At 45.3% G+C, this 144,179-nt stretch overlaps 1 protein-coding gene across 1 annotated transcript; it reads right to left on the bottom strand.

Annotated features, from left to right (window-relative positions):
- Positions 1–23,888: 23,888 nt before the first annotated feature.
- On the bottom strand, positions 23,889–134,768 carry AKIRIN1 (akirin 1). Its single transcript, XM_086956429.1, has 5 exons — positions 134,352–134,768; positions 84,977–85,120; positions 83,982–84,113; positions 55,437–55,508; positions 23,889–25,698 (listed from the first exon to the last, which is right to left on the bottom strand). Exons 1-5 carry the CDS (start codon positions 134,563–134,565, stop codon positions 25,688–25,690), a joined length of 573 nt encoding a protein of 190 aa, XP_086812555.1. The 5' UTR covers positions 134,566–134,768; the 3' UTR covers positions 23,889–25,687.
- Between the last annotated feature and the right edge of the window lie 9,411 nt (positions 134,769–144,179).

The raw sequence follows: 144,179 nt of genomic DNA, 5'->3' as shown, positions 1-144,179 counted from the left end.
GTTGGAGTTCCAATCGGAGGTATCGGACACGAGTCCTCCAATCGGGAATCCGTACCACAACTTCTAAAGCAACTGAACAAAGTACTACGGCCAGGCATCGTGCACACTAACCGAGTTTCACAAACGTCAAGGGTTATAGGATTACAATATCCCTACAAAGAGCAAAAACCCTCGGTTTTTGGCGACTGCAGACGTCAAATATCACAACAAAGAACAAAGTACCAAGAACCACAAATGCAATGGAACCATGCAACAACTAAGCACCCACAACAAAGGACTCTGGGAGCGACCCACAAATACTCAACTCAAAGATCAAAGGCGTCACCAGGAAGGCCCGTCAATAGTCTCGCTGTACCAAGGTCTACGCCAGGCGCCAAAACAGGTCTACAGTCAGGGCAGCAGTCCGTCGCAGCCGTCAGGAGGAGGGGATCTTCGCGGGAAAAGTCGTCGGGCCACTTGTTTCGACAACAGGATCGATGAAGCGAGGTGCACCTTCCCTCGGAGATTTCACACGAAGTTCCTCACGATCGTCGGGCTTGGACCGGTACCACTGATGCAGCCCCACGTTGGGCGCCAACTGAAGGACTGGGTTTTTGCTAAGATCCAGTGGTGCCAGGGATAACACCTAAAACCTTCGTGGGTAACCTGTTCGGGCGTACAAATGACAGAGACACGGGACACTTCCTTCGGCGTCAAAGATTCGAGGTTTATTACTGCAGGGAACACAGAAGTCACAAAAAGTAAAACATGTGTAGGTTCGAGGAGACTGCTTCAAATTGCATCTGTGGATCACTCCTCTTATACAGTTTTCAAGCATAGGATAACATGGTGCACAAAGGTTTACAACTTGGTTCCAATCGTAAAAGACATAAGGGGTCGCTTTCATGTATTCAGGGCCCGGAACATAACTACAGTAGCATTTGGCGGTTCCCAACTGTAAAAGTACATCTTCCCCACCATTAGTACATTCCAATCAGCAGTAAACGAATCAAGGAAGAGACAGAAACAGGTGCAGAGGAAGACGGAAACAGCGAACAGATCGAAAAGGGTGTAAAAGGGGTGGCGTCAAGAAACACGAGTTGCAGGCATCAAAGGGGACGTGCTTAATGAATGCACAACTGAGACAATAGAGCGGCACGGCAAGATGAGCCTCGAGCGGGGCCATCTGCCTTACAGTGTCATCCCCCTCATCATAAAGACACCTTGAAAGGAAACGTGTCTTCCGCAAGAGTTTGGGAATCCCAGGGTCGCGAAGCGGACAGCGTCTGTTCGCTGGCTACTTGAGGGCAAGAAACAAAATGGATGCCGTATCTAAGATGGAACCCGTGGGCTCAGATGAAGAAACCCACGAAACAAACGAACGGTTCAGGTTAGCACAGCGTAAACGCGTACACCCACTAAACTCGTCATTTGCGGTTCATAGATACCAGACTCGACCATATTCGTGCGAGTCAAAAACACCACTTACAATTGTCACGGAACCTCAGTGTTACTGCTGCCCCTTGCTGAAAGAAAAGAGAAAAGGTTTGTATCCATCGACCTGGTCAAACCACATCATGTGGCCGATAATAAGTAGTAGGCCCAGTGGACTCCAAAGATGTAGCAGAAGACCAAATCCTGCTACTATCCAAGAGGTTCAGACTGAGACTGATAACATTTGAAGACTCTGCAGCACAGAACAAAGGACTAAGCAATAATGCAATGGAACTTGTGCATCTTGAGACCCAAATAACAGTTAGTCAAGACACTCCTGTCTACAATGATGTAGCATCTGACTATACTAATATGACAAAGGATCAGGTAGCCCCAGTGATTTAAAAAAATCCTGATGCAATTCCAACGATTGACAGAACTGCAGTTCTGTAACTTTGAAACGTTTTCTGAGGATCCCAGGGAGCCTGAAACGACACCAGCAAATAAAACTTATAAAGATCAAGTAACAGAACTCTTTCAGCAACTTGAAAAAAACTTATCTGGTTTCAACATGAGTTGAATTTTGGATTGTGCTAAGCATACTGTTTCTCCTACTTTGGCTAATCCTGCTATTACCTTTGGGGATGCTGATAAATGGAAAATATAGTAAAATGGACACAGCAAGTAAGAACATCAACTTGCTCCTGAACGGTGTACTTAATGAAGTGGTCCAACTTTCACCTACAGTGGTAGACTATTTCTTTGCCAGCTTAGAAGATCTAATGTTTTCTCCAAACAAAGAGAATGATTTTTGAAGTTAGCAGTTTGGGACTTTGTATTCAACCTTCACTTTTCAAAACAAAACTTCCAACTTTAGAACTCTATTTTTCTACGATTTGACTCTTTCCGAAATTGAACTTTTTGGCACAAAGTAATCTGCTCAAAGTAGAACTATTCTTAGAGAAAAATAATTTTTTGCAACACTTCCAAGTGACAATATTTGACCTTGTCCACAACCTAAACAGTATATATATTCTGTCATGGAATGGTCTCAATTTTTTCTTCTGTATTTCAGAGCCATTTCATAAATGTTATTTCATGAATCATTCTGATAAGCATTTTCCAATTTCACATTACATGCTTTGAATGAAAATATTGCTTTTTAAGATGCATACAGCACATATGTTCATCTTTCGTGTACAACCATTTCGAATACATTTTTATGTATTTTTGGGGGCTATTTTTACACATCATGGTTTAGATATGTTTAAAAATGCTTAGAATTTAGTAAGATCGAACATAATAAAGTGAAGTGGGTGTTGTGTAGCATTTTACAATCCAAGCGTAATTTACCGATCTAAGCCCTTATATAGGTATAATTCACAAATCATATATACATAGAAATCATACCCATATATAGACATAACCCATCCAGTCCAAATACAGGCATGCCTACTTCCACTAGTTCCAAAAAGTCACAACGATTTCTTGGAAAACTCTGCTTCAGCAGGCAGGGACATCCCTTTGCTTGAATATTGATTCATCCTAGAAATCATGGAGTTTTCAAAGAACTACTATTCCCTTGGGGTTCTTCGGTGACGTTATGATGTCCGACGTTACGTCAAACTAGACACCTTCAAGGTATAAATATGCCTACACTTGCCCTAGCAAAGACACGGTGGTTCGGAGCAGCTCGACTATCTACTTGCCCGACACAGCTCGCTACAGCAAGTGCTGAAAATAGCAGACTCTCCAGCTGACGCACTGATCGAGAAGCTGTCCTTTCTCTCGCTGAGAATCCAGCTCCAGTGTTTCCAAGCTCCCCTCCCAGGGTGTTGTGAAATCGAGTCCCGAGACAGAGATACTAGACCTCTTTCATTCTAAAACCAAGGTACGGAGCAGATTAGAACCTAAGAGAAATCGTTGATAGATTCTTGGCAAAGAAAAACTAAACCTATGCTACAGCTCACTTCTTCCTTCGTACTAAACTTAGGTTAGGTACATTGGGGTAGGCGTATTTTAGAAGCACCAGTTGAGTACCTTTTAGCCTTTGTTATGTATGTATTTATCTATGGTTTAGAAACCATACAATGCTTTTACAGTATTATTTTTTAATACTCTTCTTACTGTACGTATTATACTTTGAAACCAGTATTATGATTGTAGCAGTTCACTTTACTTGCATGAGAAAGAAAACTGTTCAATAAAAACCCTTTATTGAAAACGCCAGTCTCTCTATTTCTCTGCACCTCTGATGAAACGAAGCATGCACGATTGACTGAGTAAAATATCTATCTATTCTTTCCACGACTCTGAAGATCAGTTTTATTCTTGGGGAAACAAAGCTGTCATGTTTATGCCGTTGTCAGAAACGAATCCCTTCTTGTGTATTCGAGGAAGTTTTAGTGACCTCTGTGCTAGCTGGCACTCACAATTAAGTCTATTATATTCAATAGAGACCTAGTAGACCTAAGTCCTACGTCAAATCTATAGGATATATTATTTCAATGCGCAGAGCCTGTTGGGAATATAGGAACTACACTGCAGCATGGGAGACAGGCCCTTCAGTGGCAGTTTTTTGCTCGGCTCAGAGAGTGTTTTTGGTGCTGAGGACTGGTGCCAGTCTTCGCCGCCGAGAGCTTAGATGTGGAAGCAGCTGGCGTGGATGAGGAAGTGAGGAAGAGGATGGCTTCTTTTCGGTCCCGGTAGGTGTGTGCCTGTACCGGGGTAGGCTGACTCTAGCCCAAATCGCCTAAAGGCTTAATAGGCTTCTTTATCGGGCCCGAAGGCGAGGCATGGGAAGCAGTCTCTCGGTGTGCAGCTGGTGAAGGTGAAGGTGTGACCGAAGCCTTTTTCGAGGGTGTCTGGGAAGGGTCAGGGTTGACGTGTGTTGTTACGACCCACTGTGCTGGAGTCATGTCCTCGACATCGGAGTCATCGACCTCTGAGTCGCTGACGATGCCATGTTCGACCCGCTCTTGTTCTGGCACGTCGACGCACTCTTGGAAGATGTCATCTGGGATCGAAGATGACTAGCGAGTCATGGTCCTTCGAGATAGTCGGTCCCGGATTGTCTTCCAGGAGCGGAATGAGGCGCAAGCGGAACATTCTCTGGCCTCTTGCTCCGGTGAGATGCAAAGGTTGCAAACCTCATGGTGATCGGTGTGGGGAAACGTCGACCCACATGGAGGACACTTCTTAAATGGCGTCCTTTCCATGAGCCAGAAGATAAGGCCCAGGTAGGCCCGAAGGCCTTCGTCGACGACCGGAATCGAAGACTTCGAAGTTGTTAAGACTCGCGTAGATTGGGAACACGTTCGAGACAATACAGTCGAAAAGGGTGAGGATTGCGCGCCGAAGAAGCATCGGTTCCAAACCAGAGCGCAGGAAACGTATCCGAGCCCGATGGCGTGACTTCCAAAAACTTTTCAGGACAAAAACATCTGCAAACATCCGGGCCCAACACTAGGTGGAGCTCTATGCGTAGTGAGTAATCTGCGGCCCATATGCCTCGAACATAACGTTACATCTACCAGCGAAAGACAACGTAGAAGCAGACAAACTGAGCAGACAGGCATTCACCTTACGAGTGGGAAGTGAAACAAAACCGTACTCCGGCATATATTGATGCAATGGGGAACATCACAAATACACCTGTTCACAGCACCATAGAACACAAAATGCCAATCATTTGCGTCCCGGCAACCACACCACCTCTCCCTGGGGAATGCTCTGTCGATAGACTGGTCAGGCAGCTTTACATACACTCGCCTACCCCCTCCCCCCCCAATCTGACTGCTATTGTTAGTAATCAACAAACGCAAATAGTCATGACTGATGCTAATAAATACAGCCCCACAGTGGGCGAGACATATCTGGTTCTAAGACCCGATGGAGATAGCTCAGTACAATATGCAGAAACTACAAGGGTTACAACACTCACTCTCCATACAAGTTCTTCGCCCAGTGCAGAGTTTAGCAGCTTGGCTCCTGAGGACAGAGTTTGGATCGAATATGCTACTTACCAGTATGCATCTGTTCTTGGCATGTAGGGCTGCTGACATTCATATCTGTGCATAGATCGCCGCCTAGTGTTGGGTCCGGATGATTGCACATTGTTGTCCTGGAAGAGTCTTCGAAGTATCACGAGATAGGTGGCTCCTCCCCTGGACTACAGTGCGCATGGGCATCGACTCCATCCTCAGATTGTTTTTAGCCAATGTGACCAAGATGGAGTGAAACTAAGTGAATGATGACCATGCTAGAAGTATGTGTGAATTCTGCAGCTGCTACAGGCGCCGGAGAGGAGGGCGGGCGATATGAATGTCAGCAGCCCTCCATGCCAAGAACAGATGCATACTGGTAAGTAGCATATTCGGTTCGAGGCATGTGGGCTGCTGAATTCATATCTGTGCATAGAATACATAGCAGTCCCTCCATTAGCGGCGGCCGCCCGTGCCAGCTGCAGCAGTTTGGAAAAGCGTTTTTAGAACAGCCTGCCCTACAGCTGCCTGCTGTTTGGAGTGCACATCAACACAATAATGCTTTGTAAATGTGTGTGTGGTAGACCATGTGGCTGCTCTACATATGTCTTCCAAAGGGATATTTCCAAGGAAAGCCATGGAGGCCCCCAACTTTCTGGTGGAGTGGGCGCGCGGTGGAATGGTGAGAGTACGTTTGGCTTTCAGATAACAGATCTGAATACATTTAACTATCCACCTAGCTATACCAGCTTTGGAAATGGGGTTACCTTTGTGTTGTGGCGACAAGGGAACAAAGTTGTTTAGTTTTCCTAAAATCCTTGGTCCTATCAATGTAATACATCAGGGCCCTTTTGACGTCAAGGATGTGGAGCATTCTATCCGCCAATGACTCAGGATTTTGGAAGAACACAGGTAATTCAATAGTTTGATTAATATGGAATTGAGAAACTACTTTAGGAAGGAATTTAGGGTTAGTGCGAAGCACCACCCTGTTGGAATGAATTTGAATAAATGGCTCTTGGATAGTTAGCGCCTGGAGCTCACTAACTCGTCGCAGCGATGTAACCGCTATAAGGAAAGCTACTTTCCATGTCAAGAATTGAATCTCGCAGGAATGCAGCGGTTCAAAAGGGGGACCCATCAGCCTGGTGAGGACCACATTGAGGTTCCACTCCGGAGCTGGCGGAGTCCGCGGAGGAATAACTCGCTTGAGCCCTTCTAAAAAGGCTTTAATAGCAGGCACCCTGAAAAGTGAGAGGTGCTGCCTGTTTTGGAGATAAGCAGCCATCGCAGATAGATGTATGCGAATGGAAGCATAGGCCAAATTACATTTGTACAGATGGAAAAGATAACAAATGATGTTCTGAATAGATGCATCTAGCGGGTTAATGTTGTGGTCTGCACAGTAAATGACAAACCGCTTCCACTTCGCCGCGTAGCATGCTCTAGTGGTGGTCTTCCTCGCCTCCCGGATGATGTCCATGCAGTCCGGAGGCAAGTTTAGGTAGCCAAACTCTAAGACCTCAGGAGCCAGATCGCCAGGTTGAGCTGTTGCGGATCTGGATGCTGAATGTCGCCATGACTCTGCGTCAGAAGGCTGGGTGTGAGGCGTAGCCTTTGATGCGGTACCACGGACAGTTCCAGAAACGTGGTGTACCATGGTTGGCGAGCCCACGTTGGAGCAACCAGGATGAGAGTCATCGAGTGCTGCTTGAGTTTGCGTGCCACCAGCGGTATCAGAGGTGCTGGGGGAAAAGAGTACGCAAATCTGCCTGACCAGTTCATCCATATCGCATTGCTCTGCGACTGTGGGTGTGGAAACCTGGCGGCGAAGCTTTGGCATTTTGCATTCTCCCTTGTGGCGAACAGGTCTATCTCTGGAAGACCCCACTCTTGGAAGTACGGGTGGAGTACTGATGGATGCAACTCCCACTCGTGCATTTGGTGGCTGTACCTGCTGAGCAGGTCCGCCATCTGATTGTCCTTGCCCGGGAGGTGTACTGCCATGAGGAAGACGTTCCTCTGAATGGCCCACTTCCACATGCTCTGAGCCAGATGAGACAGCTGCGGAGAGTGGGTACCTCCCTGTTTCTGAATGTAGTACATGGCTGTCATGTTGTCTGTCCGGATCAACACGACCTTGTTGCACGGATGTACTTTGAAAGCTTTTAGTGCCATGAAGATTGCCATCAGTTCCAGAACATTGATGTGCATCTTCCGTTGCTGTTGCGTCCATAGTCCCTGCACAGTGTAATGGAGTACATGAGCTCCCCATCCCTGGAGAGAAGCGTCAGTTGTCAGGATGATCTGTGGCACCGGCTCTTGGAACGGTCGTCCCTTGCAAAGGTTTCGTGGATTCCATCAATGCAGAGAGTTGTATGCCCGACCGCTCACCAACACTAGGTCTTTCAACTGCCCATGAGCCCGAGTCCACTGACGTGCTAGGCACTCCTGAAGCGGACGCATATGTAGCCTCGTGTGCGGGACTATGGAGATGCAGGAGGCCATCATGCCTATCAACCGCATGAACACTCTCGCTGGAAGCGAGCGTTGGGGTTTGAATCGTTGAATCAGCGATTGAATGCTGCTGACCCTCACTGAATTTCGCTGTGCTGTGGCTGCCAGAGTGTTTATCGTCGCACCCAGATACTGCCGTATGTGGGCGGGCTGGAGGTGGGATTTTGGGTAATTCAGTGAGAATCCCAGGTCGTGAAGGAGGCGAATGGTGTGGGACACGTGAGCGGCACACTGCTGGGCTGACTTCGCCTGGATGAGCCAGTCGTCCAGATAAGGGTAGACGTGAATGTTCCGTCTCCTTAGGTGCGCCGCCACTGTCGCCAGGCACTTTGTGAACACCATGGGTGCCGTGGTGACTCCGAAAGGCAAAACCTTGAACTGGTAGTGTTGGTTTTGGATGGTGAACCAGAGGTATTTTCTGTGTGACGGGTGCAGTGGAATGTGAAAATACGCATCCTTTAGGTCTAAAGTTGCGAGAAAATCCCCCTGATTGAGCAACGGGAGCACTTGCTGCAGGGTGAGCATATGGAAGTGCTCCGACAGGATGTACTGGTTGAGGGGCCTGAGGTCCAGTATGGGCCTGAGGGATCCGTCCTTCTTTGGTATTAAGAAGTACAGGGAGTAGACCCCTGTGCCTCTTTCCTGCACAGGCACGAGCTCTATTGCTCCTTTTTGCAGCATGACTAGGACCTCCTGCTGCAATTAGTGCAAATGCTCGGCAGACATAGGACGGTGTCTTGGGGGTATGTTGGGTGGAGTGGATGTTAACTCCAGACAATAACCGTATTGTATAAGTTTTCTGACCCACCTGTCTGTGGTGATGGTTCTCCAGACCGGCAGGAACTGCTGAAGTCTCCCCCCGACCGGTGTTGCATGGTCGGGGGGCAGTGACAAGGCTGTTTGTTGGTGGCAGAGGATCTGGAGTTGTTTCCACGACCCCTGCCCTTGGCGCTGTTACCACGATATCCACCTCGACTTTTGTTGGTGTATGTGGACTGCGTGTTGCCTTTGTAGTACTGCGTGGTTTGGGAGAGCTGGCCTCTGGAAACTCCTCTAGTGCTTGAGCGACGAAAAGACCCACCCCGAAACTGCTGGGACTGCAAGGCACCCATGGATTTAGCAGTTTCAGTGTCCTTCTTAATCTTTTCTAAGGTGGTGTCAACCTCTGGGCCAAACAGGTGATCTGGATTCACTGTTTGATTAAGGATGGTGGTTTGTATCTCTGGCTTAAATCCAGAGATTCTCAAACAGGCATGTCGTCTCAGCATGACACTAGTGTTGACAGCCCTGGCTGCGGTGTCAGTCGCGTCCAGAGCGCACTTAATTGAAGCATTAGAGATCAGCTTCCCTTCCTGAACAAGCATCTCAGCTGCGTCTTTGTATTCATCAGGCAGGTGCTGCAACAGGGTCTCCAGCGTGTCATAGTGTGCCCTATCATACCTCGCTAGAAGCGCTTGGGTATTGGAAATGTGCCAGATGTTGGCCGCTTGTGCAGCCACCCTTTTCCCCGATGCCTCAAAGACCTTAGATTCCTTATCTGGGGGAGGAGCATCACCCGTAGTCTGAGAATTAGCCCTCTTCTGGGCATTTGAGACGACAAGAGTCCAGAGGCAACAGTCCTTTGATGTAGGTAGGATCAGTAGGCGCTGGCTTATACTTTCTCAATCCTAGGGTTTATCACCCACGCCCTGGTAGGCTCTTTAAAGATCTCACCAGCATGTTTTAAGACCCCTTTTAACATAGGTAGAGTCTTGACAGTCCTCTCCGAGACTGAGAAGGTATCAAAAAGGAAATCAACGTCAATAGGGTCAGCATGGAGCTGGACGTTGTGATTTTTAGCTGCTCGTTCAATCAGGGCATTGAATGCTGCAGAATCTTCTGTGGGAGACGTCTTCACAGAATAGAGTTGAGTGTCTTGTCCTGAATGAGGATCACCTGGGTCCGCACCAGCAGCCCAGGGTTCATTGGGTGAAGAAATCTGTTGTATGTTCTATTATCCCCACTGAGGCTATCAAAGGGTCGGAATCTTTGGCCTTCTCTTTATCATTAGCGCCTCATCAGTCTGTGAAAGGGCTGCTAGTGTACAGACCCCCTGGTCCAGCCGGTACTTTTTTTGATGAGCTTCAATCTATTATGTCAACGTTGGCTATGAGAGCTGACCATTGCATTTTGGCTGGTGACCTCAACTTTCACATGGATGACGTTCTGGACCCTGACGTAATTAAACTATCTGACATCACGGCTCCCTTGGGCCTAGCTCCCTATCTCTTTGGACCAACGCATGACAAAGGCCACACGTTGGATCAGGTCTTTTCTACATCCCCCATAGTGGTGACGGCACTTCTGCCGGTCCTGTGGACAGACCATCGGTTGGTCAACTTTCACATACTGGGCAATGAGAAACCCTTGAGCAGTGCCTCTAGACAGCAAGGATCAGCGTCTAGGGCATACCATCGGGTGACTCCAGAAATGTTGTCACAGGCACTGTGTGAACACCCTTGCCCTCTTACGGGGGTTTTGGATAGGGATCTGGAGTCCTTACAGGCCTGGTTTGTGGACAGGCTGAACGATCTGGCCCCTTTGAGTGCCCCCCGTTTATTGTCTAAACGGGTTTCTGCTCCTTGGTTTACTGGAGCGCTGCTTGCCTCTCGCAGGCAGTGCAAGGTGGCGGAAAGGGCCTGGCGAGCTCAGTATGATCCAGCTGCCAGACTCGAATATAGAACCGTGGTCAAAGCTTATCACCGAGACATTCTCCTGGAGAAGAAGAGCTACTTTGCGAGGAGGATTGAGGATGCCTCGAATTCCTGCAAGGAGATCTTCTCGATTGTCAGGGAATTTATTGCCCCACAGTCGAATGGGACCCAGACTGCCCCCTCCGAGACGTGGGCATCGGATCTCACATGCTTTTTCACCACAAAGATTAAGCTCATTCAGGATTCCTTTCCACCGCGGCCGGCCGTTGCCTCCCCTTGCTGTGAGGTTGGTCTGGTGCCCTCGGTTCCCCTAGGGCCAGTCCTGTCAGACTTTCCGCCTATTCCAATTGTATCGTCACTGACACTGTTGGCCAATTTTAAATCTGGATCGGCGCTTGACCCATGTCCGGACAAATTTTTGGCGAGGATGGCGGGAGTGGTTAATCCGCTGGTCAACCCCCTCCTGAATCTTTCTTTGAGCCAGGGTGTAGTCCCTTTGGCTTGGAAACAGGCTATGGTCATTCCCCTTATTAAGAAGCCTGGTCTGGACCCAGAGGTTTTGGCCAATTATAGGCCTCTCTCTCTCCTCCCTGCACTGGCTAAGACCCTGGAGAAGCACGTGCATAATGTGCTTTCTAATTTTCTGGAATCACACGACCTGCTTCATTCCACTCAATCAGGCTTTCGTCCTAATCTCAGCACTGAGACGGCGCTACTAGAGGTGTCTGAGGCCATCAAGGAGACGCTGGACGCGGGTGGTAGAGCCATGTTGATCATGCTCGATTTGTCGGCGGCCTTCGACACCGTCCCCCATGAGGATCTGCTTGTCAGACTTCATGAGATTGGTCTCAGGGGGACGGTGCTCAGATGGTTTACATCGTTTCTGGCCGGCCACCGACAAACGGTCTGGGCCTCCTCGTGCTCTGCTGAGATGCCGCCATTGGGAGTCGGAGTCCCGCAGGGCTCGGTACTGAGCCCGACTCTTTTTAACATCTTTATGACCCCTCTGGCGGCGTCCTTCGGGGCCCAGATCGTATCCTACGCGGATGACACCCAGCTGCTCTTTACCTGTCGGAAAGGAGAGGATTTTGATGGAGAGAGTATCCGTGAGTGCCTTGGGGCTGTTTTTAACTGGCTCCAACTGAACAGCCTCAAGTGCAACTCAGATAAATCGGAGGTGCTCTTCTTCGGTTGTCAATCCGATCCGGACTGGCAGGTATGGTGGCCTGCTGACATGTCTCCTCCGGGGCGGTCATCTCAGTTAGCCAAGAATTTGGGGATTAAAATCGACAACGGCCCGACTTTAAGATCCCAGATCCTCGCTCTCACTGGCACCTGCTTTGGCCTTCTCCGTATGCTTCGGAAGTTTTTTCCTCTGCTTTCTGAGGACCACAGGAGGACTACGGTACCGGCCTTGATCGGTTCAAGACTGGACTATTCCAACGTCCTGTATCTTGGCCTGCCAGAATATCTCCTGCAACGGACGCAGGTGGTCCAGAACGCGGCAGCGCGTGCCATTTTTGGCCTGCATAGGCGTGTCAGAGCTTCTGGCTTGTTGCAGTCGCTTCACTGGCTGCCAATCCGACAGCGGATAGTTTTTAAAGCCTTAACTCTTGCACACAAGGCCTTCTATGCCACAGGGGCTAAATATTTTCAGATGAGGATTGTCTCCTATCGTCCTTCCCGATCTCTGAGGTCAGAGTCGCTGTTCCTTGCCATCGTTCCCAGTGTGAGGAAGGCTCGTATGGGAGGTCGTTCCTTTATGCTCCGGGCACCACAGCTTTGGAATTCCCTACCCCTGGCACTACGTAGCACCCCAAATTTGTTCGCTTTCAGGAAGGGCCTGAAAACTTGGTTTTTCGCTTCCTAGATTTCTGTATTTTGTTGACCCTGTTTCTTTTAATCTTTGTGTTGTGTTTGTCTTTTCAGGCTGTCAAAGCGCCGGGACACTCTTTTGAGTAGCCGAGCGCTATAAAAGACACAAAATAACATAACATAACATAACATTGGTATCATCAGGTTCTGTATAGACGGGATAGCTGTACTCATCCTCATCATCGCCCTCCCCAGCGTCCACATCAGAGTAAGTGGGCGAGACATCATTAGTTTGTGGAGAAAGTGGCTCCACCAGGACATGAGTGGAAGCAGAGTCCTTCTTTTTCTCAGAGGAATCTTTTAGGACTCCATCGGTTGTTCCGGGGCAATTTTCCGCTTGTGGAGGGAAAGCCTGCCCATTTCGGCACCAATAAAGTGTTCCTGTTGCTCATCTACTGAAGGTTGTCGAGGCTTCAGGGTGGGGACCCCCGTCGACGACTTCGGCACAGAGGAAACCTCCTCGGGGACGCTGGCGACCGCTTTAGGGGTGAAAGCCTTTGGCGCCACCTTCGGTGGCAACATAAAGTGAATGGGCGTCAACGCATTGTGAGGTCTCTCGACCGGCTTTGGAGGTGGAGGATCCTGTGGTCAGACCGTCGAGGCCTTCTCCCTGATGCGCTGTTGGGAGTCCGTCACCTTCTTGGTGAAAGCGGCGGACGGGCGCGCCGAGTCGACGGGATCCTTCAAGGCCGCACCAGGAGTGGACTCTCGGGGTGCGCCGCTCTTGGCCCTGTCCTGTTGACGCGGAGTCTCGAGAACCTTCGGGTCACCGAGGCCTTTCTTCGGGTCACTGAGACCTTTCTTCGGGTCACGGAGTCCTTTGCTGGTGTCGACCGCCTTTGGCGCCGACGTGCTCGGCTCGACCACCTGGACTTTAGTCTTCGGCGCGGCAGTCTTCGACTCGACGCCCTTGACTTGAGCCTTCGGCTCGACAACACCCTTCTGCTTCTTCGGCGCCGAGGGCTCCGAGGCCTTGGATCCGACTAAAGCGATGCGCACTTTCGGTTTCGAGGTGGGCACCTGCGCTGTTTCTTGTGTCGATGCCGTAGGTTTCACTTTCGGTTTCGATTTTCCACGGTGCGGCTCAATAGCAATGTCCTGCGCTGTTTCTTGTGTCGATACCGTAGGTTTCACTTTCGGTTTCGATTTTCCAGGGTGCGGCTCAATAGCAATGTCCATGGCCGAGCCCGAAGACGGAGCCGTAGAACCCATCGTAAGATCTTGGGTAAGGCCTAGTGGCGATCCCTCGACCTGAGCCTTATGAATTGGCACGGCCCCAGTGTCAGTTTGAGGTAGCTCCTCATCCGAGTTATCCTCCATGGCCCCGAGGGCCCCGTCGTCGTCTTCTACCTCGTCGACGACTTCTTCAGCTTCGAACATTTCGGCGTCCGCGTCGTAGTCGACGTCCGACGCGGGGTTCGACTCACTGACGTCCCTGGTAGATTCTTCCTCGACATCTCCAGCATCGAAAATGTCCGCAGGCGCCGGTGCAGCTTGCTGGGCCTCCTGGCGCGCAGCGCATCGAAGCTTAAGCGTCTTCTTGGACCTGAAGCGGGAACAAGCCATGCACTTGGCTTCATCATGGTCCGGCGACAGACACTTATTACACACCGGGTGGACGTCGATGTGGGGATACTTCGAGTTGCAGACGGGACATCTTTTGAATGGACTTCGGTCCATGATGAACAGTCGATAGGGTCTGATGCGTCGACTGAGGATGGAGTCGATGCCCATGCGCACTGTAGTCCAGGGGAGGAGCCACCTATCTCGTGATACTTCGAAGACTCTTCCAGGACAACAATGTGCAATCATCCGAACCCAACACTAGGCGAGGATCTATGCACAGATATGAATTCAGCAGCCCACATGCCTCGAACATCTAGGTCCTCCAGTCCTACAATACCTCACACACCTACTAGACAGCAGACTAACATGTGTGCTCTTAAAGGAACATAGCGGCGGACAGCTCAGGAAAGCGCGGGGAGGAGAGGCACGACGCAGTTTGGGGGGTAAGACAGGTATTTTTTATTTAATTATACCTATTCCGTTGTCTGTCACCCCTCCCCCCTACCATGCTTACCTGTGCCAGCCGCCACTGAAGGTACATTTAGCAGCAATAGTGAACTACACAAGGTCACATAGAAATTAGTTTCTTCAAAAGCCCTGTATTCAAAATATTCCTAGATTAGATTGCAACTAATGGGGAAACCCTTTGGCTGGCTGTATATAAATTGAACTATCTGATGACCAAATAAAAGGAGAGACACACGAACCTCCAATTGAAAACGACGCTGGACAAGAATTTCCTTTTGTGCTAATTCGAATTTATTGTCACAGTGATGTTGAGATTGCTTTTGAGTGCGCAGGATTTGTACTCATTCCATTTTGGGGCCCAATAGTAAACAGTAGGAACTTCCGCCACCTCACGCGGGTGGTACAAGATACAATAGAAGAAACGGCGGGTGCCCTTTCCAACATCACGGCCGAGGTGGCCGCGGACAGACTCATGACTTTACAAAATCGCAGGGTTTTTGACATCGTCCTGGCTGACCGTGGTGGTGTATGCCGATTGATCGCCACAAGTTGCTGTGTGTTTATTCCAGATAACGCCCCCATGGTGTATCAAGCCATTGCCAAGCTGCACAAGATATCGAGTCAGCTAGACATGCATAAAGGAGAGTGGTCCCTCACCGGTTGGTTATGGGGATTAATATCGACATGGGGATGGAAAGTGTTGATTGTAATAGGATTAATACTGCTCATCATCTTCAGTTGTTGCCTTTGCATACAATGCGGCCCAGCCATCTGCGGTCTGTGCGCCACCGCTTGCATTCCCCGCCCACATGTACAGAGCAGAGAAAAGGAAAAGATCATGTTGCAAGCACACATTGATGACCTGATGAACATAGAGGTGTATTAAAGAGGTACGCTTGGGGACAAGGAGGGAATGAGGAAAGTAAGATAAATATATATATTTATGTCCCCCTCGCATTACCCTTTCACTGTTTCCCATGCTAAAACCCCCGCATCTGCGTCCCATCTAGACGCCATATTTGTCTACCCCCAGGCCTCTACGCCAGAAGTCGAGAAAGCGCACGTTGAAACTTCCAGCAGCACACCACATATTTGCGGTTGGGCCGATTCTGATAAGCGGCCCGGCCCAGGGTTTCAAAATATATCGGGCAAAAGGCTGACTTGACAAACTGCATTCCGGCCTCGAGCAGGAGGCGAAACCGAACACTTCTGCAAAGATAAGGCCCAACCTTCCTGTCTGTACTAAGAGATAAGCCGAACCCACGTCAAGGGAAATTCCCAAGGCCGCTACACAATGAACGGACAGGAAGGAACTGGCCGACCACGCCAACGGTCTAAAATTACATGCACACATCTGCCCATGACTCAGCCAGTACCGGTTAACTTGTTCTGCTTCTTTAAGATTGCTTAGGAGGGCTCCTCCCTATGCATGCAAAGAAATGTTTAAGTATTGTACTCGGAATAAACTCTCAGACCCCTCCTGAACCTCTCGGGTGAAGGAGCTCTCCCTTAACTCGAGTTACTGAATAAAGCCCGTTGACTCGAAAACCACTGACTCTGCTCCTCATTTATGCATTACTCTTTGGTAATTATAGAAATTCTGATGGTGTAAATAATTTATTTACCACAGGGGGACGTCCTCGTGGTCTTGGATCACTCTGGCACGTGCAGGGGTCGGCGGGTGCAGAGTGGGCAGGTCTGGAGCTTCCTGGCTGGCACAAGGGGGTGGTTGTTGAAGCAGAGCCTCTGCTTATGGGAGTCCCAGTCTTTAAGAGGGTCAAGGCAGGAAGGTCCTCCTGGTGGACCCATTAACCCTCTAAGTACTATGTTGGGATTCCACAGTGGTGCTGGTGGAAGTCTTGGTGGTATTACCCATTTTAATCCTTCCATAAAGGCTTTAATAACTGTTACTCTGAATAGAGACAAGTGTTTATTTTGTAAGTACGCAGCTATTGCAGCTAGATTTAAGCTGACAGATGTGTAGGCTAGTCCAGATTGCTCTAAAAGTAATAAATACCAGAAGATGTTCTGTATGGAAGCATCTAGTGGATTGATATTGTTATTATTACAATATATAAACACTTCTTTTCCATTTATCTGCATAACATGCTCTTGTAGTAGGTCTTCCTGCCTCTTTCAGGATATTCATAAAGCCTGTTGGAAGATTTAAATAACCAAACTATGACTTCAGGAGCCATATCGCTAGGTTGAGTTCTTTGGGGTCTTGGTTTCCATGGCTTTGTGTGAGGAGACTGTGGGGTGGGATTTCTCCATGGCTATGTGAGGAGACTGCAGAGGAGATGCAGCTTTTGGTGTGTGGAACGAATAACAGCTCCAACAGGGTTAACAAGCCCATGTAGGAGCTATTGGGATCAGTGTGAGACATGTTTGCCGGAGCATCTGAACTACTAGTGGGACGAGTGAGAGTCGGAAAAGCGTAGGCAAATATCCTTGACCACTTCATCCATAGAGCATTGCCCTTGGATAGTGGGTGTGGGAACCTGGAGGCAAAGTTTTAACATTTTGCTTTTTCTGCTGTCGCAAATAGGTCTATGTGAGGGAATCCCCATTGTTGAAAGTACGGTAAGAGAACCTGAGGATTAAGTTTCCACTTATGAATTTGCGGTCTCTTTCTGCTTAGGAGATAGGCAATCTGATTGTTTACTCCTGGAAGGTGTTCGGCTAGGAGATAAATTATGTGGTGTATTGCCCATTTCCAAATATTTTGTGCTAGGTGCAATAGTTTGAGAGAATGTGTCCACCCCTGTTTTCGTATGTAATACATTGCTGTCATGTTGTCTGTGCAAATTAGGACAGCTTTGTCTATTAGGTGATTTTGAAGGCTTTGAGCACTAGAAAGACTGCTAGTAGCTCTGATTGGTTTATGTGGAGATCTTTTTGCTGTTGACTCCACAAGCTGTGTATTGTGTGATTGTAGGTGAGCACCCAAACCAGTCATTTATTTGTCTGTCGTTAGTATGGTCTGTTGAACAGAGTCGACGAAGGGCCACCCTTTGGACATATTTTGTGGCTTCCACCACTTCAGAGAGCGATGGGTGCAGCCATACACCAATACTAGATCGGTTAGACGACCCTGTGATTAGTTCCACTGTCTCGCTAAACATTGCTGAAGGGGATGCATGTGAAGCCTTGCATGAGGTACGATTATTATGCAAGGCGCCATCATTCCCAACAGTTGCATGAAAACTGACTAGTGAATGAATTAATTAACATTTATAGAGCGCATGGCTACCCGAAGGCCTCCCAGCGCTAGGAGCGATTTCATCACATTACAGCCATTAGATGTTAAGGAAACAGGAAGGTTTTCAAGAGTTTCCGGAAGGATAAATAGTTGTCCTCCAAACAGATATGGTTGGGTAGCTGATTGCAGTATTTCGCTGCATTGTATGAAAACATGCGCCCCCCACACAGAGCTCTATTTATCCTGGGAACAACAGCCAGATGTTTATTTCCAGAACACAAGGACCTATTGGGACAGTAGGAGGAGATGATAGATTGAAGAATTGGTTGACCCTTGCACCATAAAGTATTATGGGAAATGCACAGAGCTTTAAATTGCACTCTTCCCGCGACCGGTAGCCAATAGAGAGAGGCGGTGGACGACTTTGTAGGGATTTGCATAAGAAGGCGTGCTGGACAGTTTTGATAGGTCTGTAGTTTTTTTATCGTTGACCTCAGGAATCCTAAGTAAAGCACGTTGGTGTAGTCAAGCCGAGACAGAATGAGCGCCTGCACCAGCAGTCTCCTAGCAATAAAGGGCAGCAGGGGAAGGATTTTCCTTACCATCTTTAAAATCCCATAACAAGTACCTGCCACCTTCCAAGCTTGCGCCTTAAAGTTTAAATTATGGTCCGGCCAAGGCTTTTAATCTGATCTTTGGGGAGCTGCATAATGCCCAGGTACCCAGGCCAGAAAGAGCAGGTGTTAAGATGGGTGTTTTGCCCAGGAACATAAGCTCCATTTTTCCCCTATTGAGTTTTAGAAAGGAGCCTTGCATCCATGCGGAGACCCTTTCCAGACATTCGGCCAAGTTGGTGTCCGAATTACTGGAATGTTTAAACGAAACGATCAACTGTGTGTAGTCAGTATAGGTGACAATCCGGATGCCAAAAGGTTTACCGATACCTGCCAGAGGGCTCATATAAATATTAAAAAGCGTGGGGCTCAGGGAGGCATGCTTAGAGGCATGCTTTCCGAGGTGAAGTTATCCTCAAATACTAGGAACGATCTGTCGTTTAATAAGGGCTCTAGCCACTTTAGTGCTAATAATTGGTTGGCCTGAAATTGATTGAGAAGAGACTGAATGTTGCAAATTCTGGCTGTTTTGGGAGATGCTAGAGCTTTTTGAGTATCTATAGTGGCGCCCAGATAGAATTGTGTGTTTGAAGGTTGAAGTTGAGACTTCAACACATTCACCGTAAACCCCAGTTGATGGAGCGGGTGAATTGCAGTTTGAATGTGTTGGACACTTCTGGTAACTGTTAGCTTTGATGAGCCAATCGTCCAGATAGGGAAAGACATGGATCTGCTGTCTTCTCAGATGGGCTGCAACTACTGGTAAACACTCTGGGAGCAGTGATGACTCCAAACTGTAGTACATTGAATTCATAGCGCTGTCCTGTTATCACAAACCTGAGATACTTGCGATGAGCGGGTTGAATTGGAATATTGAAATATGCTCCTTTAAGTCTAGAGTAGCCATAAAATCGCCTTGTTGTAGAAATGGGAGCACCTGCTGAAGTGTCAATGTGGAAATGATCTGACAGTATGTACTGATAGAGTTCTCTGAAGTCCAAAACAGGCCTCAAAGAGTCGTCCTTCTTGGGAATTAGAAAATACAGGGAGAAAACCCCTGTCCCTTGATATTTTAGAGGGTCTGGTTCTAAGGCTTCTTTAAGCAGTGGAGACTGTACTTCATGTTTGAGTAACTGCATAATGTTCTGGTGACATTTTGTGAACACGAGATGGAATGTTTGGAGGATTGTTGATAAGCTCCAGCCAATAATCATTTTGAATAATTCCTAACACTCATTTGTCTGTTGACTGCTACATGAGAAGGAACTGTTGAAGACGTCCCCCAACAGGTGTTGAATGATAGTGAGAGTTATGTGGAGCAAAACCGTTACTTTACCATGATTTCCCCTATATCCTACTCTGAAGAAACCTCCTTTGGAGGAGGATTGATGGTTTCCTTTATACAAGGAAGTATTGGCGTCCGAAGATGTATTTCTGGAGACACCGCGGTAAAAGGAGCAATGAAAAGAACCACGGTTAGAAGGAGACTGTAATGCTCCCATAGATATGGCTACCTCCGTCTTTTTTTCATCTTTTCTAGGGCCTAATCTTCTTCAAGTCCAAAAAGGTGTTGCTTATCAAATGGGGCATTTAGAATAAACTATTGAACTTCTGGTTTGAAACCATTAATTCTTAACCAAGCGTTTCTCCGGAGTAACACACTGGTATTAATTTCTCTGGCTGCATTGTCGGCTGCATCTAATTGATGAATTGGACTAGTTTCCCTTTTTGCACTAAATCTTCTGCTTTAGCCTTATGTTCATCTGGGAGATATTGGAGCACTTGTTCCATGTCATCCAAGTGAGCTCTATCGTATGTGGCTAAAAGGGCTTGGGTGTTCGCAATACGCCAGTGATTTGCAGCTTGGGCAGCTACTCTCTTAACAGAAACATCTAGCAACTTAGATTTTTTGTCTGGAGGGGGAGCATCTCCAGAGGTTTGCGAATTAGCCCTTTTACGAGCGCTAGAAACCACTAGGAAGTCTGAGGCAACTTGTCCTTTAATGTATACTGGATCAGGTGGAGCTAGTTTGTACTTTTTGTCTATTTTCGGAGTGAGAATTTGAGCTCTGACAGGGTCTTTAAATATATCTACATGTCTCATCATGCCCATAAGCATGGGGAGAGACTGGGTAGACCTGTGTGTGCTGCCAAATGTTTCAAATAAGAAATCTTCCTCAAGTGAGTCTATGTGTAACTGTACTCCATGGTACTGTGCAGCTCTAGCCAACAGTTCTAAATACCCTACATTATCATCAGGAGGGGAAGGCTTTGCAATGTAAAGATCTCGGTCATTATCTGCGGGCTGATCAAAATTGTAATCCCTCCAACGGTCTACTGGTAAAGGATTATCCTTCTCATCTACATCATCTAAATTATGTTCTTGATAATCATCAGGCTGTGAGGGTGGAGAGTCCTGCAGTATAGTAGGCAGTGGCTCTAGTGCAGGAGAAAGTGGTGGTGGTGTATGGGCACGTATTGGAACAGGAGAGGGATTAGTCCCAGTATTCTTCTTCTATAGTCGTATTGTATATGGAATGTCGTCAGACTCTGGTCTATGCTTTTGAGGCAGTCTAGTGATCAGACATCCTGTATCTGGATTGACGTACAGTTCTTTTTGTCTAGGATCTATTTTGGGAGGTAGAAAGGCAATAAACCTGATCCTGTGTTCTAGGAGGAATGTCTTCGATTTCGGCACCGACTACTTGGGTACCGGAATATATTGCCCTTTTGGTGCGGAAGGTTTCTGCTCCGAAGACACTTTGGATTTGGACGCCGAATGTTTCAGCTCCGAAGCGTATTTCGGCTCGAGCTCCCTGGATTCAACTCCAGCGCCATTTTAGGTTGACTCCGACTCGGTTTGATAGGATTTGGATTTCAGGGAAAGGGGTGTTCTGTACTCACGCAACCTTCACCTTGGCCCAATGGTAAGTCCTCTTTTATCTATGTGTCGGTTTCATGCACCGAGATAGACTGCTGCTCCACCTACTCTTTGGCACCTTGTGCATCACATTACTCCTGATCGGAACCTTCGCCGAAGAGGTCCAGTGTATACTTGACATTCTGGCTCTGCATTTCATGACATTGAGCCTGACTATCATAGTGAGTCTTTTTGGATCGTAACGATCTGCATGTGTTGCAGTACTGTTCCTTGTGCTCGGGGGACAAGCACAAGCTGCACACTTCATGTGAGTCGGTGCAAGAGTACTTCACGTGGCACAGGGGACAGAATTTGAATTGAGTCTGTGCCATCCACTGCAAGGTGGACAGACGCGGTCAGGACCGACGGGCTTCCATGAGTTCCCCCATCTAAACTGAAGTTTTTCTTCAACTGATACAATACGCGGAGAAGTGGGATACGTGTACGAAAATAAAACCATTGAGGGTACAGTGAGTTGCGCTCCGAGGGGAACCCAAAGAACTGCTTCAAACCGGAGAGTAGCAATTCACGCCTGAAACCAATGGCGGAAAAAAAAAACAATCTAACAATGGGGTCGATGCCCATGCACGTTTGCTATTGAAAGGAGGAGTCACCTTCTCTTGTGACTGAAAGGACTTCTTCGAAGAAAAACAACTTGCATACATCCAGTCCCCACACTAGTTGGCAAGAGTATGCAAAGCATGTGATCTACAGCATACATGCCTTGAGCAAAATGCTACAAAATCGATGTACAGCATGTGAATCCAGAAAAGATTCAGGCTTCAAAATGAAATGGTTTCAATCAAGCAATCAGGAGCCCGTAGAAGTAGTTTTGCAGCTTGAAAAATGTACTGGATTCCCATGCAATCCACCCATCTCCCCAGGACATAAAGGTACAAAAGTGAACAAAGAACAAAAGATGAATCTGAAGATGGCGACCGCGCATGAAAGCTTACGGGGAAGGTCTAGGATGTCAGCACATGAAAATGGTGGGACAGCTGACGCCCCCAGGAAATAAAATAAGTAGAGAAGGACTACTAACGCAAAGGAAACTTCTGGACACAACCACTAGATTGGGGAATAATGCACAGCATGTGAATCCAGAAAATTATGTAACACTACTTCTACAGACAAGAAACGATTTTGTTACCCGTAGCAATCAGTTTGTAGCATGTAGTGCTATAGATTGATATACATACTAGCGACCTCCCTGGGAGAAAGCACAAGGTAATATGTGAACAAGGTATATTTTTATGTTCTACTTAATACCTGCAAACCTACAGGTACACAAACAATAGAACACTTTACTTTCTATACACAAAACCTTACCCCCCAAAAAAGGAAAAACAATCTAAGGTGAAATGGCTGTCCTGGTACATTGAGGGTTTCAGAGGAGGGATCAGAACTTCCATGTGAATAACCTTCGGCCACCGACCACCCCCAAACAGTAGATTTCCTATAGCTATGATAATGGTCTATAACTAAGCTTTTGTTTAGGCATGTGACGACTGATGAACACTGATGCAACAAGTCATGAGTGTCTAGGGTAGGTTTGTAAGCCAAACCAGGGAAATTTTTTCTGCAATCAGGGATACATCACTCTGTTGGATGTTTCCTTTGACAACGTACAAATATCACTTTAAGCTTGTTCCATAAGACTTGTTGCTGGCGAGCTGTAGGCTTTACTCCATAAAATATTTTGTGATAGTGATTGTTGTGGAAGCTAGTGTGATAGTAATTAACACCTTCAAATTGGTTATTGGTGGACACTGTTTAGTACCTGAAATTGAAAGCCTGGGTTGATAACCTTCATAGAGACTAAGCTGTCATAAGTATGAAAAGCAGGTGTGCAGGGAGGAGCATTAAAGTGGGGGTTAATAATGAAATCTATCCTGAAATGCCTGAATCCTCTTAGGTCCACCCTCTAAAATGTCTTTCACAAATTGTTTATTATTGTTGAGCTCCCTGTTCCCCTTATGTTTAGTCACCTTTAGGACTATGCCAATTCTTCAAATCATTTCATGGAGGATCCAAAACTATGTTGTCCTCACAGATAAGTGTAATGTATCTGCTATGGTAGGGATTTTGCAATAGTAGTGCAAAATCTACTTTGTATTTCTAGCTCTTTGTAATCATTAAGTATTGTATAGTGTGTTTTAACTTGGCTTTGTGTCTCATGCAAACTTACTACACAGGATGACATGTTTGCCCGTCTTTGTGTTGGCGTTATCAGCATTCACTTTTTCTATAAAACAATTCCGAATGGCTTTAGACAATGTTTATAGTGCTAGCGGATATATTGTCTATGTATTTTCAAATATTATTGTGTGCTTTCTTTGCTAGTGGGAACTGGTAATATGGAAGAGAGAGGCACATCATGTGTTTTGCGCAGGTCTAAACCAAGGGTCTGTGAATAAGCCTAAGAATTTACCAATTTTGCCCCTAGCACTACTTGGAGTCCTTGTAGACATTGAAACCACTAACTGTATTCAAGCGTTTACTACTAGCAACACTAACCCATAAGCTGGAGGTTTATCAGGGAGAGGTTTTGTATTATTGGAGTTAAATAGATAACATTACACAAACTGAAATCACACTTCATGATGTATTATGAACACAACAACTCAGGACAAATAAATAATTGGATTATTTTATTAGACTGCAACTAAGCTTGTTAACACTATCTATTTAAAGACTGTACAAAGAGTATGGTGCACTTTTTGGTTAGGTTCAATCAAAACATTCACAGATAGCAATCCTTAAATGTGTATGAAGAACATGACAATATTTCTCACATGCTATCTGCACAAACAGCATTTATCTGAGACGACCACTGGAGTGGGCCTGACCATGTAAGCCAAATGAAACAAACTTAATAAAATCAAAATGATATAAAAAGGCTATCCATTTTATTTTAACTAAAAATACAAATTTGTCCTACAAGAGGTCATTTGAGAAATCACTTAATACATGAAACAAGGCATTGTACAGTATGGTCCTTGAGAAATTTACAAAAAAAAATGTTTAGTGTACAGTAAAATAACACCTCTGAAAAAAGGCGTTTCAATATTCAACTTCAATCACAAATGTACAGGAATTTGGGATTACACATGCAATTTACTACAGTAGATGCATAAATTGCATGATTTAACTTAAGATACATGCAAATGCTGGATTTAAATTTCTGTGAAATATAAAAATAATAAAATATCACCTAATACTTAAAAAGAAAAAAATGAAAATATATATAAATCTTGACAACTCTGCTATCAAATTAGTTTAGTAAAGTTGAGCAATTATATTAAGACACTGCTCAAAACATGCTTTTCAATGTGCCAGTTAGACCGTCTGCTTTGCAATGTTTGCTACCAGGTAGGAAGCACTTTTCTCTGATAAGGGGACAGTTCATTTAAACATTTTAACCTTCTTTTGATGCCATTTTATTGCCAATCGTACACTTTTGTGGGATGCGATTGGTGTTGTAATCCATATAACTACACAGTTACATTTTTATTAACTGTGTTCTGAATTCAAATTTTAAATTTATCAGCCTACGCTAATAGTTACCAGTGCAAAAAAACACCCCACTGACCTAATCTAAGCCATTCTTTCCGTAAAAATTCATAGGCAATCATGGGTTAACAAAACTCAAATACTCATGGCTGCACACATACACACACTTCTTTTTGCAAAAGGCACCAAAAATCCAGACATTTAAAGAACAAAAACAGAGGCACCAAGTTTGCAATGACCCCATGTGCTTATGGAAATCAAAAATGCTTTGCAGCAAGCTGCTAGGGAGTACATTTTGTATCCTGTCATTGGAACAGTTTTCTAATTAAATGCAAAAGAAAAAAGGTGTCCCTTTAGGCTCCTCCTCAATACAATCTTACTATAAACAATATTAGTATGCTGTGCCTAAAAGAAATACAAAAAAAATATACATATTCAAGAAAAATGTTAAGTCGATCAATTTTCATCATTCAAATACAAACCACATCAAGAATCATCCTCTGGATTCAATGTTACTAAACATAATTGTAGTGCATCAAATCTCGTAACCAGGAACTCTCATATGAAGTATACAAATCTGATAAACAAAAATGAAATAATTTCTTCTGGAATTGTATCATGTAAAAAGGTAACGTTCCATTTGTTTAGTGACAGTAAATGCAGGATGATGTAAGCTGCTGCTGAGAAAGCTTCTGGGTTGAAATGACATGGCAGGGTACAGTCACTTATTGAGCGAGCAAAAAAATAAATCTATTTGTGCCAACTGGATAATCAAGAATGAGGGTTTTTTCCAGAGTGAAAATAAACCAGCAATGGTTTCCCAAGACACAAAGGTTGAATAAAAATGTGGCACCAGTTTGCAAAAATGTACAGCAGCTGTTGTCTTGAGGTCAAAAGATGGTAACCCAGGCTTGTCAGACGGCTTCAGGATACATCTGCAGGAAGAAAATTTGTATTTGGTAAATGCTAAATGTCACTGTTCCTTTAATTAAATAACAGTACACTACTGTAATGTTATGTCTTAAAACTCACACCTATGGCCCCCTTCTTTAATAATATGCCTGAGAGGACAGTCTCTTTCAAACTCATAGATGGCACTACATCCATGACCTACATGAGCAGAGGTATGGGAAGACCCATTCAAAACAATCTCTGCCCCAATCTGATCACTATACAGCCCAGCCCATCACAAGAAAGACCAAAGAAACAACGAAAACAGGAAATTTGCAAGTTACTGTAATACATTTTTTTACATTAAACCCCACTGAAAAGGGACATTTTGCTGACCAAAGTGGAATCTTGATACTGGAGTACCACCATCTGCCCTCATCAATGGAACTCAATCTTGCTCCATTAAATGCACTACTAAAATCTTGTAATGACCATTGGCATCAGCTCTCTGTACATGTTCAGTTATCAATAATTAAGAAGAACATAAGTTACTTACCTGTAAACTGTGGTTCTCCAATATTGGCGTCTTTCATAGATTCACATGCTTGAATATTCCCAGTTGTCGAAGTGGGAGTCCCACAGTACATAAAATAGCAGTAATATATGTATATATAAGTAAAATTATAATTATACAAATATATAAGTGGAGAAGTGTGGCTCAGGGGTTAGAGGCGGCAGACCCGGAAGCTGAGATCGGCCCCGGACCAGGGTTCAATTCCCTGCCCCGACGGGGGTTGGGCTCAATAATTCCACCGACTCGATAATTCTCACTCCGGTGCCTACTCGACTCACGGGTTCACACTCTGCGACTCTGGGCAATAGCTTGCTTAATCTCCACAACGGCCCCTCGCGGCGGGATGCCTGGCTTTCACCTTGTGGATACCCTGCCGGGGTATCTCACAGGGGAATACCAGGACGGGTTCCCTAAGCAAGCGCATAGATGCCTGCGATGTGGGCGATTTGCGCTATATAAATACATGTACATGTACATTTACATAAACATATATAAAAATACAGTAAAATATGCAGAAAACTCAAAAGTACCATAGAACAGAATAGGCCCATAGAAAGCCTAAGGGAGAAACTCAACTTGGTAACATATCCAGTGTCATTATGTTTTTGTTCCAAATTCCAGCCAATCAGGCTGTAGCTCCCTCTAGAACCTTCTCCTCAGAAGCCCAAGACCTCAGATTTTCGTAGCACAGAGTAACCAAAGTGCCTGAGGAGAAGAGAGCCTCTGAGGGGAGGACGGGAGGGTCGCATGTGAATCTATGAAAGACACCAATACTGGAGAACCACAGTTTATAGGTAAGTAACTTATGTTCTTCTCCAGTACTAGGGGTGTCTTTCATAGATTCACATGCTTGAATAAGAGTAGAAAGCAGTAATCATCATATAAGTCATAAAGGTAACAGTAAGTTCAAGCATATAAGAAACATATCATATTAAAGAGAAAAACCTTTATGACTGGAGGCGGGTAGCAAAAGAGGCTCACCTTTAATGGAAAAGATTCCGCAGGACCGCTTGTCCTACTGCTGCATCTGCGGCGTCTGTTGACTGCAGACAGTAGTGCTTCGTAAAAGTATGGCTGCTCGACCACGTAGCAGCTCTGCAAATGTGTTGCAGAGGCACCCCCGCAAAGAGGGCAGTAGAAGCTGACACAGCTCTAGTTGAATGAGCACGTACTGGAGCTGGAAGAGGCTTGCCAGCCCGTTGATGACAAAAGGTAATGGCAGAAGAAATCCACCTAGTAATAGTTTGTTTGGTAACAGGTTGTCCTTTGCATAGGCCACGAACAGTTGATCAGATTTCCTGAAGGATGCAGTGCGCTAAATGTAAAACTTGAGACGTTTCAAATCCAGGGAATGCAATGAACGTTCCGCAGGAGTTTGTGGATCTGGAAAGAAAGTTTTTAAAATGACTGGTTCATTGAGATGGAAATCACTGGGAACTTTCGGAATAAATTTAGGATTAGCCCCTTTACTGCTAAGGCACTGACATCATTTTACATTAACTTTCCATTGAAATGAATGGAAAGTTCATGACGAGTTACCCTTGTCATTAGCGGCGAAGAGGTTAATACGTAGTGTTACAGCCTCTCTCGAGAACTGGAGAAAAGGAGGCTGAATTGTGAATGCCTGAATGTCACTGACACGCCTAGATGACTTCAAGGCGAGCAATAGAGCAACTTTCCACGTGAGGAATTTTAAGCTTGCTGAATGGATGGGTTCAAAAGGAGGTAGGAGGAGCTGAGACAAAACCAGGTTTAAGTGCGAAGCAGGCGGAGGACGCCGAATGGGTGGAAACATACGGAGGAGGCCTTTGAAAAACTGTTGAATGATTCTAGACAAATACAGAGAGGTAGAACCATCATGACGGAAGCAGGTGAGAGCCGCCAGAAACACCTTCAGAGTGGAGTGGGAAAGTCCTGACTTTGCAAGGGATAGGAAGAAAGGCAGGATCTGTTCTGGTTTGGTGGTCATCGGATCCAAGGCTTTGGTGTATGGCACAAGACACAGAAACGCTTCCACTTCAACTGATAGGTTTTAATGGTGGAAGGAGCACGGGGGTGCGCTAACACCTCTCTACAGTCAGCGTCGATGGTCAGACGCGCAAATTCATGGTGTTCAGGTTCCAGGCATGGAGCTGGAGGTATGTTGGATCCGGATGGCAAATCCCCCCCCCTGCTGCATCGTGAGGAGGTGAGGCAGTGGATGAAGCGGAATTGGTTCGTTCTGGGAGAACAAGAACAGGTCCGAGAACCATGGGCACCGCGGCCACTTGGGTGCGATCAGGATGATGTGGCAGGGTTGAAGCCTCATCCTGTGCAACAAGCGGGGAATCAGAGGAAGCGGAGGGAAAGCGTAGCTGAATGCGTTCAACCAACTGATCGAAAATGCATTTCCGCTCGACTTTCTGTGGGGATGAAGACTTGCAAAGCGTTGGCATTTCCTGTTGGTGATAGTCGCAAAAAGATCCATCCGCGGCTGGCCCCACTGGCGGAAAATGAACTAGAGAGTTGGTTGATTGAAGCTCCAGGCGGTTTATATGCCAAGTGCGTTGGACCGCAGTCCATTTCCCTTATACCGACAGACCTTCGAGATGCGCTCCCCAGCCCTCCAGGGACGCATCGGTTGTAAGCGTCAGAGTTGGAGCAGCGTCTTGAAAAGACCGACCTTTTGAAATGTTTGGAGGGTGAGCCCACCACTCCAGAGCCTCCTGAATGCGGGGCGTGAGAAGGATCCTGTCGTTGAATGATCCTGAAATCTGTTTCCACTGCTTGTCTAACTCCTCTTGGACGACCCTCATATGTAGTCTGCAGTGGGGAATCAACTGTATGGCAGAGGAAGCCATGCAGAGGAAGGATTTCAACATCCGGACTGAAACGTACAGTTTTGACTGGAGGGACCGTACCCTCTGGAGCATACGGTCTTGTCTTTCCTGGGAGACAAAAACCATTGCCAGCTGAGAATCTAGTGAGGCTCCTAGAAAATCTCGCCGCTGAGATGGGCGAAAGTGTGACTTCTGGCAATTGATGGAAAGGCCCAAGTCTTGAAGCAGGGAGATGCAAGACTGAGTATGCTGGATTGCCAGTTGGAGGTTCGGAGCCTTTATGAGACAATCGTCCAGGTATGGATAAAACTGTATGCCTTGTAGGCGCAGAAAGGCAGCTACCGGGGCCATGATCTTGGTAAAGACCCTCGGTGCTGAACAGAGGCCGAATGGTAGGACTTTGAATTGGAAGTGCAACTGTCCGACTGAAGCGTAGATACTTCCTGTGTCTGGGGTGAATTGGCACATGGAAATATGCGTCTTGGAGGTCGATAGTCGAAAAGAATTCCCCTAGATTGAGATAATTCAGAATTTGAAGCAGAGTTAAGAATTTGAAGCAGAATAAACATCTGAAAAGTTTTCGAAATTATAAATTTGTTCAGGGCCCGTAAATCAAAAATTGGGCGCCATTCTCCCGACTTTTTCTTGACAAAGAAAAACCGGGAATAAAATACCTCGCCGCGTTGTCCTTGTGGCACTACCCCGATGGCTCCTTTTTTGATCATCAATTTTACCTCGGCCAAAAGTTCTTTGAGGTGGGGAGAGGGTGGCCCCGAAGGTGGACGAGTGGGAGGGAATTTTGTAAACTCCAGGGTATGTCCTTTGGAGACAATGTCCAGGGATCCATTGGTCGGAGGTGATTTCGGACCATTTGCAAAAGTACCATGAGATGCGACCTCCAAGATGCACAGTCGGCAGAAGAAAGGAACTGAGACGGTCACTGCTTTTTATTGTTTGAGCCACCTCTATAAGTTGTTTTCCGTTGGTATGGTCTGGTGGAGGACTGACGATTTTGGGATTGGTAGGAACCCCTCTGCCGGTTATCGTTGTAGGTATTGTACGAACGATATTGGCCTGATCCTCGAAAAGTAGAGGAACCTCCGCCTCTACCTCGTGCCCCCCGAAAGGGCCGTTTCTTGTACTGGAGGGTAGCTAAGGACTTTGCAGTGTCGTTGTCCTTTTTTATGGCCTCAAGGGCATCGTCTACATGCTTGCCAAACAAAGACTCCCCATCGTACGGCAAGTCCAGGACTTTTGCTTGTACCTCTGGACGGAAGGTGGTAGATTTTAGCCAGCCTTGACGCCTCAAGACTGCAGCCCCAGCCAAATGACGAAAGCCCGTGGAGCGCGCATTCGATAATTTCGGACAAAATTATCTCTCCCTCCTGAATAATGGCCTGCGCTTCTGCACGGGTGGCCTCAGGTATCTGAGGAATCAGTGCGGCAATCTCGGACCACATCTGGCGGTCGTAACAGCCCAAAATAGCCAAGGTATTTGCCGCTCTGACAGTAGTAGCCGCCATCGTTGTAAATTTTTTGCCTATAGAGTCCAACTTGCGGCCTTCCTGATCAGGAGGAGACGTGAGTGGTGTAGCAGGAGTGCAAGATCTTTTCTGTGCTGCTTGATTGATAACCGAATCTGCTTTCGGTTGTGACACCGAACAGGCCGGAGCAGACACCGGAGCCTTATACTTCTTGTCTAATATGGGTTAAGACTGCAGGTACAGAATTTGGATGTTCCATTAATTTAAGGCCCTCCTGCCAAATAAAGTCAATGATTGGTATTGTGTAGGATTGCCTTTGTGAAATGTCCTTAACCGCTTAACTGCTATGGAACGTCCAGCTTCAGTGCTGGACGTTCCATTGCGCAGGTGCAGTTCGAACGTTCAACGGCAGCACTACGGAGGTAGTGGTGCCGTCGGCCGGTGAACGTGCGCAGCACTTAAGGGGTTAAAATCATACAAGAAGCATTCACTTTCATGTTGCTGTTTTTCGACAGTGAGATGAAAGCGTTTTGCAGCACGGACCATCAAAGTATGGAAATTTGCAATGTCCACTGGAGGCGATGCAAGAGGCGAGGTGGGCGGAGTGGAAGGTGTTTGAGCCCTGTAATTGTCCCACTCATTCATATCGACGTCATTGTCGTCGTCATCAGTGTTGCGAGGATCAGGCTCTCGTTGTCGGTGTCAGGACAAGTACCCCTCACCCCCTCCCTCCCCGGTGACGCGGGTGGAACAGGTGCTTGTGGAGGTTGAGGCTGTGGAGGAAGTTGTGATGCTGGAGAGGCAGGTGTAGATGGAGGGAACCTGCGGTTATAGTCATCAAGCATGTGCTGCAAATTCATGACCAAAGATAATGGTATTTGCGTAACCGGCTCTGAAGTAACTGCTTCGGATTCGTCAACAGGAAATAATTAGTTCCCATCTTCGACGTTTTCCTCTTCGTCACCCTCATCACTATACTCCTGGCACTTAATGTGCAAATCAGATGGACTAGATGCCTGTCCGAACAGTTGTTCCATCTCTGAATCGTTTCCGGATTCTTCCCCACCAGACTGAAACAATTTGTCTGGAAGACGGGTTCCACTCCTCACTGGACTCAGTTGAATGAGAGGTACTGTCCTTAAAGAAGAAGCAGTAACCACTGTAAAAGTGGCAGCTGTGGCCAAAGGTGGATGACAAGCCCGTTGAATTAGCTGCGGCAGTTTTAAAACCAACCTGAGGCATTTGTCGTCATAGATGTAATCGACGCTGAAATTGAAGGCTTTTTCCTCGTCGACGAAGATTTCTTGTCCGTCGACGGAGCCGTCGACGAGATTGGAGCTTTACTCGTCGACGATGTAGACGTAGACGGGATGACAGCCGTCGACGAAGTCGTCGACGATGATACGACGGTGTTCGCGTCGACGAGATTGGAGCTTTACTCGTCGACGATGATGTAGACGTAGACGGGATGACAGCAGTCGACGAAGTCGCCGACGATGATACGACGGTGTTCGCGTCGACGATGGAAGCGTCGACGGTGTTCGCGTTGACTATAATTTCTTAGTCGACGGTATTGATGTGACACTCGTCGACAAGATCTTTACAAAAGTAGTAATGGGTCTCGCCTCCTGGGCTGTCGTCGACGAGGTGATAGTCGTCGACGTAGAGGCAACAGTCACAGACTTAGTCGTCGCTGAAGACGTCGACGGACACGTCGACGAGCCCGTCGACGAGCCAATGACAGATTTACGAGAGGAAGGCAAGGCTTTGGGCGCAGACGGCAGAGAACCAGGTCCCGAAGACGTGCCCTGAAGCGAATCCTGTGGGGAAACAATCCTGGAGGATTCCAACAGTCTACTCTTCTTCCGAAAAGGAGATGGAACCTCAGATTCAGACCCACGCTTCTGAGAGGATTTAGCAAACACCAGATGACAAAATTTCTACCTCAGAAACCACAGACTCTGAAGTCTTCAACTTCTGTAGCCACAAAAGGAGACGGGCCTCTCTATCCCTCAGAGTCTTGGGAGGAAAAGTGCGACAGTACTTACAGTTTTTTACTTCGTGGTCTGGGTAGAGACAGTAAATGCATTTACTGTGTGGATCCTCATGGAAAAGACGCAGTTTACCACAAGAAGGGCAGACTTTAAATAAAGATTTCTTATTTGAAGACATTTCTTGAAGAAATAAACAGCTAGAGTTGAAGAAAACTGAGCAGAGCTCAGGGAGATTCCCTTCACACGACGTGCGGTAGAAAATCTGAGGTCTTGGGCTTCTGAGGAGAAGGTTCTAGAGGGAGCTACAGCCTGATTTGCTCGAATTTGGACCAAAAACAGAATGACACTGATATGTTACCAAGTTGAGTTTCTCCCTTAGGCTTTCTATGGGCCTATTCTGTTCTATGGTACTTTCGAGTTTTCTGCATATTTTACTGTATTTTATATATGTTTATATATTTATATAATTATAATTTTACTTATATATGCATATATTACTGCTATTTTATGTACCGTGGGACTCCCACTTCGACAACGGGGAATATTCAAGCATGTGAATCTATGAAAGACACCCCCAATACTGGAGAATCACTAACTTCAGTTTGACTGTCCATCTCATGTTACCCTTTGCACTAAATAAAAGCTTTAGCTGTTTTAGTTCAGCTTTACTCATGAGGAAAATAGCGCTGAGAGGCAGTGTATTAAGCAGTATGAAATTATCAAGTGATGCACTGCTAGGAACATGTTTTTTCATGAGCTTGCGGCATACAGGAGAGATGCAACACAAGCTCTTAGGGGCAGAGTCTGTAAGGAACTGTACAATTTCAACAACCATCTAAATAATAAAGTAGGTGTAATCTCCTTGTAACCCGCTTCAATAATGTGCAGTTCTCAATCTCGATGACTGTATTTCTGCCGGCATTGTATCCCTACTCTGTCCCTAGGAGCGACGATATAGGACCGACGGCATGCCGTTTACATCTTCTAACAACTACCAGCTTTCCGAGAGACGGCGGGTGTGAGAAGGCGAAGATACCGGGTATCCAGAGAACCACAACGGTACAAGACCTTCGCAGATAGGCTTGTAACTTAAGGCATTCTAAAAATCCAGAGGACCTAGGCGAACATATAGCACAGCCATACGATCGGAGGAGCACTATCTTGCAATCTCGGCATCAGAACACAACATCATACCGGGGACTTAACTGGGTACTAAAGCAGGAGCAAGAATTTGGAATCTATACCTTCCATCTCGGAATATATAAACTTAAATGTATACAACGTGCTCCTTTAGTGAAAATATCGGATCTCACCCCTTGCATCCAGAAACACTAACTCCGTCAGACGTTCAGAATCTTTGAACTGGTTATTCAGCTTCAGTGCATACCTGTGCAGTAAAGCTACTGTTTATGCAAAAAAAGAAAATGCAGAATTCCTGAGGAAGGCAATCGGCCGAAACGCGTTGAAGGGAATATATTCTGTATTCAAGAAATGAAATTATGAACTGTTTAAATTAAGTTTTTTATGAATTAATCAGTGTAAATTTATTGTCATGTGTTCTATGTAAAAAACTGCAAAAAAAAACAAAAATGTTTTGATAAATTGTATAGATGAAATAAGATATGGAAAAAAAACTATATACTTTAAAAAAAATAAAATAGAAACATTCAACAGAAGTTAGTTGGTGGAAATCAGTCTATTGAAAAACAACGTCTTGTTTACTCTGAAGTAAATGTGCACGTAACCCGGTGTGTACGGTTCACTGTTACAAATAATCCCTTCTCTGTCCCGCCACTTCGCTGTCCACAATTCCTTATCGGTCACTCCATAAAAGGCGGTTCACTACTCCAGCAACCCTACATTCCAGCTTTTATTGTAAACAGGTAAAGTAGTAGTAGTATGGTCAGAGTAAGAGATTCAATGTCCTCCCACCATAGCGAAGCCCACATCTCCCCCCTCAGTTACCGATCAGATGCCCCAAGCTCCAGCGAGGCAGGTCATCACACTTCACGTGTCCCTCCCCCTATCCACCTTAATTCTTGAGCCCTATTGCCTTTCCTTGATCTCGGAGAGAAACGCTCTGGTCTGATCACAATTAGACTACTACAGTCCTACAAATGTAGCAGCACCAGGGTGTCTTAAGTACACTGGAACTCCCCCAAAATACAGCTGTATTATGGAGCTGTTGAAACAGTGCAGCTTCACTACAGAAGATAAACTGGCAAGGTTTGAGGTAATCAGCATTGAATTCATGGCAATCCATCATAAACCTTTGGCAGGAAGCACTGCAATTTGTTTTGGCAGGAAACGCTGCAATTTGTTTTGGACTTCAAATGTATGTATAATACTTCTGTGCGGATGCTATTGACTATCATATGCGAACAGTTGCTTGGACTAGATTAGTGAAAATGGGATTCCTCTACCTTCCTGCCGCCACTGCACAAGGGGACTCCAGGTCCCAGAAGACACTGCTGCTGCTTGGGGGGAGGTGCTGATCACAAGACTCTCGCTCAAAAGCGTGCATCGCCCTGCGATGCGGGATTCCTCTACCTTCCTGCCGCCACTGCACAAGGGGACTCCAGGCCCCAGGAGACACTGTTGCTGCTTGGGGGGAGGTGCTGACCACGAGACTCCAGCTCAAAAGCGCGCTGTGGGACGCGCGCGGTCGGCGCCCCGGCCAAGGGCGGGCATGTCCTTGCCCGTCAGTGCCTGGAGGAGGCTGGGCTGGGCCCCCCCTCTAACTCTCACGAACAGAAGTCTAACTTATATGCAAGTTCGATAATTACAAATTTGGGTAGCCTGTTATTTATGGCCCTTTGTGGTGCTCCTTAAGGACTAATTACCTATCTACTATTGGTACATTTGTAATATCATGGGGAGGAGGAAGATTGCTAAGTCGTTCATTGATAAATCTTGTACCACGATTGACTCCTATTTGGTTAAAGCAGTTAATGTTCTCTCGGAAGAAATAGATCGTACTGAGAGGCGACTGTCTATGGGTTCTAGTTATATGGGCGAAGAACAGGGGAATGAGGCATGGACTCCTACTAGTACTTTTAGTTAGACTAGATTTGATAAATCGATCGAGGCACGGACGCCAATAATGTTGGAGTTATTAATGGGGACTGCACTCGAATATCTTTGACTCCCACTGTGACCATTCCTGAAAGATTCGATTTTTACTGGTGAAGTGGTGGGTCACGAAGTACCCCTTTGGGAAGCTCATGAGGTTAATATCGGTAACAGGTAACTAGTTCCAACTTGGAACATCTCTGGCTTTAGGAACAAAATAGGCACACCATCGTGGTCTGATTTTATTTTGGCCCAACATGACATCCTATGTCTACAGGAGACGTGGAGCATTGAACCAATCTATGTAGAGGGTTTCACCACATACTGGCTCCCAGCCCTGGCTTCATCCTCAGGTACAGCAAAGGGCGGTCTTTTGATCTTGATCTTCACCAATTTGAACAGATGTAAGATTAAATGTTGTACTACTGTTGGTACCCAGTCCCAGATTATGTGGTTGGCATCACCCGTGGGCAAAGAGGTTATTTTGATCATTTTTTATAATTATGTGTTTAACTCTACCCGAGGGTCAGTTGTCTATGCCCTGGAAAGGGAACTTGATAAGCTGATCAGTACCATTAGAAAACCGATCATCATTATTTGGGTTGGTGATTTTAAGGTTCAGGCGTGTCCACTATCCCTGAATATTGTTTGTGGGCACAGGAGGAGGGAAACGGACGAGGATTGTTACATGCACTTCCCCCATTGTGAATACGGTACGGCATTTAATAGTGTTATTGCTAAGCTGGATTTAGAAATATTGCACTGTGCCACTGATAAATATAATGTGAAATGTCCTACATTTACAGGTAGAAATGCTATGTCCAATATTGATCATATTATAACTTCGTGTAATAGTGTATATTTGTTTTCATTACCTTGGATAACGGATCAACGAACTAGTGATCATAATAGTATTTCTCTTTTTTTTATTATGTTGGGGATCTAAAACTTCAACTGGTGTTTCTTATAGCCCATGCATTGCCCCTATTAGACCAAATGGTGTCTCGATAAAATGGGCTGGTTTGGACCCATCCAAAATTCAGAATGATGTTATTATGCAATGCCAGAATGAAATGCAACTCTGTCTAGGCGATGAGGTTGATCCACAATTGATGCTTGCAAATTTTACTAAGTTCAATAATGTTGAGAGTCTCTTGACAAAACCAGTCCGCGGTAATAAAAAAATCTAAGGTGGGCTGGTTCGACAGTAATTGCACTGCGGCTCTATATCATCTTAAACTAGCCCTGGGGTGCAATCCGAGATAACCGGATACAATTAAGATCTTGCATGCAGAATATGTTTCAGCCCTAAAAGCCAGAAAAGCAGAGCTTCAAGAAAAAGCCTGGGAAAATTTAAGTTACGCAGTTGACACTAAAAATAGTAAATTGTTCTGAGATACGGTTAATAGTACCTTTTTGAAAGATGATCATATACCAGAACTTAATTTCCATATTATCTGCAATTCCTGGGTAGAATATTGCTCAATTTATTTTTAATCCAATTGATAGATGCCTTATTCATTTTGCCTTCCCAATTACCCACTCATTGGCCAATGATACCTCTGTCAATTAGCATAGAGGAGGTTATTGAGGGTATAATAAGTAGTAGGAAGGGGGGTAAGGCACCGGGTCCCGATGGACCTCTATAAAAAAGAAATAGACCTATGGTCCCCGCTTTTAACTAGAGTTTTTAATGCGCTGTTAAGATCCAATTGCCATTATCTTGGGGCCAGTCAATAATAATACCAATTTATAAGAAAGGAGTAAAAACTGACGTCCGTAATTATCGTCCAATTTCCGTATTGGATTCTTCTATAAAGATTATGAATAGGGTCATGCTTTCAAGACTAGAAGCTTGGGTCATAGAAAAGTCGATCCTCACACAAGTGCAAAACGGGTTTAGAAAATGAGTTGGTACACTAGAGCAGTGTGTCAACTTAGATGTTCTGATCGGCAGGTACACCCTATTATAATTTATATTTATGCTTTGCTGACCTCAGCAGCGCATTTGACTTGGTAGACCATTCTATTTTGTGGCCCTTACTGTTAGAAATGGGTGCTCCCAAAGAGATAGTTTATTTTCTAGCCAGATTATATGAGGAGTTGTCAAGTAAGGTGCGGTTTTGTTAATCAGGAAAAGTAAAGTTAAAAGAGGCATCCGCCAGGACTGCGTGCTGGCACCACTACTTTTTTCATTGTTTATCAATGATGTAGATGCAGCCCTGAAATTGTCTGAGTCGGATGCACTGAGGGTGGATGGGAATCCCATTCAAATTCTCCTGTACGCTGATGACGCGGTTTTACTTTCCCATACCCCTATCGGGTTACAGAGTCTCATTGATAATTTTACTGCTTTTATTGCTCAAAGAAAGCTTTTAATTAATAAAGCTAAAACTTGTGTAATGGTTTGCGGCAAGAACCCAATAACATCTAGATCCTTTTATACAGAAGGTTCTAAAGTCCAGTCAGTTAAAACATTTTGTTATTTGGGTATTACATTTGCGGGGAACAGGTCATAGGCACAGGAACAGGAAAATGTTTGTTCCAAGTTGATGAGAAATATTAACGGTATTTTCAGATTTGCCGCTAAACTGGGCAACCGCCATATCAAAGATATGATGACAATCTACGAGGCAAGATGCGTTACGGCTGCTCTTTACGGCGCAGGTGACTGGGGACACTGTCAAGGTAATCTATTACAACAAACTGAAAATTCCTTTTTAAAACATTTGTTGTGCGCCCCACCATAGGCCTCCACGGAACTTATTCACCATGAAGAGGGCATTAAATATATCCCAGATTTGGTTTCATTACGCCCTCTTTTATTGTGGAAATCTATATGGGCGAAGGAGGAGACCAGGTTCACCCAAAACATTAATACAGGACTGCCTTAAAATAGAGAACGGTTTAAAAATACCTTGGCTTAATTACATTTCTTACTGGATTAAATACTTTAATTGTGATATTCGGCTAGATCCTGCGTGTGTAGACTGTTGCCAGAACGGAGATAAAATCAATTATATTAGCCCATAAAACAGAGGTTCGTTCCAGTGTAATTAAGAACCAAACACCTTTTATATTTTATCAGCAACTGGAACTTAAACAGAGTTTCCAAACTTATCTGTCTGTCGTGACAAGAGCGTCACACCGATTTGTGCTGTCATGTCTAAGATTGGGCACTGTACATCATCTTGTTAATTTCACAGTTATGAAACTGTGTTCTGTTCAACTATGCCCATGTGATTGAATTTCACGACAAAGCTGCTGCCACTTATCATTTTGTAAATTCTATTTGCATTTTAGATTTTTTTTTAATCTAAAACCATTCTTTTTATATTATAATATAAGATCTACTAAAGACGCTATGAAATTGCTTTTTAGATTAGATGGCCCAGGTTTGTGTTTTTATTTAGCTACATTTCTTTTGAAATCTATGATCGACACTTGACTGTATGATTTTTAGGGCCTCACATGTAACTATTTGCACCTACACTTTTTGTATTAGGACCTACAAATGTTTATGTAGATCGCCAGGATCCATACACTAACTACTGTACTTCCACTTTCTGTACTAGGATTACTATATGTTGATGAATTTATGTATACATACTTCAACAGTCCTATAGTTTTATACTCTATAATCATAATTGTAGATTGATTGTATCGCTTATATAGTCGATTTATTCAACCGAATAAAAGCTTTCAAATTGAAATTGGGTGGGAATACCTTTTCAGTGGCTCTGGTTGAAGCGTGGTACAGCGCCTTTCTGATACTATGTACAGAAATGAACATTCTTAGGTTTCAAACACAAAGATCTAGCTTAATTATCAATAAGATGGTCCTTAATGTGGCACAATTAATGTCCTAGCACTAAGAAGCTTTCATCTATGTGTGCTTTAGAAATAAAACATCCCATAATATGCTGCACAGCTCACGGATTAACAGTTTTAGGATTATTTGGATGGGTTCCAATTGGATGGATTTAAAGCAAAAACAGTTAAGATGGCAAATTTAGCTTGAGAACTTTTCTGCATTTATAAAAAGCTCATATTCCGCTTCATACATTTGGTTGGATTTAAGAGGCTCTGTTCCGACGATAACTAGCTTTCATAAGCAAAACCGAAACACCCAACATAGCTGTGCAAATTCACATGCGAGTCACCCTCGTCTCAGCAAGAATGATCTTAACCTCTTGGCTGCTAATGACAAGGGTAACTCGTCATGCACTTTTCATTGATTTCAATGGAAATTAAATGAGCAGTAAAATATTGCCTTAGCAGTAAAGGTGTTAACTCAAAAACAAAACCCTATTAGTCAATGCAGCAATAGGGAGGAAATATTTGACAAAACTTACAACAAACAAGATTTTAAGGGACATGACAAATTGAACCTGAAGAAGCTACTAGACTGATTTTGAAAGATAGGAATAAGGGAAACAGGGCCCTCTTCTTAGACATCAAATACCAAACAGGCAGACGGGGCGAACTGTGATCAAGAAAGGTCTAGAAAAGGTAGCAGTAGATACTAACTAGAGGCTTTTCGGATTGCAAATCTGCATCAGATTCTGATATGTATAATTGTTCGCAACCTCTGAGCAAGATTCCCTATTGTTTTTAAGATTAAAATAATTTTCTTCAGTATATGGACCCTTTGACTGTTGGACAGGAAAAGTCTATTAGGGGCCTCGTGTTAATTCTACTAATTCGTGCTATGGTCCAGGCAATGCAAACAAAGCATGGATGATTAACTGATAACACAACCAAAGAGAAAATCCAAATTTTCTACATTAACTGCATCGCTGCGGCGGCTTTTCCCGCTGTGTGCGGCAGATTTGAAATTACCGCGTTACATGACGAGCTGGCCTTGTCATCCGCGCACGGCAGGTAAGCGCCATGACGAGCCCAGCTCGTCATTAGCCTCGAAGAGGTTAAGTAATGAGAGAAAAAAATCTGATCAGATGAAGATGATCAGTCCAAGTTGGTTTTGAAGCAATTTATTTAATATGTAATTTTTTTTAAATAAACAAAACGAGCGTTCATGGACCTAGTCTCCAGAGCGGGCCCGGGCAAACAACTGAATTTTTGAACTCTATCATGTGTTTGTGCACAATTTGCTAGAGTTCAAGACTACGTTAGATATTCACTCTTTCCAAATCAGTTATAAGTTGTGACCCAGGTTTATACCATGTCCCATAGGTGGCCTTAATCTAGAAGGGATGGAGTCTGTTCTTTCCAGTGACAAGAGAACGATGCATGATCTGCCATGGTACTGGTACAATACTTATTGGCCTGCAGATCAGCAAGTTGTAACATATACTCTGGTTTCAAAAACTCTAAATGGGTTAAAACAATAAGGGCTGGAATACTTGATTAGCTGGATAGCTAGAAAAGGAGCATTGGCACCAGCAGTAATTTTAGACGGAGGTGCTGGGAGTGTACCAGGAGGACAGGGGCTAACATAGTTTACCTGTCGGTGTAGTTTTGCAGCTTGAAGAATTTTCTGAATTCACATGCTGTGCATTATTCCACAATCTAGTGGTTGGATACGGAATGGTTGCATTTCTTTTTTTTGTTGTTGTTGGTGGTGGGCATCGACATACAACCATTTGGTGTCCTCCTGTGACGTGCTTTCTCCGGAAGCTCCCACCTTAAGTCGCCATCTTCGGATTATTATTATTATTATTATTATTTTTTCCTCCTGTCTCATCTTTCTGGTGGCGGCGGGTGGGTTTGCTAGTGAGTCCAGAAACTTCTTCAAGTGGCAAAACTACAGCGACAGGTAAGAAACTATCCGTTTTGCAGCGTCTTTTCTGGATTCACAAGCTGTGCATAGATTTTGTAGCGGTTTGCTAGTCTTGTGGTGGCTGGGTGGAAGATGAGCGCTGGTTTGTAAATATAGGTTGTAATACCCTTTGTTCTACTTGTGCTTCTTTATTCATCCGAATGTCCACACTAGAATGTTTTGCGAACGTGTTCACTGAATACCATGTTGCAGCTAAGCAAATGTCTTGAATTTGAGTATTTGCTAGAAATGAGACTGTTGCTCCTTTTTTACTTGTTGAGTGAGCCCTTGGTGCTGTTTGTAAAGTCCCTGCTTGTTTGTGGCATACTTGTATGGGTTGAGCAATCCATCTTGCGATGGTGTTCTTGGTAAAAGATACAAATAATTGCTTTGTTTTCCTGCATTCCTCTGTCCTTTCAATGTAATACATGACTGCTCTTCTAGCGTCAAGAGTGTGCAAAGCTTTTTCTACTTGGGTCTTTGAATTTTGGGAGAAACATGGAATATGTATTGTTTGATTTATGTGGAATTTTGATACCACCTTTGGCATAAAGTGTGGATTTGTTCTCAATACAATTCTGTCATTATGTATTTGGAAGTAGGGTTCCTGTAGTGTTAGTGCTTATAATTCACTAACTCGACGTAGAGATGTAATTGCCACTAAAAATTCTGGTTTTAGCATGAGCATTTGTAGTGTTGCTTCCTGTAGAGGTACGAATGGTGCCTATATCATCTGAGCCAGTACTATATTGAAGTTCCATGTGGGTGATGGTAACCTTTATGGCGGTGCTATTCTTTTTGCTCCTTCCAGGCACCTTTTGACTATATGAAGTGAAAAAACTCTTTCCAGTTTCTCCTCTTGTAGAGGCTACAATTGCTGCTTATTGTACCTTTAATGACGTGTAGCTTAGATTTCCTTGTAATAAATGCGGCAGGTATTTTAGAACTGTTTCTCTTGTGATCTTCTTTGAGAGGTTTTCTTCACGGCACCATTGAAAGTATCTCTTCCATTTTGCTGTGTAAAATGTTCTTGTTGTTTGTTTTCTTGCTTCCATTGTACTTTCTGGCAGTTTGAGGTGTGAAAATTCTAAGTCCTCAGGAGCCATGTCGTTAGGCTTAGGCTCTCGGGTCCTGGGTGAAGTACCCATCCGTTTCGCATTGTTAATAGGTCTTATCTTTTTGGAAGCCTGTGCACGGTTCCCTGTGTTATCTCCATTATCTCTAAGAACCATGTTTGTCTGGCCCATTGTGGTGCAATGAGAATTATGGTCATGTGGCTGATCTTGCATTTGTTGATCACTTTGTGGTGAAGTGGTATTATGGGAAAACGCGTAAACAAATATCCCTGGCCAGTTTATCCATAGCGCGTTCCATAGGGACTGCTTGCAAGGTTATCTGGATGCAAAGTCTTGGTATTTTGCATTGTGGTAAGTTGCAAATAGGTAGATTTGTGGAGTCCCTCATTTTCTGAATATTTTGTGTAGTTCTGATTGATTCAGTTCCCATTCGTGGGATGCTGACGTCCGTCTGCATCTACATTGTCCTTTCCTAGCAAGTGTACCGCAATTATGTCTATACTCTTTGGGATAGCTCATTTCCATAGTTGTTGAGCCAGCGTTGAGTGCTAAAGACTGTTCCTCCTCGCTTGTTTATGTAAAACATGGTGGTTGTTTTGTCTGTTTGTATTAACACTTTCTTCCGTAAAACTCCTTCTGCAATGCTTTTAAGGCTAGGAACACAGTTTTTAGCTCCAGGAAATTGATGTTTTACTGCATCCTCGTGTTTTCACAATCCTCTTACTCTGAGGCGGTTCATATGTGCTCCTCATACTATCTGGAAAGCATCTGTTATGGTTACTGTTGAGTTGGTTGTGTGAAAAATCTTCCCTACACTATGTTGGTTTTGGTCCACCATGCCATCTCCTGATGAACTCTGTGTGACACCCACTAGATCCTCCCAACTCTGTGTTGCCTGTGACCATTGCTCTTGAAGCCATTACTGGAACAGCATAATGTGCAAGCTAATGTTGGGGATTAAATGAATGCATAAAGCCATCATTCCTAGAATCTTCCTCCTGTCAGAGCTTACCCCTTGTGGTACAGACGTGTCTCCTCCCGCAGTAGTGCTGATGTTCTCTTCTCGCTTGGGAACACCTTCCCTACTACAGTAATGTACAATATACGATTGCCCCAGTAAGGAATATGCTACTTACCAGTATGCATCTGTTCTTGGCATGTAGGGCTGCTGACATTCATATCTGTGCATAGATCGCCGCCTAGTGTTGGGTCCGGATGATTGCACATTGTTGTCCTGGAAGAGTCTTCGAAGTATCACGAGATAGGTGGCTCCTCCCCTGGACTACAGTGTGCATTGGCAACCTCCAATTGTTTCTAGCCATTGTGGCAGAGATGGAGTATGGTACAGTAAGATGTCCATGCAAGAAAGAAAGAATGAATGAATGAATGCTACAGCTGCGACAGGCACATGGGGAGGAGGGTAGGCGATATGAATGTCAGCAACCCTACATGCCAAGAACAGATGCATACTGGCAAGTAGCATATTCCGTTCGAGGCATGTGGGCTGCTGAATTCATATCTGTGCATAGAATGTATAGCAGTCTCTCACTTAGCGGTGGCTACCTGTGACAGTTGCAGCAGTCTGAAACAGAGTTTTTAGAACAGCCTGTCTTACAGCAGATTGCTGTTTGGAATGTACATCTACACAATAGTGTTTTGTGAAAGTATGTATGGTAGACCATGTGGCTGCTCTACATATTTCCTCTAGAGGAATGTTTCCTAGGAAAGCCATGTATGCGCCTAGTTTGCGTGTAGAATGCGCTCTTGGGGGAACTGTTAAAGTGCGTTTTGCCTTTAGATAACATATTTGAATGCACTTAACTATCCATCTGGCTAACCAAGATTTTGAAATGGCGTTGCCTTTGTGCTGTGGTGAAAAGGCAACAAACAACTGTTTAGTTTTCCTAAAATCCTTAGTTCTATCAATGTAGTATAGAAGAGCTCTCTTGACATCTAGTGTGTGTAGCGCCCTTTCAGGTACTGACTGTGGATTTGGAAAAAACACTGGCAGTTCTATTGTCTGACTGATATGAAAATGGGACATCACTTTTGGCATAAATTTAGGGTTTGTTCTAAGAACTACCCTATTTGCATGTATTTGGATGAATGGCTCTTGAATAGTTAGGGCTTGCAGCTCGCTAACTCTTCTAAGCGAAGTAATCGCTACAAGAAAAGCCACTTTCCATGTTAGAAACTGTAATTCACATGAATGCAACGGTTCAAATGGTGGTCCCATTAGTCTGGTTAAAACAATGTTTAGGTTCCAGACAGGTGAAGGTGGGTGTTTTGGGGGGATAATTCGTTTGAGTCCCTCCATGAATGCTTTAATTGCAGGCACTCTAAACAGCGAAAGATGCTGCCTGTTCTGAAGATAAGCTGCAATGGCAGCTAAGTGTATTCTTATAGATGAATAAGCTAGATTTCAACGATGTAGGTGCAAAAGATAGCAAATTATATTTTGCGTTGAAGCATCTAGTGGGTTTATGTCATTGTTATTACAGTAAATGACAAAACGTTTCCACTTTGCAGCGTAACATGCTCTGGTAGTAGGTCTTCTTGCCTCCTTGATAATGTTCATACAGTCAGGAGGTAAGTTTAGGTACCCAAACTCTAAGACTTCAGGAGCCAGATTGCAAGGTTCAGTTGTTGCAAGATATGGATGCTGAATGTCTCTATGGCTCTGAGTGAGAAGAGTGGGTGTTAGCCGCAGTCTTTGATGAGGCACCACGTAAAGTTCTAGAAAAGTTGTGTACCATGGTTGCCTCGCTCATGTTGGAGAATCCAGGATTAGGGTCAGTGAATGCTGGCGTAGTTTGCGTGCCACTAGCGGTATTAACAGTGCTAGGGGAAAAGCGTACGCAAATTTGCCTGACCAGTTCATCCATATCGCATTGTCCTGTGACTGCGGATGTGGAAACCTGGCGGCAAAGTACTGGCATTTTGCGTTTTCCCTTGTGGCGAACAGGTCTATCTCTGGTTGCCCCCACTGTTGGAAGTATGGTTGTAGCACTGTGGTATGAATCTCCCACTAGTGCATCTGTTGGCTGTGTCTGCTGAGCAGATCCGCTATTTGTTTGCCCTTGCCTGGGAGGTGTTCCGCCATGAGAAAAATGTTTCTCAGAATGGCCCACTTCCAAATGTTTTGGGCTAGATGTGATAGCTGTGGAGATTGTGTTCCTCCCCGTTTCTGTATGTAGTACATTGCAGTCATGTTGTCTGTCCTGATCAACACAGTCTTGTTGCATAAATGTACTTTGAACGCTTTCATTGCCAGAAAAATTGCCATTAGCTCTAGCAAGTTGATGTGCATTTTCTTTTGTTGTGTTGTCCATAGGCCCTGCACTGTGTACTGAAGGACATGGGCTCCCCATCCTATCAGGGATGCGTCCGTTGTCAATACTATTTGTGGTACAGGCTCTTGGAACAGTCGTCCCTTGTAAAGGTTTTGTGGATTCCACCAATGTAGAGAGTTGTATGCACGACTGGTCACCAACACTAGGTCTTTCAATTGTCCCTGAGCCTGGTTCCACTGCCGTGTTAAGCACTCTTGTAGCGGACGCATGTGTAGTCTTGCATGAGGGACTATGAGGATGCACGAAGCCATCATGCCTATGAGTTGCATAAACACTCTGGCAGAGAGCGAGTGTTGGGGCTTGAACTTTTGGAGAATCAGTTGCATACTGTTTATTCTTGCAGTGTTTGGGTATGCTTTTGCTGCTAGAGTATCTATTGTTGCTCCCAGGTACTGTTGTACATGGGACGGCTGAAGATGAGATTTTTGGTAGTTCAACGTGAAGCCTAGACTGTGCAGGAGGTGAATGGTGCGGGACAGGTGGCTGGCACATTGCTGGGCCGACTTTGCTTTTATTAGCCAGTCGTCCAGGTACGGATAGACGTGAATATGTGGTCTTCACAAATGTGCAGCTACTGTCGCTAGGCATTTTGTGAACACCCTTGGGGCTGTTACACCAAATGGAAGGACTTTGAATTGGTAATGTTGATTCTGTATTGTGAACCTGAGATATTTCCTGTGAGCAGGATGTATTGTTATATGGAAGTATGCGTCTGAGATCCAAAGTTGCGAGGAAGTCTCTTTGTCGCAGCAGTGGTAAGATTTGTTGTAGAGTGAGCATATGAAAATGCTCTGATAAAATGTATTGATTTAGGGGCCTGAGGTCCAATATTGGTCTGAGCGACCCGTCCTTTTTGGGGATGAGGAAGTATAGGGAGTATACCCCTGTACCCGGATGTTCTAATGGTACTAGCTCTATGGCCCCTTTTTACAGCATGCTGATGACTTCTTGCTGCAATAAGTTTAGGTGTTCTACAGACATAGGACGGTGTCTTGGTGGTATGTTGGGTGGTGTGGAGGTTAACTCTAGGCAATAGCCATCCCGGATAATTTGCCTTACCCACTTGTCTGTAGTGAGGTTTTGCCAGACCGGTAGGAACTGCTGTAATCGTCCCCGACTGGTGTTGTATGATCTGGGGGTAGCGCCAAGAAGTCACTGCTTTGTGTTGGTAGAGGATCTGGTAGTATTATTCCCTCGTCCTCTGCCCTTGTTATTGCCACAGTATCCACCTCTATTGTTCTTATTGTAGGTGGTTTGTGTATTCCTTTGTAGTTTGAGGTCTGCTGTGATGAGTTACCTCTTGCAGCTCCTCTATAATTGGAGCCACGAAAGGAGCCTCTATGTTGTTGGGACTGCAAGGCTCCCATCGACTTAGCTGTCTGTGTCTTTTTTCATCTTGTCCAGGATTGTATCTACAGCTGGACCAAATAAATAGTCTGGATTTACTGGCTGGTTTAATAAAGTGGACTGGACTTCATGTTTGAAACCTGAAATGCGAAGTCAAGCATGTCTCCTGAGCATAACACTGGTGTTAACTGATCTGGCCGCTGTATCTGCCACGTCCAGGGCACATTTAATGGAGGCGTTAGTTATTAACTTTCCCTCCTGTACTAGGTCTTCAGCCTGTTCTTGGTAAGGAGAAGGTAAATACTGGAGAAGTGTCTCTAAGGTGTCATAGTGTGCCCTGCCGTACCTTGCCAACAGGGCTTGCGAATTAGATATTCGCCATATGTTAGCTGCTTGAGCAGCTACCCTCTTTCCTGAGGCCTCTAAGATCTTTGATTCTTTGTCAGGAGGTGGGGCTTCTCCAGTTGTTTGCGAGTTTGCACGTTTACGTGCATTAAATACCACTAAAGAATCCAAGGGCAGTTGTCCCTTAATATATGTGGGGTCTGCTGGTGCTGGCCTGTATTTCCTCTCTATTCTGGGGTTAACACCTTGGCTGCTAGGTGTTTTCCCCTCCTATGCTGACTTTTCGTCATTCTTACTAATCATGACGAGCTCAGCTCGGCATCAGCACAGCTCAACCGTGCATCATGACGAGCTGAGCTCGTCATGAGCATGGAAAGGGTTAATGACCCGTGCCCTAGTTGTTTCCTTAAATATGTCACCTGCATGTTTAAGTACTCCTTTTAACATAGGCAGTGTTTTGACAGATCTTTCTGGTGTGGCAAAAGTGTCAAAGAGGAAATCTTCCTCAATGGGGTCTGCATGCATCTCTACATTGTGATGGAGGGCTGCCCTATTTATTAGTGCATTAAAAGCAGCTGTATCCTCTGTAGGAGAGGGCTTAGCAGGGTATGCAGGTGTATCTGGAATGGGCTGAGCGTCAGCAGGATCTACTGGGTCCGCCCATGGTTGAGGTTGACTGTCTTGGTCAGGCTCTACTGGGTAATTGTATTCCTCATTATCTTCATAATCCACCTCTTCATCCGAGTGTGTGGGTTTATATGTGTACGTGTTAAGCATAGTTGGCTTTATAGGCTCAAAAAGAATAGGTGAAGTAGAACTGTCCCTTTTCTTTTTGAGTGGGATGATATAAGTCCCTTTATCAGTTTCTGGTCTGATTTTCCTCTTGTAGAGAGTGACTTTGCCAGAATTAGGGTCAATGTAAAGTTTTGACTGTTCCTCTGATGAGGGGTCTGGATATATGATCTCCTGCTCAATAGTCCTTGGTTTTTTCCCCAATGGCTCTACTGGGTAATTGTATTCCTCATTATCTTCATAATCCACCTCTTCATCCGAGTGTGTGGGTTTATATGTGTACGTGTTAAGCATAGTTGGCTTTATAGGCTCAAAAAGAATAGGTGAAGTAGAACTGTCCCTTTTCTTTTTGAGTGGGATGATATAAGTCCCTTTATCAGTTTCTGGTCTGATTTTCCTCTTGTAGAGAGTGACTTTGCCAGAATTAGGGTCAATGTAAAGTTTTGACTGTTCCTCTGATGAGGGGTCTGGATATAAGATCTCCTGCTCAGTAGTCCTTGTTTTTTTCCCCAATGTCTTTGGTTTTGTTTGTTTCGGTTCGATCCCTGTCTTTGGGTGGACCGCCTTTGTTTTGAAGTAAGTTGGTAGGCCAAATTTGATCGGTCCGAGAGCCCTCGGTGCTACAACAGTCTTTTTAGGTTGTGCCTGTTTGTTTGGAGCCGATGTTTTTATCTGTTCGACGTTCTTTGTCGGGTCGATAGTACCCTTTTGACCTTGTGGCGTCTTCGGAACCTGTGGTTTCGGACCAATGCCTTGCGTTCTCGGCTCGATGGCCTTCTTTGGGTCAATTTTCTTCGGCTCAATCGTCTTCGATTGCACAGCCATTGGTTTGTCGACTGTTTCGGTTCGACAACCTTCTTTGGATCGAGTCCTTTTTTGTGTTGTCGGCTGTTGGCGCCGATCTTATCGGTTCGACGGCCTTTTGTTTTGGAGTGGATATTGGTGCGCTGGCCTTCGGCTCGACGACCCTTGTGTTCGACTCTGATGGATCGACGTAGTTTGGTCCGAAGACTGAGTAGTCGATCAGTTTTGTTTTTGGTTCCATAACTTTCTGTTTCGATATTAACAATCTCGGTTGATGTTGATCCGATGGGTCTTTTCTAATATTCTTAGCCGAGCTGTATCGCGGGGCTATAGAATGTGTTTCGAGATCTTGGCTAAGGCCTTCTGGCGATGCCTCGACCCGAGCCTGTGGACCATAGAAGTGTATGTTTGGGGCGTTGTACTCACGGTTGGCCCCGTTTCATCACTGGAGTAGTCTTCGACGGCTCCGATCCCCTGTTCGTCGTCTCCTACCTCGACGATGCCTTCTTCGTCAACATAGTAGTTGGAGTCATGCTCGGAATCTTGATCCGACTGTTGATCTGATTCTTCAGCTTCGACGAGTTCTTCTTAATCGTCGAAGATATTTTCTGGCTCCGGCGCTGGTTTCTGCAGGATTAGCCTAGCGGCCCGTCGAACCCGAAGTATCTTTTTGGATCGAAATTGGGCACAGGCTACGCAGTCTGCTTCATTATGTTCCGGAGATTAACACTTGTTACATACAGGGTGTTTATCTATATGTGGGTATTTCGAATTACAAAGAGGGCAGCTTTTGAATGGACTTCGTTCAATCGATGACCGGTGTTCTTGGCGTCGAGAAGGCCCGCGGCCTGATTCGACGTCCTGAGTTGAGTAAACTGTAAATAAAGCTGTCGGCACCGATCGAAAACAATACCGACGAGTCGGAAGGCCTTTTGGCCTCTTAGAAAAGTTTTTTTCGATTCCGAACTTCGAGTAAGGGAAAGTACATCCGAACCCAATGGCGGAAAAAAACAATCTGAGGATGGAGAGGATGCCCATGCGCACTGTAGTCCAGGGGAGGAGCCACCTATCTCGTAATACTTCGAAGACTCTTCCAGGACAACAATGTGCAATCATCTGGACCCAACACTAGGCGGCGATCTATGCACAGATAGGAATTCAGCAGCCCACATGCCTAGAACATAGTATTTTGCCACAGGACAAACAAAACATACAGTAACAAATTATAAACAAATAATGCAGAAATTTTGTTATTGACCAGTGTTATTTAATCACACCGGCAGGTTCTCAAATGCATACATTTACAAAGTAAAATTTGTACACAAAAGTGCCCGGAGAGACGAGGAAAAGAAGGATTGATATAGGGGTTGTGGGTTGGTTTCATGAGGATGAAGTTAAATGAAGGGTAAAGGAATTGTGCAAGCAGTTAATCCCTAGTTAACCAGAAAAACATGACTTTATAGTTCCTCCATTAATACACATTAGTTTGCATGATTTAACATAAACAAGCTACACAGAAAAAACAGTTGAACAATCTGTTGTATTGTGGCTGGCACAGAAAGATGTGTCGACGTTTCAACCCCAATTATGTTGTAGGTTCATTGGTACTTTACGTGGGGTCTTCATCAGGACTGAGATAAGGGAGTGGGCACCGTATAAGGCCCTACAGGGAGGGCTGGGATGTAAAAGATCAGGCATGGTTCTTCTATAGTTAACCCCTTCGATGCTCATGACGGAACGGTTCAGTCATGAGCGTCGGTTGGCCTGTGCTCATGACGGAACCGTTCCGTCATGAGCCCGTTGGCTCATTAGAACTTTCAGCACAGCGCAGAAATCTGCACCGCGCTGATGTGGTTAATGCCTGAATCTCACCCTCTCTTCTGAGTGATGTGATAGCAACGAGGAAAGCAACTTTCCATGTGAGAAATTGCAGTTCACATTTATGCAATGGCTGAAAGGGTGGGCCCATTAGTCTGGTGAGAACAATATTGAGATTTCACACTGGAGCAGGTGGACATCTCGGGAGGAATGACTCAAGTCCCCCCCATAAAGGCTTTGATCACAGGCACTCTAAAAAGAGATAGATGTTTATTCTGGAGGTATGCAGCTATTGCCGCCAGATGTAAGCTTATGGAAGTGTATGCTAAATTGGAACATTGTAGATGTAACAAATAACATATAATGTTTTGTACAGAAGCATCAAGCGGGTTGATGTGGTTATTACATTAGATCACAAACCGCTTCCATTTTGCTGCATAGCAGGCTCTTGTGGTAGGGAGTCTAGCCTTTTTGATAATATTCATGCAGTCCGGCGGTAAATTAAGATAGCCAAACTCTAGGATTTCAGGAGCCAGATCGACAGATTGAGTTGACTGGGGTCTAGATGTCTTATGTCTCCATGGCTCTGTGTGAGACGATTGAGTGTAAGACATAGCTTCTGGTGAGAAACTACTGAGAGTTCCAATAGGGCTGTGAACCAAGGCAGACGTGCCCACATGGGAGCAACTAGGTTTAGCGTCCGGGACGTTTGTTTGAGTTTCCGAACCACTGATAGAATGAGTGAGAAAGGTGGAAAAGTGTAAGCAAATATTCCTGACCAATTCATCTAAAGTGCATTGCCTTTGGACAATGGGTGAGGATACCTGGACGCAAAGTTTGGGCATTTTGGTATGTAGCGAACGGGTCTATGTGAGGGACTCCCTAATGTTGAAAGTATGGAAGGAGGACCGGAGGGTGGAGTTACCATTTGTGTATTTGCTGCCTCTTTCTGCTGAGATCTGAAATCTGGTTGACGACTCCTGGGAGGTGTTCCGCTAGGAGGTAAAGTTTATGGCAAACAGCCCACCTCCAGATGTCTTGGGCTAAGTGGGACAGCTGGAGAGAGTGTTTCCCCTCCTGTTTATGTATGTAACACATGGCTGTCATGTTGTCTGTATGAATTATGACAGCTGTGACCTCTGGGTGAGTTTAAAATGCTTTGAGTGCTAGGAATATTGCAAAAAGCTCTAGGTGATTGATGTGAAACAACTTTTGTTGTTGGCTCCACAAGCCTTGCTCTGTGTGCGGTTGTAGATGAGATCTCCAGCCAGTGAGGGACGCGTCAGCTGTCAGTACGATCTGTGGAACCGGGTCTATGATCGACCGTCCTTTTGATAAATTTTGTTGTTCCACTACTGCAGAGAGCGAGGAGTACGGCCGCTTACCAACACTAGATTGGTCAATAGACCTTGTGACTGGTTCCACTGAGTGGCTAAGCATTCATGAAGCGGACTCCTGTTCAGTCTGGCATTGGGAAAAATTATGATGAATGATTCCATCATTCCCAGTAGCTGCTTGTAAGTTTGAGCTGGAATCCAAAGATTGGATTGAAAGCCTATTTCGAATTCTGGCTGTGCTGGGAAAAGCGAGTGCTTTTTGAGTATCTATTGTGGCTCCTAGGTAGTCCTTTGTATTGGCTGGCTGGAGATGTGACTTTGGCACATTGATAGTGAACCCTAGTTGATGCAGTAACTGATTGTCCTAAAAGTGCGCTGCAGATTAGACTATCGTCCATGTACGGGAAGACGTGGATGCTTTGTCTCTTCAGGTGACAAGACACTTTGTGAAGACTCTGGGGGCAATGGTGATCTCAAATGGGAGTACCCTGAACTGATAATGTTGACCAGCTACCACAAACCTGAGGAATTTGCGATGAGCAGGGTTAACTGGTATATGAAAGTAGGCGTCTTTTAGATCTAGAGTAGATAGAAAGTCTCCTTTTTGTTGTAGAGAAGTACATGTTGAAGCGTCACCATGTGGAAATGGTCTGACTGAATGTACCGGTTGAGTTCTCGAAGATCTAAAATTGGTCTGAGAGAAACATCTTTTTTGGAATTGGGTGGCACAGGCTCTATAGCCCCTTTTAGAAGCAGAGACTGCACCTCTTGTTTGATGTGTAGATGATCTGGTGATAGTTTGTGTGGTTTTGGTGGGGTATTTGGAGGAGTGTTGATAAATTCCAGGCAGTAACCAGAAAAGATAATTTGGAGTACCTGTCTGTTATCGACTGCCAGATTGGTAGAAAATCTGACAGTCTTCCCCGGCAGGTGATAAGTGGTCAGGGGGAAGTGAAGGTAAGTCACGGCTTTGTGTTGGCGGGGGAGCTGCTAGTGTTTGAACCCCTGCCCCTGCCTTTACCGATGTTACTCCTGTAACCTCCCCTGAAATAACCCCTAGAAGAAAAGAGTTGGCTATTGCCCTTATAGGTGGCTTCTGATGATTTATTCTCGGAACCTCCTTGGTAAAAGGAGCGTCAAAAGGAACCACGACTCTGGGTGGACTGAAGGCCTCCTACAGATTTGGATACCTCAGTATCTTTCTTCATTTTTTCAAGTGAAGAGTCTACTACTGGGCCAAATAGATGTTCCTTGTCAAATGGGGTATTTAATATGGAGGTTTGAACCTCTGGTTTAAAACCAGATATGCGGAGCCAGGCATGCCTTTTTAAAAGGGCACTAGTGTTCATAGCTCTAGCAGCAGTGTCCGCAGCATCTAGAGAATATCTCATTTGATTGTTGGAAATAAGTTGCCCTTCATGAACCAGATCTTGTGCTTTTAATTTGTGTTCCTGGGGTAAATATGCGATTAGTTGGTCCATTTCATCCAGTGAACACGGCCGTATCGCGCTAGCAATGCCCGAGTGTTGGAGACATGCCAGAAATTGGCTGCCCGAGAAGCTACCCTTTTCCCAGAAGCGTCAAAAAGTTTTGATTCATCATCCGGAGGTGGAGCATCTCCTGATGTCTGCGAGTTGGCTCTTTTTCTTGCATTGGACACAACCAGGGAGTCTAGTGGCAATTGTCCCCTTATAATAACTGGGTCAGATGGTGCTGGCTTGTACTTCTTGTCCACTCTAGGGGTATGGATACGAGCTCTGACTGGATCATTAAAAATGTCATCTACATACTGGACCATCCTTTTTAGAATGGGTAGTGTATGTGATGACGTTTAGGTCACTGAGGGTTTCAAAGAGAAAATCCTCTTCTAATGACTGCATATGTAGCTGCACCCCATGGTAGTTGGCAGCTCTACCCAGTAACTCAATACACTATCATGTATTTGCAAAATGGAATAAGTACCAAAAATCCTAGGTTTGTGATCTCTGCTATAAAGGAACTCAAAATATGTTTCATGTTTTGCATTCATGTCCAACATTGCAAGAGGCTCGAACCAAACTTGATGTAATTATGTGAGCTATATAAAACTTTGCAAATAAAATAAATCTGGTGCAGAGGGTTTGGTAGGGTACAAGTCTGGATCATTGCCCGTGGGCGAATTGGTGTTATAATTGGTGTTATATTGGTCCCATGGGTCCACAAATGGCTGATCATCATCCCTATCCTGACCATCATCCCCATAATCCTGGTTGTCAGGTGTATGTGGTGGTCAAAGTTCAGTTAAAAATTGTTGAAGCAGAGAGGAAGGTGGTGATGAAAAAAGAGGCGGTAGAGGAAAAGGGGAAGATGGAGTCACGCCATGACACAGCCTTTTGTCTCTAAGCCCCGTCCTTTTCAGACTGGGCGCCCGGACTTCCTGCTGGCATAAAAGGTTCCTTATCCTCTTTATGGAGCCATCTGGACCCATAAATAAAGATCAGAAACCTTTTACTTCAGCAGTAAGTAGAGGAACCCAATCTGAAAAGGACGGGGCTTAATAAGAAAGAAGAACATCACTAGGACCTCTTCTCCAATGGCTGGCCACCGTTTAGAAGGCCAGCCAATGGAGACGGGCTGGGCTTAACCTCGTTAGTGATATTGTCTCTCTCTCTCATTAAATCTCGCCAGCGAAACTGCACAAGCACAGCCCTCGCAGGCTGAGAGTAGACCTAAAAAACTAAAAAAGGAACAATTCCGGACCCAACCACTAGATGAAGTAATGCACTACATGTGAATCCAGAAAAGATTCAGGCTGCAAAACTGCAGTTCAGTGGTGCATCTCCAACTAGGCACTGGCACTATGATTAACTGATGTGGCAGTCGCCACTGATCAGTAGATGTACACCCACGTCTCTGAGATATGGTAAGTCACAACTTCAACCACTTGCACTAAACAGCTGGTTGAAAATTTGTACTGGATTATTTAATAAGCTGGAGGAGGGGGGTGTAATGGAATGCTGGCAGTTTTTTCCATTCCGTACATCTTCTACTGGAGTGCTGCTCTCAACACCCACTTCACAGGGACAGATTAAGTAAGTGGGAACTTTCACTCGTCAAACAAATATCATTGCCCTAGTAGGCATCCCAAAAGATTGTTCACAACTAATCAGTTTTGTACATTTCAAAAAGCAAAATGAAATACTCACAGCTGGCAGGCCGTGCTCCATACCGCCGCATGATCTGGTCATGTGTGAATTTTACAAAAGAATCATATTGTTCTGCAGAAAAAAACAAAGGAATACTGTTTTAATATAAAAACTCACCATGGCCTAAACATGTTCGCAAATCAGTTTCATCTTTTTTTTTTTTACAAAGAGTGCACATTTCTCCATCTGAAGGCCTGTTTGGTGGATTTTCAAATTCGAAATCATGACAATTTAAATACTGTAATTAATGTTTCTTTTTGGGGGTGAAGGGATTATTTAGGCTTGCTATATACAGCTTAATTTTGTGAAAAATGAAAGTACCCCCTTATGGGTGTGCAAACTAGGTTTGTAGCTTTTAATAGGTTTGATTCCTTGACAAAGCCTATAAGTGAGAAAGAAACCGGACCATTGAACGCCAATGAAAAAGTGCTTAGAAAACAAATGTTTACGAAAGCGGAAGGTTGGTTTTGAACTGGAATGCGAAACAGAGGTGGTCTGTAAAACTCAAATATATATCCAGTTAGCCTGGAAGCGTGGCCTTTTCTATTTAGTGCATTTCCAGGCCGTTTTTATTTACAAACAGACTTTGAGTGTAAAAAAGTATAGAAACCCCTTGCTATCTGGGTTGGGGTCACTGTGTGGTGGCAGGGTAAAATAAGTGGCTAAGAAGAACAAATGATTCTGTAAGGATTTTGTTATTTTATACCTAGTTACAAAAGCAAAAGAATGACCCACACATCCTGTTTTTCTGGGCAAATCATTTTATCTCCTGTGCCTACAAACAAACGTGACCTTGTGTAATGTAATGTATGCTCATGTAAAGCGCTGCAACATCTCGGGTCAAATTTGCACTATATAAAGCTACCACAAAAAAAGGAATCTTATTGTGTCAAAAGTGACATCTCAGTTGGTTAATGTGATCACTGTAGATGTTTGTGTGCGAGACCAGATAGGCACAGAATTGTATCCTAGTTGGCGCAGTATGGAATACTGAATTTTCTATTTATAGTGCTATGAAGTCCCATCCTGTGACAGAAAGTCATTGTATAATAAGGATTTGGTTAGGCTTAACGAAGCTTAACTCAGTTGTCTAAAAGCAAGAGACTGGACAACCAAAGTTCCCCCAAGACATTAGCCTTATGATTCAACAAGAAACCTACCATCTTGAATGTGCAACAAATTTTCTCTCTTCCAGGTTTTTATGATTTATATAAAAGAAGGATATTATAACAAGGGCTCCCGGTTTTAGGGTATTTTTTTGTTGACATTTCCATCTGTATTTATCCATATTTATTATGGGTTTTGTGAAAAAAATAAAGATGAAACTAGTAGATTTCCACATTTATTTAACCAATAAATCTGCAGTCATGCTTGAATGCCTGCCAGGTTTCAGTGATATAAACACCTGAAAAAGACATATCAATGCACTTATATGAAAATATGCACATTTCATTATTAGCCTTGTGCAGATCTACAGCTGTTTAGGCTCTTTGCTAAAATTCCTCTCTTTTTTAACCCCCTTACTTATCAATCCACACAGGTATTGGCCTGGCAGTCATGGCAAATTGTAATTAGAATCACTCAAAAAGCACCCAAATACCATTTTTATCCACATTTAAAAATAAACAGACAAGAAAATTAATGGTTTGTCTGCATTTATCCGTAAAAACTCAGTAAGGAAACTGGGGAGCCTTAATTGGAACACACCTTATCAGTAACATTTGACTGTTTCAGCAATTGACACGGTATACCATTAGGACAAAAGCAATAATGAACTGCACCATACCTTCTGGTTTTTGAATAAAATGTATAGAACATGTTTATTGATGAAGTGAAAGAAATTCCTCTTCATAAAGGGGATATGATCCAATTCTCCCAAGCACCATAGATGCCAAAGTCTGAACTCGGTGTTGCCCAGGACAACCCTACAACCTTTGTCAATTGCATAGTGAGGAAACAGTTGCCCCCACTTTATGCCTAATGTGGATATACTTTGAGTGTGCCTTGGGCTCCTGCCAATCAGGTACCCAGGGCCTATGTTCTTTACCTAAACTGTACTGTTGTAAAACCCAATTGGCAATTCTCTGGCTACATGCAAGTCCCTGGTTAAAGGTACCATGGGTACCAAGGGCACTGTGACCAGGGACGGCCTCTAAGAAAACAAGTTACTTACCTGTAACTTTGGTTCCCCAGTATTGGTAACTTTCATAGATTCCCATGCTTTGTATCATTCCCCCGTCGTCAGCCTGGGAGCCTCTGTAAATAGAAAATACCATAGCAGTATGTACAAAAGAGAAAGTAAGGCCTAGACCTCATCTCTTTTTGTAGAGTATCTACCTCTTTGTGTAAAAAGGACCAAAAGTCTGCAACCACCAATCAGATCAGCCTCACCCCATAGAACCCTCAGGAGAGAGCCTCAGATTTTTGCAGCCGTTGTGTAACAGTAACCACTTCTGCTGAAGGCTGAGCTTTCCCCAGGGAGGAGGGTGGGCGCATGGGAATCTATGAAAGTTACCAATACTGGGAAACCAGAGTTACAGGCAAGTAGGAATATGCTACTTACCAGTATGCATCTGTTCTTGGCATGTAGGGCTGCTGACATTCATATCTGTGCATAGATCGCCACCTAGTGTTGGGTCCGGATGATTGCACATTGTTGTCCTGGAAGAGTCTTTGAAGTATCACGAGATAGGTGGCTCCTCTCCTGAACTACAGTGCGCATGGGAATCCTCTCCATCCTCAGATTGTTTTTCGCCATTGTGGCAGAGATGGAGTATGATACAGTAAGTGATGTCCATGCTAAAAAGTAATAGTGAATGCTACAGCTGCGACAGGCACCGGGGCGGAGGGTGGGCGATATGAATGTCAGCAGCCCTACATGCCAAGAACAGATGCATACTGGTAAGTAGCATATTCCGTTCGAGGCATGTGGGCTGCGGAATTCATATCTGTGCATAGAATGTATAGCAGTCTCTCCCCTAGTGGTGGTTGCCCGTGCCAGCTGCAGCAGTCTAAAAAAGAGTTTTGAGAACAGCCTGTCCTACAGCTGCTTGGAGTGTACATCTACGCAGTAGTGTTTGGTAAATGTATGTATGTATGGTAGACCATGTGGCTGCTCTACATATCTCCTCTAGAGGAATGTTTCCTAGGAAAGCCATGGATGCCTCCATTTTGCGTGTGGAATGCGCTCTTGTGGGAACTGTTAAAGAGCGTTTAGCTTTAATGTAACATTTGGATGCACTTAACTATCCTCTAGCTAAATAATTTTTGGAAATAGGGTTGCCTTTGTGCTGTGGTGAAAAGGCAACAAAGAACTGTTTGTTTTCCTGAAATCTTTTGTCCTGTCTATGTAATATAGGAGAGCCCTCTTAACATCTAGTGTGTGTAGAGCCCTTTCAGGTACTGACTGTGGGTTTAGGAAGAACACTGGCAGTTCAATTGTTTGATTGATGTGGAAGTGGGATACCACTTTGGGCATAAACTTAGGGTTTGTTCTAAGCACGACCCTATTTGCGTGAATTTGAATGAATGGCTCTTGAATAGTTAGGGCTTGCAGCTCTTCTAAGCGAAGTAATCGTTACGAGAAAAGCCACTTTCCATGTTAGAAACTGTAATTCACATGAATGCAACGGTTCAAATGGTGGTCCCATTAGTCTGGTTAAAACAATGTTTAGGTTCCAGACAGGTGAAGGTGGGTGTTTTGGGGGGATAATTCGTTTGAGTCCCTCCATGAATGCTTTAATTGCAGGCACTCTAAACAGCGAAAGATGCTGCCTGTTCTGAAGATAAGCTGCAATGGCAGCTAAGTGTATTCTTATAGATGAATAAGCCAGATTGCAACGATGTAGGTGCAAAAGATAGCAAATTATATTTTGCGTTGAAGTATCTAGTGGGGTTATGTCGTTGTTGTTACAATAAATGAAAAAAAACGTTTCCACTTTGCCGCATAGCATGCGCTTGTTGTAGGTTTCCTTGCCTCCTTGATAATGTTCATGCAGTCAGGAGGGAAGTTTAGGTAGCCAAACTCTAGGACTTCAGGAGCCAGATTGCAAGGTTCAGCTGCTGCGGATCTGGGTGCTGAATGTCTCCATGGCTCTGCGTTAAGAGACTGGGTGTTAGTTGTAGTCTTTGATGAGGCACCACGGAAAGTTCTAGGAACGTGGTGTACCACGGTTGCCTCGCCCATGTTGGAGCAACCAGGATTAGCGTCATTGAATGCTGGCGCAGTTTGCGTGCCACTATTGGTATCAACGGTGCTGGTGGAAAAGCGTAGGCAAATTTGCCTGACCAGTTTATCCATATCGCAGTGCCCTGAGACTGCGGGTGTGGGAACCTTGCGGCGAAGTACTGGCATTTTGCGTTTTCTTTTGTGGCGAACAGGTCTATCCCTGGTTGTCCCCACTGTTGGAAGTATGGTTGTAGCACTGTGGGATGAATCTCCCACTCGTGCACCTGTTGGCTGTGTCTGCTGAGCAGATCCGCTATTTGATGGTCCTTGCCTGGGAGGTGTTCCGCTATGAAAAAAATGTTTCTCTGAATGGCCCACTTCCACACCCTCTGAGCTAGATGTGACAGCTGTGGAGAGTGTGTTCCTCCCTGCTTCTGTAGGTAGTACATTGCAGTCATGTTGTCCGTCCAGATCAACATGGTCTTGTTGCACAGATGTACTTTGAACGCTTTCATTGCCATAAAAATTGCCATCAGCTCCAGTAGGTTGATGTGCATTTTCTTTTGTTGCGTGGTCCATAAGCCCTGCACTGTGTGGCGGAGGACATGGGCTCCCCACCCTATCAGGGATGCGTCCGTCGTCAACACTATTTGTGGTACAGGCTCTTGGAACAGTCGTCCCTTGCAAAGGTTTTGTGGATTCCACCAGTGCAGAGAGTTGTATGCACGACTGGTCACCAACACTAGGTCGTTCAATTGTCCTTGAGCCTGGTTCCACTGCCGAGCTAGGAACTCCTGCAGCAGACGCATGTGAAGTCTCGCGTGAGGTACTATGAAAATGCATGAGGCCATCATGCCTTTCAGTTGCATAAACACTCTGGCTGGGAGCGAGTGTTGGGTCTGAACTTTTGGATCAGCGTCTTAATGCTGTTTATTCTGGCAGAATTTGGCTGTGCTTTTGCTGCCAGAGTGTCTATTGTGGCTCCCAGGTACTGCTGTACATGGCCAGGCTGAAGATGGGACTTTTTGTAGTTCAGCGAGAAACCTAAACTGTGCAGGAGGCGAATAGTGCGTGACATGTGGCTGGCACATTGCTGGGCTGACTGTGCTTGTATTAGCCAGTCGTCCAGATATTGATAGACATGAATATGCGGTTTTCTCAGATAGGCACTTGGTGAACACCCTTGGGGCTGTTGTCACCCCCAAAAGGAAGGACTTTGAATTGGTAGTGCTGATTTTGTATTGTAAACCGGAGATATTTCCTGTGTGCCGGGTGTATCGGTATATGGAAATATGAGTCTTTGAGGTCTAGTATTGCGAGGGAGTCTCCTTGACGCAACAGTGGTAATACCTGCTGTAGAGTGAGCATGTGGAAATGCTCTGATAAGATGTATTGGTTTAGGGGCCTGAGGTCCAAAATTGGTCTGAGAGACCCGTCCTTTTTGGGGATTAGGAAGTACAGAGAGTACACCCCTGTACCCTGGTGTTCTAAGGGTACTAGTTCTATGTCCCCTTTTTGTAGTATGCTGATGACTTCTTGCTGCAATAAGTGTAGATGTTCTGCAGATATAGGACGGTGTCTTGGAGGTATGTTGGGTGGTGTGGAGGTTAATTCTAGGCAATAGCCATAATTTGCCTCACCCACCTGTCTGTAGTTATGTTTTCCCAGACTGGCAGGAACTGCTGTAATCTTCCCCCGACCGGTGTTACATGGTCTGGGGGTAGTGACAAGAAGTCACTGTTTGGTGTGGTAGAGGATCTGGTGGTGTTATTCCCTCGTCCTCTAACCTGGGTGTTATTGCCACGGTATACACCTCTACTGTTTTTGTTGTAGGCGTTTTGCGTGTTGCGTTTGTTGTATGAGTTTGCTGTGTTGAGCCTCCTCTTCCAGCTCCTCTGTTGCCGGAGCGACAAAAGGAGCCACCTCTGTATTGTTGTGACTGCAAGGCTCCCATAGACTTGGCTGTCTCAGTATCCTTCTTCATCTCGTCTAATATTGTGTCCACATAAGGACCAAATAAATAATCTGGGTTTACAGGTTGATTGAGAAAAGTGCTCTGAACCTCATTCTTAAACCCAGAGATGCGGAGCCACGCATGTCTTCTGAGCATGACACTGGTATTGATAGCCCTGGCTGCTGTGTCTGCCGCATCCAAGGCACATTTGATGGAGGCGTTGGATATTAGCTTTCCCTCTTGTATTAGGAACTCTGCCTGTTTCTTATAAAGGTCAGGTAGATGCTGTAGAAGTTGCTCTAGTGTGTCATAGTGTGCCCTGTCATACCTGGCTAACAGTAAATTTAAATTGATACTTGTATAGCGCACTACTCACCCGCAAGGGTCTCAATGCGCTTATACGAATACTGCTGTGGAACCCATCCTGGCTTTCCCTGTGAGGCGTCCACTCCTGGGCACCCCCAAGAGGCCAGACATCCTTAGCGTGGTGGGGGCCGTTGTGGAGATTAAGCAAGCTATTGCCTAGAGTTGCAGAGTGGGACTCCATGATTGGAATAGGCACCGAGGCAAGAATTATCAGGTCCGTGGAATTTTGAGCCCAAGATCCGCCGAGGCGGGGAATTGAACCCTGGTCCCGGGCTAGACCTCTGCATCAGGGTCTGCCGCTCTAATCATTGAGCCACACTTCTCCAACAGGGCTTGTGTGTTTGAAATTCTCCATATGTTAGCTGCTTGAGCAGGTACCCTTTTGCCTGAAGCCTACAGAATCTTAGACTCCTTGTCTGGAGGTGGAGCCTCGCCAGAAGTTTGAGAATTAGCACGTTTACGTGCATTGGATACTACCAAAGAGCCTGAAGGCAGCTGTCCCTTAATGTATGTAGGGTCCACTGGTGCTGGCCTATATTTTCTCTCTATTTCCCGTGCCCTGGTTGTTTCCTTAAATATGTCCCCTGCGTGTTTAAGCACCCCTTTTAACATTGGCAATGTTTTGACTGTTTTTTCAGAAGTGTAGAAAGTGTCAAAGAGGAAGTCTTCGTCAATGGGGTCTGCATGCATCTCCATGTGGTGATTGTATGCTGCTCTTTCTATCAATGCATTGAAAGCAGCTGTGTCCTCTGTAGCGGCCCTCATCCTCCTAGACCTCTCCGCGGCATTCGACACGGTCTGCCACCGCACCCTAGTACAGCGCCTCAGCAACATCGGAATCCAGGACAAGGCGCTGGAATGGATCATCTCCTTCCTCGACGGAAGAACACAGAGAGTCCGCCTACCACCGTACAAGTCAGAGGCCTCCGAAGCCATCTGCGGCGTCCCTCAAGGTTCATCGCTGAGCCCCACCCTCTTCAACGTCTACATGAGCCCCCTCGCGGCCATTGTACGCAAACACAACCTCAGCATAATCTCCTACGCCGACGACACCCAGCTGATCCTCTCCCTGACCAACGACCCCGCCTCCGCCAGAGCCAACCTGCACGAAGGGATGAAAGAGGTAGCCGAGTGGATGACGACCAGCCGCCTGAAACTGAACTCTGACAAGACGGAGGTCCTCATCCTGGGCTCTTCACCCTCCGCCTGGGACGACTCCTGGTGGCCTCCCGCCCTGGGCACCGCACCCAAACCGACAGACTATGCACGCAACCTGGGCTTCATCCTGGACTCCTCCCTCTCCATGACCAGGCAAGTCAACGCCGTCTCCTCGGCGTGCTTCAACATCCTACGCATGCTACGGAAGATCTTCTGGTGGATCCCCACCGAGACCAGGAAGACCGTCACCCAGGCCCTCGTCACCAGCCGACTGGACTACGGCAACGCCCTCTACGCCGGTACCACCGCCAAGACCCAGAAGAGACTCCAGCGGATCCAGAACGCCTCAGCCAGACTCATCCTCGACATCCCACGAACCAGCCACATCACCGGACATCTGAGTGACCTTCACTGGCTCCCCGTCAACAAAAGAATCACCTTCCGCCTCCTCACCCACGCACACAAAGCCCTACACGACCAAGGCCCGAGCTACCACAACAGCCGGATCAACTTCTACGCTCCCAAACGCCACCTCCGATCAGCCAACCACGCCCTCGCCGCCGTCCCCCGCATCCGAAGAGCGACTACCGGAGGAAGGTCCTTCTCCTACCTGGCCGCCAAGACCTGGAACTCCCTCCCGACCGAACTGCGCCTGACCCAAGACCACCTCTCCTTCAGGAAGAAGCTGAAGACCTGGCTGTTTGAGCAGTAGCGGCACCCCCCCCCCCCCCAACGCCTTGAGACCCTACGGGTATGTAGCGCGCTTTATAAGTGTCACTGATTGATTGATTGTAGGCGAAGTCTCAACAGGGTATGCAGTATTGTCTGGAATTGGCTGAGAGTCTCCAGGATCTACAGGGTCAGACCATGGTTGATTTTGGTTGTCCTGGTCATTGTCGACCGGATAATTGTACTGTTCATTATCCTCATAGTCTCCATACTCATCTGTGCTTGTGGGAGAACATGTAAAAGTCTCTTGCATATATGGTCTGATAGGCTCAAAGAGAATTGGAGATGTAGAAGTGTCTCTACAGTTTTGACTGTTCATCTGTTGAGGGCTCCTGCTCTTCAGGTGCTTTAGCTCTTTCCCCTCATATCGCCTTTTTTTGTTTGTGTTGGTTCGATTCCGGTTTTTGGTTCGACCGCTCTTGGCTTCACGTGTGTAGGAAGTCCGAATTTTATTGGTCCGAGAGACTTCTGTGTTTCAAAAGTCTTTTTAGTCTGTATGAACTTCGTCGGAGCCGTAATTGTTATTGATCCGACTGTTCTCGTTTGTTAGATAACCGCTTTTTGGCCGTGTGTCGTCTTCGGAGCTTGCTGCTTCGGAGCGATGTTTTGCTGCCTCGGCTCGACGGACCCCTTCGGTCCGATCCTTGCCTTCGGCTCCAGTGCCTTTGTGTGCACCGGCCTTGGTTTGTCGACTCTGTTTCGGTTCGACAACAGTCTTCGTTCGAGTCCCTTGTTTGTGTTGCTTGGTGTCGACATCGATCTTGTCGGTTCGACGGCCTTTAGCTTAACCGTGGACATGGGTGTACTGGCTCTCGGCTCGACAACCCTTGTATGCGACCCAGCCGGGTCGACGACCTTTTTCTTTTTGGTCGGCTCGGATGGATTCACACCTCTCGGCCTGAAGACTGTAAAGTCTATCAGTTTCGGTTTCTGTTTTGGTTCCATCACTTTCGGTTTCGATTTTACCAAGCGTTGGTAATGTTGCACCAATGGCTTTAGTCTTATATTCTTAGCCGGGCTGAATTGCGGGGCTATAGAATCGATGTTACGATTTTGGCCAAGGCCTTCCGGCAATGCCTCAACCTGAGCCTCTGGAAGCGTATCAGTAAATGTATTGGGCTCTGTACTCACGGTTGGCCCAGTGTCCTCGCCAGAGTCGTCCTAGAAGGCTCCGATGCCTGGATCGTCGTCTCCTACCCCCCTTCTTAGTCGTCGATTTAGTAGTTGGAGTCATGTTCTGACCCCTGTTCCGACTGCTGATCTGAGTCTTCAGCTTCGACGACCTCTTCGTCGTCTTCAAAGATATTTTCCGGCTCTGGCGCGGACTTCTGCATCGTCTGCCTCGCTGCTCGTCGAATCCGAAGTGTCTTTTCCGATCGAAATTGTGCACAAGCTAAGCAGTCGGCTTCATTGTGTTCTGGAGATAAACACTTGTTACACACCGGGTGTTTATCTATGTGTGGATATTTCGAGTTATAGTTGAGGCATCTTTTGAATGGACTTCGTTCCATCGATCGGTCCCTTTGTGTCGAAAAGGCCACGAGACCAGATTCGACGTCCTGAGTAGAAAACAGGAATAAAGTTGTCGGCACCGATCGAACAACAACACCGACGACCCTGAAGGCCTTTTGGCCTTTAGAAACTTTAAATTGATTCCGAACTCAGAGTTACAAAAGTACATCCGAACCCAATGGCAGAAAAAAACAATCTGAGGATGGAGAGGATGCCCATGCTCACTGTAGTCCAGGGGAGGAGCCACCCATCTCGTGATACTTCAAAGACTCTTCCAGGACAACAATGTGCAATCATCCGGACCCAACACTAGGCGGCGATCTATGCACAGATAAGTTTGAGGCATGTGGGCTGCTGAATTCATGTTTTCTTGCCCCAGTATTGAAACTTTCATAGATTCCCATGCTTTGATTCAGAGTAGCTAGCAGTAAAAAACCCATGCACATTTTGTTACAAGTGTATTCCAACATTTAAGCATAAATATACTCATATAAGCATCTATACCTAGTAACAGTACATGTAGAAAACGTATGCGATACAAAATGTGCAATCATAGGAAGGAGGGATAGAAGGGAAAGCTCATCTCTCATTGGAAAAGATTCCTCAGTACAGCTTGACCTACTGCTGCTTCGCCACTTATGAAAGAGTTCAGGCAGTAATGCTTTGTGGAGGTATGGGCGCTGCTCCATCTGGCCGCCCTGCATATGTATTTTATAGGGACTCCAGCGAAGAGAGCTGCTGAAGAAGAGACAGATCTTGTGGAGTGAGCTCGAACCTGTCTCTCCGGTGGCTTTCCTGCCGTCTTGTGGCAGTAATCAATTGCGCTTGTAATCCAGTGTGAAATCCCTTGCTTTGAGAGAGGAAGTTCTTTCCGAGGTGCACTAAAAGCCACAAAAAGTTGATTTTCTAAAATCCTTCGTCCTTTCAAGATAAAATTTGAGACATCTCTGGACATCAAGGAATGAAGAGAACGCTCTGCTGGTGTTGTAGGACGAGGAAAAAATGATTTCAGAACCACTGGTTCATTCAAATGGAAATCCGAAGGGACCTTCGGGATACATTATGGATTGGTCCTTAAAAACATAGAATCCTTCCTGAACTGTAGAAAAGGTTCTAGGATGGAGAGAGCTTGCAATTCTCCTACTCTCCTAGCTGAGGTAAGAGCCAGCAGGAGAGCTAATTTCCAAGATAAGAATTTCAAACCCGCTCTGTGAATTGGCTCGAACGAAGGTATCAGATGAGCCAGAACCAGATTAAGATTCCAGGTCGGAGGTGGCGGCCGCACTGGTGGAAAAACCCTGAAAAGACCTTTCAGGAATTGTTTGATAACTCTTGCCGACCAACGAGATGGACCCGCAGTTGACCTCTGTACCTTGAATTAGCCGCCAGGTGAACTTTGATGGAAGAGTGAGAAAGGCCTGATTTAGCCAGTGATAGAATGTAAGGTAGTATCTGATGAGGAGCTTAAGAAAATGGATGGATGCAGTCCCTATGACACCACAGACAGAAACGCTTCCATTTAGCACAGTAAGTCTTATTCGTACTTGGTGCACAAGCTTGAGATAAAATCTCTGCACATTCCTGAGGAATATCTAGAGTGTGGAATTCTCTGTGCTCAGGAGCCAGGCTTTCAAATGGAGAGAGCTCGGATCTGGATGTACCACCTGTCCCTGGGATATTGTCAACAGAGATGGGATGAGACAAAGGTGATATGGATGATCCTGGGACAGTAGGAGGAGTTCCGTGAACTAGAATTGGCGAGGCCACGCCAGTGCTATCAAGATCATTCTGCAAGGTTCCATCTTTATCTTCCTGAAAAGCCGTAGAATTAGGGGAATTGGAGGAAAGGCGTAACAAAATGCGCCTCACCAGGACATCGAAAGAGCATTCCCCCGCAATCCTCAATGGTAATGCCTGCTTGCATAGAATTGGCATTTCCTGTTTTCTGGAGTCGAGAATAAGTCTATTGTTGGAGTTCCCCAACGTTGAAACACTTCCTCCAGAGTGTCTTGATCTAATTACCACTCGTGATAGGCAGATTAGACGACTTAGGGTGTCTGCTGTTGTGTTGAGTGCCTGGTAGGTGCTCCGCTGAGAGTACTACCTTTTGGAGAATCGCCCATTCTCATATCTCTTGGGCTTCTTTTGAGAGGAGAAGGGATCTTGTACCTCCCTGCTTGTTTATGTAATGCATGGCCGTTGTGTTGTCTGTCCTGACCAGCACAGTTTTATTTTGAATCCTCGGCTTGAAAGCCTGCAAGGCTAGGCAATCGCTCGGAGTTCCAAGAGATTTATATGAAGACAACGCTCTTCTGCCTTCCATTGAGGCGTCTGTGGTTAGAACCAGAGGGGATGGAATCATTCTGAAAGAAAGACCTCTTGAGATATTTTTCTCGACAGCCCACCAACCTGCTCCTCTTCTTATGGGAGGAGTGACCTTTATTTTGTCCTCGAAAGAACCTTCCACCTGGCGCCATTGCCTATCTAGTTGTTCTTGCAAGGGGCGCATTCTTAATCTGCAATGCGGAACTAATGGTATGCAAGATGATATCAATCCTAGAAAAGATTTGTAGAGACAAACTGATAGGGATCTTTCTCCCCTGTAATTGGATTGCTGAGGAGATTAGTTTCTTCTGCCTCTCTTCCGAAGGGAAAGGTTTGCAAAACCATGTATCCAGAATGGAGACCTGGAACTTGACCCTCCTGGATCGAACAATGACTGACTTGTCCCTGTTGAGACATAGACCCAGGCCTTTGAAAAGACTGCCATTGACGCTGCCTGAGAAGACGGAGCCTTGATCAACCAATCATTTAGGTAAGGGAAAACTTCTAGCGATTGTTTCTTTAAGAACGCCGCTACTGGGGCCAATACTTTTGTGAAAATCCGCAGAGCAGATCTGAGCCCGAAGGGCAGGACCTTGAACTGAAAGTGGCTCTTGGCTAATGTGAAGCGGAAAAATTTTCTGTGAGCTGGGTGGATCGGAATGTGGAAATGTGTCCTGGAGATCCAGAGTCGCCATGTAATCTAATCCCCCGGATTTAGAAGACGCAAGACATCCTGAAGAGGGACCATTCGAAAGGAGAGTTTTACGAGGTAGGTGTTGATCTCCCTCAGGTCTAAGATAGGGCACCATTTTTCTTCAGTCTTCTGAATGAGGAAAAATCTGGAATAGAACCCTTTTCCTTTTTGTGAGTGGCACTGGTTCTATCGCTCCCTTGGTGAGCAGATGTGAGACTTCGAGACGGAGAAGGTGCAGATGTTTTGATTCTGTGGCGCGAGGGGCTCTTGGAGGTGGTAAATTTTGGAATTCTAATGTATGGCCAAAATGAACGATCTGTAGGACCCACTGATCTGTTATGATCTTCCAGCAACAGAGAACATTCATAATCCTTCCCCCTACCTTTGAAACAAGAGGTGAAGGATCAGTAGGCAGAGCCAGGAAGCCGCAATTGGCGTTTAGAGGTGTCTATCCCCTGACGCCCTTGTCTACCTCGGGAAGATTGGCGAGAGAAAGACGCAGATTGAATTTGCTGCTGAGAGTACTGAGGCTTATATGATTGAGAGGATTGCGAATAGGAGGAATATCGTGGTTGATAGCCTCCCCTGTATGTAGAAAATCCTTTGCCTCTTGCTCCACGGAAAGGCACTTTTCGGTATTGGAGCATGCCCAAGGATTTAGCCGTTTCGGTGCCCTTCTTAATGTCCTGCAAAGCATCACCTATATGCTTGCCAAACAGCATGTCTCCGTCATAAGACAGATCCAGAATCTTGTTCTGCACTTCCGGGATAAACCAGGTACATCTCAGCCAACCCCGACATCTCAGGACCGCTGAGCCCGCTAAGGCACGTAAAGCTGTCGTAGCAATGTCCAGTGCACAATCTATAATTTCCAAGGAAGATCTTTCCCCTTCTTCTAGAATCTTTTTCGCTTCCGTCTTGGCACTCTCTGGAATCTGATCAATGAAAGGAGAGAGATCGCACCACAGATGACGTAAGACCGCCTATCTTCAGCTGCGTCACTGCAAGTTGGCAGATCCAAGAAACAATGCTGAGTGAAAGTATGTGTGTTCTTCCATGTTCCAGCATGGCAAATCTGGTTTAGCAGGACGCCAGCAAACTGGGTAGCAGGAGAGGGTATTACCCTTGTGGAATGTGCTTTAGCTGTGGTCGTGAGCAGTTTACAAGCTTTAGTATGACAGAGTTTAATAGTTATAACAATCCATCATGCAATAGTTCTGTGTCTAAAGCACCCAGTTTTTGAGGCCCATATGAGACCAGCAACTGATAAGTTTCTCGCATTTGCTTAGTCCATTGCAAATAAAACTTAAGACATCTTTTGACATCTAAAGTATGAAGAGATCTCTCCGCTAGTGATGATGGATTGGGAAAGGACAATATGCTCATTAAGATGAAACTGGATTGGAACTTTCAGAATACATTTAGGATTAGTTAATAAAACATAGCCATCAGTGAATCGAAGGTAGGGTTCTTTTATAGTGAAAGCTTGAATTTCACTTACCCTTCTGGCAGAGGTGAAGAGCGAGAAGTAATGCCACTTTAAGAAGTTTGAGCTCTATTTTGTGAATTGGATCGAACGGTGATGTCATCAGTTGAGAAAGGACTATGTTGGGACCTCATTCTGATGGAGGCCGCCGAATGGGAGGAAAAGTCCGGAACAATCCCTTCATGAATTGTTTGATAATACAAGAAGAACAAAAGGGATGAAGAATTGGAAGTAAGCCTGTACTGAGAGATGGCAGCGAGGTGGGCCCTCACAGATGCGTACACCAATCCCGATTTTGCCAGTGAAAGATGAGGCAAAATTTGTTCCGAAGAGGAAAAGAGGGTGGTTTACGCTTTGAAGGCGCCAAGAACAAAAATGTTTCCATTTCAATCTATAGGTTTTGTTGGTGGACTCAGCTTTAGCTCTGGACAAAACACCCCGAAAATCCTGAGGGATGTCTAGATCCTTGAACTCAATGAATTCAGGTGCCAAGCATGCAACTGAAGAGAAGCTGGATGCGGGTGCAGGATTTGTCCTTTGTTCATAGTCAATAGGGTTGTGGTCACTGGAAGGCGATAAGGCGCTCTGTGAACCAGTCTTGGCAGGGCCAAAACAGAGCTTTGAGATCAGCTGGCACGGTTCACTTTTCATCTTCATGAGAACCCTGGAAATGAGAGGGCATGGGACAAAAGCATAAGCAAAGATTCCTGAGCATCGTATGGAAAACGCATTCCCCCATGACTCTCTGAAGTTCCCAGCTGGCGAAGAACCAGCATTTCTGGTTCTCTTGAGATGCGAAGTGGTCTAAGTTGGGTGTTCCCCGTTTCGGGAATATGGAGTTGAGAATTAGTTGATCGAGTTCCCACTTCTGACATGTCTGACCGATTCTGCTCAAGGTGTCTGTTAGATTGTTCTCGACGCCCGGAAGATGGTTCACCTTGATGAGATGCAGTGTAGTAATGCCCATTTCCAGATTTTCTGAGCTTCCAAGGAAAAAGTCAGAGACCTTGTCCCTCCCAGATTGTTGAAGTAGTGAATGCAGGTGGTGTTGTCCATTCGAATGGGGATGGAGGATGCTTGTATCTGTGGAAGAAACAATTGAAGAGATAGGAAAATTGCCCTCACTTGCAGGAAGTTGATGTGCATCTTGGAGAAAGACAGTCCATTTGCTGCTCACGGAGTTCCTGAAGGCGAGCTTCCAAGCCTTCTAGTGAGGTATCCACGGTCAGAACTAATTTAGAAGTGGAGAGAGAAAGGTCTGATCCGCAGAGATTGCCACCAAAGAAGTGCTTTTTTCATGGTCTGAGTGATCTGAATAATGTCAACTGATCCAGTCACTTGAAGTCATTGGTTATTCGACTTTTCTTTGAAGGGCCTCATTCTGAGACGTGTGGTGTATCGTGAGAATGGCTGAGGACATCATGCAGAGGAGTTGAGGAGACAAACAGAAGCAAACTCTTTGCTGGATAGTTTGTCAGCGAGCGACTTCATGGTGTTTTGACTTTCTTCGGCAACAATGCCTTGTTTTGGAGGGTATCTTAGGTTGCTGCAAGAAAAGTTATCCATTGAGTGGGTGTGAGAACAGATTTTTGGTAATGGACTGAAAAGCCCCAGAGAGCGGATTAATTGTAGGCAGATTGATATGGATTCCGAAGTCTGGTGAAGAGAACATGCTTTCACCAACCAGTCTTTGAGAGACGGGAAGATCTGTAGACCCAGTATCTTAGGTGTGCTGTCACAGGAGCAAGACATTTGGTGAATAGTAGAGGAGCTGAGCGGAGACCGAAGGGGAGGACTCTGAATTGATAGGGAGCGCATGCCACACTGAAACAGAGAAACCTATGGTGTTTGCGATGGATAGGAATATGGAAATATGCATCCTGTAGATTGATGCTGGCAAGAAAATCTGAATGGTTCAGCAACTGTACTATCTCCTGGAGAGTTACTACGTGGAAGGATTTCTTCTGTAGGTATTTGTTGAGCTTTCCGGGGTCCAGAATGGGATGCCATTCTCCAGACTTTCTTTACCAGAAAAAAGCAGGAGTAGAAGCCCATTCCTCTTTGAGTGAGGAACTCTCTCAATGGTTCCTTTCTGAATAACCAAAGATGAGATGGCAGAGATATTTGTGGTGGATGAGGAGGTGGTACTGTGACAAACTCCTTCCTCCCAAATATGGTTAGTTAAAGGTATTGCCCTTACAGCTTTTTGTGACGGTTCTTTAAAATTAAAGAAAGATGTCAGACTGCTTGACTCATGGGCAGCTGAAACCAAGGCAGCTCTTTCAAGTCATTCGTGGAAACCACATATGTCCTCAGACAGAGAATTCGCTGTTTGAAGAGTTGGAGAAGCAGGTGTGTAAATGATGTATTCTTACCAATCACTACCAGCTGTCTAGCACTCCAAATTTCATCGTCCTCTACGTCACCAGAGGATACATCCTTCCGCGGAGGAATAATATCTGTTCCCGGCAACATTCTAGGTGTACGAGGAGGCATGAGTGGTGGAGAAGCTGGCAGAGGTGGACACGCACCCACATATGAAGGGAAATGAGTGCAATAATCCTGTAACATGGCTTGCAAAGCCTGAACCAATGCTACAGCAATGCGAACCAGGGTTCCATATACTGTAAGGTTTTAGCATGCTGTGATGAAACTCCTGTAGATAATAGTCCTCCTATTCATACTTATCCTCTTGATATTTCACATTAAGTTGCGAAGGACTATGTGTGGGTCCAACAGACCATCACCTGACTCAAGAAAGTTGTAGGGGGTAAAGGTGAAACCACAGAAGGGTTCTGAAGAAAACGCCTTGTTGACGGGATTGCCAATGAAACATAAAGAGGGGTAAGTTGCAACACTGAAGGGCGTTTTAAGCCAGGTGAAGTAGGCATTGTTGTCAGTATCAAAGACGATGGGAATTAATGGCGAAGTAGCCTCCTTCAATGCAGATGATACACTCACGGCCATCGACTAGGATGTTGTCGTAGACTAATAGGTTGTCGGTAATGAGGGGCTAATCTGTGATGAAGGTACCTTCACCGGCGGTAAGGTAAGGTGGAGCGTCGGTTGACAGTTAATCTTCTGCAATAGTGTTTTTTTTTTTCGACGATGAGAACGGTGACAACGATGAAGGAGAAATACGCTCTGATGGGGGCTTTCGCATCAACTCTGATATCTAAGACTGTGCAGTCGACGACAAGGGTTTTTTAGTGATCTGAATCTTCATTATAGAAGGCTCTGAAGAGGTTTTTCATGTTTTGAGGCCGGATGGGATTTTTCCTCAGTAGGAAATGAACGGTTTCCTTTTTTGTGAGAAGCTTGCACCTTCATGGTGAGACTTTATGCAAGCTTTCTTATGGCCTTCAGGAGATTCCTGTGACCTCTCTCTCCTTTCATGTTTTTGCCGAGAGGTTTGAGAGGTAATACTTTCCTCATCGACTACATCAGATTTATTTTTAAGTCTCTGTAACCAAAAAAGCAACCTACCCTGTCTTTTAGGCGTTTGGTTGAAAAGGTTCTACACATTTTGCAGTCCTATACTTTATGCAGAGGATACAAACAGTAAATTCTGTTTTTATATGGTGTGTCTGCTGGTCTCTTCTTATAAGGGATTGCTTCCACATGTCCAGTTTTTGGATTAATATGGACCATTTTCTGTCTAGGATCTGGTCTGAACTGTTCTTCCTCTTCTATAATCTTCGGCGTCGATTTTTTCGGAGCCGATAGAGGTTGTTTAGTGCTTTTTGCCTTAGGAGGAGTAGCTGAGTCTTTTGGCAAGGTTTTCGGTGCCGAAGGTTTTTTAGCCTTATCTGGGGTCTTCGGTACCGATATTAGAGGTTACGGCTTGGAGACAGGTTTTGCTGGGCTTGTGGCGCCAGAAACTGGCTTCCCCTCTTTGTTTTTTGAACCAGAAGGTTTCGGAGTCGAAGCTTTCGGGTTTGGTACATGTTTTGGCTTCGGCACCGATGGTATGGGTGCCGAAGTGTCCTTCTCTTTGGGCGCCGAAGGGTGTTTTTTCTTCGGTGCCGACGAGTCCTTCGGTGTCGAAGGATCTTTTGGTGCAAATGGAGGAGGTGTAACTGGCACATGGTGTTTCTTCCGTGACGAGGCACCGGAAGGCGTATTCTCTTTCCTCGGAGCCGGGCCCGAAGTCGGGGCGTTAAAGGGTAAATGTCGGTCTCGACTGGGCCCCATTGGGCGGAGTGCTGACCGTTGCCTTCTGTTTGGGTAATGTCTGTCGTGCAGGGGCAGATGTACTCACAGGTTGTCGAGATGGGATCGAATTGTCCGAATCCTCTGCCCCCGATATTATCTGGAGATCTGGAGAGTTCTCCTCTGCGCCGAGTGGAGCCTCGTCCTCGGAGATATCTTCGATTGGATATTCGTCCTCGGAGACGTCTTCTTCCGACGATTATCTCTTCAAAGATGGCCTCCGGTGCTGGTGCTGATCTCCTCATTTCGTGTCGACGGGCCCTCCGATCCCGAATGGTCTTCTTCGATCGGAAGGAGGCACAAGCTGTGCAGGTCGACTCGTCGTGTTCTGGCGAGAGCCAGAGGTTGCAAACCTCGTGATGGTCGCTATGGGGGAATTTTGCTCGACATACTGGGCATCTCTTAAATGGAGTTCTGTCATTGAGGCGTAGGCCGCACGGTGCCGATGGGCCCAACGGCCCGCGTCGACGCACCGGAATGTAGCTGGTGATGTCGAAAGTCTATTCGGTGTCGAAAGAAGTTTGTTTGAAGTTTCTCGCTTCGAAAAAGTTGAAAAAATATTTTTCTAGCCGGAGCGGAAAACTTTCACCCGAACCCAGTGGTGGAAAAAAACAATCTGAGGATGGAGTCGATGACCATGCGCAGTATTGTCCAAGGGAGGAGTCACCCATCTCGTGACTACAAAAGACTTCTTCCAAGAAGACAACAACCTGCAATCATCCGAGCCCAGCACCAGGTGGCGATCTATTGCTAAATGTAGGATCTGCAGCTCATATGCCTCGAACAGAAGCGTTTCAAGACTAATGGTTCATTTAAATGAGTCAGTTGGAACTTTAGGAATACATTTTGGGTTAGTCCTAAGATCATGTCTTCTTTAAATTGCAAAAAAAGGGGCTTGAATTGTGAGAGCCTAGTTTTCCAACTCGTCTCGCTGACGTTAGAGCGATGAGAAGCGCCACCTTCCATGATAGGAATTTAATATCTGCCCTGTGTATAGGTTCGAAAGGCTGCTTCAATAATTGTGACAGGACTATGTTTAGACACCAAAGTGGGGGTGGAGGCTTTATTGGAGGAAAAACTGAGCAATCCCTTCATAAATGGTTTGATGATCCTCGTCGACCATAAGGATGGGCCAGAGGCAGACCTTCTGTAGCAGGATATAGCGGCTAAATGCACCTTAATAGAAGCGTGAGCCAATCCCGATTTGGCTAAAAGTAAGATGTATGGGATCATTTCATTAGGTGCTGCAGTTAGAGGATGAATTTTACTTCTCTGAAACCAGAGACAAAACCTTTTCCACTTCATCCTGTAGGTTTTGTTGGTACTATCCGCTCTAGCTTTTGACAGGATGTTTTTACACTCTTCTGAGATATCTAGATGCTGAAATTCACAGTGCTCAGGAGAAAGGATCTCGGGTCCGGATGGAGCACTTGTCCATGGGACATTGTCAGAAGTGATGGAATTGTTTGGAGACGAACTGTACAGGCCTCCGACAGCAGCAGCAGTTCTGTGAACCAGTGTTGTCTGGGCCACCATGGGGCTATCAGGATCAGCCTGCACGGTTCTTTCTTGATCTTCACAAGCACTTGCGGCAGGAAAGGAATTGAAGGAAAAACGTAGGCAAATACCCCGGACCATGCCATCGAAAACGCATTCCTCCAAGATCCCCTCTGGGGAAGTCAGCTTGCGAAGAACCAGCATTTCTTGTTCTCCCTTGTGGCGAAGAGGTCTACTGTTGGTTTTCCCTATCTTCGAAAAAAAAAATTTAGGATCCCCTGGTCCAGCTCCCACTCGTGGCAGGACTACTTGAGCCTGCTGAGAGTGTCCGCCTTGATGTTTTGATCCCCTGGGAGATGTTCAGCTGTAGCGCCCATTCCCATATTCTCTGGGCTTCTTGAGAAAGGAGAGAGATCTTGTTTCTCCTTGATTGTTTAAGTAGTGCATCGCTGTTGTGTTGTCCGTTCTTATCAACACCGAGGAACCCCTTATCCTCGGCAGGAAAGCCTGTAATGCGAAGCGGATTGCCCTGAGCTCCAGCAAGTTTGTGCAGTTGCTGCTCGTGCAACTTCCAACGACCGCTGACTTGAAGGTCTTGAAGAAATGCTCCCCATGCTTCTAGGGACGCATCTGTAGTCACTACCAATGGAGCTGGTATGAAAGACCGAGAGACATTTTCCTATTGTGTCCAACATGTCGCTGCTTGAACCATGACCTGGTGTTACTTGGACTAAGTCTTCGAAGGATCCCTCCGCTTGACCCCATTGTAGATCGAGCTGTTCTTGCAAAGGTCGCATTCTTAACCTGCAGTGAGACACGAGGGGAATGCAAGATGACATTATTCCCAGTAATGACTTGTACCTGCGTACTGAAAGATACTTTCTTTTTATAGAGTCTTGGAAGAGAGACACGATCTTCAGCTGTCTTTTTTTAGAGGGAAACGCCTTGGTTCTCTCCGTATCTAGTATTACTCCCAAAAAAGTGATCAGTTTTGTGGGTCGAAGGGATGATTTTCCCTCTTGTGTGAGTCAAACCGAGTTTGGCAAACAAATCTATGCAAGCCTTTGTTTGACGCTCGGGCTAGTGCTTCTGATGGTGCCTTGACTAACTAGTCGCCCAAGTAAGGAAATATTTTAGGTTTTTGTTTCCTTAAAACAGCCGCCTCTGGAGCCAGGCATTTTGTGAACACTTTTGGCGCGGACTTCAGGCCTAATGGCAGTACCTTGAATTGGTAATGTTCTCCGGCTACCATAAACCGAAGGTACTGCCTGTGTGAAAGATGGATGGGACGTGAAAGTACGCATCCTGTAGATCTAAAGTGGTCATATGATCTCCTGGGTTTAATAGTAGAAGGATGTCCTGAAGAGAAACCACCCTGAAAGACTGCTTTTTGAGATAGGTGTTTAGGGATCTGAGATCCAGAATAGGTCGCCATTGGAGGATGTTCTTCTTGACTAGAAAAAAATCAGGAGTAAAACCCCTTTCCTTTTTGGGAGTACTGCACCGGTTCTATTGCTCCCTTTCGGAGCATTGTCCGAATCTTCTTCCGGATTTGATGCAAATGATTGACTTTCTGTGCACCGGTGGTGTACAAAGAGGCGTCTGTAGAAATTCTAGAGTGTGGCCGAATTGAATAATGTTGAGGACCCATTGGTCCGTAGTCATTTCTTCATCCTCTTCCTCTAGAAGGTGAGAAGGAACTAATGGAGACACCCCACTTGGAGATGTAATTTCTGGTGCGATTGTTCTTTTCCAGGCCATTTTTCCCCCTAGTCGACGGTCCTGTGGACGATCCCGTCGACTATGTGAATGTAGCCATGGTCATCGTCGCCGCTGTCGTCAACGTGTCGACTGCGATAAAGCTTTAGAAAGCCTGTACCTCCTGCTTAGTCGACGACGATACCGTTTGTCGGCAATGTCATTTTCCTCGTCGACGCTCCCGCCGACGGTGTAGATTTTTTCTCTTTCGCCTCAGAAGGTGTGGAGGATGGCTTTTTGATAGTAATCTTTTTTTGAAGGTAGTTTTCTTCACTTGTTTTACCTTCGAAGCATGACCCTTCTTCTCCTTAGCTTTGCCTGAAGGAGATTGAGGCACTGTGCCCTGAAGACCCTGGAGTGGACTTTTTAGGGGCCTTCTCATGTCTCTCACCTGAGGCATGAGCCTGAGGAGATAGGTTTCTTTTTTGAGATCTCCTAGACGAAGATGTCTCCTCCTCACTATCACTTGAGAGGATCTCCTTCCTGGCCTTAACCTTCTGAAGCCAAAGTAGTAGTCTTCCTTCACGATACCCAGTGACTATGTTTGGATTTTACAAAGCTGCTTCAAAGGTGAACAAGCAGTGTGAATTTTCAACTGTTGACGGACGTGTGAAGGCAGAAGGGAGCCTCGGTCCGGGGTACTTACTGGGGCAATTAAGTCAAACGGAGACAAAACTGTTTTATAGTGTTGTATGTTCTGATACAAAAAGCTTAACAAAAAAATAGATGCAGCATTAGTCAACACTATACAATATTGTAACATTACATTTTCGGAGAAGCTTTCATGGGGACTTGTGTTTGACAATTTTCACATTGGCCTCCTCAAAGAAAAAGCAACACATTTCTGAAATGATCTAAAACGCCCAGTCTTTACTCAACACTTAAATGCTCACTCAAAAGTGAAACTTTTCTGAAGAACAAATTACTTACCTTCGGTAATCATGTATCTGTAAGAGAAATATGTTAGTTGTAGATTCAGTACCCCTGCACGTTGGTAGGTGGTGTTGGTGGACTCCGCATCAGTCGTCTGCAGGATGACGTCGCAGTGTCTACTTAGACACCGCCCCCTGCGTGGTGACGTTCGTTCTGACACGACTTTCCATGCCAGAAATGCAGAGCCATGTAAGACACGGACCACTGGTGCGCCACAGCTATGGCCCTGTAAGGGAGTCACTATTCCTTGGAAATCGGTTCGCAGAGCGGGGAGGCGGTAAGGAATCTACAAATAACACGTGTCTTATAGGTACATTGTTCCTTACCTTAGAATGGATACCCCATCAATATCATCCCTGGAGGAGGGTCTGGGAACCAAGTTCAGACGAGAAAGTCCTGGAGGACCAATAGGGCAAAATAGCCGTCCCTTTGGACTTGGCTGTCCAGGCAGTGATGTCTGGTAAACTTGTGCAGAGATGTGAATGTTGCTGCCTGGCAGATATCAAGATGTGGGACTCCACGTGCCAATGCAGTGGTTGCTGCTGTAGCCCTAATAGAATAAGAACGCAACCCCAGCGGATCCAAGTTGGTTTTCTTCAGTAATGGGTGTATGTATGACTTGAGTTCTTTTCTGAAAACATTCTGGTAGTTAATGAGTTGTTGCTGATTCTTCTTATTGGAGTGGAAGCAGAGGTTGTTAGAAGAATTGTCTTGATGGTTTGGGGTGGATACGGGTCAGAAGGGATGCCGGCAGGCCTGCTTGCTTTGACCAGGTCCATAAATCCATTGTTTGAAATGTGTTGGAAGGAACAGAGAGGCTGGGTTACAGTATTCTTGGATTTTTGTTTTGTAAAAGGGTCAGCGCTGGTGCTTTGTCTTTGTTTTAGGTATGAGTACCAATGTGTCTGCTTTGATCATGTAATGATTTGCCAGTTGGTCTGTGAAATCTTGAATAATGAGTTGAGCTCCTTCTAGACAATTTGATTTAAGAAATTCTTGGAGTATTTTATAAAATTTATTTGCACATTTAGCATTTTCAATTCTGTCTGAATAGTATATTTTTTGATAGCGGACTTGTATAATCTGTTAGTTTTCTGTAGGCGAAGTTTGTCCTGATTAGCGTTTGTTTTGAGCCGCTTTCTAATTTATTTTTAGTTTGTTCTAATTTTTAGTCTTATCTCTGTAATCCTTCAAGGTGCTTGTTTAATTTTGTTCAGTTGTGAGGTTTTTAGTGGTATCAGGATATTTAAAGCTTCCTGTAGCCACTCAGTTTAACAGAATTTATTGTTTCTGGATCTGTACTGGATGTTAGTTGTAGTTCTAAGTGTTCCAAATTGGGTTTGTCCCATGATCAATAGGTGGATGCACGTAAGGTGCATCGCTTAGTGTTGTTTTATATTGGAAAGCAAGCAAATGGTGGTTTGACCATGTGACCGGAGTTATAGTTTGAAAGGTAACCAGTTTGGTATTAGCAAAAATGGCATCTAGGATTTGTCCAGCGTTGTGTGGGTTTGTGGATGATCTGATGCAGGTTCAGTGCGTCTAGGCCAGCAATTATTGTTTGAGTGGGGCATATTGGGCTTGTCAAACCAAATGTTAATATCACCCAAAATGCATAGGTTGGAGTGGAGTGTTATGACTGAAACCATGTCTGGGAATGTCACATTGCTAAGTGGAGGTCTGTAAAGGAGTAGGAAGTTACAGGAGGAAGATAGTGTAGGATTGCATCTGGTGAAAAGAGCCTCGCAATTGTTTATTGGAGACGTCGTCAACTTTAGTGATATATAATGTTTGCCTGAACACCACAGCTAGGCCACCTCCTTTTTTTGACTATGTAATTTTGGGTGATCACTTGGTAGCCTAGAGGAACGGTTTCATGCCATATCATCTCCCAACAATGATTCAGTTATGAATACTAGGTCTAGTTTTGTATCAGTGAGAAGGTCGTGGAGGTGAGGTTGGTTTTTAGAGTGAGCAAGCATTTATTAGTAGACAGTTTAGAGAATGTGCTTTGGCGATAGTCTGACTTTGTTTTGTAGAAGAGTGAGCAGTATTTTGTTGGCTTGCAGCAGGTGTCCGCGCTGGTTTTAGCTGTACGAGGATAGCAATAGTGTAGCTGTTCTGTATTGTGTTCCTCGTCCAGCAGGCTAAGGAGGCATTTTGATAGGTCTGAATGTGTAGGCGGTGTTGGAGGTTGAGTTGATGCATTGTGTTGTTTTTGTGGTGTAACCTTGTTGTGCAGTAGACCTGGAGAAGCAAAGTTGTGAGGTGTGGCACGTTGTTTATATTGTTTGTGTGTGTTTAGGGAGAAAACCGTATGAGTTAGGGGTGATGGTGTAGCATGTGGGTCATGTAGTAAGGATCTAAATTATCCAATGGATGAGAGATGAATAGGAGAGAGTTGCTCTGTATGTGTTCGATATCGTGGAAGAAAGAAAGCTTGGCACTAGAGTTTGTTCATTTGTGTAGTTTGAAAGATGGGTGTATGGTTGTATTTTGTGATGGTAAGTATTATGAGGGGGTGGACATGGCACTGCGGTGCTTATGACAGCTCCTGGCCATCATAAATCACAGTGGGCGTGTGCTCATGATGGCTGGGTGCCATCAGAACTCCGCCTACGGATTAATTCTCCCTCACAGGCGAGGAATTAGCATATGGGAGGAGCGGCAACGTTCTGACGGCTCCCGGCCGTCAGGAGCACACGCCCACTGTGATTTATGACGGCCAGGAGCAGTCATGAGCACCGAAGGTGTTAATATGTGTGGTGGAGTGTAAGTGTTGTAGTAGAAAGAAGAGGAGGGTGTTGGTCAGAGAAATGATGGAAGGTTGAGAATTGGTTTGTTAATGACTAAAAGGGGTTTGTTAGGATGGGAAGTGTGTGTTTGGATGGGATATAGTTAAGTATGTTGTGGATTTGAGTTGTGTTACTGACGATTCAGTTGGTTAGTGGTATAGGAAATATATATTTCTTGCTTTTCCCAATTCATGTTTATCCAGCCCAGGAGCATTTCGGCCTCAAACATTTCTGATTGGTTGAGTTTTATCATTGTACGGCTTAATTAAGGATATATATATATATATATATATATATATATATATATATATATATATATATATATATATATATATATATATATATATATATATATATATATATATATGATTTAGATTCTAATAATGTTTGGTCAATAAAGTCTCACATTTAATCAAATGAATTAAGCAAATGAGACAGGTTGAAATGTTGAGAGAGGAGAACGATGTGAAAAATACTATTATGTCTTAACAGTCTATATGTATTATATTTGCAATTGAACTAATGTATTTTTCTTTCCATTTTTTCTTACTTTCCCTATAGTGATAAACCTCGTCTTGATAAGAAGCAACAAACCACTAATAGTGACTACTGTTATGAGCACTACTGCTACACGAGAAATAACAAAGTACAACTATGAGCACGGGATAGAATATTTTGGGAAATTATTAAATTCATAAATAGTTTAATTCGCCTTATTTAGACCAGATAGAGACTATAGCTATCCACTGTCTTACATAGACTCATGAGACTGATACTGATTTATATGGAGGCATGATGCAATGGGCACTAGACCCAAGTGACTTGGTTTTCTAATCAATGATTACATCCTCCTCTGACTTATCTCTGATCATTCTGATGTATAATCTACCAATCATTCTCAACTTCTTAATACCACGATTATACTCCTCTCGTTTCCTCCTTTTCTCCAAACCTGTCTCCTCATTAGAATCATATGGGTACTATACCTCTATGCGCTTTGTGCGCTATTTTTTCCTGAGTTTGTAAATTGACTGAGTATTAACAAACTATCTAAAACCAAACATTTGGGAAATGTGCATTATTTGTAACTCCAAACCAGTTTGTTTTCGTTTTAGAAATTGCACTTTTAAGTAAAGTTTCCGTGTGATGTTTGTAAACACGGAAAACTTTCTTCCCTTTCTATTATTTTTTCACTATTTAAATAAGGTTTAAAAAAAATGGTGGTCATGTGACCAAGAGCCCGTGAGCTCGAAACGCGTCTTCTTTATGCCCTGAAATAAACAACTTTTCCGGTACCTGGTGGTGTGGCTTGTCATCCTTTTCCTGACTCGAAAGGAATCCGTGGATATATATATATATATTTTTTCCTTTAAGCCCTCCATGGCAGTGGATGTGCCTTTCTTGCTCATTTTCTTGTATGCGCTTTCCACTTACATCTCCGTAGCTCATACATTGCTTCCCCATCACACCCTTCCTGCTCAACTTATTAACCTTTGCTTTGGTGGTGTTTACTTTTCTACTCTCTCTCTCTCAACACCGCTCAAACACTGCTCTCTTGCTCCTCGTAACTTTTTATTTAGGGAAAAAATAATAATTGGCACCAGCAGTTACAAGTTGCTGACGGCTGCTCCTTTCTTAAAATATACTTTCATTATGTCTTTTTTACTATACATAGTTTGTTACATTGGATTGGATTTAGTTTTTGTATAGCGCGATAGCTACCTGCAGGCGTCCTAGCGCTTATGAGCGACAGGTGTATGTGGCAGGGGGCTGAGTTATCTACTGAAGAGAAGTGTTTTTAGTTTTTTCCGGAAAGGCAGAATGTTAGGTTCTGAGCGAAGGGAGATCGGAAGAGAGTTCCAGAGCTTTGAAGCATTTACTGAAAACATATACATATACATATACAAGACATTTAGAATGCTCTCCCTCATCTGTGCAAACAAAAGCATTGAAGCAAGAGTTTTACAACCCAGGAGGTTAGTCAATAGTACATGTTCGTGAACCGCTGGCAGAGGGGGAGGCTACTGAAGGCGGCACCAGCAAATCTTAGAGCTGAGCAATTATCGTCTGTTTTGCTGGTTATCTCTAGGTTACTTAATTGGCCAACTAGGACTGTGATTTTAATAACTGGTAAAGCAGATGGTACTACTATGGTTAACAAATTTCTTGCAACCACATGACCTTAGACAATATTTGCACCAAAATATTAGGACAAGACAGTATGCACTGAGCAAGAATACAAAATATCTGGAAAGGGAAGTTGATTAACAGTTTTATTTAAAATTAAAAAGAAAAAAAAAATCCCTTGAACCACTGTTTTGGGTATGATGAAGCCCTGTAAATTATTAGGAACTCTGAAATTAAAAATTAACTTTCAGCATTGACCTACCATCCAAATCTCCAAACTAAAAGAAAATCAACTGTAGGTATGGATCTCCTGGCAGGGGCTGCACATGACGGCCTAGAATTTCCTGATGTCTTGAAAACATGTTTTCAGTATATGAGCAACTAGCAACCCAGGAAATTTTTGAAAGCAACGTCAGACAACATTATAGCGGAACAACGACGTAGCAGGAGTATTTGGATTGCTTAAAAAGTAAGCACACTGAAGCCAAAAAGAACGCGGACGGGCCAGGATGCAGGAGGGCATGAGCATGGGTAGGTGGAGGGTACCTTGGTAGGCCAGAAGTGGATTATGCATTTCTCATGCAAGGTATTGCAATTCAGGTGAATAGACAGTCTGTCCATCTAGCCATCATCCTGAAGCAAGCAACCATCTCATGAAGCAGACTCATATTTTTTAAATGAAGAACACTTTTCTCATTTAGTCCACATGGATTGCTCAATCCAAAAATTCGATTGTTTCACAGGGACAGCCAAAAAGACACACATGGAGCGAAATTTCAAATGAGATAAAATATACACATTAGATAAATGACTAGATTAAAAATCACTAACCTGCTAGCTTTAAATTGAGAATTTGTTCATATTCTTCTCGGATCTTTTCATCGTGATCTTTAAGAAGGCGCTCACACAAAATTCCAACCTGCCTTAAAGTGAAACTGGGCTGGTCTTTTTTTACAGATGTGCCTAGAGAGTAAGGAAGACACCATCACTGATATTCTATTTTCAAATGTTGAACGAATGTCACACACGTATCAAGTCCAAGTAGTTAAAAAAAATAAGAATTTCAAAGAGGTTACGTTATTCAATCTCAACACCCCCCCCCCCCCCCCCACTTTTCTTCAACGATCTCTTGCCCCGGGAACCAGAAAGGGAACGGACTACTTATTCTGTGCAAGTATCTCTTTATATTTTGTCGTGCTGTGCCACCATGACTCGTTTCGGTAAAATCAAAACTAGTGAATTATATAGTAAATATGCAGGTGTGCAAAGTGTACTATCGTATATATTTTCACAGATGAGTTTGGGGAGGGCCATAACTCACAAGAGGCAAAGCCTCGAGCGGTTACGATGTCCTCGTCCAACTGATAATAAACAGCATATTACTCTGCAAGCATGTTATGCCATGACATGTTTTCCATGAACACTCTAATTATAAATGGGTGACACTGTGTTTACTAGCACAGCCGGTATATACATAAAATATATATATATATATATATATATATATATATATATATATATATATATATATATATATATATATATATAAATATATATATATAAGAGTGGAATTTGGCTACATTAATTTTCACTCCCATGGTGTGGCACGTACATGTGTCCAATGGAGGGTGGCAAAGTAATTAAGAAAAAGGACTCCTCAATAAGCCAACAATCATTTTGCATCAATGTGAAACAGAGTATTAAATGCCAGACTAACCGATCGACGGATATTAGATGGATACCAAATGTTAGGTCCATTGAATACAGCAAACAGAATGATATAAATGTACTGTATTACAAGTTAAATTAATATGCAAAAGAAATACCTGGAGAACTAGGTGCTGCAAGCGATGAGCAGTGGGGTTGCACTTCATTTGAAGGGCATGCTTCACTTAGATTAAAAGCACCTTCCAGCTGTCTTCTTCTCTGGTAGCGGCTGTACTCTTGTTTTATGTTCTCAAATATTTGCTCTGTTGAATAGAATTAGATGTATATAACAATCCTTACATGAATTTTGCACAAAAATTACAGAAGAAATTTACATAGATAACAATTAATGTAATTTCAATGAGTTAATTTCAAAGCTTTTCCACCATTATTCGTATGAGCATATTACATTATCAAAAAAAACAAGCATTGGCTTTGCCAATGCAGCCCTATTGCCATTGATGAACACGTTACATACCTGTGGTAATGCATTATCTGGTAGAGACAATATCATCAATCTTGCTTTTAAGCTTCTGCAAATAATTGCACCCAATCAGAGAGCATTCTAGGAGCATTATACATAGCCCATATTGCTAATTTTTGAAAACGTGTGTACACATTTTTGTACTGGAACCAATCAGTAGTGCAGTCGGAGCTTACAACATTTACTTAAAACGTTCACCCTAATTATGAAGGCTTTGCAGTAATGAACCATGAATACAAACTTGACTAGCATTACCATATGGACAACAAAAATACCTTAATTGCAGACAATGCCCTTCCCTGATCCATAATGTGATACTGTAAACTGACATCCACAGGGTTTGGGCTGTAGGGGTTGGACGTACTTGACAAAATACACATGAAAACGGATTACCCTTGACCTCAAAGAATATGTCCTGGGCGTTGGGCTATAGGAATTCCACATCCCCGCCATGCACGCATAACAATGCTGTTACCAGAACAATGTTTATGTATGCCATGATCTAGGAATGCATGACTATCTCAATATCAGTAAATACAATGTTGAGGTATGCTGTGACAACTGTATGCTCAATGTTGAGAATGTTGGTAAAAAAGATATCAATGACTGGCATATTTTTCTCAGACTGTTGGAAAGTGGGTTATTAATAGTGACAAATATGCATCTGCCATTGGCAATAAGGCCACCAACAGTCTAGGGCTTAGAATAGGTCTCAAAGAATTATTCCCATGCTCAACCCATGGTAGCTTGGCTGCGACCAGGCAGGCTTATCTTCAGAGAAAGGTATATAAATCATTTAAAAACAAATTCAGCAAATATTTAAAACACAATAAAAATCCAATACCAGTTTATAAAAATAGGACATTTTTAGAGCTAAAATGACAAAACGAAAATAAATCCACTTTAGGGAACCAGGGATATGAATTTTTAAAGAGCAAACACTTTACTAGTGCTTAGAAACCGATAGTCCCACTTCGAGACATTTGGTCGTTCTGAAAGAGACAAAGTCAAAGTTTGAGGCTGACCACGATGGAGTCCTGGTCGGATACACTAAGCTCGAGGCCCCTGTCAAGTTCACCTTCACATTTAGAAACTTTTCAGAAGGATTTCTCACCAGACGTTGTGCAGCCTCCTCCAACATGCGGGATTCCGTGAGGGTTTGCCAGATAGCCTTTCTGTGAGAGTCCGTTCACCCACTGGAGATTTTTCACAAACGTTCAATACGTTTTTTCAAACTTCTGGAACTTGTTCCTAAAGTTCCTCTTGACGGTCCAAAGTGTTCAAAACACAATCTAAGGGTCTGGAATCTCCAAGATGGTCCATGAAAGGTTGAGACGCCAATTTTCACAATGCACCTGGACAACACCCTTAAAGGTCCACTGGATACACTCCATGCAGGGGAATCTTGGTGGAGTTGATGCAGGTGAGCTCTGTTAACCTGTAGCTTTCAGGGAGCCCACTCTTTATTCCTCTTGAAACAAGGTACATGCAGAGGGCTGTAGTTCCAGATAATGCAGTAGGCGCAGTTAGTCAGAATGCAGGGCCTGATGGTGCAAATCAAGTTTCAAACTTGGCAAACCGTCTTCTCTCAGTTTCAAGCAGGAGAGCGGAGATGCACTGCCCTTCTCAGATACCTATTCAGTGTTCTCTGGGGTCACACAGAAGGGCACTCCTGTCCAATAAGGTGCAGGGCAACACCCCAGAGCATGACCATTTCCTCCACAATGGTCTCCCAGAAAACACTATTTCTCCAAAATTCAATATTTTAGAGATAGATAGAAAGATAGATATTCTTGCTCCACTGCCAAAAAAATTGACACACCAGCACTAGTAGTAGGTTAAACCTTGTCGGGTTTATTGCACAAACAAACAATGAAACAGACGCGTTTCAGCACTTGCCTTCGTCAGTGTCAACTGGCGGTGAGGTGGAAGTTCATAAAGGCAATCATAATCAAAATAAAAAACAGACCGCGGTCCAAATCATAAGCGCCATCTTGAAATGGCAAAAACCAAAATTACAATTTCATCAATTCAGGTATATCAAGTTCAGATTACTGTTGGAATGGGAAATAGTTGCAGGACATTCGATTCAGTGCATCTGAACTGGTTAATATATCACAATCCCTCAGTGTCTGATATGCACCTGGGTTATTTTCTCATGTAGAGATATGTCACTGGGAAGATCTAATTTTATTGAAGCTCGCAACCACCTGGATGGGCAAACAGTGAATGGTTTAGACTATTCATAGTTTCTGGAATCACTGTCTGTTCTAGTCAATAATGGAAGTATGCATTATATCATGTATCATATAATCCCCTGACTCCTTACTACCTTGGTTTCTTCAATTCATTCATAATAGATACTCTGGTATCGACACAGCTCATAGTAACATTCTTTGATTATTGATTACAGGTGCCATGTTAATTCTTCCCCCGCATTGAGACCTCCAGGTGACTTCGTTTGGAGTTCAATGATATATCGACTCCAAGCGTCTTAGCTTCCGCTTGTAGTCACCCCATCTCAAATCTTGTGGGATGCAGTCTAGGCTAATGAAAGCTAAAAAGAGTCCTATCGCTATTGTGATGCGTGGCAAAATGGTGGGTCATCGGGTAGTTCTCATCCTTATTAGCGATGGGCCGTTGGTGTTCTAGTATTCTTAGCTTCACCGCTTTGGATGTGCTCCTACGTAGCTGAGTCCGCAAGGACATTTCAGGCAGTACACTACATATGTGGTAGAGCAGGTTATAAATTTAGGGATTCTGATCTTGGCCTCCTTGTGAGGTACCAGGTATGATAACATTATCTGACTCGTACTACAGGCCATGCATTTCTCACATGGGTATGACCCATGCATGGCGTGTAGTTCTGCTTTAGATCTCTCTTTGGACAGATGACTTTCTACCAGCTTGTCCTTCAGGGACTTAGTTTTCCTGAACGTTCTAATTGGATCATCCGATAGATCTTAACCGATAACAGTATCGGATTTGAGAATGCCCATATTCCTTAGCATGATGGCTCTCAACCTACTTGTTGCCACCGAATAGTTGGTGATTAATCTTATTATGCCATTGCCACCCTTCCTTGCTCTACTCTCCCTCTCAATCAAGAGTGTCTGCCTGTGAGTGGCTAATACTTTGCCTTTTGCTTGTTTGAGCACCGTGTGAGAGTAGCCACGTGGTTTAAAACGTTTTATGCTTTTCTCAGCTGCCTTCTCAAAGTACTTATCCAGGGAACTGTTGCGTTTTATTCTCAACAGTTCCCCGTAGAGGATACTTTTCACGAGGGTTCCGGGGTGACTACTCAGTCCATGCATAACAGAGTTCCCCGCTGTTTCCTTTCTGTAAAGCGCGGTTTGGATTGAGCCTGAGTCAACAAAGACCCTAAGGTCCAGAAAATTGACCTCTTTCCTGCTCATATTGTGGGTGAAACTCATTAAACTCCCCTCCAATCAAGAAAGGGCAGAGGCCAGAGGGGATTCCAAAGAAAAACTGGCTTTATTAGGCAGACAAAGCAATGGTGGCGTATGCATTTAGGCGTGATGCCTTCCTCGGCGCCCTGCTTTGCGTGAACAGCTTCAGTGAATTGTCCTGTTTCTGCGCCTCTTGAAGTATAAGACCGGAAACTCCTCTGCCTAGCTGGATTAGCTCACTTGTTGGTTGTAGCAAAAATGAACGGACCCCAACTCCCAGAATGCAAAGAGTGAGTGCATCTGGGTCAGCAGTGTGGGGGATGTTTGAATGGATAACAGGAGCAATGTCCAGTTGGTGCAGATGGGAAGCGAGGCTGTGCACCGGAATCTGCCAAAGTCCACCAGCTCCTCCTTGGGTCCCCTCGGTCCGCTGCTACCTCTAAGTCCAGGTAAGCAAATTAGGCAGGGACAGCCGTAGGCTACAGCGTCCTGTTGGAGGTAGAATACCTCGCTCCACCCATGCTGTCCTGAACTAGAAGGTGGATCCTGGAACTCTCGGTGCCCAGAGTCATGACATCGCTGAGCTCAGCGAAGGTGTGCCAGAAAATGTCCAGGTCGCTTGCTGCAGCAGGGCCTTCTGAAATACTCTTCTGGCTGGAGCATAAAACATCGCAAAACTCGCCTCCAATCAAGAAAGGGTAGAGGCCAGATGGGATTCCAAAGAAAAACCGGCTTTATTAGGCAGACAAAGCAATGGTGGCGTATGCATTTCGGCGTGAACCCTTCCTCAGAGCCCTGCATTGCGTGAACAGCTTCAGTGAATTGTCCCGTTTCTGCGCCTCTTGAAGTATATATCGTTCGCAGATCCTTATATACACTCCTAGTAGAAAGGTCTATCTTGGGAAGCACTTTACTACAATGTGGGCTGTAAAATGTGAAATTTCACTAAACCCAAGCCATATAAAACCAATTTTATTAGGGTCCTCCTCATCAATACCTGGCATCCCCCGTACCCACACCCCCCCCCCCCAACCACCACTGACACTTAGGAAAGACTCTGGGTACCTAATATGCCAAATTATTGTAGTTTGATCGTTTTGAACTACCACAAACACCAAAGTCGAGCTTCGGCACAATTTACATGTTCAAAGCAATCCTGCAACACAGGGCTGCTTTCAAACTGACCTCAGTCCTCAACAGTGCACACATTTGAATGCAGAAAAAGCTTCTGGCCTCTAAACTGCCATGTCCTACTATATACTAGGGACGTAAAGGTAGTTTTGACCCCCGTCCTATTATGTACTAGGACCTTATAGGGATGTCATGACAATCAACTGGGTAGCATAACCCCAAATGAGTTTTTATCATAGCACTGGCTCTGTTTAGGAATAGCCCAGGGACAATCCGATTCAGTTACCACCAGTACCAGTCAGGAAAAAAAATGGGGGTACCCAGGGCACAGGGATAACTTTGCAACACAGAAGTTCTAATGAACTTGTATCATTGCTGTCGGATTCACCCATAGTGTCCTCCCCATCAACCCAAAGTCAGATGTACGTGGTCAGACAGGCCCCCCTCCAACAACCACCTATTAAGTGACAGGTCACAGGTGGGGTCTGGCTCAGCCCAAAGACCTATCCGCACCCAGGAAAAACCCTGATTAATCCCACAGATAGTTGCACCACAAACCGGTCCGAGGAAATTCGCCCCAATAAGAAACGTTTGGCCCAAGGCGCGCATTCACCAATAATACCACAAAGCTAGATGCCACAAGTAGATAGGAACACTCAGCCTATCAGAACACAACATGCACACCACGTCGCGATCATGCACCCCCTCCACACCAGACCTATGGATATACACACACACACAGGCCAAAGGTCGAGGCCAACTGCGCCCTTATCAGATGTCCAAACCTGTAAATTTTGGACGGATAAGTTTTCAAAAATGCAGAATTGTTTTACTGTACCTCACGAGATGTATATATTGTCAGCCTAAACATTGTACAACGAAAGACCTTTGGGTTGTGCATGATTTTGGTAGGCTTTGGGAGAAAAGAGTATTTCTGACCCGTAACTGTGCTAAAATACAACAGGGTACCTGAATTGTGTGCTTCCTCAATGCATTTGCTTTGCACAAGGTTTTAGCAATCATTATTGGTGCTGCCCGTCAGAAAGTGACTGGTGATGTAAGTAAGGGGTAAACACTTTGCTGATCAAACTGCTAAAACTAATGCCTTATTTGAGACAAGTACTATGTATGTGGATCAAGCAGAGTAAACGCCACAAGCAGAATGCAATATAAACAAGTATTCCAGTTTGTTACAACAAAATGTGAACTGATTAAGAAAAAGGTTGAATGGCAAAAGGAGGGTACCATGGTTGATGGGATTTGGGCAGTACGTAACGGAATGATTAGGATGCCTAATGCTTTGACGTATGCTTTGGCCCTTACTATTCATGGTCCTGTACATTTTGGGACGCAATACCACGTGTAGATACTTTACGCAATTCTAGTATAAGAACTTTCAGAAAAAAAGGATCATGTCAGTACCCTGTTTCTCGTGGACTATTTAACAGCTGTGAGGGAACATAAATGTAAATGTAAATGTGGGTGTACTTGTAAGGCGCACTGAGACTCCATGGAGTATCCTGGCGCTGAAGACCGCTGGGGAACCCGTCCTGGTTTTCCCTGTGAGATGGTCCCTTTCTGGGTATCTCCAAGGTGAAACCAGGCATCCCCGGCGTCTGTGGGGGGCCATTGTAGAGATGAGGCAAGCTTAATGCCCAGAGTTGCCGAGTGTGTTCCCTGGTTAGAGTAGGCACCGAGGCGAGAATTATCGAGTCAGTTTTGACCCTGGTCCACGACCCTGCCGCGTCAGGAATTGAACCCTGGTCCCGGGCCGTTCTCTGCTTACGGGTCTGCCGCCTCTAACCAGTGAGCCACACCACTCCAACATCTACAACATTAGACCACTTTCCAGCTCCCAAGGTGCCTTTCGAACATTTACAGATGGATTTTGCGCTGTTCCTGCCAACAAACACAAATTTAGGTATGCACTGATGGTGGTCTGTATGTTCTTTGGTCTATGCTAACAAAACAATACACAAACAGTATCGAATAGTTTCTTACCTGTCGGTGTAGTTTTGCAGCTTGAAGATCTTTCTGGATTCACTATGCTGTGCATATTCCGCGGTCTTGTGGTTGGGTCCGGATTCGTAGTCTTTTCTTTTTTTTTTTTGTAGCCCATGTGGGCGTCGGCGTCACACCTCCTCGGGTGTATTTCCGGTGACGTCGGCATGCTTCCTGCGGAAGCTCCCACTCTTGGGCGCCATCTTCGGATTCTTTTTTTCCGTTTTTCTCTCGTTTCCGAAGCAATGGCCATGTTCTATTTAGGTGAGAATTTTACCGCTTTGCATTTAAAGTCCTGTCTACTTCTCTTTCTTATTTATTAAAAAAAATTTTTTACCACCTCTTCTCTCTCCAGCCTCATCTTTCTGGCGGAGGTGGGTGGGTTCGCTAGTGAATCCAGAAAGATCTTCAAGCTGCAAAACTACACCGACAGGTAAGAAACTATTCGTTTTGCAGCGTGAATCTTTCTGGATTCACTATGCTGTGCATAGATTTTGTAGCGGTTTCTCATTTCTGTGGCGGCTGGGTGGAAGATGAGCGTTGGTTATTGAATATGTGCTGGAGCACCTTTTGTCCGACTTGTGCTTCCTTGTTCATCTGAATATCCACGCAGTAGTGCTTCGTGAACGTGTGCACCGAAGCCCATGTTGCCGCCAGGCATATGTCCTGTATGGGCGTGTTAGCCAGGAAAGCTATTGTAGTCCCCTTCTTCCTAGTGGAGTGGGCACGCGCCCCCTCTGCTAGTTCTTGTCCTGCCCTTTTGTGGCAGAGTTGAATTGTTTGTGCGATCCACCGTGAAATAGTGTTCTTGGTTACTGCTTTGCCATTGTAACTGTTGGCGAACGACACAAAGAACTGTTTCGTTTTCATGTGTCCCTTTGTCCTCTCAATGTAATGCATGACTGCCCTTCTGGCGTCTAGGGTGTGCAGAGCTCGCTCTGCGCTAGTGGTTGGTTTTTGGAAAAAACGAGGTATCTGTATGGACTGGTTCATGTGGAATTTGGACACCACCTTCGGCATGAAGTGTGGGTCGGTCCTCATCACAACCCTATCATTGCGTATTTGTATGTAGTGTTCCTGTAGCGTTAGCGCTTGCAGCTCGCTTACTCTGCGTAAGGACATTATTGCAACCAGGAAAGCTGTTTTCATAGTTAGCATCTTTAAGGAGGCCTTGTGAAGTGGTTCAAAGGGCTCCTTCATGAGTTCCGTCAGGACTACGTTCAAGTTCCATGCCGGTGGCGGCACACGCTTGGGTGGTGCGATCCTCTTCGCTCCTTCCAGGAACCTCTTCACAACCTGTGATGTGAAGAAGCTTCTGCCCATCTCACCCCTTGTGTAGGCTACTATAGCTGCCAAGTGAACTCTCAAGGAGGACGAGCTGAGGTTTTTCTCCAGTAAGTGCGTCAGGTATTTTAGCACTGTGGAATCCTTCATTTTATTGTGAAGTCTTTCTCGCCTGCACCACACCGTGAATCTTTTCCACTTTGCGACATAGCACTTCCGTGTGCTGGGCCTTCGTGCCTCCCGAAGGACCCTGAGGGTGCTCTCTGGTAGTCTCAAATGTGCGAACTCTATGTCCTCAGGAGCCATGCTACTAGGCTCATGCTCTCTGGCTCTGGGTGCAGCACCTCTTCGTTCTGCATGGAGAGCAGGTCCTTTCTTCTGCCGAATCTGTGGGGTGCACTCTGTCATCTCCATGATCTGCGAGTACCATGTCTGCCTCGCCCACTGTGACGCAACCAGTATCAGGGTCATGTTGCTCGCTCTGCACTTGCTCAGTACTCTGTGCATCAGTGGTATCGGGGGAAAAGCGTAAGCAAATGTCCCGGACCAATCTATCCATAGGGCATTCCCAAGGGACCCCTCTTCGGGTTGTCTGGATGCGAAGTTTTGGCATTTTGCATTCTGGCGTGTTGCAAACAGGTCCACTGATGGCGTTCCCCACCTGTTGAACAACCACCTTGTCTCCTGAGCATTGAGCTCCCACTCGTGGGATGCCGATGTCGGTCTGCTCAGAGAGTCGGCCTGAATGTTCTCCTTCCCTGGTAGGTGTATGGCTAGCAGGTCTATCTGGAGAGGGATGGCCCATCTCCATATCTCCTGTGCCAGCGTTAAAAGCGTTGTTGACTGTGTTCCACCCTGCTTGTTGATGTAGAACATCGCTGTGGTGTTGTCTGTCTGCAGCAACACCCTTAGCTTGTACAGTCTTGTCTGGAAGGCTTTCAGTGCAAGGAAGATTGTCTTCAATTCGAGGTAATTGATGTGCTTTGTCGCATCTGTTGGCGTCCAAAGGCCCCTCACTTTGAGTTCTTCCATGTGAGCGCCCCATCCCTTCAGGGATGCGTCTGTGGTGATGGTCACTGTCGGAGTTGGGGGTGTTAGAGGCTTTCCCCTTGTTATGTTTTTAATGGTCCACCATGTCATCTCCTTCTGCACTGCGTGCGTCACAACCACAAGATCCTCCCAACTGCCTGAAGCCTGTGACCATTGTTCCTGGAGCCATTCTTGCATGGGTCTCATGTGGAGTCACACATTCGGCACCAGGTGGATGCATGATGCCATCATCCCCATGATCTTGCTCGCAGTCCTCACTGTCCGAGCTTGTCCCTCCCGGTAGAGGCGAGTTTCCTTGACCAGTGCCTTTGCTCTCTTCTCGCTGGGGAACACTTTGCCCTGTAAGGTGTTGATCTCTGCCCCCAGGAAGATCTTCACTTGTTCCGGCTCCATTGACGATTTCTTCCAATGGACGGAGAACCCCAGGTTTATGAGCGTGCTCGTCACTGTATGTGCGTGTTGCTTGCACTTCTGGTACAAGTTTGCTTTCACCAGCAAGTCGTCCAGGTAAGGGTATACGTGTATCCCCTGTCTTCGTAGGTGCGCTGCGACTGCCGCGAGGCACTTTGTGAATACCCTTGGTGCTGATTTAAGTCCGAAGGCTAGCGTTGTGAACTGGTAGTGGCCTTCCCCGATCGTGAACCTGAGCATATGCTTGTGCTTCTCGTTCATCGGGATGTGCAAGTAGGCGTCCTTGAGGTCTATCGTGACCATGAAGTCTCCGACCTGCAATTGCGGTAGTACCTCCTGTAGGGAGGTCATTTTGAATTTTTGTGTTCTTATGAATTTGTTCAGGAACCTCAGGTCTAGAATGGGTCTCGTGTCGTCTACCTTTGGTACCCGAGTATATTCCCTTGTTTCTTTCCTTGAAGGGAACCCGTTCTATGGCCTGCTTTTGTAGAAGTTCTTTTGCTTCTTCCTGAAGCCGCACCAGCTGTTCGCTTGCTGGTGGCTTTCCCCTTGGTTTCCTGCTTGTTGGCCTCTGAGGATCCATTTGTCTGATGTGATTTCTCTCCATTCTTGGGAGGTAAAATTTTAATCTTCCTCCCACTGGTGTCATGTGGTGGTAGGTGTTTAGATTGTCCTGACCCCTTTGTACGTGGTGCCCCCTGGGATCTTTTCTGTGGGCGGGCACACGGAGCTCTTTGAAGTCACTTCGAGGTGGACTGCTGTCCACCTCTTCTATTTTGCCCACGTCCATTTCTCCCTCGAAAGGACTGGCCTCTTGGTTGGTACTGCCAGGACTGCTTCTGCTGACTTTGCTGAGCCTGTGAGTCTGCCTGGTGTGTTTGCTGGAAAGCCTGGCTGGTTTCCACCTCTCCCGCCGGGCCTCCGTGACGGGGTGCCCCTCTCGTTGCCTCTGAACTGCAATGCCCCCATGGATCTTGCAGTTTCGTTATCTTTTTTCAGTAGACAGAGCTTCTCGTCAACTGTTGTTCCGAAAAGTGTGTTGCCGTTGAAAGGTGTGTTCAGGATACTGTGTTGCACCTCTGGTTTGAAACCTGAGATCCTGAGCCAGGCGTGTCTCCTTTCCGTGACACCCAACATCATGAGCCTGCTGGCGGTGTCTGCTCCGTCCAGGGCCGTCTTAAGGCAAGAATTTGCTGCGTTTTTCCCCTCTTCGACCAGTTTTTCGGTCTTCTGCCTCGCATCCTGGGGTAGGTCCTTCACCAACTGCCCCAGCCCCTCCATGATCTGGTACATGTGCCTGTTTATCAGTGCGTTGGAATTAGCCATGCGCCAGTGGGTCGCCGCATTCCGTTCGATCCTTCTGCCCACCAGATCCATCCTTTTGCTCTCCTTATCCGGCGGTGGGCCCGAGGTAGTGGATACGCTCGCCCTCTTCCTAGCTGTGGCCGTGATAATGGAGTCTGCGGAGACCGTGCCCTGAATGTAGGCCGGGTTCTTTGAGGAGTGTCTGTACTTCTTCTCTGTTCTGGGAGTTACCGCCTTGCATGTTGCGGGCTCCTTGAATGCTTCCTTCCCCTGAGCCAAGACGCTGTCGAGCATTGGAAGGAACTGGCTCCTTGTTTGTGTTTGGAGCAAAGTCTCTAGAAGGAAGTCTGCTTTCTGCTTTTCCTCGTCGAGCTTGAGCTTGAATGCTGCTGCGGCAGATTGTATCACCGAGTTGTATGCCCCGATGTCGTCCGGCGGCGAGGGCCTCGAGGGGTATGTGTCGACCACCTCCTCCGGGCTGTCGGTGTCGACATCTATGTAGTCTACCTCCTGTAGGTCAGAGGGGGCCGACTCTGCGTCCGTCCTGCTGTCCTCTTCCTCCCCATAGCTGTAGCTATCGTAGGCGTTGCCGAACTCTTCCTGGTAGTCGAGCACCTCGACGTCCTGGTCCTGTTTATTTAAAGTCTTGTATCGCGCCTGAATCAGCCCCGAAGGGGTATCTCCGCGCGTAGCTTGCATGACTTGGGCAGACTGTAGTAAGTGGGTGACAAAGAAAATGGCCATATTATTCGTGTGAGAACAGGTGAGTTTTTAATTTTTTTCTAAAGGAAAGAAGATTGGGCGTAAGTCTCAACTGAAGTGGAAGAGAATTCCACAACAAGGGGCCTTTATGGGAGGGTGCACGCCCCCCCTGTCTTGCTCTGGAAACTTTAGGAACATGCAGCAGCATGGCGTTGCTAGAGCGCAGAGCCCGTCCAGGAGAATATAAAAGAAAAATTTCTCTTAGATATTTGGGGCCAGATCCATATATACACTTGTGCATGATGCAGCAGATTTTGAAATTTATGCGCTGTTGCACTGGAAGCCAATGGAGATGGGAGAGAAGAGGGCGGGAAGGGGTACGGGGGGGGGGCATTCAGGATGAGTCTTGCCGCAGTATTCTGCACCACCTGCAGTCTGCGTAGTTGTTCCTGGTTGGCGGAAATGAGTAGACTATTACAATAGTCCACTCGTCCAAGGATTAGTGCCTGTACCAGCGTCTTCCTATAGATGTTGGGTAGGAAGGGGAAGATACGCCGTAGAAGACCAATTGTACGGAAACATATTCCCGTAACCTGATTGACGTGGTCTTTCATTATCAGAGCTTGGTCTAGGCGTACTCCCAGATTTTTGATGGTAAGTTTGGGCGCTGGGACAGGTCCTAGCTCAAGTGGCCACCAATCAGGCGACCAGAGCAGGGTGGCCCCTCCGAACAACATGACTTCCGTTTTGGACACGTTGCACTGGAGGAAGTTCTGAGCCATCCAACCCGCCACTGCTCTCATGCCGTCTTGGAAGGATTTCATGACAGCAGGAGTGATGGTCTGAAAGGGAAACAGCAGCTGAGTGTCGTCAGCGTAGGAAATTGGAGAGAACCCATAGGATCTTATAATCTCTGCCAAAGGGGCCACATATACGTTAAATAACGTGGGGCTCAAGCATGAGCCCTGTGGCACACCCTTGGTAAGCTTCCTGCAGACAGATTTATGAGAGCCTAGTTTGACCCCTTGTTGTCTGTCTTCAAGAAAGCTTTCAAGCCATGCAAGGGCGGTCCCTTTTACTCCCACTGCCTTCAGACGGTCGAGAAGAATTTCATGCGACACCGTGTCGAAGGCAGCGGACAAATCCAATAGCACCAGAATCACTGAGCTCCCCCTGTCAAGTGACATTCTGATGTTATCTGTCACAGAGAGGAGAGCTGATTCGGTGCTATGGTTAGGCCTGAAACCAGATTGCGAATGGTCTAGGCCGCCCGCTGCCTCGATGTAACTAGACAGGTGAGCATTAACATGTTTCTCGGCCATCTTGCTGTAATAAGGCAGAAGGGAGATGGGACGGAGGTTGGAGAGCTCTGTCCACGGGAGTGCCGCATTCTTGCGGATGGGGTTCACCACTGCATTTTTCCACTCTGCTGGTACTTTTCCCTCTTTCAAAGACTGATTTATTACATCCTGAATGTAAGGGGCTAGCAAGGTACGGAGAGAAGTCAGGGTTTTGACAGGAATGAGGTCATTCGGTGACCCAGATTTTACTTGGGTCATAATTGTGTGGAGCTCTTCGGTATTGACAGGAGGAAATGTAGTTAATGTGAAGTGGGTATTGTTATTAGAGGGGGAGGTATTCATGATATCACTATTTGGTTGGGATGCCAGAATTTTTTCATAGATTTTCTCTATTTTGTTTTCGAAGTATAGTGAGACCTCTTCACAAAGGTTTTGTGAGAAGTCATCTGGACTTGTGCAGGCCATGGGTTTAGTAAAGGTTTCCAGAATCCTATACAATTCTTTAGGAGAATTGCCTGCTTCTAACAGTTGTTGAGCAATAGTGTTTTTGCGAGCAGCTTTAATATGTTTATAATAATTGTTTTGCGCTGTACGGTATGCCTTTTCGTTCTCCTCAGAGTGTGATTTCCTCCACCTTTTTTCTATCCTCCTGCATTCTTGTTTCTCTTTCCTAAGAGCCTCGGTATACCATTTCTCCTGCTTAGCTGCAGGGAATTGTTTGGATGTTTTCAGGGGGGCAATTTTATCAATGGCTGTTGTAAGAGATTGTTGGAACATAATTAACTTGTGATCAACGTCTTCGGTGTCTCTAATCTCGGGTTTTTCCCACGTCTTTTGTAACGTGTCCAGTGTAATTTTATGCCACTGTCTACGTATGGAGGGGGGTAGGGGTTTCTTATGGGGACCTGCATTGGCTTGAAGAATTGTGAATTGGAGTAAGAAATGATCTGACCAATTAAGTTGGATGGGTTTATGACACAGTATATTGTCAAAGTTGGTATAAATCAGGTCAATGCAGTGTCCACCTTCATGAGTGGAATCCTGATTTTTTTGTGTCAGACCGATGGTGTTCATGTCGGTAGTCAGACTTTTAACGCCTATGGAGTCAGGTTGGTCGGTATGAATATTAAAATCTCCAAGAAGGAGAAAATCCTCATTGGCCCGTATATAGGGGCCAAGCATCTCTAAGAGAGATGTAGAAAAATTGGAACAAGGAGGGGGTGGTCTGTATAGAAGTACGCCTTTACTAGCTTTTCTGTTTGGGAGAATGATTCTGAAAACCATAGTTTCCATCTCCTTGCAACATTGTTTGTCCAGAATGTCTAGTTTGAGGGACTCTTTGTAAATTATGGCGATGCCGCCACCTATTTTGTCTGTTCCTCGGCGATCTCTTCTTCCTCCTCGACCACCTCCACCACCGGTGGCTTAGTCTTGTGAGGGATCGTGAAGGCCTTCATCTTAGCGTCAAAATCCTTCTTACGCTGCATGATGTTCTCCATTTCGACCTCGAGACGCCTTCTCTTCTTCTCCATCTCGACCGCGTGTTCAGAGTCGGATGGATCGGCTGCTGGCTTGGTGCCGTGCCTTTCGGTGTCGAAGTTTGACGTCGACGCCGAACCGGGTTTTGGGTCTGTGGTCGGCGTCGTTAGTTTAGGGTCTTTCTCCCTCGGCGTCGATGGATCCCTTTCGTGGACGATTTTCGACGTCTTCTGCTGATCAGCAGCTCTCGGCGCCGGGGACTCCTTCTCGGAGGATCCAATGGGCCTGTGAGTAGTCGGACGCCGCCTTTTTTGGCGTCGGCGCTTTCGGGGCCTTGCCCTCGATCTCTCGAGACTCAGAGTCTCTCGGGTTCTTTGGGGCCGAAGAGTCTCCTACCTTATCAGAAGTCTTCGTGTAATCGGTCTCTACGACCGTGTAGCTGTCGTCTTCGGCGGCAGCGTTGTCTTCTTTCTCGGAGTAGAAAATAAAAGTGAGCAACCCAATAAACCTTTGGGGGCTTGGGTAAAACGTAATAAGAATGGGTAATGTAGCCTCCAAAGGAGTTTGTTGATAAGAGTGAATGAGTGATTTGTAACTGATATGCAGGTAACTTAATTAGCCTGAGTGAATTTAATTCATTAACAGTTGAATGAACAGGTATATATTTAGGACTAACTAAACAAAACAAGACTTGACATTGAAACAATACAATTTAAGACAAAGACCAATGAGCATGTGTATAGGCAAAAAATAGATTTTATCAAAATTCAATCATCAAGGGAATAATACAACACAGAAAAATATGTAGAACAGGAATACAGGATGGAAATCAGAAAGTAAATCAAAATCACTGTAAAGCCTGTAGAACACCTATCCAAAAGGATGTAGACAATTTTCTTTGGATAAGGTTGGGAGTCGACGTTTCGGTCTTTATGGGTAACTCTCTAAGACCATCATCAGGACGAAGGTAAATTAATATTGTAACTCCCTATTAAAATAGAATAAAACAATTTCACTATGACATGAAAATTAAGATTGCGCTATACACATGGATACAACAAAATAGACAGTGGACCTAAAACATAACTTTAAGGCCTACACTAAACTAGATACATGATAACAACATTTACACAATATTTACACAATAGACAGAGCATCTGGTGCTGTACAGTTTATATACATAGAACAATTATTTACAGTGCATTGACTTGTTGTGAGATTTGACTAGAAACTAGTTGAAGCCAGGTATTGGGATATCTAAGCTGTTCACGAAGTGTGAGTGAGTTAACGCTAGTCGGGTGTGTCCCGCCCGGTATGCATGGCCTCAGATTCGGCAATATTGACTCTATTGGTATACATATATACATAGAGCAATTATTTACAGTGCATTGACTTGTTGTGAGATTTGACTTAAAACTAGTTAAAGCCAGATATTGGGTTAACGCTAGTCGGGTGTGTCCCGCCCGGTGTGCATGAACTCAGATTCGGCAATATTGACTCTATTGGTATCAATGAACAGGGGTGCTAGTTTGAAACATATACTGATCGTTTTGGTGTGATATAGACAAAAATAGGTACCTTAAAACGAAAAAGACTCTCTTCCTATGTTGGGAAGATATAGTGCATAGAGCCAGTGAAGGTATTTATCTGTAACATTAGATGAAGAATAATTATTATCTACATTCTATCATTATCTGAGGTGGTTTAAAATTAAGATGGTGATATTATTACCTCTGTAGCCTCAAGGGCACACGCAATTAGGAAATTATGTTACTATTCAATCGTCCCGCCTCGCAGGGTTTTGGAGAATTTCAACGTCGTCACAAATCGACGATCTATAGGGGTCAAAAATGGATTTAAAATTTAAGATCGCTGTCTAGATGTAAGCATTAGTCCAAAAGGTTATGACATATAAACAGGGAACATTTACCTGTTATAGGATCGAGGGGGGAATGAGTAAAGCAAACTTTCTCTTGGATAAATGCAAGGAAACGCTCGGGAAGGAACAATCTGTGGATCAAGAATGGGCAAGGAATTATAACCCAAACGTAATAGCAAAGTATATCAGGGTCCAAGGATTCTGGGCGTGGGCAGGGAGCATTTACCTGTGTTTATCTCGAAAGTTCTCTGATCGCGGGAGGTATCAGCCGTCACTCTGCGCAAGGTGCTACTATGAAAACCGCCCGTATTTAAGTGCGGGTTGTTTGGAGATCGAGAGAGGACTATTCTACCTATTTGGGCGCCATCTTGGACTAGTCAAATTGCGTGTTTGTGAAAAGTGGTACTAAAATCAAGCATTCACAACACGCTAATACAATTATAAACATTAAAAATTCGAAGACATCACAATTAATGCGGTATGTAACCATAATTTTGTTCAAATATAACGTTTCACAATCTCTAGTCATATTAAGATCAAAACAGTTCGATTCTATATCAGTCAAAAGACGTATACATAAATGCGTTTTCAACTATTTTGGCCAAATAAAGAACTCACATTGATAGAAAGTATGCAATACAATCTGGCTAAACCGTGAGTTATAGGATCACATTGTGTGAAATCAGATTGCATTGACATCATGTCATGTAACATGTACAAGGTTAAGGGATCACTCATAGTTATACAGTTGTTGACAGAACCTTTGCTTTACAATGATGACCAGGGTATCTATTTTATGTTAAACATGCTAGTGCATGCCATTCAGTAGAGGAATTAAGTCCCTTATTGACAGTGTCGGTGATGCAAATCAGTTTGCCCTCTTCTCAAAGAGAGTATTCTGTCAAGATTGTTATGTCTTTTATTACATCTAGACAGCGATCTTAAATTTTAAATCCATTTTTGACCCCTATAGATCGTCGATTTGTGACGACGTTGAAATTCTCCAAAACCCTGCGAGGCGGGACGATTGAATAGTAACATAATTTCCTAATTGCGTGTGCCCTTGAGGCTACAGAGGTAATAATATCACCATCTTAATTTTAAACCACCTCAGATAATGATAGAATGTAGATAATAATTATTCTTCATCTAATGTTACAGATAAATACCTTCACTGGCTCTATGCACTATATCTTCCCAACATAGGAAGAGAGTCTTTTTCGTTTTAAGGTACCTATTTTTGTCTATATCACACCAAAACGATCAGTATATGTTTCAAACTAGCACCCCTGTTCATTGATACCAATAGAGTCAATATTGCCGAATCTGAGTTCATGCACACCGGGCGGGACACACCAGACTAGCGTTAACCCAATATCTGGCTTCAACTAGTTTTAAGTCAAATCTCACAACAAGTCAATGCACTGTAAATAATTGCTCTATGTATATATGTATACCAATAGAGTCAATATTGCCGAATCTGAGGCCATGCATACCGGGCGGGACACACCCGACTAGCGTTAACTCACTCACACTTCGTGAACAGCTTAGATATCCCAATACCTGGCTTCAACTAGTTTCTAGTCAAATCTCACAACAAGTCAATGCACTGTAAATAATTGTTCTATGTATATAAACTGTACAGCACCAGATGCTCTGTCTATTGTGTAAATATTGTGTAAATGTTGTTGTCATCATGTATCTAGTTTAGTGTAGGCCTTAAAGTTATGTTTTAGGTCCACTGTCTATTTTGTTGTATCCATGTGTATAGCGCAATCTTAATTTTCATGTCATAGTGAAATTGTTTTATTCTATTTTAATAGGGAGTTACAATATTAATTTACCTTCGTCCTGATGATGGTCTTAGAGAGTTACCCATAAAGACCGAAACGTCGACTCCCAACCTTATCCAAAGAAAATTGTCTACATCCTTTTGGATAGGTGTTCTACAGGCTTTACAGTGATTTTGATTTACTTTCTGATTTCCATCCTGTATTCCTGTTCTACATATTTTTCTGTGTTGTATTATTCCCTTGATGATTGAATTTTGATAAAATCTATTTTTTGCCTATACACATGCTCATTGGTCTTTGTCTTAAATTGTATTGTTTCAATGTCAAGTCTTGTTTTGTTTAGTTAGTCCTAAATATATACCTGTTCATTCAACTGTTAATGAATTAAATTCACTCAGGCTAATTAAGTTACCTGCATATCAGTTACAAATCACGCATTCACTCTTATCAACAAACTCCTTTGGAGGCTACATTACCCATTCTTCTTTCTCGGAGGACATCCCCAGGTCGTAGAGGGATGGAGTCGGGCCCTTCCCCTGCAGGGCGTCGTGTGCTACCCTCTGCCTTTCTCTTACACGAAGGGTCTTCGGGGCGAAGGCGGAGCAGGCGTTGCAGTCCCTGCTTTCGTGATTCACCGGTAGGCAAAGGTTGCATACCGGGTGCTGGTCCTTCTGCGCGTACTTGTGGTGGCAGTTACGGCAGAACTTTAACGGCGTGTTGTCCATCATCGAGCGTCCAGGGCCTCCCTGGTCGTGTGTTCGTCGAGGATCTCGATGAAAAACGCCATTTTCCTTGCTGATTGTTCGTCGATGAAGTTCCCTGGAGTCTTCAGATGACTTCTCCTTGCGTTTTCTGTCTTTTCTTTCTTCGTTCTCCAAAAATATCTGGAGCCCAAACGGGAACGATCCAGACCCGACCGCGGAAAAAAGAATCTGAAGATGGCGCCCAAGAGTGAGAGCTTCCGCAGGAAGCATGCCAACGTCACCGGAAATACACCCGAGAAGGTGAGACGCCGACGCCCACATGGGCTACACAAAAAAAAAAACAAAAAAAAAAAAACAAAGAAAAGACTACGAATCCGGACCCAACCACAAGACCGCGGAATATGCACAGCATAGTGAATCCAGAAAGATTCACGCTGCAAAACTACTTGTTTCTAAAGTAACTGAACCCAAGATTCAAGGTCCCACAAAGCATTTTGTAAAGCCAAAGCGATTAAGCCAAAGTTCCCTAGTGTTCACCATCCACAGGGAGAAGGCACGTGGAGAAAAGGAATGGTATTCTTAAAGCAAAGATTGCGAAGATATGCGCAGAGGCTGAAAGGACTTGGGTAGATGCACTTACCATTCTAAGTATTCGCAGCACTCTGAATAACACAACTAAGATGAATCCTCATGAGTGTGTGACTAGCAGATTGATGGAGATATGGGGGGGGCCTACTCAAGGAAATGCTATTGTACACATTGGCGATGCAACGCTGAGAGCCTTTTGCATTGCCCCGATTAAAATACTGCATTTTTTTGTACAATTAGGAGAAAGACACCTTGTCTGCATCGTCTACGACTGAAGGACACAGTCTCCAGACCGCAGACTGGGTGTTTACCTAGAACTTCCAGCGCAATAATGGTCTTCGGCAGAGGTGGAAGGGCCCACTCGGGTACTGCTGATTACTTACAGCTGTGAAATGCCAGGGACATAAAAATGTGATTCTTGCAAGCCACGTGAGCGGAGCGCCTGCACAGATGTGTCAAGAACAGAAAGCGCAGGTCAGATCTGCAAGCAGTGCACACTGACAAGCACAGATATAACTTGCATCCAAGACCTACCTATGAGACAACCTTCTGAGTCTTGAAAGACTGGACTCAAAGCCTCACATGTGCGGATAACTTCTGGAGTCCTTATGAAAAATGTGGTGAATAGGGTTAAAAATTCAAAACCAACGGTGTCGTCAAAGTTTAATTAACAGTATTAACATATACAATTATAAAGAGACATACGAGGGAGCTTAAAAAGAGACTATTAAGTTTCCCCTCTCTTGTTATGCTTCTTATTGTTTTGCCCTGTTTGTTATGTTAATGCAATTTGTACAGCGCAAGCATACACAAAAGATGTCTTGGCGCTATCTGCTTCTGAGCCAGACAGGCCTACATATTGAAAAGCCAGGTTTTTAGCGGCTTTCTGAAGCAGATAAGAGTGGGTAGGGTGCTGATATGAGGAGGTAGGTTATTCTACAGCTTGGTAGTACCCACCGCAAAGCTTCTGCCTGCCCAGTTTGTTCTGTAAATGAACAGGTTCGCCCCTAGGGAACGCAAATGTCTGCCATGTGAGTATATCTGCAAGCAGTGTTTAAAAAAACCAGGGCCTCAATTGTGTATTGTCATACGCTATACACAGCGCTTTACATTTTATTCGGCTTCTGATAGCCAGCCAATGCAACCTTATTATAACCTTGGATACAGAATTATATTTGAGAGTCCCAAAGAAAATTCTTGCGGCTGCATTCTGTACCATTTGAAGCTTATTGAAAATAGATTCCTGAGAATTGATCAATAGACAATAGCCTAGTTTAGACATAACTAAAGGAGTGACTACTGTCCTCCTTGCTTCCGCCGGAATAAATGGAAAAGTTTTGTTTTACCATTCTAATTATATAAAAGCAGGAAGAGACCAGAGAGTGGACTTCGGGCTTATAGTTCAGCTTGTTGTCTAAGATGACACCCAGATTTTTTGCCTTAGTCACTGGGATTGGCGGATTTCCCAGTTAATCAGGCCACAAACTAGAGGACCAGACAGGGAGTCAATTTCCAAACAGAAGCACTCCAGTCTTTGTAGAGTTCCTTTTAAGGCAGTGTCTGGACATCCATGAGCTAATTTCTCGTTTTTATAGACGGAGAGAACTATTTGGGCATCATCCGCATAGGAGGTAAGCGCCAGGCCAAAGAATTTGACTAAGAGCGTACGTTCTGTGACGTAGATATTAAACAGCGTGGGGCGATAGATGATCACTGTGGCACCCCACAGGGAAGAGAGAAGGTGGCCGATACAAAATTGCCTAGGCTTACTGATAGCATGTGCTCAGACAGAAAGGATATCAGCAGAGATTTAGACCTATTCCTGAAGCCTAGAGTAGTGATACAGTTTATCAACAGCCCGCGTTCAACAGTATCAAAGGCTGCTTATAAATCCAGAAGAAAGAGAGCGGCCACCCCACCTCTTTCTAGGGCAGAGCTTTCCAAAGTCTGTGTTGCGACACGCTGCTGTGTCGCCTGCCATGTTTGGGTGTGTCGCGCAACGAAGAGGAGACGCGCTCTAGTCTTTGATTGAACAGGAAGGTACTGCGCATGTCAGTGGCGCTGTACGCGGAGGAAGGCGGGGGAGACCGTTCGGCGTGTGCGCGCGGCTTCGTTCCCTTTGCCGCGTGCGTCAAATGCGCAGTCCAATCCACAGAACCCCCTCCGCTCTCCATTCCCGGTGCTTGGTACATTTTGACACAAGTGGTAGCCCGGGGACAAGGAGGAACGGCGGGGAGTCGATGGTAAGTGTTATGGGAAGCTTTCAGAATGCTGGTATCATAAATGTGAGTGTAGCTGAAAGGGTGGGTTGCTAGACAGACAAGCATGGCTCACAAAAATGTCATGGGGTGGAAAAAGTCTGCGAATGGTATTGGTAATTTGTAGATTCTATACAGACGTTATTGCAAGCAAGTATGCTGCAAACTTTTCCCTATTAAGAGCATTATTTCAGTGGCACAAGGATGACAAATGATTGGATTTATCCCTGTCCCACTGACCTTTTTGCGGAAAAAGTCTAATATATTCTTACTCTGCTGCAGCCCACAATATTCGAGCACCGTGACGTTGACGAGAAGGGACAGATACATACAAAAACGGGACTTCATACATGCAGCTAATCATGGGGGAAGGGTGCAGCATTGAATGCATTGTATTCACTGCAAAAAAGCCTAGAATAGATAAAAGGAAGATACATGAAGACGCCACATCAGACGAGTGAGTAGCGGCGATGGTGCATGCCAGTTACACCCAATTTCACTCATTCTTATTGCCTACCTCCCTCTCATTTTTCCATCCTAGTTTGTCCTAAACCCTCTTTGTTGCTCTTTCTGTTCATTCTATATCCTTGATCTCATATCTATCACTAGTCTTCATGTTTCTATCCATCTTCCACTGGTTTGTTCTTTCCATGCTAACCTTATTTCTGGTTCTTCCCCATCTCCTTGGCTCACTCTGATCTCCCTTTCGTTTTCTGACACTTTCTCTTTTTACAACCTTTCCTTTCGCTAATTTGCTCTCATGTAATTTTTGAGATATGAGAGCAAACAATCCTATAAATTGGTCTCAGTTTTCCAAAAAATGGGCTTTACCCCCTTCTAGTGTGAACTGGCTTGGGTTTGATCATTGTCACAATGTTGGCCTGGTAGATTTTTTTCCAACGGTTTCTTTTGGTTATAGGACTGGTAGTGTACATTTCTAATCCAACTCGTTTAATACGTTTTGTTTACCTTACTGGTGAGAGGAGGATTTAACTTATACACTGGAGGATGGCATTGATCCCTTGGCAAACCAGAGTAGATGGAACATAATTGAACATAAGACATCTACAGGACAATTATGTTGTCAGCATATGTATTTGTCCTTATCTCTTATATGCAGTTAATTGCTGAATGGAAAAACATATGACTCGTCTTATTTTCTATTGTCTTTTGGCACGCTGAGGAGAGCTGTCCTACCTAAGTTCAATGCGCAGAGACAGACTGATAAGTTGCATGATTGTTTTACCACTCACAATACCCCTTCCTGAACGGATTTTTGTATAACACTTGTTTAGCAAAGCAGCAGGTGGACTTTGTGCATGGTTGAAAGGGTTGGCAGTGCATATACCTGCCCTTTTTGTGCCGTAAATCACTGTGGCATGTGTCAATGTGTGCATGATTATATACTTGTTTCAGGCACAAACCTAACCTTCCACCCAGTTTTGCCAGTCACTGTCTTTGTTATAACAGATTGACAATTGATTTATTAACCTTCCTGCTTTCTCAAATTTGCTTGAAAATGCACCATTTGCCCACTTTTTCCCCAAAATGTTCTGGGGGAGGAGGGGGTCCCCCCTCCTCCTTCCCCAGAACATTTTGTGTTCCCCCCAACCATCAAATCCCCCTGGTGGTTCAGGCTCGCTCGCTATGCTCCGAATTGCATTTCATCCAGCAACCGGTTACCTGGAATGTATTGTGTAAGCTTAACACTCATTTCGTTTTCAACCAGCTTAGCAGGCTAAGGAAGATGCAAGATGGGTCAGTAGTTCTTGGATCAGTAGCATCTAAGTTGGGTTTCTTCAACAACGGAAGAATTGAGGCCTTCTTCCATTGAGTTGGGAAGACACCTATGATAAGCCTAGTATTAAAAATGTTTACCAAGTTTGCACCAATTCGGTCCGGAATAAGCGTCAGGGCATACAGTGGGCAAGGGTCAAATGGTGAACCTCATTTTCCTTTGCTTCCCATGGCAGCTATATGTTCTGAGGTGACCGGAGAGAATTCCGTCAGAGTGAAAGTCTCGAACCGTGCATTGCCGGAGTCAGGTAGAGTCATGGTGAAGGAAGACACCTCAAATTTAAAGTAAATTTGATTTACTTTAGCCTGAAAGCCCTAAGCTCGAGAGTCACAGAAAGACTGAATCGCAAAGTTGGAGTGATTTTCTGGTGGTGCCGCAAGTTTCGACACCACCTGAAACAGTTTAGTGCAATCCTAAATGTATTAAATTTCCTATCTATAATAGTTACTTTTTTCCTTTGTAAGAAGGGATTTGTAGTCGGCCAACGCCTGCTTGTAACGCATCTTCGCTTGGGGATCATAATGCAATCGCCAGCGTCTTTCCCGTCTCCTACATTGTTGTTTTTTTCGAGCCTAAGAGCTTCAGAAAAGCATGAGGGCAGATGAATATTTTTGTTTTTGGATACCTTCTTGTATGGGACCAATTTAGAAAAAGTGGCTTGAAGCCAATCTGTATAGCTCTGGGAGGCCTGATCTAAGTCTGTAGAAAACTCTGGTTGTGTGTTAGGAGAGAGCAGTCTGTTTTTTTAGGATCTAAACTGCTTAGAAGGCCATGGACTGGTGTGAGACGGTCGTACCAGCATGATTAAATCAAATATGGCGTGGTAGTCAGACCAAGCAACTCGTTTATGATGGACTGCGCATTAATGGTAAAGAAGCAGTCTAAGATATGACTGTTTAAGTGAGTGGGTGAATTGATCTTTTGTAAGAGTCCTAAAGACGCTTAAGTGTCAATGAAAGTTACTGTGTCCTTGTCCCAAGCAGTTTTTAAGGGCACTGTGACCAGGGACGGCCTCTAAGAAAACAATACTGGGGAGCTAAAGTTACAGGTAAGTAACTGGTTCTCTTACCCCAGTATTGGAACTTTCATAGATTCCCATGCTTTGTATCAGAGTAGCAAGCTGTTAGTAAGAAAATCACATTTTGCATCATAAATTATAGCAATAGGCAACATGACATAAGATACAAAATGTGAAAGACGGAAGGTGGGAAAGAAAGGAAAGCTCACCATCAGTAGAAGAGGTTCCTCAGGACAGCCTGTCCTACTGCCGCATCATCTTGTTGCAGAGATTCCAAGCAGTAATGCTTAGTAAAGGTGTGAACGCTGCTCCAGGTAGCAGCTCTGCAAATGTCTTTAATCTGCACCCCCGCGAAGAGGGCTGTTGAAGAAGCCACAGATCTTGTGGACTGTGCGCGGATCTTTCCAGTTAGAGGTTTTCCTGCAGCCTTGTGACAATGCAGAATGGCACTTGTGATCCATCTTGAAACACCCTGTTTGGATTGCGGAAGGCCCTTACCTGGACCTCCGAAGGCGACAAATAGCTGTGAAGATTTTCGAAAAAGTTTAGTACGTTCGAAATAGAATTTCAAGCACCGTTGCACATCCAACAAATGCAATGCTCTTTCTGCTGGCGTAGTAGGTTGAGGGAAGAACGCCTTCAGAATGACTGGTTCATTCAAGTGGAAATCCGAGGGAACCTTAGGCATGAACCTAGGATTAGTTCTCATGATCACAGTGTTTCTCTTGAATTGAAGGAAAGGTTCTTGGATGGTCAAAGCCTGTAATTCTCCAACACGCCTAGCCGACGTGAGAGCAAGGAGGAGAGCCAATTTCCACGAAAGATATTTCATGTCAGAACGATGGATTGGTTCAAATGGATCCTTCATGAGTTGAGAATGGACTAGATTTAAATGCCATGTAGGAGGGGGCGGTCTCACCGGTGGATAGACCCTGAACAAGCCCTTAAGAAATTGCTTGATAATCCTGGAAGACCACAAGGAAGGACCGGATCCTGTCCTTCTGAACCTTGACAAAGCTGCCAAATGGACCTTAATTGATGAATGGGCTCGCTGCTCAGGAGCCATGCAGTCGGGTGTAACGACTGTGGATCTGGGTGCCAAATATGTCCGGACATTGTGAGAAGATCCGGCAGAATCTTCAACGGAAGGGGAGGAGCCATCGACAACAGATGGAGCTCCATGTACCAGAACTGCCTCGGTCAAGCCGGGGCTATCAGGATCATCCTGCACGGCTCCACCTTGATTTTCCTGATAAGTCGTGGGATCAGATGAATGGGAGGAAAAGCGTAGACAAATGTCCTCGACCAGGCTATCGAAAGCGCACTCCCCAGTGAACCTTGATGGTGAAGCCTGCTTGCGTAAGACCGGCATTTCTTGTTGGTCGGAGTGGCAAAGAGATCGATCTCCGGTCTGCCCCACCGGCTATAGATCTCTTCCAAAACGGTCTGATTCAATTCCCACTCGTGGCTGACTGAAGATGACCTGCTCAGCCTGTCGGCGTTTTCGTTTAGGATCCCTGGTAAGTGTTCAGCCTTCAGTAATATTCTCTGAAGGATCGCCCATTCCCAGATCTGTTGAGCTTCTTGCGACAAAGGACGAGATCTGGTTCCTCCTTCCTTGTTCACATAATGCATGGCCGTGGTGTTGTCCGCCCTGATAAGCACTTGTGAACCTTCTAGGCGAGGAAGAAAAGCTTGCAGAGCCAGTCTTATCGCCCTTAGTTCTAAAAGGTTGATGTGGAGACCTTTCTCCTGGGGCGACCAACGCCCGCTGACATGTAGGTCTTGCATCACTGCTCCCCAACCCTCCAACGACGCGTCCGTTGTCACTACATGTGGGGATGGGTCGCTTACGAAGGATAGACCTTGGGACAAGTTGTTTTGATCTGTCCACCATAAGGATGCGTCTTTCATCCTCGTCCTCGAATGAACCGTGGACCTGTTGCCACTGGTTGTCCAGTTCCTCATGCAGAGGACGCATTCTGAGTCTGCAATGGGGAATCAGTGGAATACACAATGAAATCACCCCCAGTAGGGATTTGTATTGGCGTACAGAAAGACACCTTCTTGCCCTTAAGTCCCGAGCCAAGGTCTGTAACTTTTCCCTCCTTTCCCGAGTAGGGAAGGCTCTTGAGAGGTTTGAATCCAAGAGGGCCCCCAGGAAGCGAGCCTTTTTTGACGGGACCAGAGAGGACTTCTCGTTGTTTAGAGTGAGGCCTAGATTCTGGAACAGATTCGTACAAGCTTGAACAGCCTCTAGCGCTGCCTCCCTGGACGGAGCTTTCAGCAACCAGTCGTCCAGCCTTCATTTACGCTCTAGTACTTGTATTTTACCCATACCGCCCCGACTACATTTCTAAAAATTACAGATGCCAATATTCCACGACAAAAATAGGTCTTGCTGACTTTTATGCCATGTGTACTTCCACAAGAAAATATATATATGTATATCTACTCAGCCCAGCCGTGGTCGCACCAGAAACCAAGAGGCCTCCTATTTCTCTGAGGCGCGTTCGTGCGCACGTCACCTCCGTGCACACAGAAGGTGGCTCGCGCGAGTGGACCGTGCATACTGATGTTTCTTTCATCCCTGCCCTATCCCTGGGTTTCACCTCACCCCCTATGTCCAACGCATCCACCACCACATCCCCCACCACACCCACATACACCACATCCACCACACCCACCACCACCACCACCACCACATCCACCACCAGGTGCAAATGAAATGTTCTTGGATTTTCGTCACAATAAAATACACTGAACATAATCTTCCCAAAATTATTTTACAAACGTTTAAGCTATTGCCATTATAAATTACAATAAGTATTAATTATTTACAAAATTAAAAGCCATTGTTAGATGTATTGATATTGCAAATAAGTCACGTAAAGACAACACACATTGCATTACAAATGCTATAGGTGTCACATTTGCGAAAGTTAAAACTATTGACATTGTAACTGACAAAGCTATTACTTTTGCTATTTTCAAAACCAACACAAATAAAAAAGTGTCCTTTACAATACCAATTGCTCAAACTTTCCTAATGCGAGACCTATTGCATTTCCAATGCTTGTTTACATTTAATGGTGGTAGGTGCAAATTTTGGAGCAGTCAAATGAAAAAGTGTACATCAAGTGAAAGAGCAGCCCCTTAGCAGACTGCAGCTGCCAGTCCCTGCAAAAGAGAAAACATGACAAGAAGGGGAGCAACAAAGGAGATGGGGAGGGGTATGCTACCAAGTCCCCAACAATTATCAGGAGCAAAAGAGGTTGGCTTGGAGGAGGCAAGGAAGTGGGGTTTGGAAATGAAACAAGCATTTGCAATGCAGTAGGTCTCGCATTTATTAAAGTTAGAGCTGTTGGCGTTGTAAAGGAGTGTTTTTTACTATTGTTTTTTTATTTGCAGTGAAGTAAATTATATTTTCAGTTCATAAAACTTTATTTCGGCACAACGGCCATAAAAGCACAATTTGAAAACTAGTTACAAATTAGATAAAATACAATGGATAAAAAGCAAGACAAAAGGATTTACATTCCACGCTCTGGGACGACATTCCCAGGCATCAGCCATCCTGTAGAACAGGGCATAAAGTGCATGTGCATTTAGAGGCTAGTTCCAAGCGAATATTTGCTCCATTTTCAGTTACAAGTTTAAAAATGTCAGTACACATTGAGTAATGACTAAAAAAAGTAAGATATAAAAAGATTTACACGCCCGGCAATTTGCCTCCAGTTATCAATGCAGTGCATAAATAAAACCACATACATTGGGGGGGTAGGTCTATGCACTTCAGAGACATATTAAGAAATAGTTCAAATATTTCCAGAACATCAGATAAATGCAATTTGTGCAAAGAACATCTGTTATATGAGACAATTGTCAATCCTATTTGAAGACTTATTTAAGATGGATCTGCACGTGCACCACATGGTAAATAAGAAGCGTGAATTTGAAAAAACAATTGGCATGCGCGTGTCAGATTAAAAAATCCTATAACGCTATGACAATGTCTCAACTAAGTTCCAGCAAAGTTGTAGTAGCCATCACGACCTAGCCTTCCTGTATCCTTGGCAGAAAAATCTAAAATGGAGATCAGTCTCATCTACGTTAAGGCACGCAGGGCACTTTGCGTTTGTGTGGCCCTCCCACGCTTCTTCTTGGAGGAGGCAAGGAATGCAAATGGCCTTGCATTTCTTAAAGTTAGAGCTGTTGGCGTTGCAAATGACAATGTTTTTTACTTTTTTTTGGGAGGGGCGAAATAATCCTGTCGACATCCTTACCTCCAAAGTGCCTCTCAGCTCTTCCATGACACCCCCTTCTCTCCGGCGCGGATTCATCGCAAATCTGCCCCATGGACATGCTGGGAGGTGGAGCAGCGCCATTGTTCCTGCGAGGCCGGACCTCCAGTCTCGGGCCTGCGAGATCGGGCCTTCACCACGAGGGACTGCATCCGGGCGCTGGACTCCGCTGGATGCCACTTGCTTCCCCGGGGTGAGTGCGGCGACTGCTTGTGCATAGCGGGCGGGGCCGAGTGCGCCCAGTTGGGCCTTGGCTGTTGTGGGGCCGGCGCTCCTTGTGTACCCTGGGCTGCGCATCGCGGCCGCTGGTGTCACCCGAGTTTGGCGCTGCGGGCGGAGAGCCCCCCGCTCGCTCTTGTCTTGGCAGGTTGTGCGCTCCCAGAGTCCCGCTGCCATCCGGGGTGCACGGGCGTTGCTTGCTGTGAACTGTACCCCTCCTTGTCTCCACATCTTCTTGCGGGCTGCATTGCCGGGGCCGGGCCTTGAATCCCGCGCCGGCGCCCGGCCTATCCTCAAGGTGCTGAAGCCCGGAGTTATATTTCTACTGCCTCCTGCTGCATCCTCTGGAGGGACTGGCTCACGGCTTTGCTTGCTGGTCCTTGCAATCACCAGATCGTGGTTTCTCCTATGGCGGCTGGGGCCTCCTGGGGCTGGCGGAAGAGTGAGGTGGCCTCTGCGGCTTGGCGGGCTCGTGGGCTGCTCCGCCCGTCCTCGTGCGCTGCAGGGAGGGTGCTGGTTGCTTGGCTACCTCCTGGCCACTGTGTGCGGTCTCCATTGGCGCCTGGGTTCGGAGTCGTGAGTGGCGGGCCCCCCGGTGTTCTCCCGCATTTGCTCCTCCAGGGAACTAACTTCTTTGCGGCTGCGGTAGTGCCTCCTTTCGACTTGCACTCCTTGGGCGGACTGGGCTTGGTTGGCAGACTGTCTTGTCCTGTAAATCACTGGATACTCTATTTTGCAGCTCTGCAGGCCTGGGGTCTTGGGCGGAGCTGGTCCCAGTCGTGCCACTGTTAACCTGCGCCTTTCTGCTGAGTCTGGGAGCTTCACGTCCTCTCCTTGCTGCTCCCTGAGATGCCTCTTGTCTGGAGGCGTATTGGGGGGAATCCACCTCTCTCTCGCTCCCTCCTGCTGACGGCTGCTGGATCACCGGCTCCTCTTCATTCCTCTGGGCTGCTCCTTGTCTGCTGGGGTGTTCCACCATGGGGAAAAACGATCCAAAACAGTCCAAGATCGCATTTGAGCTCCGTAAGTCTTCTCGCCAGGACATTGCAGAAGCCGGTGTGCCAACTCTGCTGTCAACGTGGAAGCCCCCCCCGACCCGGGAGGACGACCTTAAGGCCATCATGCTGGACGTCAGGTCCACGGTGACGGGCATTGCCGCCCAGCTGGACTAACTCTCAGCCCGCTTGGACGCGGTGAAGGCCTGTGTTGATTCCCACGACAATAGACTTCTACACGCCGAAACCAGGGTCTCGGACGCGGAGGATGCTGCCGCTCAGGACCGGCAGAAACTGCTGAAGATGGTCAAGATCCTCACCATTATCCAGGACAAGAATGAGGACTTGAAGGCCCGCTTCCGGAGGTGTAACCTCCACATTACTGGTCTCCCGGAGTCCACAAATAGTCCCAGGATGGAAGACTTTGTGGAACAGCTGATCAGGAAACTATTTGGAGACGTCTTATCTTCGGTTTTCGTCGTTGAGCGAGCTCACCGTTCTCTTGGTCCTCGTCCCGGTCTGCCCCCTCGTCCCATCATCGCCAAGATTTTGAACTACTGGGACGCCATCCTCCGGGCTGCATGTGACAAGGGCAGCATCACCCACCAGGGTAATACACTCTCCTTCTACCCAGACTACACCCTTGCTGCCCAGGCAGCTCGGAGAGAATTCCTCCCTGCCAAGCGCAGCCTCCTAAAACATGAGGTTTCATATTCTCTGGCCTACCCGGCGAAGCGGAGAGCCAGCCATGGGTCAAAGACATGTGTCTTTCCAGACCCTAGAGAGGTCCTGGCGTTCGCTAAAAGACTGGATAAATATTCTCGCTCCTCCCCCTCTACATCTCAACCAGATGGGTCTGGCCGCCTTAGCGATAACGACTGAGCGGTGCACACATTACTGGATTATTGATTGCTCCCCTCCTTGAATGATGTCTGACAACTACACTGCTTGGCCACCCTGCTCCTTTGCAGGGGTGTATTCCTAGCCCTGCCATGCCATGCCCTCACGGGAGGATTCCCTCTTCTCCCTCTGATCTTCCCTCTCCTAGTTGTGGGATCCCGGGGTGGGGTGGGCGGTCAACTCAGCCTGTTTGGGGGGGTTGGAGTGGTTGGGTTTTTCTGGTCTGTGGCTGGTTTGTGTGGAGGGGGGTTGCGGGATGTTTTGTTGATTGGGGGTTGTGTGGGATGGTTGGGCTTCTTTCTGTATGGGATGTTGGGGTGGAATGGGAGGGGGGTTTGGTGGGTGGGTTCCTTCTGGTTTGGTTTCTGACACAATACGAAGCTTGCTGCACTACTTCGTTGCCATTGTTTATTTGCTCTCATAATTTGCTCTATGGTTGTATCATGCTATTTGCGCAACACCATTGCAGGTCGCTATCACCCTGTATTTGGTTTGGATCCGACTCCTCTATGGTGCTATCTTCTATGTCTTTTCTAGATGATGCTTCCCAGTTACGTCTTGCAGCTCCACTCGAGTCCTCACAGGTGCTCCTGCTGTCTTATGGGTCACGTCCCCCCGGTGTATAGCTTGCTGGTTGCAGAGGTCCTTTTCTCTTGTGTCACTTCCTCCAAGTCACGCCGGCCCGTTGGTAGCTCATGCTGTCCTTTGATGCCCCTGGGTCCGTGGGAAACCGCTCAAGGGTGGTCTCTACTCCCCTGCGCTGCTCCCTTATTTGCTATTCCCAGCTGTTCTTCACCTTCCCCACTATCAAATATGTGCTGTGTAAGACTGCGCCGCCTACTGCGCGCTCTGCATAATGCTGCCTCCCGCCACGCTCCCTATGGCTGAAATAACCTGTTGGACATGGAATGTCCATGGCCTGAACTATCACCATAAGGCTCGCCTTATCGATGCACATCTACAACGCCACAGGATGGACATTTGCCTTTTAAAGGAGACGCACCTGCTTCCTGGCACGGTCTCCAGACTTAAATGTCGCTACTGGGGGGGGGGGGTCCCATTTTTCCACCTTCTCATCCTATGCTAGGGGAGTCTCAATCCTGCTCCGTCGCCGCCTTCCTTGGCAGGCCTCCCGAGCCCTCGTTGACCCTGAGGGCAGGTATGTTGTTTTACATGGTTTACTACTGGCTCAACCTGTTACCATTGCCGCGGTTTACGGCCCGAACTCTGGCGATCCGGAGTTCTTATATCACATCTGGCATCTTACAGGTGGGCGTTCTTCGCTCTATTCGCTCTACCCTGGCTAAACTTGAGGGGGAAATTCAGGACTTGAATGCCGCCCAGGCGGCGTGCCCCAGCCCAGAGACGTTGGCGCTACTGCGTCAAAAACGCTCCGACTTTTTCGGATGAGGCAAGCCGCAAGCTGTCCTTCCTCGGCAGGGAGGGTCGGGCCCGTCGCTTTGGAGAGGGGGGACTGCCCTGGGCGCACCCTTGCCAACCTTCTGCGCCCTCCGTGCGCAGCTTCCTATATCACAGCCCTCAGTGATGGCGGTCAGGACCGAACCACCTCTACGGAAGAAATTAAGTCCGGTTTCCTCGCTGTTTACTTTCAGCTCTACTCTGCCGGCCCCTCTCCATCCCCAGAGGGGTTTGACCAGTATTTCGAGTCCATTGCCCTAGTTTGGCTCGACTACCACCGAAAATGCCTTGACTAGCATTTCTCTAGGGAAGAAATGTTGGCAGCCACCAGCAGCCTTCCCAGTGACAAGGCATCGGGCCGTGACGGCCGGCCTGCCTCTTTTTATAAATAGTTTGCCACCATTTTGGAAACGCACTTGGCGGCTATGTGCAATGAGTCTTTTGACACTGGCATCTTTCCGCCCCCTCTCCCTTATTAATATCGATAACAAAATCTTTGCCAAATTAATGGCTTCTCGTTTCCTTTTATTAATGCCCACCATTATGCTTCCCGATCAATCTGGTTTCATCTCTGGTAGGGCTACCTCCCACAATCTCTGCACTAGCTTTTCCGTCTTACATCAAATTAATCCTAATCCTCCGGCCGTGGCTGCCCTGCTTGACGCCACGAAGGCGTTTGATACGCTGAAGTGGCCCTTCCTTTTTTATATCCAGCCGCGTATGGGATTCAGCTCCCACTGTCTGCGTAATATTAAGCTCCTTTATTCCAACCCCACCGCTCGTCTGCGCATTAATGGTCAGGTGTCCGACCCCATCAACATTACTCGTGGTACCAGTCAGGGGTGCCAATTATCGCACATGCTTTTTGCCATCGCAATGGAGCCTCTGGCCGCTCGGTTATGGCAGCACCATACTCCCAGAGGAATTGGCTTCTCGTCCCGCTCCCTCCTAGTTTCCATGTATGCGGACGATATTACTCTCTATGTCCGTTATCCCCAGGACAACCTCAGTCCCTTGGTGCAGGAGGTTATTCGCTTTGGTTGGCTCTCAGGCATCCAGGTAAACTGGAGTAAGTCTGTTCTCTTCCCTTTGACGGATGCCACCCTCCCCTTCGTGCCAGATTTCCCATTTGAGTGGGTATCCGGTCCCACGTGCTACTTGGGCATTTGACTGAGTAGAGACTTGGGCGATCGATGGACTGGCTCGAATCTAAGATCACTCTATGGAGCCACATGCCGCTGCCCCTGGCCGGTCGCATCGCTATAGCCAAGATGGTGGTCCTTCCTAAATTCCTTTACCTCTTCTCCAACATACCCATACCCCTAACTGTCGCGTGGCCTGAGAATTTAAGCAGATCTCTAGCCAAACAATTCCCTCTACTCACTCTCCATCGTTACAGGACACACTCCTGTTCTATCAGCTGCGGAATACCTGCCGGAAACTGCACCCTACCTTCCCACAACCCCCCCCCCTGCTTTCCTGACCCTGGATTTTGTATACACTTCCGCGTCGCCACACAAGTTAGACATCAAACTATACGTCTTTGCCCTGTTATCTTCCCCCATCTCCTCGACCAGGGAGCGCAAAGCGTGGGGCGCGGATCTTGGAATTGATACCTCGGAGGCAGACTGGCTTTGTTGCTGTAGTCAAACTACAAAGCTCTCCCCGAACTATCGGCTCCGCTTGATTCATTTCAAGTTCCTACATAGATTTTACAGCACTCCTGTGCATCTCCAGCGGCTCGGGCTTATCCCTGAGAACTCTTGTATGCGTTGTACCGCCCCAGCCGCGGATTTTTCTCATTTGGCATGGCTTTGTCCTAGGGTTCAAGAGTTCTGGCAGGCGATTTGCTCCACTATCTCGGACATCACCGGCGTGGCTGTGTGCCCTGATCCTCTCCTGTGTCTCCTCGGCTTTGTTAGATTTTGCCCTGACGACTCTTGCCGGCTGATTGCGGTGCTTTTGGTGCTGGCCAGGCATAGAGTGGCCATGTGTTGGGGTCAGCGGCCAGCTCCTAAGGTTGCGAGTTGGCTGGAAGACGCCTCCCGCTGTCAGACGCTTGCATCTGAGTTTTGGGATTTGATGCCCGCCAGGTCCCGCCCTGTTGACATATGGGGCCGCTTGGTTGCCTATCTCCTCTCCTGTTCTCACTCCAGTGCTGCTGCCTCTCCCGCGCTCCCCGCCGGCCCTTTGCCCGCAGCGACCGCAGATATTGGTCAGTGACTGTCCCCATTACCTTATCTCCCCAGCGCCTCTGCCGTTTCATGTGCCTCTCCGTTGTTGTTTTTCAATGAGTGTTCTGCAGGGGGGAGGGGGAACTGACTCAGGGTTCACAGTGCTGAGATGGTGTCACTTCTGCCCTGTTGTTCGATCAGCCCCTAGTCACCTACCCCTTCTTCCTCACTCCCGCCCTAGCAGCGTTGCCTCTCCCGCGCTCCCCGCCGGCCCTTGGTCCGCGACGGCTGCCAGTGCTGGCCTGCACCGGGCCCCTAACTGCCTTTCCCAATGATGCCCCTACAACCTTCTGTCCCTCTTGGCTATGGTTCACGTACGAGCGGACGTGACCCTATGGTTTTTCTGGCACTGCTACTTTATCACTCCTGGATCCTCATGTCACCAAAAAACTCCTCATTGTACTTTTTTGCCTGTCTTGGACTGCACCTTTATGTGGTGTATTGTGACTCAGCATAAAATGTATCTCTGGGTCTTATGTTTCTGGGTTGCAACCAACATTAATATAAAAATAAGAGTTTTTTACTTTTATTTTTTTATTTGCAGTGGAGTAATTATATTTGCATAGCGCTATTGCCATTGGTGTAAAAAAGCAAAAGTAAAATACATTGTAATTTTCAACGTCAACTCTTAACTTTTAACAAATCTAAGACCTATTGCATTGCAAGTGCTTGTTTAAATAGCCTGCTTTGTAAAAACTTCCATGCACACAGGAGAGGTGTGTTTCATTATCATGGCTCAATATATATTCCCTGTGGAATCAGTTATTTATGACACCAGTTTCAGGATACACTGTCACAGCAGAGCAAAGAACTGTAGACGTTTTAATTTTAAAAAACCGACATGCCTTGCTTTCGCATATAAGCTTTTTATAAATTGTGTACTCAAGGCTAAATAGGCATTGCTGACAGTGTTCACTGCCCCAATTAATTCCCAATTGCTATTTACTTACAGTTGCCATTTGAGAAGTACAAACTGCTTTATGAGGTGATGGGAGACCATGCCTAAAATGTGCTTTTGTTATCATTTACCAAGGCCTTTGGCATGCAGTAAAATGGTCCAGCCTTGGATCTGCAAGACTAAAAAGATAATGGCCACTGCGTCTGACATTCCCCTAGTTCGAAAAAAGCTCTGCAGGAAGGACAAGTAATGTTTTATTTGTTTTGCTTCATCATCGATTAAAGCAGGCTTAGGCGAACTGTAAACAAACATTTAGTCCTCTTACTTTGGCCATTCATTGTGTTCTTTCAATACATTTTACATCAAAAGAAGGGTAAAGAATACTGAAATGCTAACAGAAGAGTTGGTGTTTCAGTTATAGTAGTGTCAGCTGTAAGGCCGGAAATCACTCACTTATAGTTACAGTCAAACCCGCCAGGCTGCACGTTTCAAAAGTAGAAGGCAGCTGCAGCCAAAACAGACCTGTTTTGAATGCACAGCAAATGGCGCAAGGTAAGAGCAAGATTTTCAATTCCGTTTACAACAGAGCTCTGTAAACCACAAGCATTGGTCTCCAGTGTTCCTTCCTAAAGAAATAAATAGTGCTCACAAGCTCTGAGTAACAACGCATGAAAATGGAGCCGTCCTTGAAAATGGGCACAAGCGCTGCCTAGGCGAGAGTTAAAAACTGAAAGGGTAAGCAACAGACGGGGAACACACATGGACAGGTGAGTTGGGATTTGAAGAGGAAGCAGTATGAGTGCACGAAAAATAGAAACATGCACCCCAACCCAAATTGAGTGCATAAAGAGAAAAAAGTATTTTCCTAAATGTAAGCAATGTAAACAGTGAAAGCATACAATTCAGCTGATGAAAACGTTGATAAAGAAGCTATGCTCAACGGGGGGGATAAACAAGGGGAAGGAAAATAATTGATCAAAAAACAAGGAAATGACGCTGACAAGAAAGCCAACCAATGGGGAGCAGTGGGCAGACTCTAAACCCCACTTCAAGTATTATTTACAGTCCACAACAGGTCTTCAAATACAAACAGCTAAAAGCTTTCTGTAAAGGAGATCTAATTATAATGGAAGATCTGACAAATAGCAAAAAAAAAAAAACATCTTTTTACTTATGGTAGATGATCTCTGTGGTCGTGTTCAATTTAACAATGAATACATTTTTCCAACGTGAGAGCTGAAAATATACCTAGTATAGCCGCTGGTGTTATTTCATCATTGGCCGCAAACTTGGATTGATCCGTGAGGGGGGTCTATGGAATATTCAATTTGATCAAAAAGATCTCCCCCAACTGCTCCGGCTTCTTCATTCGAACCGCATGGGGCAGCCTCAGTGACAAGCAAATCTTCTGAATCTTGTAATATGGGAACTGGTACTGGTACTGACTCCTCCCGAGTCAGAGAAGATTGTGATCCTGACCCTTTCTCGTTATCCCCATGTCCTTCTCCTAGACTTGATTCACTGGCTTCAGGTTCTATAGCACCTTCTTCTGTTCCTTGATCTATTGCCACTATTGCCTCAGAATCCTGAACGGGAGAAATCTTATCCATTAGAGGAGAAGTTTTCACTTCAAAACCGGCTGACATGGTGTGATCCCCTGCCAGATGTAGTATTTGGGGTATAACTTTAAAGTAGGAGCGTAAGGAGGGGGTAATCTTGGCTTTTTTCTCAGATATGGTATTCTGCGTTTTAGTTTTTGTTTTAGATTTGGATTCGAGCCGTATTTGGTGCCTCTTCCTTTGACCTGTGTGCTTAAGTAAGGAGGGTTTTTTGTCTTCACCTGCTACGGTGTGGTCAACCACCCCACTAGGTGAGCCTAATATCTCAACCTTATCTTCTAGTAGTGCACCTTTCTTCTTCCGCCCTCTTTTGCCGGTAGCTTTGGTTTTACTGAGGGGGGGGGGGGGGGGGGGGAGGCTGTGTTTTTGCAATAGACTCTGAGGCAACTACTGGCTTTATTGACCGCTCTTGACCTGACAAAGTTGTAGTAAGAGGATCCGAAGTAACTAGAATCCCCTTATCTCCCCCTCCACTATATCCGACACCGCTGATGATATAGGTGCTGGTATGTGTGTTAACTGTATACCTGGCAGTTTAGTTACAAGTTCTGGGGCACTACGCAAGATTTTGTCAGAGGAGACTGCGTAATATGGCTGCCCCAGACTTCTCAGTAACCTCCCTCTCCTCAGCTCCAGCGCGGCTGACTTTAAACGGAGTAACGATGGTTGCGGTAATTGAGGCTGTTTTATCTCACCCGTGGACTCCTGCAGATATGACTGCAAAACCCTCTCAGGGAAATCTAAGTAGTAGTGATTAGGGGGCCTCTGTTTACCAAAGTAAAGGCTTACCGTTTCTTTAAGGGCTTCGGCACAGTTCACTTATCTCAGTCTGTGAAAACTGCCAAAGCCCAAGCTGTAGGAGACTCGATGTATTCTTCGATGCAGCTCCGCACTCTCCCAAACGGTTGTAAGATGAGGCAGAGCAGAATTCAGGGCTGCGAAGCACTTGCAGCCGACAGCAACCCGCGTTCTCCCCGCCCTCAGCTGCCGTTCCGCACTCAAGCAGAAAGCGGACTGCTGGTGACTCAATCTCGATGTAGCGGGTCTGCATTCCCAGCCACGAAAGTCTCCGGTACGGCAGAGTCAGCCCGCGAAGTCAGGGTTCAGCTCCCCAACTATTGTGAGTGTCAGAATCAAAATTTCTGAGATAATTTACATGATGTGGCGATCTTCACCAGGAGCTCATACCGGAGCACCGCGACCGCTTAACCAGCGGACACCATGTTTCTCCGTCCCCATCAATCGAAGTTTGCGGCCAATGATGAAATAACACCAGCGGCTATACTAGGTATGTTTTCAGCTCTTACGTTGGAAATAAGGAAGGGCTTTGAGGAGTCTTCAGCATAGAGCATAATAGTAGAGGGACTACTTAAGGCGGTCCCTGTGTGTTGTACACCTGATAGAATTTATTAGCCAGGTACTGGCAGCTTTAGCAGCTCTTGCGCAGCATGGTGAGCGCGTTCTGCTTTTAATACCCTGTTTTGCATTTTTGTTCGTTTTTATTTTTATTCACCCTCATTTTAATTGGCAGCATTTTCGGGGCTCTCCCCTTACCTGCACCATAATTGTGAGAGCACCGCCGCTTGAGCGGGCCCGCTTCCGGGGTGGCTGAGGGTTTCTCTTGCTTCCCTAGCGGGCGCCATCTTGAGAAGGGCTTTGACGCTCTTCCAGCGCCATCTTGAGTGTACTGGAGGGTCGCTTTGCTCCCCACCTGGAGGGACTACTTAACCAGTCCTCCGAGCGCAGCGGGATCGCGCAGCGGGTCGGCCCCTGCTTTGCCGGAGTCTTGCCAGAGTCCTGCCCGTCAGCGTCTCGGCAGCGGATGGGGCTGGACGGCTATATGTCTTTTTATCGTCTGAACCTCTGTGCTGTTTCACAGATATGATTAGCTATACTTCGGCAGATTTACTTGCTTTACGCCCCCCCTCCCCGTGGCCAATGCCATAATATCTTCCCTGGCGGTCGGGCCTCAAGGAAAGGGTGCTCGATCTGTGGTTGGCATTTTCCGATGTCTACTGGAACTGCGCTGGATAATATTCCGGCTCCTTTCCGAGGGACTCGGCAGGGTTGCCCGCTTTCCCCCCTTCTGTTTGACTTTCATATTGAACCTCTCGCACAACAACTGAGGAGAGAGAATGCCATCATTCCTTTTTGTCACAGAGGGTGGGAAAAGAAGGTGGCGTTATACGCTGATGACCTGCTCGTTCCTACATCAGACGTAAAAACTGCACTCCCGGTTATATTTGAAACTGCTAAGGGGTTTGGGAAAATATTAGGCTACCAGATCAATACATTAAAAACAGAGATTTTGGTCTGGATTGACAATCCGAGTTCCTTGGAAATACAGGAGGGTGAATCATGACGATATCTGGGCCTAAATATCATAAAAGATATTAATAGACCTGCCATAGTAAATACTATAGCAATCATTAACGAATGTAGGAAATTAATGCATGGTCTCACCTTCAATTATCCTTGATTGGGAGGGTTAACCTCGTAAAAATGGCCATTCTGCCTAAACTTTCTTTTCTTTTTAACACCATTCCCCTTTATTTTGATCAGACTCACATAACTAAAATACAGTCAGATATCACTTCTTTTATCTAAAACAAAAAAATACCAAGAATAGCTTGGAAGAAGCTTAGACTGCGATGGGAGAAGGGAGGATTAGCCGCACCAGACTTAAAATTATATTTGTGGGCTTTTCAGCTATCACACACACAAATGCTTCTAAAAAAACCTACTGACTATGGGATAGGATTAATGTTTTCGGCCATGTTGAAAGGGGAAGGCCTCAGCCAGTCGGGATACTTATTTAAATTTGGTAACCCGAAATTCTTCAAAAAGATCAAATTGAAGGTCCCGCTTGGTTTGGCGAAAACCTGGTCTGAGGTAATAAAATCAATTAAACAGGGGTATTACTGTGATAAAACACCGCTTTGAGGGGTTACCTGATAGTCCAGCCTGGTTGGAAGATACCCTAGCCACTCCTTTGAGAGAGGCAGGCCTTAAAGAATGGGGGAATCTTTTCTATGAGGGGGACCTGCTTTCATGGGAGTATTTACAGAATAAAATAGGTCCAACCCTTTCGAGGTTTAAATACATACACAGTCATATAATGATCCACCAATAAAACGAAATAGGTTTCCTCTTGGTGGGCATAGTAAACTAATAACTAATTTGGTATGTACCCCTTCAACCAAACGTGAGATTTCACAATGGTATAAACTCCTACGAGACGAATCAGATGGGGAATTTAAGTTACCAACTCAACTTTGGGGTGACTTAATATTGACTTAACAGGGGTGTGGAATTGTTTAAAAAATGTACTTGTCCAGTGGACAAAATTGTGCAGAAAACTACTTGTCCTGCAAAGAAATCTACTTGTCTTACCTATTTCCTAAATCAGTTAAACCGACCACCAAAATTGTACGTTTGATCTTAGAGAGTGCATTTTAGGCATCCTAGTGCTGAAGCATTGGGAGAACAATGTCCACAAAGAGGGAGCATACAGGAATCAGAAATTACACTTTACCCGGTGTATGCTATACTGGTAAATCAATATTGCATATTTACATGACGTATATTTTTGTACAAGATATTTACAATGAATATAAAAGATTGTCACAAATCAGCTAGAACCAAGACTGGCATGTTTTAATAAAGTACACAGTGGTATAAGCAGACATCCAGGGAGAACCATGAATAATGTGACTGGCAGGACAAATCTAGCAAAAAAAGATCTCCGGGGCCTGATGACAAAAGCCAGAAGAATTAACTTGTTTGTTTTCAAAACTTTCTCCATTTTTTCAGATGGAGGCTCGAGAGTACTCTAGCAAATTGTAGGTGCATTTTGATAGGACATAGGCGCAGACACTGAGGATTTTGACCAGAAACAACAACTTATGAATAGTTTTTACTTTGTGCTATCCAGATTTGCTCAACCATCATTTTGTCCCGGAAAGCCAAATCACAAGTCTGCAGATAGACAGAAAGGAATGATAGGTTATGGAATAGGGTCAAAAATCAATGGCAACTTAAAGAAAGGGTTACATAGTTGGGTGTTAGAAAGACAACATAAAAAGTCAGACATTTGCAAAAGAAGAAGGAGGAATGGAAAAATAGGATAAAAAGAATGAACTCACAGTAAATGCGATAGTCACCTTGGTCATGCGGTTAATATGGAGGTGGCTGCCCCAGTATTCAGCCTCCAAAAATTGATAACATCCCCAGAATGTTATTAATACTTCGCAAATCCGTAGGTGTCTCCCTCAGGACAGCAGCCAGAGAACAAGTCAATAGAGACCACTGAGGCAAGTGTTGCACCTGTGCACTGTACACAAGATTTTTAAAATGAAGCACCTGTCAGTGTCCTCCAGGTGTAACATGTTCTAAGCACGCCCGACACCAGAACATGGAAAACCCTCCATCACATGTATGACAGAGGTAACAAGATTTACAAACATTCACATCAGCATTACAGTGGGAGTCAGTGATGATCAAGAGGTTACATGGAGAGCCAGTGATGTATCGGGGGGTGCAGGGTGGGTTACGGAGGGGTGCAGTGATGCCCTGAGGGAGGAGGTACACAGGGTGGCAGTGATATAACAGGGTGGGCAGGAGGGAGGAGTTGCAGAGGAAGGCAGCAATGCCCTTAGGTGGGGGTTAAAGTGGGAACCATGGATGGCCCATTAGTTAACATCTAAATATGGAAGAGGTCCTAAAGAAGGAACCACTTATGGCTTCGGGGTAGGGAATACAACAAAGCTAGGGTTATGCTGATTTTTAAAGAAGAGAGATGGTTTGGCATTTAACAGAAAAGGGAGATGAGAAACACAGGGAACTAGATGGTTAGTAGAGGGCAGAAAGGAGGGAGGGCAGCAGGGAAGTGGAGGAATAGTGGTTTTACCCTGGTAGTTTGAGAGCAAAGGAAGGGAGCCAAAGTTGGTTAGCTATGTATAAGGATATATATAAAAAGCAAAAAAAAGGGGGCTTTTATTGGGTAAAAAAAATACAGCATGCGAGTTAGACTGGGTCACAATGGTAAACTGTACCAATGGCAGAGACTTTAGACACAGCAAGAGAAAGGAGATGGGGTGAGCAGGGAATTAGAAAAAAGACAAGTTATGAGACCGCAAACAGGAGAAGGTAAGGGTGGTAGACATAGCTTGAGGTGGTTAGGGTGTTACGTAGCAAGTAGAGTATGTTCTATAGTTGGTAAGTTTGTAATTTATGCCGGCTGGCACACAGCATAAGTACACGTTCAATTGCTTCTGCTGCCTCTCCTGAGAGGTTTGCAAAGATAGCTGTTTCTGCTTTAAGCAGCTTCTAACTGGAACTTTTCCATGTGATGTATTTATTTGTTTTGCATAGGATCACTTTCCAGTAGAAAGAACGTCCTTCCTGACTGCCTGGGAGTAAAAGTATTGGATCTGTGGTGTAATTTCATGTTCAGCTTCATTGCAAGATGTAGCTGTGAAAGAGAATCCGGGGTTCTATAGGCAAATTTTCTTTGGAAACACTTACATTACCTTCTCAACGCAGTTTACTTTCCTATCTATTTTTAAGAAACACGTTTCTGTACACTGCATAAACCCACTGTCCTGCCGTACATGCTGCTTTATTTACCCCTCCCAGTACATTTGAAGTACATTTCTGCCTTATGTAGGCACACAATGCGCCAGGCTCTTATGGAAATGTGGCTTTATTATCAGCTACCACACGAGGGCGCTGAGCCTCCAATCACAACCACTTAACCACTTTGTGTGATCCTGGGCATGTGTTAAATTAAAGAGATCACCCTTAGTTTAGCGCCCCAGTGAATCCCTAAAGTCACGCTTACTGCTGCACAGAAAAGCATGTGAAGTCCCTGACAATTTTAAATGCAAGGTTTTGGTAACGTTACTTAATTGAAATTAAGGGTCAAAGGGCCAGATAAGCCACGAGGAGAGTTAAAGGCATAGTGCAGGCACCGTGTGAAATGCGAGAGGCTTATGGAAATGGAAGTACTGGACGGAGCTTTAATGTACACCCTGGTTGTAACATGAGATGTCGAGGGGCAGGGAGCAGGGGCTGCAGGTGAGCCTGGTGGGGGGCACAGGCACCAGATAAGTGCAGAGGGAAAGCAATGTGCGAAGGGAGGGGGCCGTGAATTACTTCACTCCAGGACTCAAATGCGAGCGAGTGGGTTGCGACCTGAGGGCTGTATCTGAGAGGCCCAAGGGTAGCGCATCAAAAGGGTGAACAGAGAGCCCAGGTGAGAGCAGGGTCTGCCAGGCTCTTACCCGCCAGTGCGGTGGCTGTTCTCGGACTGCAGAAGCTGCATCATTTTTCCCTCTTGCTCTAAGGATTGAAAGAGACAGAAGAGGAGCCTGGAAGCTGCACGAAAGCTGCGTGGAGACCGCCAAAACCTCTCAGCTGACAGCGCATTGCAATTTGTGTTTGAACCTGCCAATTTGAACATATTCATTCTCCTATTCAAATTCAATGGAGACGATGCTGCCTAAAATTCGGAGCGTCCGACTTTGGAGCTGGGAAAGTCGGTTCTCCGTGTCTGTTCAACATCCTGTGAATCTGGGCAAATCTTTTAATCTCCCCGTGCCTAAAAATAAAATATGAATCCCTGTGTAATGTAACTGCATCTCATACAAAGCACTTTGTTTCCGGCTGGTGTCTCGATTACTACAGTGCACAGTCTTCTTGTCCTTCGGACAAAACAGACATTAAAACTTCTTGCCCTTGCAAGAAATCTAGAGGTCTTGGGCGTCGGGCGATAGGAATTCCCCTCCCCTGCTTAAGACATACAAGAACTTTGGTCTACCTCATTTGAGCTCTTAAAAAGTATGGTGAAACCCTCATGGCTTCGCAGAAACCATCTTTTTACCCTTCATAGGGCGTATTACTCTCCCCAAAGATTATCCAAATTTGCCTCAGGAAATTCAGTGGCATGTGCAAGGTGCGGCCTGATTGCAGCTTCAGATATTCATATGTTTTTTGAGTGTCCCCGAATTGCATCATATTGGGAGGCCATAGGCAAGACTCTTACGGCATCGTTAGGTATCCCAATTATCATATATTTACCATTAGCGATCTTTGGAGTCCTGAGGAAAAATCAAAACACAGCCAATAGCCTGGTCTTTTACACGATCCTTCTGGCAAGGAGAGAGATCTGCAGGAGGTGGAAGGATTATATCCCTCCTTCCCATGGGGATTGGTTGACATCTACTTTACAGACTGCACGTATTGATCTAGCCAGACCAGGAAACCAAAACAAAAAGGGCCTTTTGGCATTTGTTTGTATGGGCACAATAAAGATCCGGGTTTTTTCCCCCCCCCGGGTCCCATGATTACACTACTATGGTGCCAAATCCAAATGTTGTCCAGTCATACTCCGGCCCAGGCCCAGCAGTAGGCCTCCCCATTGGTAGCCTAAAAGGATATCAAGCTGAGACAGTTGCGGGATTTATGTCCTTCCCCCTCGAATTTAAATGATCCCTCCCAGTAATAATACTGTGTCAACGGTACCAATGCTTATTCTAAATGGCTTTCTTAAACCATGGGGGATATGAGGACAAAAAAAAAAAAAAACAATGAATACATTTTATTTCTTCTGAATTTAAGTCAGTCATTTAATTCAAGTACATATTAGAAGTCCAAATTTAGATAACCCTTCAAATTGCGAAATTAAAGTCACCCTTCACTATTTTCCAAAATAACGCTTTTGGCAGAAAAAGTAATTGGCATAGGGATAAAAGCATTCCATATCGATCCATGGTATGTAGTGTAAACATGCAGTAATTAACATGAAGACCATTATGATGAAATCTGAATATAATGTTAGTTAACCCCTTGTGTGCTTCGGACGGCCCCTGGCCGTCCCACGTCACAGTGGGCGTGTGCTGATGACAGACAGGCGCCGTCCGAATCCCGCCCACTAATTAAACCCCCTGCACAGCGCAAAAATGTGCGCAGTGCAGAAGGGGATAAAAAATGTTTTAATTAAGAATTGAAAGAGGACCTTTAAAGCAATACATAAAGTGCAACTCATAACATGCCAGTGCTTTAGAAAGTAATCGCCATGGCTCATGTTGCTAACTCTTTTCATGACAAAGTTCTGACACTTAGTTCAGCAAGGCGACTTTGTAAGAGATTTCACTGTGAGTGCCACATCTACCAGGACATATGTGCAACCCACATAAGCTGTAAATACAAAATGATTTCATCTAACTAACAAAAATAACTGTTTCGAGGCTAATTAGCACATAGTAGAAAAGGAGCTTATTGCTGCTGTGATGAATTGCAAGCGCGAGTGCATGTGTGGCCTAGTTGAGAATGCTGAATTTCAAGAAAAGATCAGGCCTGGTCACTAAATGAGAGCTTTCAAGTGTGCATTTCTACATTCAAATGATGATCACCTTCCAAAACCGTGGACAGAACATGGCACACTAGAATGAAATATGTTAGATTAGACTAGACTTCACTTAGGAAGGAGTGTAAAATTAGAATAAAGTCTTAACTTAGAGTTTATGGTGGCGATAAATTCACTAGTAAGTAAATTATGTTAATATGCATCCCACTACAAAGGGTCTGTCAGCAAAACTCGGATACCGATATAGAAAATAAGAGTTGCTAGTGCAATGAAATCTCTTAGGGTTATGCATAAAGCCAATGCCACTGCACATCTACCTGCACAGCGCTTGCATGGTGCTTGTGAAATCTCTTGCATTTAATAGATCTTAAAGGGGGCTCTTACCAGTTCCCACAAGCCGAATTGCTGTCTTCATCCGCTGTTGTGTGGAACTTCTTTTTTTTTTTTTACTTCCCCTGGCTGCACGCATTTACAATACTTCTAAAGCTGTTCCCACTGTTTAAGCCCCATTCCCTGTCAAGATAAGATTTCTTCCCACAGAAAAGTTAGACAGCTTTCAACAGTATGCTGGAAGGCTTGCTTTGTATTACTTAGTTGTGTAACGCAGATGCTTTAGCCTTAGAACGTTTGTGGCATTTCCTATTCATGACTCAGTGCCTTTCTTTGCACTTTGTAGGCATGATCGGATTGATTTTTTCAACTTAACCTCTTCCGTGCGTCGGACGGCACCCAGTCGTCTGACATCACAGTGGGCTTGTGCGGAGGACGGCCGGGGCCCGTCCGAACCTCGCATGCGTCAAATTCCTCAGCACCGCGGGGAAATTCCGGCTGCAGTGAAGCGGTTATATTATTTGGTTGTTATGATCAAATTCTAAATGTTGTAATAAACATTGGGGGTTTAACAAAGTTAATATAAAAGAGCTTTGCTATATTTAACTACTAAACAGGCAGCCAGAAGTGCAGTTACCTTGCAGACAACAGGGTCATGATCTCAAGGGAATTGATTTGAATGGTGCAGCAGGTGTAGTGACTGGGGCCAAAAGCTCTAGGAGCCTCAGTTAACCCAGATTATTGCTAGATTTTACTATTAAACAAAACAGTCACAATTGCATTTATCTAGCAGGCAATAGGGTCATGATCTGAATGGTGCAGCAAGTGCAGAAGCTCCGGGACCAAAAGCTCTTACTACTGAACAAGCTGTCTCAAGTGCAGTTATTTTGCAGACAACAAGGTCATGAAATTGAATGGTGCAGAAGGTAAAGTGGCAGCAGAGCCTAACGCTCTAGGGATCTCACTAAACACAGAATATCGCTAAATTGTACTACTAAACAGGCAGTCACAAGTGCAGTTATCTAGCAGGCACTAGGGCCATGGTTTCAATGGTGCAGTGTCACCGGGCACAACAGTTTCAGAACTCCTCTAAACACATAATTTTGCTATTACATCAATAAATTATACTATTTCATTCCTTCATTTTTCAAAATGTTGCTATTACTTGCCTGCAATATACCACTAGTAACAGCACAATATATTGCTTTTTTGTACATTAAGGCTTCATAACACTTTAACCGACTTACTATAACGTATATTGTACAACTACGCAGAAAGCTAGACTTTCAACAAAAAACTGCTCATTATTAATCAAACAGGCGAAACCTAATGCATTTACTAAAGCCCGTTTCTTCAGTATTCGACAGAAAGGCAGTACGTTTGTGCCTGTCTAGCTACAGTAGCTTAAGGGACCCAAGCGCCAGAACACAATAGCAAGAATAAAAGGATGTTAAGGTGCCTTAATTATTTTTAATTAAGGAAGAACAGGCCGAAAAAAAAAAACAAGATGTCAAAAATTAGTCATTGACTCACAAACAGTTATGGAAGATCTTAAATCCTTTGCGATGGACAACTATGATGTATATGACTAGTATAGGCATAACACGTACAGCAAAAACAAAAAATAGAAGCACGCTAGGAAAAGAATGTTTGTGTGATGCAGTATAAGCGAAATGAAGCTGTGATAAATAAGTTACTTATCAGGTCTCAACAACACACATTCCTGACTTGCATATATGTGTGCCTGTGGGCGTTTATAGTATTTGGAAATATAAAAATCGAAATCTACGTGAATCAAAAATCACATATCGGTTTCCATAGGATCATACTTCACGGTGGGGAGCCTGTCATCATGAGAAGCAGCACTCAAATAAGCAACAACTATACAATTAATACGAACAGACAAGTGAATGTACAAAGACGTAGTACACACGAACACGGCCGTTATCCGGTACCAATTTGCTCATGGGTGACAAGTCTATTCAAATGATTAAATAATAGGGAGAAGCGTAGACATTTGCAAATGTATTAACACAGCCTTAAAAGCAATTAGGCACAACTTTCTTGACCACTAAATCATTATCAGTATGTAGGCAACAACCAGCTAAGTGTAGCAAAGAAGGGGTGAGGCATAACAAAAACAGACAAGGGCAATCCTGTGGCCTAACGGCTAGAGTGGTCGACCTTAACATCCTCGGATTATGGGCAAAATCACTTAATCTCCCCGCGCTAACATAAAACATGAATGAGTCCATCTGTAATGCAAGTGGTGCTCATGTAAAGCGCTCCGATACCTTTGGGTCAAATTCGCGCTATTGAAAACCACATTCACCCCTTTAAGTATAATTGAACGTTTCTGTATTAGGGCAGCAAGCTCACCTTTCACACCAGTACTGGAACAGACGAATTCAAAGCAAAAAATAAAAAAAGTATGCCTGTGCAAAAAAGTAGGAAAAATTGCAAGTATACGTGTCAGAGTAAAAACAGTCGTACTGAGGAAGCATTGTTCAATGAACGAGCTGCCTGGCTAATATGGATTGCCTTAAAACAATACAGAATAAGGAATTACGCGCAGCAACCAATTTCCTGAGGAAAAAGGTAAGTAAAGAAAATTATGGATCATGTTGTAGAACAAGGAGGATGCCATGGGGATTTATTTACCTACAAATGAAAGCTGGCTAAAAGCAAACCCATCGTGTCGAAAAAAAAAACGGAGGAAGAATCTCGAACATGTATTTGATACAGAAAAAACGTAACTTCACATTTAAATGGCCATCACTACCTTTACGGTCAACCAACGATCTCTTTGTCTAGTCACCTGTGGCATATCTAGAAGGATCCGCTAGCACAGAACACATAGTGTTCCACTTAACTTAGATAGCACAATAAATCAGTACCCTAGCCAGTGATGGACTGAAACCATTACAAAGATTCATCCACGTTTTGACAGCACTCCGCTTGCCAGAACATAAAAAAGGCTGGACAGATATGATACAGCCTCAACCCTAATCTCAGAATATTCGGACGCAGGTTTAAAAATCATATCTGTGCCCTCAATCACATAAAAGTTCCTAACAACGCGTATCCATCTGTAACAAAAATATCGTTCTTTCATCAGTGCAAAAAGAGTTAAAGTTAAAACAAGACAGAAGGATGGGCAAGTGATACATAGGCATGGTCAACTAGGATTTTCAACAGATGCTTTGTTTTCTGTGTCTAATAAATCGCCTATGCCGCGCCCCCACACAAATGTATATTTAAAGCCCAGGAGTAAGAAGTGGTGGTGGGATGGTAGAATTCGACTGCTGCCGATACTTACATCCAGAAACTCAAATCTCTGTGCACCTACCCACACCAAAATATTGACCAACCGTGAAGCCCTGCGCCCACACCCCACACAACAGCATTCCTCATTTAGAAGACGGACACACATTGAATTTCGAGCTTCTTCTGCGGTGATGGTCATTTCAATATATTACTATTGAATTCTGGTTTTCTACTCCCTCTTTGATAGACCACCATCAATCGCGTTGACCCAGATCGCTGTCCCCGGATAACCTCCATGTCGTCGCTTTCCCTGTGCTGCTTGGCCTGAGCCTCCTCTGCGGTTACCTGGGGTGAGGCGTCGCTCCCCAACGAAAGGCAGAGGCGGTGGTGTTCCATGAGGCTGTTCCTCGCCGTGGGACATCAGACCGCACCGCTGCGGGGAATGTCCCCCAGGAGACCCAGGCAGCGGGGCGCACCTCCTGCGCTTAGGAGACTGGGACTGCGGGCTAAGCAGGGCCTCGAACTCCATGGGCCGCTTCAGAGTGGCACCGCACGCCATGTCCGCAGCCGCTTACACCGCGCCCCTGGGCAACTAGAGGACGGAGAGACGCCCGGACACGGTCAAGGGAGCGGACGGAGATAAATCCCCACACAGCCCACCGCCGCCCTGAGCAGCACTTTCACTTTGACGAAGAAACAGCAATGGCGTCTCTCTCCCGGCAGCCTGCCAACCGTCTTCGATTGGGACGTCACCTAAACGTCACACAGGGTACGCCTACAACAGCAACGTGGGGGTGGTGGGGGCTCCCCAGGGTCACAGACTCGGGTTTCCCCTAGAGATAGTTTTTTCTCCGACCAAGACACTGGTACTTTTGCAGAGGCTTATTTTCCGTTACTTGCCTGGAATAGGTAATGGAGCTCACTCCTCCACTTTTTTAAAATTATTATTTACATGCCTGACGCCTTCGTTACAGCTGTATCGGCAATAGGCGAGACTTATAAAACGTAGCGGCCATATTTAAATGACCAGGAGCCTTTACACGGTCAATACTGTCTAAAATGTGTTCAAAACCCGTGGATTTAATTCCTTGTGATTTTTCATATTCATCTAGTTTGTATAACAATTCAAGAAATAGGTTTGGTCGCTTTCAAAATAGGGTTCCTACAAATGGATTGACCGATTATAAGATTAATGTATCCTTTCAACCTTTGCAAATATGTAGCTACGGTTTAATGTGTCTGTAGGCAACGCATCGCATACAAACAAATCAATGGCTTGTTTTTCGTTCTAAGTTGTCTGATTTGGTTTCCGAGGTTTGTACTTGCAGACGCTGCAGCTGTGAGTGTCTCTCCTCTCTGTCTTTCACCCGGTCATGCTTTGGGTTTGGTCTTACCCATTCACTGTGAGCTCGAAACAGATGCTGGGCCATCACAGCTGGCAATTTTTAAAGGAGTGGCAGGAAATAAAGCTTTGTGCCAGTGTGAAAAAAGACCGCATCACAGAGTTAAAAGAAACAAGCATTGGCATAGCCAATAGGTCTCGCCTTTGGTAACTTATAAGTATTTAGCCAGAGATATTGACTTTGCGTATGTTTTCTGTGCTGTACAGAAGTCTGCAGCATGCTTCAAAGTTATAATAAAGGAGTGTGAGAAGCATTTTTGTTACTTTAGATATGACTGAGAAAGTATTATGTACAACTAAGCTACCATATTAAAAGCTATGAGTGACGGGATTAGATAGCCGGTGTGCTCAATAATGTACCAGCTGTGGGTAATCACAACCATGTTAGAGAACCATCAAAGAGAGTAGCCCAACAGTCAAGATGGTAATGGGTCCAGTTGCATGATTGATAGAAAGAAACCCATCTAAAGATATTCAATTACTTAACAAGCATTGGAAATGCAATAGATCTCGCAGCATTAGAGTTAGTGCTTTTAGAATTGTTTATGGGTTTTTTTGTAAATCTTTAGCATTTTTGTTTCCTGTAGCCAATGCTAAAGAATAAAACAAAAAAAGCCATAAACATTTCTAAAAGCTCTAACTCAAATGCTCCGAGACCTATTGCACTGTGTGAGGGTGAGGGGTTGAGGGTGAGTGAGGGTGAGTGAGGGTGAGGGTGGGTGAGGGTGAGTGAGGGTGAGTGAGGGGTTGAGGGTGAGTGAGAGTGAGGGTGAGTGAGGGGGAGTGAGGGTGAGTGAGAGTGAGGGTGAGTGAGGGTGAGTGAGGGTGAGGGTGAGTGAGAGTGAGGGTGAGTGAGGGTGAGTGAGGGTGAGTGAGAGTGAGGGTGAGTGAGGGTGAGAGTGGGTGAGGGTGAGTGAGGGTGAGTGAGGGTGAGGGTGAGTGAGGGTGAGTGAGTGAGGGTGAGGGTGAGTGAGGGTGAGGGTGAGTGAGGGTGAGTGAGGGTGAGGGTGAGTGAGGGTGAGGGGTTGATGTTGAGGGGTTGAGGGTGAGTGAGGGTGAGTGAGGGGTTGAGGGTGAGTGAGAGTGAGGGTGAGTGAGGGTGAGAGTGGGTGAGAGTGGGTGAGGGTGAGTGAGGGTGAGTGAGGGTGGGTGAGGGTGAGTGAGGGTGAGGGTGAGTGAGGGTGAGGGTGAGTGGGGGTTGATGTTGAGGGGTTGAGGGTGAGTGAGGGTGAGTGAGGGGTTGAGGGTGAGTGAGGGTGAGGGTGAGTTAGGGTGAGGGTTTGAGGGTGAGTGAGGGTGAGGGTGGGGGGTTGAGGGTGAGTGAGGATGAGTGAGAGTGAGGGTGAGTGAGGGGTTGAGGGTGAGGGGGTGAGTGAGGGTGAGTGAGGGTGAGTGAGGGTGAGTGAGTGAGGGTGAGTGAGGGTGAGTGAGTGAGGGTGAGTGAGGGTGAGTGAGGGTGAGTGAGAGTGAGGGTGAGGGGTTGAGGGTGAGTGAGGGTGGGTGAGGGTGAGTGAGGGTGAGGGGTTGAGGGTGAGTGAGGGTGAGTGAGGGTGAGGGGTTGAGGGTGAGGGGTTGAGGGTGAGTGAGGGTGAGTGAGGGTGAGGGGTTGAGGGTGAGTGAGGGTGAGGGGTTGAAGGTGAGTGAGTGTGAGGGTGAGTGAGGGTGAGGGAGTGAGGGTGAGTGAGGGGTTGAGGGTGAGTGAGGGTGAGGGGTTGAGGGTGAGTGAGGGTGAGTGAGGGTGAGTGAGGCTGAGTGAGGGTGAGGGGTTGAGGGTGAGTGAGGGTGAGTGAGGGTGAGTGAGTGAGTGTGAGTGATTTGGGGGGTAGCTTTGAAATCAGTAGTCTTCGATCTGAACCGGGTGTGTTGGAATGTAAGGTGTCTGGCAGTGGATTAATGAGTCATGACCTGTATTTAAGACCATCCGCCTCGATATCAGGCGAGACGAGATTTACTCGTACAACCGTGGGCTTCTGAGCAGAGCTTCGGGCATAGACACTTTGTTTTTAAAATAAATTAAACACTGCTCTTAGTCCCAAATCAGACACTCTATCACTGACGCTTTGGGAGCTTACGGGATTATTGCCCCAGCTACCATGTCAGGGATGGAACGAGAGAAGCACCGGGAAGCCAGCAGCTCCCAGTGCAGGATATGGGCTGCCACGGTATACAAAAAGAGAATGATAGTAGGAGACTCGTAAAGTGCAAAAGGCATATACGCGAACAGACAATTATATAAAATCGGTCCACCAATGGTGCCAAAGTAGGAGATTGCGAGGGCGTTAAAGTTTGTGGTCATGAAGAGAGCACTTCCTCCTCCCCACGGGGTCTGTAGAAAAGAGCAGAGGAGGGAGAGAGGCTTGAATGGAGCGAGGGGAACCTGCATAGATAATGAGCCCCATTCACAAAAATGCACGGAGAGGGGGAGGGGAGATGCTCGCAGCCTCTGCTGAGAAGGAGCTGAGTGCAATTAGCTGCATCCATCACAGAGAAGAGGAGGGGGCTTGGGGGATGGGAGGGGGAAATGGGATGTGCCAATTTGCCAGCACATACAAAAACATCCGCTTGCTGCCAAAGGCAAGAGACACTTTTCCAGACAGGGGGAGGGGAGACAAGCATGGGGGAGGGGAGTTATGACTTATAAAACAAACCCCACTTTAAAAATGTATAATACGCCATTGTGAGCGAGCGGAGATAAATACATGCCAGGTGGTGGGTGCCCAAGTGTCACTAAAGCTAGGGAAATGTGTGTGGGGCTGGTCCGACGTGGCGCTCTGAGTGACGGACCAGGAAGTTACATAGCGCCTTCGATTAGATCTGGCAGCTGTTTAATTGGACAACAACAAAAAATCAAATTGGATTGTAAAGAAATCGCTAAACCCTTTCATGTTATTTTTGCACACCGCAAAGTGAAAGAAACGGGGCACGAGAAATTGTTCACCTAAGTCCTTTATTGGTGGGGAGGGGGCACATTTTATGCGGTGGCTCATATGGTGGCTTTAAGTTTAGTTGTGCTTGAATGTTACGGTAGGTGTATTGGGCACGCAGCTAACATCAGACACACAATTAAGGGGCATTTTAGCAAGGGAAAGGTGTCTTAGTAAATAACGAATTGCGTTTTTAAAGCATAGAGTAAAAAAATGCCTCTCCGTACTTACGTTGTTGACATGAAATTGCACGTCTCGGCCGGAGCAGGGGGCGGAGCAGGGAGAGCGGGCTTTGGAATGTAATTGACACGGCCGGCCGGTCGTGAAACTGAAAGCATGGCCGGCCGGCCGTGAAAGCCTTTGATGCGGCAGGGGAAATGCGAGACGGCGGGGAGGGGGCGGAGCGGGTAAACAAAGACGGACGTGCACGCGCTTTTAAGCTCAATGCGCATGCGCATTGAGCTTAAAAGTCACGGGCACTGCAAGGAATCGCCACGATTCCTTGCAGTGTGGATAAAGAGTAGATAAGTCCCAATACTCTCGCCTTGCTCGATGCGCATGCGCATCGACAGGCGAGACCTAAAAAGGGACTTCGGGAGAGAGGGCGGTGAGGTAATGTGACAATAGCCGAAAGGATGGGAATGGTAGGATTTGAAGGGTAAGCAGGCCTGTGATGGTAGTGAAAGCGCTCATCAGCTGGCCCTACCTAATATAATCTTAGTGATATGGTGGGAAAAAGGATCCACCCTCCGGTTCAAATCTAAAATTGAGAATGAGAAAGGTTGGTCTGGCCCAAAATAGTATATAATTTGACTAAAGACACAAGGGAGGAAGGGCGTCTGTGATGTCTGCTTTAGTAAAGGTACCAGAGACAGCTTGAGGTAAGAGACTTCTTTATTAGCACCTTCACCAACAACGACCATAACTGACACCCTCAAACAGCCAGAGTTCTAAACCTGTCATAGAGATGCGGGGGTCATACCATTCTGAGGGGGAGAGGGGGTGAAAAACAGTGCCACTCTGTCACACTTCGCTCTCCACATACAAATAAAGAAATAATGGAAAACACCAGAGAAAAGGGCAAAGCTAAAAAAAAAAAACAGGGGAAAAGGGTAGATGGAGAAAACGAACACGTATCATGCTACAAAATCTCTAAGATAAACCGGTCTCTTGATAACTCTATCACTCTTCCTTTGGGCCTCTTGTCCACCCTTGTGAACATTTTGTGAATCTTGTTTTTTGTAAATTGTTCGACACACATCCACCCTCATACCGAACTCCAGAACATTCTTTTGGACCAGGAACAACTACTATCCTGTTTTTATTCCAGATATGACCATCATGTGTTTTAACCGCATTCCTAAAACACTTCACAACTTGTAATCACCTTGTGAATTTGGACCAATCAGCACAACCTTTGGGAGCTTTAACCTTAATGAAGTCCCCCACATAAACAGACACATTTTTGACGTTTTTAGCCACGTCAAACATGACCTTTCTCTTTTCTTGAGCAATGACCAGTGCATCCAACCAGGATTTACTTTGGTAAAGGGTGCTCTTCCCTTAAACAATTCAAATAGAGACTTTCCAGTGGTCGTGTGAGGAGACATACGATAACCAGAAAGTCTTTTGGATAACTCAAGCTTCCAATCCAAATTGTTGACTCTAGCCAATTGAACACCTTCTTTAAGAGCCCCATTGGTCTCTGGATGATATAAGGCAGAAGTTTTGTGTACAATGCCACACTCATTCAAGTAATTGACCACTTTGCGAGAACAAAACTGCACACCATTGTCAGTTAACAAGTAACGTGGAAAACTCTCACGTCTAAAGATGTTATCCAAAAATTTTATAACAGAAGAGAAAGATATATCATCTACACACGACACTTCTACCCATCTGGAATACAGATCCATGAGGAATAAAACATAGGGATTTGCGTGTTCTCTCACTGGTCCCATAATGTCCATGGTAACTTCTTCCCAGTCATACTGAGGTAGAGTTCTACACACCATGGGGGTTTGTCTAGTTCTCAACCCTTTGTCACTAAGAAGACACTCAGTACAGTCCCTGATCAAGTGTTCTACATCATGGTCAAGACCAGGCCACCAGTAATCTCTACACATTTTACCCTTAGTTTTTACAAAGCCCATGTGGCCCTCATGACCCAATTGTAATATCCCACCTCTCAAAGTCACAGGAGGAATCAACCTTGTGCCACGTAATAAAAACCCCTTGTCCACAGCAAGTTCATCTATGATCTTCTTCCAACCTCCCTCACACTCGTTAAGGACAGAACAGTTACGTTTACCTGAGCTTACCAAATCTTTGACCGTACACAAAATGTCATCCTTCTGCCACTCAGTCAACCACTCATCTTCATTTATGGTTCCCTCAGTCACCTGACAGACACTCACTTCATCTTCCTCACACAAATTATCATCAACAGGAGAGGGAGGAGTAGAAATGGCAACCAAACGTGACAATCAGTCAGCAGAAAAATTACTGGCCCCTGTGACGTATTGAACAGTGAATGAGAAATCTTGCAAACCAACAATCCACCTCCGAATTCGAGATGAGATCGAATTTAGACCCTTCTTATTGAAAACTTCAACCAGTAGTTTGTGATCAGTTTGGACATAAAACCTGACACCCCAAGAAAATGTTTAAATCTCAACATGGACCAATAAACAGCAAGAGACTCCCTCTCAATGACTGAGTAATTGAATTCGGCATCTCTGAGAGATCTAGAGATGCAAGCAATAAGATGCTTGTAATAGAGTTGACGGAAACGCCAAGCTATCACTCCTGCCTTTGTATCCCCATGACAATGCAACCGCATATAGCAATACAATAGGGCCGGGGAGGAAGGAGTTAATACCGCCTGCCTCTCCTCGCCTACAGGGATGTCACGGACAGCTGAGTGCTTAGGATCAATCAAGCCACAGAGGGGCGGGGTCATGCCCACTAAAGGCGGACCTGGAGAACCAGGAAGGCACGTTGTAGTGCTCAGAGGAAAGGGAGGAGAAGGAAGACGCCGTACTACAGGAGCCATACCAGGAGCAGCGCTTCACAAGTGACGGGAAGGATACCACAGAGAGCCCCAACCTTCAGGACCTGTAAAGAGACCGAAGACTCGACTCCTGGACAGAGGAGTGGTGGACACTCCCGGAGGACGCTGGAGAGGCGCCGCAGCTCAGGAGAGTTGCAGAGGACGCGGTACATGACTTGGGAGGGAGTGTAGGGAGGGAGTAACGGGGAGGGAGGTTAGTTTAAGGGTTTACCAAGTGTGTTCACTGCATGTGTGTGTCCCCCACCATCTCCTACACCTACCCCGGTCCCTCACGCCATATCACTTTGCCCTATTATAGGCACTAAGTTGCCTCACCACTGTTGTGTGTTGCTTCTGTGTCTCTTTGTGTTCGCTGACACCAAGCTTCTCCCTTCTATTTAGATCACCCTTCTTTTTCCCTTTATATATACACCGCGCCCCTACGGGCTCCTTTGTAACAGTGAAGGGTTCTGTCCTGCCAGACCAGTGCAAGGACAGGGTTTATTTACCACTTCTTTTCTATGTTGCTTCTCTCCCTTGCGAGCCTCCGGGGACACCCTCCCCTCCCAACGGAAGAACGCCCAAGGACCGAAAGAAAGACGACCCAGACACCATCCGGGAGAGAAGACGTTTACAACCCTTCCATATTGACTTTTTCTTTTGGTGCTGTAACCTCAAATAAAATAACATCATTGAGCCCATAATCTGGCCTCCTCACTTCTTCTTCCACCCATCCCTCTCACAATGCTCTTTACCATCTTTCACCTGAATAAGAAGAGCACCTAAAACCCTATCACTGGCATCACATACAATTTTAGTGTCAGACATTGGATCAAAAGATTGTAGTGAAGGAGCATTGTTAAGCTCCTGTTTGACATTTCTAAATTCTTCACAACATTCTTGACCCCACACAAAATCTGTTTTCTTCTTTAACAAGATTCTCAAATTAAATGTTTTGCTGGCAAAGTCTTTGATAAAGCGAGAATAATATTCCCCTGTCCCCAGAAAAGAAGAAAGTTCCTCTTTGTTCTTGGGCTCATGCATTGCTTGAATTATGTCAATCAGATCTTTCTTTTGTCTAATTCCAGTTGAAGTAACATTGAAACCTAAATATTAGACCTCACTAACACCAAACTTACATTTTCCCGCCTTCAGTGTCAGACCAGCTAGCTGAAGCTTGGATAATACTTTGAAAACACGCTGGTTGTGTTCCTCAACATTGGAACCAAAAACAATAATGTCATCTTGACACGGGGTTGACCTTTCAGACTGTTGCACATGATTCTCTGAAAAACTGCTGCTACTGAAACCAAACCGAACGGCATTCTTTTGAGGCAAAAATTGCTGAATGGTGTTGTAAAAGCATTCAGATCCTATGAGCATTCAGCCAATCCCACCTGATGATAAGCTGACATTAAGTCTAATGTGCTAAAAACTTTTACCCCTGAGAAAGTTGAAATCATTTCTTCAATGTTGGGTAGAGGAAACTTGTCAACTACCAACTCTCAGTTCAGCGCTCTAAGGTCCACACAAAGACGAATGTCGCCATTAAGTTTTCGAGCAACGGCGTTGGGGGCCAACCATTCAGCTGCTTCGACTTCTTCAATGACCCCACATTCCGTTAGGTTTTTGAGTTCACTCTCCACTACCGAAAGTAGGCGTAAAGGTATTTTTATCACTTTGGGCACAACTGTAATTGCATCAGCTTTCAACTTGATCCAGTGTTTGTAGCCAGTCAACTTTCCCAGCGTACTTTGAAACAGTTTATTAAATGTGTGCACAAATTTATTACTAGCACAATTAATTTAATCAATTTGAACTTGTGGAGTTATATTAGGATGTAAACTGACGCTAGATATTTCTGGTGACTCCAGCCTAAGGGATCATCATCATGATAAGAGACATAGACCTTCCCACACGTGCTTTTACTACCCACATTTATGCATGCCTCAAAATAGCCAAGCATGTCAATTTTAGAACCCCCATAACCTCCCGGTTGAACGTCCATTTTAGAGAGCACCTTTTCACTACAAAGCATATTTGAAAATGTATGTTCAGAGATGATGGTAATGCGTGAACAAGAGTCAAATTTCATAACAACTTCTTTACCATCAATGCATACCACTTCAGACGGGAATAATTTATTGGACTCCTGAATTTGCAAAACAATTTCCTGACAAGCCTCTTTGTTTCTTCCCTTAAACTGTTTCTTTGACCTGTTCCTGCAACATTTACTAAAATTACTTTTTACGCCCATGAATTGCACACCTGGGACAAAGCAGAACAAAATCTATCATTAGCTTTGTGACCATCGTACCCACACCTGAAACAACTCACTTTGATATTTTGCTCAAACCTCCTCACACTCTTTGTCTCAACATTCTGCTTTATCTCAGGGGGCACTCTGTGTCTTGACCGCATTAACCTCAGAAGATTTTTCTTTCTCTGAGGAGGTAGAATTTCTCTCAGATCTCAACTCACCCACACATTTCAACATTTGTTCCACTTGTTTCGCAACAATGATCACTTCCTCCAAAGGAGGTTCAGCATTCATCCATAATTCTTCCCTGATCTTATCACTGTTGCAGCCTAACAGAAATTGATCTCTTATTCTTTCTACAACCACACCCCCAAATTTACATTAAGACGCCAATTTCCTCAACAGCGTTACAAACTCTTTGTTGTACTTGGCCCTTTTTGCAGGGTCATCACTGAACTTTTTGCCTTCCTCCTATATTTTTTCTGACCTGTTGTTGGCTATTTTATGACTCTGGGCACTTTACCACTGCTGATCA

The sequence above is a fragment of the Lissotriton vulgaris genome, chromosome 2_1 (genome assembly GCF_964263255.1).
Source record: "Lissotriton vulgaris chromosome 2_1, aLisVul1.2, whole genome shotgun sequence".
Lineage (NCBI taxonomy): Eukaryota > Metazoa > Chordata > Amphibia > Caudata > Salamandridae > Lissotriton > Lissotriton vulgaris.
The sequence above is the reverse complement of the archived record's forward strand: the minus strand, read 5'-3'. Positions and strand labels throughout refer to the sequence as shown.

Excerpts from the sequence above, each read along its gene's own strand:
- AKIRIN1 (XM_086956429.1), bottom strand. The coding sequence starts at position 134,565 with ATGGCGTGCGGTGCCACTCTGAAGCGGCCCATGGAGTTCGAGGCCCTG. Across the intron at positions 85,121-134,351 it reads GGAGCGACGCCTCACCCCAG|AGCAAATATTTGAGAACATA; the intron begins GTAACCGCAGAG and ends TCTATTCAACAG. Across the intron at positions 84,114-84,976 it reads TGCAGCACCTAGTTCTCCAG|GCACATCTGTAAAAAAAGAC; the intron begins GTATTTCTTTTG and ends CTTACTCTCTAG.